A 144,179-nucleotide genomic window follows, 5' to 3' on the forward strand; every position below is an offset into this window, starting at 1 on the left:
AACACATGATTTACTACTGTGAACTATCCATGATGATCCACAACGTTAAAACTGACAGGTGGAGTGAATAAAAATCATTGTCTTGAAGCAATGAAATGTTCTGCTGGGAACTGAGTCCTGGCATTCATGGTACTTTGACACGTAGCACCCACCTAAACATTGTTCTAGACTGAGCACACCCTCCATGGCAATGACACCCCTCAACAGGCCTCCTCTAGCAGAACAATGTGACCTTATGCACCACAAAAACTGCTCAGGAATTGCTCAAGGAAAACAACACAGGTGTTGACCCGGCCTTCAAACTCCCCAGAACCCAATCTGCTCGAGCATCCGTAGGATGTGCTGGAACAAGTCTAATCTACGAAGACTCCACCCTGCAACCAAGAGGACCCGAAGGATCCATTACCCACACCCTGGTGCCAAACACAGGTGTCATGTCCAGGGCTCAATAATTTAGTGTTTCGGCATCCTGAAGGGGACCTACACAAAATTAGGTAGCTGGTTTTAATGATGTAGCAGATTGGTGTAGCTGATTTTACTGCCTTGTTTTCTAGACCTGCATCAGTTCCACAACATTTAAAAAAAAAAAAAAACATTGTTCCTGAACAGTAAAGTGAGGATGAGACAGCTTGGGGAAACCTGCAAATGAAAGTAAACCTGGAAAACAACAGGGGATAAGTGAAATCTATTTATAACTCATCAGCATCACTAATGATACAGAATATGACACATAGATGTGAATGTTAATGAACAATAGCTGCATCTGGTTTATCAAGGAGCTAACATGAAGGCAAAGCACAGTCTCAGTAACATTTAAGACCCTTCTGTAGTGTGAAAACACATTTCTCTTCAGATTCACACTGGCTGGATGTGTCTCTATTCTGAACTGAGGCTTTATGTGAACATGAATCAGAAGAAAGTTTCCTAATGGAGACACTCATGGATGCAGATTTATTTGTATGAGGCACAGTGATGAGAAACAGAGACCACACAGTGTCTGGAGTGATTAAATAGGTTTATTTGATTTACAGACATGTACATTTTCTATCAACCCCCCATAGGAGCATCACAGTTCAGTTCTAGAATAATATCCTTTGATTTCTCTGACACTTATTTTGTACTGACTTGCTCTAAAAATAAAAATAACCTCTGTTTTCTGTTCAACATCAGAAATAGGTTTCTTTATACAAGATTCTTGTATGACAAGAAATAGCACATTCTCAATACATCACTTCAGTGATTATTAACACAGAATTACTCGATACAACAAACTAAAGGATTGGTGCTAAATCAACTTAGTTTTGGCAAAGTGATACTCGATTCATGACCCATCTGACCAGAGCCAACATCCTCTCTGATGACAGGTGACGATATGTCAGCACTTACTGTGAGCATGAAGTGACAGAGTTCAGTAACAGAGGCTCTGTAAGCTGATGCTAGGCTGTGGTTCAAATAAATCCCTGAACATTAAGTGTGCAAAATGGTTTGATCAGTTGTTCTAAAAAAAAGAAAAGAAAAACACAAGAGCTACAAACATGAATGCAAACATATTGCATCCTTACAATGAGACCAGTAAATCCCTCACATTGCTTGTTTCTTTTCGTGTATATGTGTGAGACGTCCATTTCATGATCACAGTAAACAAGATGAATCTTAGTGATGTAAAAAGGTTTTGTGTTGTTTCATTGTGATACAAAAAGGTGAACAAATAGGCATTTTTAAAAGCCAATGACACACAACAAAGTGTAATATACTCAAACCTTAAACTTCCCTTTATAGATTATTCTTCATTATGGTAACAAACAAATAAATACATTGCATCCAAGCCATCATTTACAATATATTAAAGTTGCTGCATGATATAGCTATATATATATATCTACTGTAGTTATTTAAAAACTCATTTGGTAACAATAAAAAATGAAAGTAATATCGAAAAAGGAAGGTAAGAAGCTTAGTTCATTAAGAAGATGAAGGTGTGTAAACACGTCAGGTTGGACAGAATCACATTCAGAGAGCTCCACACAGTTGGAGAGAAGCTAAAGCTAATGATCTGGCAGCAAGGACACAGCCCACACAGCACCCCACACACAGTCAGTGAGTCATGCTCACACATCAATGCTACAAGAACCACCTCAACGTCCCCTTTTATTCCTCTGCTAAGGTCAGTCCATCCTCCTCCCCCTCCTGTGTTTTCTTGGAGGTCTGCAAAGTGCTTTTCTTCCCTTTATGCACAAGCTTTAAAACCTTTGAATCCATTAGTGGCTTCAAGGTTTCAGTATTCACCGGGTAATATTCTACAGAAAGGATCCTTCACAGAGGCTTCTAATGACTAAATCTTTGTGTGTACAAACAACCAGCCATAGCTTTCCTCGCTGACTTCTTTTCTTGTTTGTTGGAGACTGCATTTAATTTGCATAATTACAATATGGTACTCTAATTAATGCATAGAGTGATGAGTCCACATCCTTGTTTATTGTCTGTTGTGTACTTTTATGTAAATCTCTATGTCATTTTGTGGTGCAGGTGTCGGAGGCGGCTGTTTTTCAGCTGTCGCACTGACGTCTGAGGACATGCTGATATCAAAGCTAGATTCCTCGCTCATCAGGGTAAGAGCTAAACCATCAGTCGGACCTGAGGCTGAAGGATTTCCTCTCCTGTCTGGGATTCCAATTCCCCCTACTAATAAACTGTGTCTCTGGCTCCTTTCAAAGGTCCTTTCTTCTAATCATGAAATGGAATATCTACAATTGCGAAGGGGAAAGGTCTCTTTCACAAAGCCTGTTATTGTAGCCACTGAGGACCGGACTGGAATCCATCATTAAAAGTGACTCCGTCTCTGTGTGGGTGTTGTGTGCAGAAATTCAAAACCAACCATCAGAGAGCTGCTCCTTTAAAGGGAAACCCAGCTCACTGATAAGGCAGTGTGGACTAAAAAATGGTTGGTTTCCTCTAAAGGTTTTGTATTGCTTCTTATGTACACAAAAAACACAGGCACAACTCCTTTAAAGTCAAAAGAGTGGCACATCAATTACTTTTGGGAAAAGCATGTATATAATAAATTATAAAATACATAATCCAGTGTCCACTTTAAAGCACCCTGATTGAATCATCATGAAACAATCATAGGCAGCGACCTCCAGTTTCAAATCCAACATACACAGAAAAAAACTAAAAATCACAAGAATCCTTGTGAAAAATAATGTGCAGAAATCTCTGTCTTGTTCTCTGGCACTGTCTACACGGATTTAAGTGCTAAAAGCTAAACATAAAAACACATACGGGGTCAAAGAAAACATCTGTAGATGTGAAAGTTCCAATTCTTAAGGCTGATTCACTGACCTTTGAACAGTAATGCTTTTTTGGCTCTTGGTACTATGTTTACATGCACAGCAAAATTTGAATATGACAGTTCTGGATTTATCTGGTAAACATTGCTTTTGTGCTCAAAGTTTATGTTGTTAAATATATTAAGTTGTGTGGAGTGATCTGCTATTAGTCACAATATTCAAAGTATCTTTGAACCAATAAACAAGAGTCTGAGCCTCCAGCACATTTTGCTGCTGTTGTATCACTTGCTCCACATAACTTGAATTTTACAGCTTCTGTCTGTTTATAGGCTCCAAGTGCAGAAAGCTGGGGCAGAATGAATTGTGGAACGTTGCAGACTAAGAACAGAGACACTGCTAAAGCTTTAGGCTGCATTTTACAAGTGATACTGTATATACAAACACACAGCTGAATTATTCCTAATCTGAAAGAGCAACTGCAGAGTGCATGTAAACATAGCCAGTGATGAAGTCATGAGGGTCGTTGGTGGTCAGTGCAAAGTCTGAAGGAATGTAATGATGCTATGGCACTTGGTGCAGATTGACAGCTGATGTAACAGACAGACAGACACATAAGAGACAGACAGGCAGACAGACAGGGCAGGTTCATGGTCAGCATTCAGTAGTATGGCATCAGGAGTCAAAGGGGTCGTGGTGGATTTGTCCACCCCACCTCCTCCCTGGAAGGTTCAGTGGATACTTGCAGACAGAGGTGAGGAGGACACTCTCTGTCTGAAGGCTGCTCCAGCACACAGTTGAGCACCTCCTCACCAGCCTGTGATTTAGAGGTGCTTCAAGGAGGGGCAAGACGCTCCCTAATTTCAGTTCTGAGCAGCCTCCACCAGAGTGTAAAAAGGAAGAGCAGCAGGAGCCAAAGAGCAGGAGGATGATCATGGTGGTGATGACAGGGGATGAGGACATGAGCATGGTTTTAAAGAAGCTGCCCTTGCTTTCTAATCACCATTTTGTCATCCGTGTTGAGGTTGGTTATGCCTTCAAAAGGCTCCTCATTTGCTTGTCACCTGAGAAAGGGAGAGGAAACAGTGGCATTAGAGTCTGGCCTCACCACAGGACATTCTCATGTAATTAATGTTGAGGTCGAAAGCTCCTGAGCCATCTGGTGGGACCTTCCTGATAACGCCTGCACACCAGGACCAGACTGTGACCTAAATATCTTCTTGCACACAGCATACCAACACATTACAGTTTGTTTAATGCAGATCCCCCCCAATCTGTACAACCGCAAGCCTTAAGCCACAGCAACACACGGCTGCGGTGTCTCCAGATGGAGCTTTATATTAGATGTTACTGTGTGTCTTCCTCTATTTATATGCCAAATATATTATTAAGCTTATATACACAAAGATTAATGAAGGGAGGGCTTTGTTGGTGCTTTCAGCAAGCTTTTGTAAGAATACAAACAACATAAATGAGTGTTCAAAATACTATACAACTCACAAAATCTACCTAGGCTAAATGTGAAAGTGCTGTCTGCACAGTGTACCTCATTTTGATGAATATAGATATAAACTATCCACCCTATGAATAAGAAATTTATTTTATTTACAGATTTAAAACACTCACATTTCCATCTTTAATAGATTACATTTTCACGTCACGATCAAAATCTTGAACCCAATGAATGAGTCTGACATTACTTGACAGTTTGCTTAGAATTTGTAAAATCTCCTTCAGGTGCTGAAATACGATAAACAATGCTCATATTTGGGGAAATATGGCACCAGAGGAGAAATTATTCCCCAGTTGGAGATTAGACCATTAGGTGTTCATGGTGCCATGCTTGTGATCTCCTTAGATTGGGTGGGAGAGCAAGATAGCAGAGTGTCCCGCTCTTTGTTGTGGTCTGTCATTACGTTGCCCTGGATGCTCCAGTACACAAGCTACTACTGCTGCTACAATAGGATTAGTGAGGGGAGCTCAGCAGAGTGATGCTCTGAGCGAGTGGCAAACACTCTCAAACACACTCACACATGCGCATACAGTTAAACATATTTACTACAATGGCAGACACACTGTTGTGCTCCACAAAACAACACCATTCCTAAGCGAGTAATTAGCTAAAACAGGAGGATTAGTGAATTTTTGAAAACAATGTCGTTTGGCTCTGTGCCCTCAGAAAAACAATGACTTTCCAACTCTCTGGTTCTTCAAAGTGCCTAAAAAATTTGGTTCTTCGATGGCATTACTGCAATGAATCCTTTTTGGTTCCAGTCAGCACCTTTATTTTTCTGAGTGTCGATGCAGATCCAGTCTCTCTGGGTTGAACCATTTTCCTCAGTTATTAGTGTCAGTTGTTGCTGTAAACTCTGAAAATTGTTTATCAGCCAAATGTGAAGTTAAATCGCTCAAATGCCAGTGTGATACAGAGTTAATTAGAGTCATGAATGCTTTGATATGAGAGCCTGCCTCCTCACAGCTTCACTGTTACTGTACTGGAAATTGGCTTCTGGAGCAAAGGGGAGGAGGGCTGATTGGTCTGGCAAGCACACAAAGTCTAATCAACCAACTTGTAGTGGTTTCTGGCTGTGAGGATGTAAATTATGACAGCGCACGGCTGCTTGGACATGACTATGGATCTCATTGGATTTACATAGGAAGACTAAAGATATCTCAAAGAGAGTACAGATTCAGATTTTTCACTGATAGATGACTTCATTAGATTATGAAACCACTGCCACTCTAAATGTTGTATCAGCTGAACAGGTCACATCACATCTGACTGTACACTGAGTGTGTTTGTGTGGTCTGAGGTTACTGCACCACCACCACCATGAACCCACTCTGAGCTGCTGACAGAGGATTCTGAGTTTCTGTTGAATGATAAGAGTGTGAAGAAGGAAAGTATGTGCCTGCAGCTGTATAAACACTTACAGTTAAAGTTTGGACAGCAGTGACTAAATCAGAGCTTTTCCTCCCTGAGTATTACAGGATTGTGGTTACTGAATAAATGAGTGTGAAGCTCCGCGGGCAGATCTCATGCTGATCTTTTGACAGCCCTGAGCTCGGGGATGTCCACGATTTCTCCTGCGGCGGGGTGTGAACCTGGACAGTGGAGGCCGGCTCCTCCTGCAGAGGAAGTTAATTGGATCTCAGCGTATCTGATCTCTGTCTGAGATTGCTTCGCCGGAGATTAATAGCTTGCGATGTATAACAGCTTAAGCGATTACTGCTTCTCTTCATCCTCATTTGTTCAACAGTAGTGTCTCTTCTCGCCTCCTCTAAATTCCTCTCATTCACTTCCACTTCTTGTCAGAGCCAAACACTCCTTAAACCTTCACAGTGTTTGACTGCATCACCATTAATACTCTCTTCCACATCCCTTTGAGCTTTAGAAGTTTCACTGAGACGCATGTTGCACCTTGAATATTCAATGGGGACAACATCAAGAGTGAGTGTGAACCCCTCCTGAGAGCCTGAGAGTGTGCGATCTGTGAACTGTATTGATCTGAATCAGACCCAAGAGAGGATATATCGCTTGTCACTGATTGGATTATCCTCCGAAACAAATTGGTTGGAAATCAATCAGGACAGAAAGCCTCAGAGGTTCTGCTGCAGAATAGAAATGATCAGTTTAGAGACATTTCAACTCTGACCTCATGTGGCTGTAATCACTGCTCTCTATAATTAGCCTCTTTGACAGCAGGGACAAAATGCTGTAGCTGCTGTGTGTGACAGTGAACCGATGAAACCCTCAGGCTGAGAGCACAAACTGCAACTGAGACGTGATATGTGCGGCAGCCCTGCAGGAGCCTTTCATGTCACCCGTCATTAGCTGTGCATGCTAATATCAACCTGGCAAAGTTAATGACACTGCAGTACTTACAGTGAAGGGCAGTCTTGATGGTTTTGCATTTTTGAGGCCAATTAAATGCAAATTCTAAATTGTGTATATTTCTGCAGACTATTTTCCAAAGAATACTACAACATTTTGAGATTGATTTCCTTCCTTCAAAGCAGCCATTGCATCTCATCCATCAGTTTACAATACACCTGTAGAGCTCTGAAAGTTGCTTGTAGGAGGTAATCCATCACAGTGAGAACTTTGTGGCTCTTTTTTGCCAAAGTTATGCTGCTGTATGGTGATGCAGCTGCAAGCACTAAGTGTTTGGAACACTCTTATTGTTGGCACATTCAAGGATATTTTGACGCTGCAGATCTGAAATTTGGCCCAATATTAGGCTGTCTAATAACAGAAGCAACAAAAATATTCACATGATCCTTTTCACAACATCTGTGTGCTGCTTATTCTGATCATCCATAGATAATATCTTTGTATCTACTAACGTAATAAACAAATGGGTATAGAAGGTATTCTGGACAATAATGTCCCACAGATATTGAGATTTTTCTCTCTTCTGCTTGCATGAATTTGCAGCTTCACACAGTTTTTCCATCCAATCGACAGTTGCTCTCAAATACTACACAGAGCTGCAATTTTGGCAAATGATCACACCGTTTCCTAAACAGAACTTTGTTCATCCTGTCATAAACCCTACACGCCTTACTTTCCTGGTTTTCGGAAGCTGGTGAAATTTTATCATGTGAAATCCGGACCAGATTATTTGTCAAAAGGCCTATGAGACTTTCTTGATATATTTTTTCCTGTGCAAATTAAATTTCTTTCCTCTCTGGTCATTGATTTAACCCCTAACAGCTCATCTCTGTGTATCAAAGTTACATACTTAGAGTTTTCTTTTTCCATGAAAATAATCATTTTTCTGCCTTATTATGGCTTACATGTAACTCTACACTGCTGATCACTCCAGTAACCACCTCTCTCTCTACTCGCTGCAGCTCAGCACACCAGCTCTCCTACAACTCTAGTCAAACTCTGTAAGACTACTTTAGACTACAAATGATAAGTTGTAATGTTGGAGTAACTCCGCTGTATGTGTTTGAAATAGAAACAAACTCTAAATGAGATTAATGACTTGGAAAGCCCCACTCTGTAGGATATATGGTTCTATAGGTTTGTTACATGTGGAACCCCCAGAAGTCAGTGTCCATGTTTCTGAGACGGTCATCAGTACACAGGTTTTAAGGCCGAAATATTCAGCCATGGTGCTGACTGCTTATTTCACTAATGATCAGATCTTTGTGCCTCTTTTAGCATATAAAAAACACCATATCGACATGTTACCAAGGTAAAAAAAAATCATTGGAGGGGCTCTTTAAAATATAGTATTTTCTCAACAGAATTACTCCTGGATGCTGGTGAAACAAATCCAGACATATAGGCAATAACCATCTATTCTTTTCAGTCTGTGTGCATACAGTATTTTGACAAATGTTTAGAGTGCAAATCAACCCAGAAAAGGTTACAAAGAAAGGAGTAAAACCTTGACCTTTTGGTCAAACTTGATAACCTTCACAAATAAGTCACAGCAGATTCCTTGTTGCTTTAATCAAGCAGTCAAAGTTTATTCTTGTTATTCTTTACTGGCAAATACAAAAGCTCCCCATTGTCCTGCTGTGCAAAGTTGGCTGGTAGGCTGCCAATAGTTGTGTGTTTTTTTGCTGAGTTAATAATTAAAGAGGTTTTACACCATGTGTGTGAGTCTGATAAAGGCAGGAAGGAGGAAAGGCAGCTCAGGTCTTGATAAGATGCCAGATAGCTGGTCAAATAACCACAGCTCCAAGAATGCCCAAACACTCCCTGAGCACAATGAGATGGAAACTGATCATAGATCTATCCTTTTTGCATCATCATGTTTATCACCTCCACTGTCATAATGCTCAGGGCGGCCTCAGTTCAAAGTGTCTTTTAAGTTCTATAAAGCCGTTGTATTCAGATCGCTGTGTCCCTTAATGAAAGGCACTCAAAATGGGGCTTGCCAGGTACTGACAAGAGAGCTCTATAAATGTTAATGTTCCAGAGCTGTCTCTTTGTTATCAAGCACTTAAACTCCTGATGTGAGAAGCACTGAAGTGTCAAAGTGTCTTTAAAGGAGAAAAGGCAAATTACCTGGTCATACTTTGACTGCGGAGGTTGATCGTGTCAGCTGGCTCAGCCTGGAGAGAGAAGATTTGTTTTAGGAATTATGGAAGCACACAATCTTAAAAGGATTTGATATTCTGTTTTCTTTCTTTTTCTACATTTTTTTTCTTAATTTCACTCGTCAGATGTAAACTGATTTACATCACACTTTGTCACCACACTGGATCTGTACTGCCACAGCAGAGGAGACAGTTATGCACTGGAACATCACTGAGTGTAAATGTGGACTGAGTGTAAATGTGGACTGGGTGAATGCATAGGGGTGGGGTGGGGGAGGTGGGTACGCACTGAACCCAAGCTATTAATGGCAACCCTGCAGCCCAAAAAAGCCAACAACCTAGAAATAATAAAGCGCTCTGTAGGGCTGGAAATAGACAGGCGCGCTCTACTGAGTTACTCGTTCAGCTCGGTGCCTTTTATAAATAGCACTGAGTATCTGAGGACACACTGGGAGGAAGAAAAAAATAAGATGCAAAGCACTCTGTAAAGTCATGGGGAATTTATAAATTGGCGGTTTTATAGCGTGAATGTATTCTATAAATATCACAGTCATGGAACAACCCAAGTTGTGCATGTTGTCATTTTTCTTTGTCCCTGAGGTGCTGTTTGCAGCTCGTTACATAAGAGCTGCTGCTGTTTAAGTTTTTTCTTCATTGGGATGTTTAGTACAAATTTGCACAACTCTGTAAAGGCCTCTGCACTGTGTAATGTATGCAATAGTATGGTGCTGTGTATACATTCTGTACCTGCCGGTAATCCAAGTTGCTGGTGTATGAATAACCAGCTTTCACAGAGATATGCAGAGCTGGTAAAGAACAGGTCTTTTGTTTATGTTGAACTCCTCTAACAGGACACAGCCTGGTGGATACTGATGGTAAATGATTTCAATAAGTGTAAGAGAACTCTGGATTTTACATTAAATATAGGTTTTTACTGCAATGCACTAGCATCAAATATCACACATGCACACTTGAAAATGATACATGAATGTGGTTCAGAAAACATGTACTGCACTTGAGTATTTCCATTTTACACTGCTTTATACTTCCACTACATTTCAGACAGAAATATTGTACTTTCTACTCCACTAAATTTGATGGCTTGATTTCCTCTAGATGAGACTTAAGGTGAAGATTTTTCGCAACAGATAAAATGCAACACACAGTTCCAGATTAAACCGGGTGGTTTCCAAACTATTTGGCGTCTCATAAAATATGTAGTCAGTTCACATATCAGATGCCTATCTGTTGTTAGCGGCTCCATCAAATAGGAATTTTTCCCTATAAACTTTTCACATTGTTGCATTGCACTCTGTTCAAATTACCCAATATCTCAGCAACAAGAAAAGCTGACAAATCCTCAGATTTATCTTCTGTCTCTGTGTATAAAGCTGTAAAGTAGTTAAAACTCCAACAGTACCATGCTGCTGACTCAGTGGTGCTTCACTATTAATAGTCTAATGATGTCATACATAATAATATGACAGACAGAGGGACCAATGCAGGACTTTTACTTTAAGACTTTAACTACATTTAGCTTTTTAAGAACTTTTATTTCAGCAGGATTTGTCATGCAGCACTTTTAATTAAAATGGAGTAATTTACAATGTTGTATTTTTTAGTTTTATACATAATACTTAATAATTTATCTTATCAGATACTTTGTAATCAGAGTTTGTTTATTCAAAGGTTCAGTTGCAGCTAATGGCTTTATTGGTAAACTATTTATAAATGCTTTAGATTTACTCTGCAAGTCAGCGACAAGACAACTTCTGGATTGGTAGTTTATATCAGGTATCAGTTTGTATCCTACACCATAAAACCTGATTTGTCTTTTTAGGGTTTCAGAAAAGAATCCACAGATGGACTTTGTAAAAGAGCTGCAGGACATCTGGACTATAACTAATTTATTAACATTTATTATGGCAGACTTAGAGTATTATACATACTCCTTACTAATGGCTCATTCATTTATCTGTCACTTGGTAATATTACATGTTGGCTTACTATAAAGTGGAAAACTCCTGCCTAAATATTAATAACTGTTAACAAATCAACTTCACTAAATTGCCAGAGAAATTATTCACTGCTTAAAATTCATCTATAAATCAATAAAATGATGTATTAATCACTGACAAAGCTTGTAAGCGACTTATCACAAACTGGTAAAAAAAAAACAACCTTGGACACTCTGTTAGCTGTGAAATGTAGCAAGTTCTGAAACATAAATACTCTAATTCTGATATTTACACATCTACACACGTTTTATTTTTGTGAAAATGAACTTGCAGAGAAGACCTTCAAGTAATGTCACTGCCTTTTTATGTCTGGACTATTTAACTGCATCTGCTGCAACATTAGCTCTGCCCCACAGCGTTTCGTGTGAAAGTCAGGGAGTTGTGGTTAGATATAGTTTAAGTGAACGTGTGCCATCTGCTCACTCTCTGCAATAATGTGGTGAGATAGCTTAAACCACATCTTGAACCACAGACTATCTATTACTGGCACAATGGCAAGAATTTTTCTCTTAGTCATTGTTCTGCATTTTTTTGCCCTTTTTTAATGACATGAAACCCAACAGAAGCTGCAGCCTGGATTACTAGTGGCAGCCCTGGATGTATGCAAAGTTCCCTGTAAAACTGCATGTTAGTATTAAACAGGAGGAATATTAACGGTTTTGATGAAGCTTGACCCTTGGATTATATAATGCCACGGAAATATGAAGGAAGCAGTCTACACATTTCTTATGCGCTTTTTAAATTTGATTAGAAAAATGCTTATTCTGACAAAGCTGCATGAGAATGCTCATAAAATGCTTTAGGCGTGGGAAACGACCACAGGGTAAAGACAAGGCGTCTGCAGACAGACCTCAGACATCAGTCTGCCATCCTGTCTAAAAATGTCCCTCATCTTCAGCAGGAAGGAAGTCATTTCTGAGAGCGCTGGCACCAGGGGAGTAGGCCAATGTGATAAAAAGTAGGAAAAAAATAGTCAGAAAGAAACAAGAAGTCATGTCTCACCAACTGAAAGAGGATGAGTGTGTTTGTTTTAGCCTTTTAAGGCAATGGCCGGCTACTGTGCCCTCTGGTTCACGTCTTTGGTGTTTAAAAGAAAAAATCGGAATGCATGAATGAAAGGGGCGGGAGCTGGTAAAAGTCTAAGTAAGAACACTTTAACAAATTGATGGCTAGGACTGCTTGTGTCAGCTCTGGAGCACATTTTGCTGACTGGGACTTTCGATAGGCTCCAGGGCCTTTCTAAGTCTTGCAGGGTTGGCTCCATTGTTGGCATCACTTGGGCAGCTTGTCCCTGACTTGTGTCAAACTCTGAGCATCATCCAGAAAAAAGTATCTGACCTCTTTTTGCCTGCATTGTACTGAGAATAACGCCAATATTCAATATTATTGCTATTTCTTCGGCTTCCTGTGCGGAGGTGACGTGTTTTGGATTTTTGGAGCTCTTACTCAGAAAGTCAGTGGAGGACAACTCAAGTAAAGTAAATATTAAATATTTAAAGAATGAATGACTAAATAATAAATGAAATAATGATGAGTTTTTCAAACAGTGTCTGAGTCACTTACTGTTTCTCGGCCTTCTCCCTGTCATCCAAGAAAAACAGCGCCGTGGCCAGGAAAAACATGCCCCCCAGCACGATGATGAAGGGACATAGCATGAGGGCATAGCCCAGGCTGAGGAACCGCCATAGTGCTGACGTAGCGTAGCTCTGCTGAAGGGCATCGGAGATCTGCACCCAGGCCAGCACAAACACACAATGACACCCCAGAATCAACACAGACACACACACACGCACACACACACAGACACACACACACACAGTCACAAACACAAGAAGAGGAGGGACTTTATTCAAACTACATTCTGCAGAAGTTCTTAAAACATCCTGTCTGACACACTTACGATAAGCTCTTCACCAGAGCGAGTTCTGCCCGTTTCATCATAGCAACAGATTAAACCAGACACACAGCATGATGTAAGACGCCCTGTTTTTGTCTTAAGCGAGGCAGGATTCCACGGCTAATAGCTCATCTTGCTGTTGAAAGCATTCAGTCTGTCACGCTGAGGAAAACAACAGCTGGAGAGTGGTGGGTGTGAAGTGACCATTCCAGCCTCCCTGCATCAGTCATACGGCAGCTCTCAAACAGGCATACATCATTGCGTTGTCAGTCGTGAGGGAGAGGAGGCTGCTGATGGTAGCTTTTAGGAGATTGTGTGGAGGTATGCGCAGCAGGAACAAGAAGGCGCAGCTTCTCATCTGTGTGTAAGTCTGAGCGGCTATAGGTCACACTGGCTGAAGCACATTGATTCCATGTTAGCGTCAGCAGAACCAGAGTCTCTAGAGATGGAGAACTGCTGACAGGAAGATGTTGGTGGCAGTGTGAGTGAGAGAGTGTGTGTGTGTGTGTGTGCCTTGTGTAGTCATCACATGTGCAAGGAGCATGATCCGTAATAAGGAGTGATTACAGAAATAGAGAGGATGGTGGAAGAAAATATAAAATATAAATGTGTGACAGAATCCATCCAGCAGTGCTGTGTGTGGTCAGTGCAGAGTCTGTTTCATCAGCTACAGTAAATTGCCTGAAACTTGCAGAGTACAGCTTAGCTAAAAATACACAGTACTGCTGCATGTCTAATTATCAAGCTAGAAGGCATTTCTTGGAAGATTGCTGCGAGATTGTCCTTGGCGTTCCCCTGCTGCCCACGCTGCCTGTGGCCATGTCCTACTCATACAGTATAGGAGGAGTCCATTATGTGTTTCTCAAGAGATTCTTAAGTGACAGATGCCTCAGTCTACATGCTGATGGAGGCGAATCTTGGCTCAGGTTTTTACCCCACAGCAACTGTGTGGCATGTGGGTGTTTCTATCTGCAGGCCTTCCCACAAGAACCAACTATGGTGTTGGAAACGCCACACTGGTTGCTTTGTGTCCAATGCATCATCTTCAGCTCTGTTTGGTGCACATGTCAAACCCCTGAACCAAAAGTACTGACTCACTTGCTTACTTTCTCTTGCGGTTGCTTAGCAATAACAAGTGTGTGTGTTTTCCTGGAGATTTTCTACTTTGCCCATTCACAGTATTTGTGGCAGTGTGCATGGGCTGATCTGAGTGCGTCACCACGAGTCCATAACACTCGCGTGCTAAACCTCAGCTCAGGAACTGAGGCACTGAGTGGTGACGCACTTGGAGCGTTCTGGGCTTCGTGGGCCGGGGGTTTGTGGAGGAGTGAGAAATCCCCGGACATTCAGTATGTCGCTCAGATGGGAGTCGTGACCCCGGAAGCTGGATGGATTAGACTGGGGTGACTGGCTCACTGAGGGGCTGCGTCTGGATAAGTCTGTTTGGCTGTGTCTCTGAGCGTGTCTCTGCCACAACTATCTGATATTAAATAATAATTAATCTGCTGGTCTTTTTGATTTGCTTGTTTTATTATTATATTTTAGCATATCAAATATCAGAAAATAACAAAAAAAGTTCTTAGAGATCAAGTGATGTCTTAATGACAAATGATTTAAAGCAGAGAAAAGCTTTACATCGTTCTACCATTTAAGAAAGAGGAACAAGCATATGTGGCATTTTCTGCTTAATAAATGACTAAAACAATTAATCAGTAATCAGAATTGCCTTTGAGCAATTTTCTGTGATTTGACTAACTGTTACAGCACTAATGAAGCCTTGACACCAGCAGAATTACAGTGATTAAGACTGAGTCACAGTATGATTTATCTATCTGTGTCAATAGGAAGTCTATACAATATAAGATGTTTTATTTGATGTGGAGATACAATACAGTGCCGGCCTCTGAGCGAGCTTGATTCCCAGAATCTGGATCTTTTTTTTTTTAATACCAGGTTTGATCAGTCTTTTGAAGAGCTTGCCTTGTAGTTGGAGGAAACTTGCAGCTGCTTTTGTCTGGCTTTGACAATAGTTTAACATTTTCATTTACAGAAGGAGAAAAAAAAGAGGACAATTTCAAAGCAGCTCATCAGACAGCTGCATCTGTTGCCAGCCTGTCAGGCCCTGACAGAGAATCTCCAGGATCACTTTGATTCACTAATCAAAGACTTCCACTGGCTTTTGTTCACACAGACTAGGCTGCCAGCCAGAGGTGCAACAATAAAACACAATGCAAACACACAACAGTAAAGCTATGTATTCTTTCCCTGCAGGTTATTGGCACCAACGTGCATCATAAAATGGTGATGTACAAAGTTTAGCGTCGGCATAGATGCTGGTATAATATGAACAATTTCTGTCTATGTTGCTGCAGTGCATTTTATGTGTGGATTGTCTATGCAGAAGAGTCCACACTTTCCAACTTCTAGTATACTTATCTAAAGAGTGTTTGCCTCTATGGAGTTGCTATTTAACTTCAAAAATGTTCATTCTCAAATTGAAATGAGAAGAATGCTGGTTGACAGTCGGGGGTGAATCCTGTTTCACACTTCATTGAATAGCAAGCAGCACTTGTATTCTGGCCTCCTGGATGCTATTCTTTGGGTGTATGCGCTCAGTTTGGAGGGTGGGGGTGATGGTGGTGATGGGTAACTCTGACCTTGAGAGGCCCAGTGTTCCAGTAAGGACCGCTCTCTCATCTTTTGACCAATCAAATACCGTAATGCTGACCCTCCTGGGAACCGTGAGATTTACTAGAAAATGCCACTGACAGCCTGAAGAGCAGTGGTGAAATCACAACTCTGTTCAGCAGCTCTCCTGAGACATGTGCTAAAAGCTCCTCTTGTACCTCACTTTGCACTGGCCTACTTAAAGCAAGAGCTAAACTGGTATTTGAATGCATTGTTTGTATGAATGGGGTGTTGAAGCGGTTACATTCCAGATTTACAACCTGGGCCAAATTTGAAATATATTCCTTCACTTCACACCCATAGCACTGCTTGGAGCCACGCCTGGGAGACTTACCAGGCCTATCAGATACGGACTTCCAGCATCGCCCAGGAGATGAGAGGTGAAGCTCTGAAAGGCGACCGCCGTTGCCCTCCGGGTGGGAATAACAACAAACTGCAAAGAAGAAAACGTGAGATGGTGTAAAGGTGATGAAGGAACAGAGGCAGGCAGATTCACTCAGCCATGTTAAAACTGCTCCTGCAGTTGTCAATTATGCACGCAGAGTCCAACCCATTGGGTCAGACGCCCCAGGCAGACCTATCAGTAATGGTCTGTCTGTATATTTACATCTTCACCATAGTCTTCAACCAAATTACAAATTAAGGAGCTGTTTTTACCCAACAGCTCCTTCCCACCTTACTGGAAGTCTAACTTCATTTAGCTCAGTGTTTTCACCTCCAAACACCCAAACATACACAGAAAAATGGCTCCCCTCTATTTGCTTCCAAGAATCAGTCAAAGCAGTAATTATCATCTCCATCCCAACTGCAGCCTACAAGGTCCACTCACATGTTTCCCAGCTCAAAACTGCGTCTAATTGGATGACCGCCATTTGGTATAGCTTGTAGCAGCAATTTCCAGTGACCCAGAAGATAAGTATAGGTTTGCAGTGCTCACCATTAAAATGTCTGCTGTGATGGCCCAGTTCAGGAAAAGAAGCGTCTCTCCGATAAAGATGCAAACCTAAAATAAAGAGGAAGAAATTTCACATTTAGTGTTGCTAATTATGATGAGCCACGGAACAAAAACAAGTGACATGACATGAAGCCAGAAGAGGAGGGAGCAGATAGTGACACCATGTGTGGGAATTCTCTGCTGGAAAAAAAGTGCTTTGGTTGCGGTGGTTCTAAAACATGTTATTATACCGGGGCCCAATTATATGTGGATGTGCAGGCCTTCATTTTGGTCCATTTGAGCTGGGTATTTAGCCCACGAGCTGAAAAGCAGCACAGGATGATAAGAATTGTTTTTCTTGTCAAAGCTTCAATGTGGAAAACTTTTTAACGCTTGCCAAGTTTAGGTCAAGCTGCAAGATTTGAATTTATGTCCTACATCTGACCGGGTGGGGCAGAAACTTTAAAAAGCAAAGAGCGTATGTACATGTAGGCTTCTGTATATACACAGGTTGGCAGCAGCTGGTGTTTCTACTTTGCCACTTTCTCAAAAACAGACCCTGTGGGATTTGGTTGCAGTGGAATCTCATGTATCTGTATTGGCCTGTTTCATCTAACACAGTCTTACACAGCCGACTGATGTGCGTTTCCTGCTGGGGAATAACCCTTCTGCTGGAGTGCCAGACCTACAGTAAAGTACAGAGAGCTACAGAAGGAGTCTGACAGCGGAGATGTAGGCAGGTCTGTTCTGAGAGCTGTGAACCAGACACCGTGACCGACATGTTGCCTCTGAGCAGAGAGAAGCCCAGCCTTCCCTCAGATTAGCTACGTGCTGACGGGACAACAGCTGCGAGAGGTCAATCGGCCTCAACAGAGCAGCTCCGACTGCTACAGCCGCGTCACGCTTTATAATGTGACACATCTGTCAGCTCTTTGCCGTGAAACTTGAGTTGATCACTTACAACTGCTGCTGTACTGTAAGATGATTTAATACTGTACAGTAGAGCAGTCAGAAGTCACATGTTCAAAGTGGAGTGTGGTGCCAGTCTAAATGTCTTGATAATCTGCTCTTGGTTGGTTTCCAGTCAGTTATAGCTGGTTGATCCTACAAAACTGTTGTTTTTGTGTGTTTTCAAGGAGCAAAAACAGTTATTGACGACTGACCGATAAGAAGACATTAAACAACATCAATCCCTACTTTACCCTTTGTGAATTATAAAGAGATACAAACCAGGTGTCATCTATGAGCAAAGATACAGCCTATTTTGGTAATGCAGCAACTCTATGAAATTGAGTTGGACAGATCTGGATTCAGGTAATTAATAGGGATACTTCTGCACCTCAGATCTAATTGACTGAGTCATGCTGCTGTCAAACACCTTATAAACGCGTGTCTTTGGCTTAATGAGAGTTCATATAAATCTGACTCCATTAAATCAAGTCAATCAAATCATTTGTCATTTGGAAGCTACTTTTTTTAGCCACTGTTTAATGACTGCTGTTCGTTTATACATGTCTCATTGTTTCTAGTGGCTTAACATCCTTAACATACAAACATGATAGCATGCTGACATATATATTGTAAAAAACTAAGAGTTGATTCAGTTCAAAAATGCAATAGCAGACCAGACTTGCCAGGGCCAGCCAAGGTCGCATATTTAGGATATGTTTGCTAAGATCCTTTACACGCATGGGAAATATTTTCCAGGTTTCCAGCATTATTGTCGGCCCACTTGTTGAGAGTCAGTTCCTATTCCTTTGTCACTGATAAGAGTGAGAAATTTATGCCTAGTAAGTCCAAGAGCCTGCAGTGCATTGTTTCAGGTCAGGGATTGTTTAGCTGCACCCTTTCCTGCTTCACAAGGCAATTAGGTTCACCCACTCCATGCTCACTTGCCTGACATTCCTAACTTTTGGCCTGGCAAGGTATTAACCTCAGCTACCTGCAGCAGCTCCTGAAGCCATCTCAATGTAACCTGCAATTAAAGCTATTCATAATGAGGAGCAATACCCACTTGCTGCCTCTGAGCGTGACAGAAGCTGGCATCGTGCAAGGCGTCCTCTTACTGCTCTATTCAAACATTAACAACAGCCCAATGAGCTTTTACAGAGCTCTCTCTTGTTAGATTGGTTACCAGACTTTCTCTTTTAATTCTCAGGCCCTCAGGCTAATCCAAATATTACTCTTTATCAGGGGCACTTTTTTTTTTTTTTACAACTCCCTCCACTGTTGAATCAAACTTCCTCTGCTGCAGACACAATATATACAAGAGTTACTGGGCTTACATAAGCTCCAACAATGCTCTTCTTGGCCACCACAAAGATGAGGCAGATGAAGATGGCAGAGCCCAGCATGCTGACGGCGCACACCAGTGGGTCAGCTCGCTCGGTCTTCTGGCGACAGAGTCGTGTGGTGACAGCTCCTATTAGCACACCCAGCAGCCCCGTCACACAGGTGATCGCCCCGAAGATCATGCTGGGGGAAAGAACCAATATTTCATTTAGATACCACGCGAGCTTTGAATGCTTGCAACCACCCAGATAAAGCTGATTGATGGATAGTGCAACACAAAAAAACCTTCCAGTACAGCTTTAGTTTATAATGGCACACATTCAGATCAACCCCGTTCATCCAGATTTTTGTCTGATACACAAATGATGCAGGTATCTTTGAAAAGGTTTCATGTCACACAGGTCAAACAGAAGCAGCAGTGACTTCAAAGCTAATTTCCTGTGGTTAGTTGCTGGCCTCTCACCTGTCTGTGCTGTTGCAGATCTCCTTTGTGCAGGCCTCTGCCGTCTTCTGCACCACCTGGGCTCTGGCCAGGTACAGAGGAATCCACATACCAAACGCACCCGTGGCAAAGGACACAGCCGCCGACGCCAAGGAAGAGAACACGTAGCTTCGACTAGCCACAAAGAAACACACAAATCCAAACAGGCGATTACCTTGGCTTATAAAGGACAAAAAAATTAACAAGCTACTGTTATCTGTCACACAGGATCCAGTATCTCACTTGGTCTTTCTCTTTGTAAAGCTCATCTGATAACGAATGCAAACAGATGATAAAAAGGAATCTGTGAGATTATTGCACAAAGTGACTATTATCTTGGCTTAAAGCAAGTTAATGTTAAATGGTAAGTACACTGAGATGATATGCAGCCAGTGCCGACAGTTTTATGTAGGAGACAAAAATAACACGTTTCTTCGTGTCTCTATAGGTGGCAGACTGTGTGCCGCTAAAAGTCACACTGTGCAGGAGATGTGGTTGCTCACTTATGACTATTCCAATAAATCCACATGGCTACATTAGCTTTATAAAGTTCAGAACATTTTTTAAAATAACTGAAGCCTGCAGGCTGTACAAAAATAAGGACCCACAGTGTCATAGATGCAGCTCAGCAGGATTGCAGGCTGCTCGAGCGGGAATTATACTGGCTCCGTGTGTCGACATTTCCATGCATCTAATGACAATTAAAGGCTAATGGTGAGAGAATGTGTGCAAATAAGTATGCGTGTTTGAATAAGGCTTTAGGATCATTTTCATTATGGATTAATCTGCCAATTATTTTCTTAAATAACACTTGGTCTATTAAATGTGAGAAAGTGGCAAATTAAATGTCCTGCAGCTTATGGTGCTGCATAAAACACTCTTCAATTTTTCATCATGTTAAGATGAGAAAATCAACAAAGTCTCACACTTAAGAGGCTGGAACTAGTAAATGACATTTTTGCTTGAAAACTGTTCCTGATGTTGGTTTAACTGCAACTCTTAAAAAAAATCTCTTCGCTGTGTATTGAAGTTACATATTTAGAAGTTTCCCTTGCCTTAATAAAATGGCTCAGAAGCAACTGTACACTGTTGCTTCCTGTCGCTAGAATGTACAGATCTATATATGAAGTCGCTAACCTCACTTTCAGCTCACTCCTCTGCAAATGTGGCAGCTTAAGCATAACAGCTCACCTACGAGTCTAAACAAACATTGTAAAACTGCTCTATGCTTGTAATATCGGAGTAATTCAGACATGCATGTTCAATCTGGACACCAGTTCTGAAGAAGAATAATAATACAGGAAGTCCCAAGCTGACAGGTTTGGGTCCTTTGGTTTGTTAGTAGAAACATATATGATGTTGACTGCTTTCTTTTGCATGTGTGTGTTCTATCATATGAAAACATCAAAAGTAAATGTTAACATGAAAAGATCATGTTCACTAAAGAAGCTCTTTAAAAGCTTCTCAAAATAGTTAATTGATGAATTGATGAATTGACCAAACCTTGCTTGTCTATTTGAATCCCAAACCAAAAAACCTGTTCACCAGATTGGATGAATAATGCCTGTGACCTATCATTTGACAGCATGCGTTACTCTTAGTTAACTGTTGAGAGAAACCTGAAAATGGTCTTTGGGGGTCTATTCTCATCACTGAACAGCTAAACAATTTCCTAAAACCTGGTGTATTGTCTGCAGATGATCATTGCTCTTACTTCTTGGCAAGTGCTTTCATGTCACAGACCCAGGAGGTGCGGGTTTTGATGCGTCCTCCCATCTGGTCAGCACTGCCTCTCTTCGGCTCAGGCACAAAGAAAAGGATCAGAGCTCCGGCTGTGATCCCTAAAAGCGGGGACACCTAACGGGACAAGAAATGAATCAATCAGGCTGAGTTTAGAGAGATCTATGAGGTCTCAGATCATGTTAACGCATCACAGAGGGAGCTGGGGGGGGAGCAGACAGTAGGCAGAGGACAAAGAGCAGAGTGTTTACAGTCTGAATGGATAGCCACTGTGTTTCCCGTGTTACGCCTGACATCCTATACAAGCCCTCTGAAACTCAGAACATTCCCTTTGCTTACTCTGCTGGCACAGTGTGTGTTTATGTGTGGGTGTGGGCTTGTCTCTGAACATAAGCATACAGGAGTCTAAAAGAGCCTTTTGGCTTTGAGGGCTGCTTTGTGAGCTCTGCGCCAAGAAGAAAACCTCATGTGTGCCCATCTGCCATTATGTTCACTATCATCTTTATGTGGTAGCATGTTTGCACCTGTGTGTGTCTGTGTAGGGGGAGACAAAGACAAAAGGCAGGATGGAATGAGCATTTGTTTGAGTAATACAAATTGCACACAAAAGCAAAACCAATTTCATATGTCAGGGGAAATTCATCATATTATATTTTGGTGCTCATAAAACCCCATTTATATTCCAAGTACTGTGCTACAGCGTGTGGGGAAGCGTTTGTGTTTGTGTGTGTGTGAGTGAGCAATTCCACTTTTCACAGAGGGAGTAATTCTGTGTGTGATGTGGCTCATAACATGACTGATAATGCTGATAATGTGGCTCAGCACAGTGGTTCTGGTCTCAGAGTGTGAGAATTACACCAGCGCTGATGATGTCCTTCCTATATTGTGTCTTCTCTGCAATCTTTTGCTTGTGTGCAGCGACTTAATTGGATCAACATCTACATCACAATCTTATAATGTGCTTTCAGAGAGAGGCAGATTGATAGAAGACAGAGTTCATCTTACTGAAGTGGAAGATAACTATTTTTTTTGCAGGAGATTGGAACTTCATAATCATACGAGAAACACCAGGAGCTTGTGACCTCTGGCCTGGACTCCCACTGCTCCCTTTACACACTTCCTGCAGCAATGCTGTGCAATCACATAAATTAGCTGCAGCACTCTCCTGCTACTCATTTCTGTTGATCTCCCTTGTTCCTTAATACCATCCACATTTTCAGGAAGGTAGCTGGAACATGCCAGCGAAAACAAACGGAAGCACTGCAGTGTTTTTTCCTTAAAACAGGATACTGTCGCACCGAGCCCTTTTCATGTCTTGGTATTTGTTTTCCTCTGCATGCCACACCGGTGATTAATTGGCTTTGAGATTGTTTTATTGGAATGTCATTATGGCTGCTTTGGAACAAACTGCCCCATTCTTTGTTATTTTTGTATTATTTTTTTTAATGCTCCACCAAGACAAGTATAATACAGAGTTCCTGCACAGCAAGCTGTCATGTCCAGGAATCTGTTCCACTGTGACACACTGAAAGAATGTCTTCCTTTAAATGTCATAAGAGGGGTCATAATTTGTTTTCAGGATTTTAAAAGTTGACCCTGAAGTCAGCAGTTCCTGGGGAGTCCTGCTAGGGCTTTAATTGGTCCTCTCCATTACTGCTAGTATGTCTTATAGAGCAGTTTGCTTTTTGTCTCGACTGCTGAGTGGAGTCCCAGTAAAAACGTGTTACACCAACAGTGATTTATGCTCCTGATTTAACACCTGTCTCCTCTTAAGTAAGTGTGCTACTGCAAAAAATAGTCCACTAAGCTTTTTTTTTTTTTTAGCAATACTTGATCAGCAAATTTCTACAGATTACTCTCAAGAGTTGAAATTAGCCTTTAATTAAAAAGGATCCAAGTTAATGCTCTTGGAACACCTCTGGGGCAATTTTGGGAGCGACAGTGTAGTAACAAATGTGTCTTTGTGTCAGGTCAAACTGAAACGCAGCTCCTCTGCTCAATCATTTCCTCTATGAAAAGGTTTAGTGCCAGTTCTAGTAAATGTTTCTTGCTGCTCAAAGTCTTATTAGAGGTCATAATTTCCCTTCCATGCACTTTCCATTGTTGTTCCTTGTTTTTAAAAATAAGTTATTGCTGTTGCAGCTGCCACTTGTAAGATTATTTGTGTGTGCGCTTTTTTGATGTGACATGAGGAGACATTTGCAAAGCCAAACACAACACACAACACCAGCAAGTGTCTTTAAAAGTAACTGAAACATGTCTTTAGCATTGCCTAAAGAACAAAGAAAACAAAAGCGTAAATTATGGCATAATGACAATAGGTTTTAGGTTTTCCAGCAGTGAAGAGGAACAGCTTGAGGAAGCACTAACACCTTGTGTTTTACCAAAGCCAACACTGATCCTGTCTCGCCGGAGACAACCTCCATGTTCAAAGTGCAATGAAAGATAAATGTGTTTACAGCTGCTGAGAGAGAAAAAGCTAACACCAGCCTTGATCTGTAATAAAAATTCACTTTGCCTGCTGCAGTGACTGAATCCAAAGTGAGCCACTGCAGCACATGACTTTTTAGTCTGAGCACATATCAGAAAACGTTGAGCGTATTTGATGTTAAAAGTTTTAGAAACATTTTGACCTGCAGGAGGCTGGAGGCTGAGCTGAAGCAGCAGCTCTGTGTTCTGTCACTCTCATGTAATGTCAGAGTCAGAACTGCCTGTTCAGTCATGTGCTTCTGACCAGTGACCCCCCTCTGACCCCAGACCCACGATAAGCATCACACCTCACATTCAATACATGTAGAAGGCTCTTCATCTGTCTGTGTGTGTGTTTGTGCTGGAGGTTGATGATGATGATGATGATGATGATGATGATGATGATGATGCACTTACCCTTAGTGCCCAGTGCCAGTCTCCTGCAGCCACCTTGGCACTGGCGCCCAGGATGTAACCCAGCCCACTACAGAGAGACACAAACATTACAAGTACATGAGTCAGTGTCATGAGTGAGCTGTCTGTCATTTCCATCACGTAAGCTCACACCTACACATCACACATCCTGTTTGTAGTCTGATTAAAGCTGAGTTGAGTTGTTACGTTCTTGACATGAGACGAACTTATGACGTGTTACTGATCAAAGCACCGGTAGCAACTTGACCAGTTGGGTCTATTTAAGGATGTGTGATTTGTGCTTTTAGCCACAAAATTAAGGTGAAACATTACCAAGCAAACAGAACACAATGTAATGTAGTTGTTAGGCTACAAGCTGCGCTGTCAGAGCAGCTGAATGTCACTGCAGTTCACCTCAGTTAAGTGGCATTTTATGTGTCATAAAGTAAAGTAGGTGTGAACGGTTTGAGGGAAATGCTGCTAGACCTGATCAGATCAGCTGAAGTATGCTGTGATAAACCTCTGCTGCCAGATCAAATAATAGACTGAGGGCTTTATCTTACATGATGGCGGTATCTTCAAAACAGTAACAGTAATAAAAGCACTAGTTAATAATTGATAGTTGTCTGTGATCACGTGACCTAAATGGTTTTCAGTAAAGACACAAGTCTTAAGAATGCTACAGTTTTACACTCAGATGCTTCCGTACAGAACACAAGGCTTCACCAAATGATTCAGTCAGTACAAAAGTGATGTGAATGATGTGCCATGGCCTTTATAGTCACCAGATCTCAACCTTAAATTAGATATTTCTAAACATGTTTTTGGCAAAAATCAATCTCTACCAGAACACAAAGAACTGCTTTAACAGAGACTGACTATGGTTTTTCATCAGTGTAATAGTAATTATATAAAAAATTTAATCCACAAAGCTGTCCAGTTCCTGACTATCATCAATAGGACAAATCTGGGTGATCCCATACACTCTAAAAAAGCAAACAATTCCCACAACTTAATGAAATGTGTGGTGACGTGATTAAAAATGTAATCAACTGATTTAGACTGACCTTTTACGTCACAGACATTATTTTGATGGATTAGGCTGACATAGCAATGTCAGTACTTGTATCAACTTAACATTATGTGCAATTTAAATGCATGTTTCTGTGTTAGTTGATTTAAAGGCACATTCCAATTGAAGTAACTTGGTAAAAATGGACTTTATAACCTAGCTTTTCTTCAAGATTTTAAGTTCCCTCCTCTATTTTAACACATCTAGACAAGACTGTAAGTTAAAAATACATTAAATTGCAGAGAAATGAAAATTCTTCTAACTCAGTGTAGTTTGTTGTTTAAGCATAATTTCATTAAAAGCTGCCTGAATTCAAAAAGATTCATGCAAAATGTAGTGGTGATGTTTTTGTTGAGCTTGTTTTATATGCAGTCTATGGATTTTACTGATTGTTTCCATGGAATTGTGGATCTCAGTTCATAGTTAGTCAGCCAGTAGGACAACATAAAATTACTAATTAATTTTGTGAAACTCTCCAACTTACCACTAAATAGAGTAAATAAGACCAAATGTAACACTGGTTTAACATTTCATCACTGTTCCACATAACAGGTGCTCACCTGCCAGCAGGAGCAAATTAGGGTTCAATATCTTGTCCAAGAGACCTTAAGTCGGCCCACCAATTTATGGACAACCCTCTCTATCACTTCATCTACAGCCACCCACAGTAAAGTCTAAAATATCTTTTGGAACTGCCTTAAGTTGAGGAAATATCTTTGGGAAAAATGATGTTGATGCCTCCATTCGACTCCTACAGAAAACGTGAATCTATGCCAAGAAGCACTGACACCTCGGCTCAATCTCTTACATCCAACAGCAGTGTTGATTTTTCCTTTCAAATGTAACACTGTAACTTCTCTCTACAGTTTAATTTTCACTGGAATTGTTGCGTGAACGTCAATCAGGCCTCCTGACATCTCAGATGTTTTTCAAACCCGTTTGTCTGCACGTGCAGAGCCTCTGGCCAGAAGATTCTGTTTACCCTCAGAATAAGAGATTAGAGCAGTAGACTGATGATCAGATGTAACTAATGAGTTTTCAGTGAGTTTATCAGCACTGGATGTTGAGCATGTTTAACTGGTTTTTGCACACACACACACACACACACACACACACACACACACACACACACACACACACACACACACACACACATGTTTGTACTTCTATCTTAGTGAGGACATCCATAGGCGTAATGCATTTCCTAGAGCCTTACCCTAACCTTAACCATCACAACTGATTGCCTAAACTTAATCCTTACCCTAACCCTAACCAAACCTCAATTCATACCTGTTCTCTAAAAACAAGTCTTCACCCTCAAACATGGCTGTTTCAAAGTGAGGACCGGCCAAAATGCCCTCACTTTGTAAAAATGTCCTCACTTTGATAGTTAAATGCAGAAAATGGTTCTCACAATGTAGCAAGTACAAGAACACACACACACACACACACGCACTCACAGCAAATGGGGAAACAGTGGTGCTTCCATGGTTAGTTCTCCAAAAATAACAGTGCTGCAGTATAAACAGGCTCAGACAGCATATGATATTCCAGTGAGTGACTAACAGCTAATCTTATCAGTCCACCCAGATAGTGTTTGGAAAGTTCAACACCAACAAACCAACTCCAACATCAAAAACAAGGCCTGCATCAAACACCATCGTGGTCTAGAAACAGATCTGTGGGGCCAAGTTTGAAAATGTTAGGGTTAAAAAAGGAGAGCAGGGGAATCCATTTCCTGTGTGTTCAGTTTAATTCCTGAGGTCATTTCCTGGAAACGGTCATAACAACCTCAGTAAAGACAAACAAATGTCTGACTGGATAGGATGTTTGACTGCACTTTACTGAGACCCACTCTTTCACCTTCTATTGTCTGTGTTGCTGGGCAGTTTACAGTGACCCAAACATTTTGGCAAGTCATAACACGAGCACTCAGAGGGCAGTTTAGTCTTTCCTTCCTCATTTGTTTCTAATCTGCCAATAAAACTGATATGATTTGCACATTAAATTGCTTATATAACAGTTCATCACTGTCTTTCCTTCTAAATAACAAATTTAAGTGACAGGTTACATAATTACAGAAATCTAATGTAATGTTGACAGTACTGGGGACTCTGCAGCATATTTTCCTTCTTGTGCATGCAGAGGATTGAAAACAGCCCAGCATGGAGCAGCTCAGGCACATGCTGTTAAGCACTGTACATAACGATAAACGTTGAGTGACTCCTGCTCTGCATCACTGGCACATTCATCTTTTATTACTTGCCTTTGTTTGTTTTCTCCCTGTTGCCCCTTTTCTGATTGAATGAACTGAAAAGGCTGGAGATTTGAGCTAAATAATACCTCCTGCTCCTACACTCCTACACCAGATCTCTGAAAGAGCCTCCTAACCTCTTTTGGGGCTCACATAGTCAATTGTAAGTTCTGCAAAAAGACCCTTAGTGAAGCTGCCTCTGGAAAAAAAAAAAAAAAAAAAAAAAAAAAAACTAGATAGAAGTGACCCTCTCAGTGACAGGATAATTTCAATTATCTAGCCTAAGGCTTCTAATTACTTTGGATTCAGCACCCGAAGAACAGGTTAGATTGTATGAAATGATTAAAGGATTCAACATCGTCACTGAGGTCTAGTTTCATAAACATCCAACTCCCAAAGTAGATGATATATCTGGAGTGTCTGCTTCTTGAATCCAGGCTGTGTCTGGCTCTTACCTTCCCAGGGGGATGGCCAGGTAGAAGACAGAGAGCATCATGGTGCGACTGTTATTAGTGAACAGGTCTCCTATGATGGTGGGAGAGATGGAGGAGTAGCTGGACTCTCCGATGCCCACCAGTCCTCTGGAGAGCACAAACAGCCAGTAGTACTGCAGAGAGAAAGAAAGAAGGACAGTAAGCTTTGCTATCCAGCTTTTCAGAGAAACTTTTGTTCAGAGCTGAATGTCAAACAAGCTGTGTTTTTCTTCACCAATATTAGCTATATATACAAAAAGGCGACAAATTAGAAATAGAAACAAAACAAAGTGTCAAATAAAGGGCTGCTAGTTTAGCTTCTGTGCTCCTTTGTGTTGATTCTCTTATCTTTGGAACTCTACTATGGGGATGAACACTATTTTTTCCAGAAGATATTTCCTCAATTGATGTTTTGATAATGGTGGTCGAGAGAACTCTAACACTTCCATTCAAAATCTCTGTTAGGTTCATTTGGGCTGAGATCTGCTGTGAAGGCCATGACAAATTATTCACATTATTTTCTTCAAACCATTTGGTGACTCTTGCTGCCCTGGAGAAGACCACTACTTATAGGATGGGACTGGAACCAGGAAATAGGACAAGTGGAACCAAACCGTGACAGCTAAATGCCCCCCACAGCATAACAGAACTATCAGAACCTCTTATAGTAGTTAGTAGCTCATCTATAACTGCCTATGCTAAATTCTATAGTTATAGCATTTACAGCTCCTGAAATTTACTGAGTCACTGATGATTCACCATTAACATGTGCTAGTGTGGGTGAAAAGTCATATAGAAACTGCAGACACACCTCTCCTAAGATATGTATTTACCAGATAATCAGATCTGGAAACTCTCAAAACTGACATGGAAGACTAAATAGCAGATTAATACACCTGTGATGCTAGAATTTACAAGCATTATTATTGAAAAAACATGTTGTGATAATGTTGCCTTGGTGCTAATCACGCAAACATACCAGCCATCACACAGAGCATGAAAAATTCCAGAAAGTTGGTGGAGGTTATCTTGATCTACTGACAAACATAAAACACTTGTGGAGTTGTGAAACAGCATTATGTCACTACAAAGGCAACCCTAGTGTGTTTAATGGAATTCAGCTCTGTTAAATGACTGTGGCATGTTATTTTCTATGAGATGTAATACAGTAATAAATACAAAGATAAAAAATTAAAAGGCTTTGATAGGAGCTTGCATGCTGGCAAAGGCACCTGTGTAGGCAGCTAGATTGTTAACTGTTTCCATGGCAACCACTACTCACTAGATATGGACTCCTGTGTTCTCCTTGTGAAGCTGCAAAGAAATGTGGTTCCCCCACACAGTGGAATGACGCAAACTGCAAACACTGGCCGATAAATTGTGTCCGTTTGTCCAATTAAACAAAATGAGTTGCATGTAGAATTCGTGCATCACGCTGTATGAAATTTCCTCCTCATTAGTTCTGCCTATTCTTGGCATTATGTGGAATACCTTTCTATTCCCTCCTAAAACATATGCATGCACATTGTGGGCTGTCCTGAGTCTGTGGTGTGTGTGAGGGTGGTAAGGCTGCACTCTGAGAAAGGAGATAAATGAAAGCTGTAGGTAGCAGAGGCAGAGTGAAGACAGTAAGCCTTGAGCTAACCCCAGCTCTCAGCTGTCACTCCAGGCTTTGTGCTAGTGGATGGGACATGGTGTCAGGAGGTCATGCACACAGCCATCAAACACTCTCTGGAGACTACAGCACGCACACCTCGATGTAAAATAACACTCAAGGGATGCACTGGGAGAAAAAAAACCCCTCTCTGCTGTGGAATTCACTCATATTATTTTCAACAATATGCTTACAGTTGCTTCATACTGTTTCTTCAGCATTTAGTTTTGTATCTCTACTGTTTATGATCAATTACCAACTGAGCTTTCACGGCTTTATGTCTTTGTGTTTGCCACATTGTTTCAGATGATTCACAGGCAGTCTATTTTCAGCCTGTAATGGCCCGCTGTTTAGTGGGATCGTGATGGTAGATCTTTTTGCGTGCGCGGTCGCCGGACTATCATCACCACTTGGAGCAGAATTGCTACTAAGCAGTGTCAACAACAAAAAAAGCTCCAAGCAGCAATGCCAAGGAAGCACCACAAGAATTTGGTTTAGAAACTGTAAAAGCAGATTGAAGACTACAAAGAGATAAAAGACAAGTTCAGGAAAATCTACACTTTTCAGCTGTTTTCAATCCGCGTTCAGAGAAGATGTACATAGGGGACAAGGGCATGTTGAACTGAATGTTAATGTCAGCATGCAAAAAGGGCAAAAGTTTAGTTGCTTTTGCTTCAAAGGTAGAATTTCTAAGTTCCTGTAAGAAAATGAAGCTGGAAAGTGCATGCTGAGCCCGGCAGCACTGAAGCTGCCTTCTTTGCGTCTTTTGATTGACGTTAAATTTACCAAGTCACCATCAACATGCTGCCTCAGCCTCTTTCTGTATGTGTGAATCATCGTAGTGTGGAGAATCAACGGCCATGAAGAAGGTTGAGATGAAGTCTTTTAGCATGAATGAGTTAAAAGATACAACAACAAGAAACAGGTGAAAATTCTCTGTGGAAGTGACTGCTTCCTGCAGTTGAATACAACAGTGCAGCAATAACGGCTGTCTTCATGGCGTTCTAAAATTCTGATGATTTTTTAACACATTTAGTTCATCTTTAGACTCATGTTGGAGGACACACAGTAAGTTGTGATGCTGTTCAAGTGTACTGCATCCTACAAAGAGTTGCTTTTATTATCATACTACTAACATTAACCGTCATCCTGCCTAAATTAGAAATTAAATTATTGTAAATTGAAAAAAACCCCTGATGATTAGGATTTCAGTCGAGTTACAGTTAATTTACATATTGTTTAAAATAAAAATCTGAACTTTTACATTATACAAATTGCAGCATTTATTATAAGCACAATTCACATTAAAACATATTTACCATCCTTTGATTCTGGTATTATTTAGTTGGGTGAAATCAACTGGGATTATTGCAAGGGTGTCCTAATCAACCTCTGACTGCATGTCAGTAATATGCATGACTCTCTATTTACATTCTTATCTTGTATATATAAAAATACATATTCAGTAGGAAAAAGGAAATACAGAAAAACTACTGTCTTTATTTAGTATAACATTTCACACAATGAGCACTAGCTTCCAGGAAACATCACATTTAGAGGAGAAAGTGATCCTGATGACTGCAGACAGACACAGTCTGACAGGATATTTTCTGTCAGAAAGTATCTTAGTATTCATTCTGTTTTCTGTCTATTTCCCTGCTTCTTGCTCTGCTGTCTTTTCAGAACAAACACTTGTCTCAGTTGTCCACGGTTGCATCATCTGATCTTCCCTGTCCTTTTGCTCACCTGCATTCACTTTAACCATTAGTGTTCTCAGATGCACACGGCCATTCTACCATTAATGAGCGGTCCAACTATTTAATGGCCCCATCTCAGTGCCCCCCCCCCCTACAGAATAACATATCTGGGGTCCATTCCCATTATGTCTGCATGGGCATACAGCTGTCCCACTGTCAAATTGTTAGCATGAGGGCTGTCTTACAGACATTTTCAGCCCTTTATGCATACTTTCTGTTAGTCCACTTTGCCTGAGCGCATTTTTACCATTTCAAGCCCTTGCAGCCTTTCACACTCAGTCCTTCACCATAGGACAGTAAAGTTGGTGAGGGTGTAGCGATAAGGCCTCAGGGTGGATGTTTGTGCTATAGTGCTGGTTTGTTCTTGCCTGATTTGACCTCTGCTTGCTCACCTGAAATTAGATTTTTGTTGATCCCATTGTTCTTGTTTGCCTGCATTGGGAGTGTGCTTGTTTCAAAGAAACTCAAGTGGACTTCTGCCTTTCTGACTCATGCATTTTAGGGTATTTTCAGAGGTGTGACAATGTTTGACATTACCGGTGGTATTTTTCAAACAATCCAGCTATAAAGATAATAATCACCATAAAATGATAAATTGTCCCATAAAGAATAACAGGTCATCTATCCACGGAGCCAGGCCTCATTATCCCGGTGTCACACTCTTTATATTTATGAGACTGAATGAGTCATGCATTTCATTAGAAACAGATATAAATAGAGATGAACTTGGAAATAAAAGAAAACAGTGAAAGAAATCAAAGAGATGTGCTTTAATGCATCATGACATATTTGGGTTTTCTGTTTACAGTCAGGAGCAATAAGGCACTAAACCCCTTCAAATTTCAAACTACCTTCAAGTGATGATTGTAAAACAATAATTTGTTGGGATCATGCAGGAAAAAAGTTTGCAGGTTCACTTGGTGAATTTGAGTTACATAAGATGAAATTCAGAATCTGCTGCAAATCCTTCTGAAATGCCCCAGAGTGTCTTAAATGCGTAATGATAGGACTCAGTTGTAAGTGGTCATTAACATTTCAATACATGTCATGTCTTTCATCTCTCATGGCGACATTGCCGTAGTGCTGTTACATAACCACCATCTACTCTTGTCTCATTTGATTGGCACACTCAGGAATATGTCTGAAGGCTGGAGTTAAAGTGGAGGGCAAGGGACTGCGGGTGCTGAGGATCATCTTCGGCTCCTCATCAGCAGTCAGTGATCTGTGAGCCATTTGTCAGAGGGGAAGAGGCCCTTAATTTCAGCTTATTCATAGACAGGCTAAATGTATTTCCTGCTTAAGTAAATGGCTGCAATCTTGTCTCCCAGCAAAGGAGTCTATAGGGGATTTGAGTCAAAGGACACCCTCTTGAGACCATCAGCATCTCTGAGCTGTCACTCCCTTCCACAGCTCAGGGCTCAGAGCCATGGCAGGGAAAAGGCTTACTCACTGGAGACACAACACTACAGGACTCCATAACGCTGCTCTGCAGACATGCCATGTGCTGCATAAATTTAGCTAACATAGCTTTTAATGCCACATAGCCCTGCCAGTTGAGACCTAAGATTGTCATTCTCTTAGATTTTTATTACAAATGTCCGTCAAGTCTGTATAATGAGGTCTGCGCACCCTCACATACACTTGCACATGTCCATGAGCGGAGCCTTTTACTGTAATATGCTGTCTACACTCAGCAGGATACCCCATCCCCCACACTGACGCCCCCAAGAATAATGTTATTGCTTAATGCATGCAACACCTCCTACCACCCAGGAGCTTTTAGAGATATCAAATCTAAATCCACTTGTCAACGGGCAGGGAAACAACAGAGTCTTATCTTCTGAAGTATTGTAATTGAGACAACTGTGAGGCATGGGCCTTCATTAGTTGATTGGCTAAGAGCCAGTGAGGGCGAGTATGAAGGCAGGAAAGGAGACATAAAAAATGTCTACAAAGGCAAAGCGAGTGTCTGTTTAACGAGCGTGTCATTTCATTTCTCTTGCCTTAACACCGAGCATATCCGTATCATAACAGAATAATTAACTCGTCAGTGTATGGAAAGCAGGTTAATAGCAAAACACTGCGGCTCTCTTGCTGCAGTTGTTGGACAGTTTCCATCAGAGACAGAACTTCGTCGTACCTCTTTACTGATGAAGGAGCTCAGCAGAGTAACAATGGACCAAAAGAAAATGCCACAGCTCAGGATGACCTTTCTGTTGAAGCGGTCGCCCAGGTAACCAAAGATGGGAGCTGCCACCATGAAGCTACAGATGAAGACTGTGGAGGAAAAAAGAGAAAATGTTACTTTGGATACCCTGACAGAAAAACTGGTGCTGCTGATAAATATTTATCTGCAATGAGCGTTTACGCTAAAATGTGTTGATTTTCTGCGCTTTGCTTTAAAACTATAACTGGACTGAACAAAGTATTTCAGCTCCCTGCTTCTCTTATTAAGTCAAGACGTGTCCAGATCAACTGTGTGATACAAGTCAGCCAGAGACACAGTGAAGGACTGCCAGAGGACGCCTCGAGTCCAACCAATTAGGATTCCATTATACCTCACCTATACACTTACTACAAGAAACCCAGCAAAAGAATATTAAATACAGCTGATAGAGCACTGGTAAATGTCATTGAGAAGAGCTGTATAAGATTCAATTTGTGAGGAGACACAGGAGGAGTAACAGTACTCAAAAGCACTGAAAGCTACAGTTTGGATTACAGCCCGATACAGTGATCTTACAAGAGTGAGAGGGAGAGAGAGAAGATTGTGGAGATAGGAGAATCCATGGCAAGATTTAACCTGCAAGAGGGTTTGAAGGGCACATTGTCTTTTTAAAATGGCCACAATGACACCATTTGTTAGAGCAAAAAGCTGTAAAAAAAAAAAAAAAAGTAAAGGAAAAAAATGTTTAAGACCTAATCTTGAACATTCCATTCCACTAATCTTTCCTTTTTTTCTTACCATTTATCATGAATATACAAACTTTGCCATATAGCACAAAAGACATTTCTGCATTCACTCTCCTCCTGGTCATAGTTGTGCTGTTTCCACAAAGGCACAAGACTTTGTATTACTATGACAAATGAGCCACAGTGGGGAAAAAACGTGACATGAGCAAAAAACACCCAGAAACTGCTTAGAGTTCAGAGGGTTAATGTGTCACTGCTGGAAGTACTATTAAACTAACCAGATGCCAGATAATTAATAACACTACATCACACAGCAGCCCTGATTTTTCCCACTTAGTGAGAGGACCTTGGTGGCTCTGTGGCCATAAATAATTCCTGCAACTTAATTCCCTACAAGTGAACTTCTCCGTGAAAGAAACACAAGTGCTTTAAAATGTGTTCACCTAATCGCCCTGCTGCTCAGTGGCCAGCTAGGCCTCACTCTCTGGACTTTTAGTCAATATTTATGAAGATGTCCTACCTAAAACAGAGATGAATCCTTAATGCGCTCAAACTCAGTTTTGTGTATTTGCAGAGCAGAAAGGGCAGAGATGCTGCTCTGTGACAGCAGTGAGGCAAGCCAGAGTGTTTTGACACATCATCAGCATAAACATACAGATGAGGAGAGGAGGGTGAGGATGGAGAGGAGGGAGAGTTATATAAGATACAGGCATCACAGTCCCACAGCTGCTGGATAAGGGATGGTAATCAGATTAGAGCACAACTGTAGTTCTGGACCTGTGATATTTTGGTGTGATAAAAGGAAAAAAAGAGAGGATGTCCTTTTGAAACCCTGTTTTGAGCAAAGCATTACTTAATATAATGCGAAAGCAATCATCTTATATAACTTCATCCATCCATCCATCCATTCTCTATACACCGCTTTATCCTCACTAGGGTCGCGGAGGGTGCTGGAGCCTATCCCAGCTGACTCGGGCGAAGGCAGGGGACACCCTGGACAGGACGCCAGTCTGTCCTTATATAACTTGCAAGTATTTAAATGAAAAACTCTAGTGACGAACTGAGCTGTAATCAACAACCACAGTCCAGATTTGGCTTGATTTACTGGGTAACAAATAGTCCCAGGTGTAGTTTTATTTTGAATAATGTACATCACAATAGAATAATGCTATGATGCTATATTTCTTGTTTCACTGGAAGAAAAAAAAGCTAAAAAGAGCAAAACTTACAAAAAATTAGCAGCACCATGTAGACAAAAAGATACATTAAATAGCATTTTTTTTTTCAGATTACAAGCACTTTCTGTGAGTGTATATTTTTTTATGAAGAATAGGTTGGTGAAATTGTTTGCTTTTTTTTAAAATGGGAAATGCATGTTTTTGGACTGTGCAATATAATGTTTAAGAAAACACAGAAAAGCCATGGTGCCAGTGTTTCCCACATTCTGTCTTACAATAAATTCCAAAACATGCTGTCAACACCACTGGGCAGTTTGCTGACCTGACAAATAAAACAAAGTATTTTTACACCAGCACAAAAACTAAACAAACAAAAAACAGCCCTAGTAAAATCCAACATGATCTTACAGTGCCATTTTTAGGGAAGAAAAATCGAATTTCAGAAAGTGAAATGTAATCTAAAATCTAATTGAAATCCAATTTGCATTACTATTAATGAAGGTTGGCTTTTCACTGGTGCTGGGATTACTTTGTTCATTGCACATAATGAGTTTATCTCACATCTCTCCCCCTCTCAGTCCCACTTCTCTCCCTCTTGTTGCCTGCATTTGCTTCCTTCTCTCTTTTGGCAACCTCCATCACGAGCATTTATGTGGTTAAGTGCTGCAGGTTTATTGTGTAATGCTTTATAATGCCTGATGGCTGCAGGTCCAGCTCTTAAGGGGCACACACAACACACACACACACACACACACACACACACACACACACACACACACACACACACACACACACACACACACACACAGAAGGGGAGTTCTGCAGTGCACACTGGAGATAAGACGAGGGAGCGGTCGGTCCACAATCATATCCACCAGCTGGTTCATGTGGGTTTTAAATGCCAGGGGCTGCAGGTCATTACTCTCACTGTTTAGCAAGTTGTCAAAAATACACATCCTCACATCATTAGCAGACGTATTTAAAGTAATCAGCATTGCCACACATCACCGAGCCTTATTTCATGTAATTTTATGATTTGTTGATAAGCCCCATCATTTTCTTCAGGCTAATTATCACCTTTTAACAGTATCAGAACATGTGAATGGAGTCTTGACAGTGAGCTCACATTTATTAACCTTTCTGCTTTCTGAGCAGGTCAAATGAGCCCTTTGTTTGTATTGGCATAACAGTCTTTGATACAATTTTGAGCTCCAATGTAAGCAAAGAAAATGATACTAAGGAGAAACAGATAAGACCAGCTCCTTGGTTCCAGATTTGGCAAAAACACACCAAAACAAATATGTAGAATCACATTTTTAGTTTCAAAGAGGAGACGTGCAGAGCAGGTGAGTAGGGATTGTCAGAAAAAAACATTTTCTCAAGAACCTTCTTTGAACTTTCACAGAATAATAAGATGATAAATAATAGTCACACCTGAGTTACAAATAGAAGCTTTTGTTACTTGACAGGAGGCATAATGGGATGTTGTCAGGTTGTTTATTTTAGGCAAAAACAGGTTCCACAGAATCTCTTAGTTTCAATATTGCTGCATTTTCTCTCATCAAATTCTTTCCATTCAGAGTTGGCATTGTGAACCTGTTTTGCTTTCAACATGTGGATCTAGAGATGTTACCTAGTTCTCTGTGACCTCATTTTAACGGAAGACACAAGTTTTTGAAAAGTGGCTTTGTTCAGAGTAACAAAGACACAAATTCCCTGTTTTGTTGAGAACACAAACATATCAATAAAACATGTTCCAGTGAAGATTATGGGACACAATGTACAGCATAATTTAATTTCACAACCGAGACACTTGGTTGCTTTATCCTCATAAAATCTTTTCTTGTGTCATTTTCTTGTATTTAATCCAGTGTTACAGTGTATGTAAAGAATGGCATTAAAGTAATATGCATGATACAAAGCACATGCTGGCACTGAGACCGGATTCTCACTGAAGTGATGTCTGACCTTTCTGGAGACTCATCCCCTATCCGGAAATGTTCTGTCACTACAAAGGCTGTCTGTGAGCCAGTACCACTGTTCTCCTGTCAGTCTCACTGTAAATAATGACATCCGTCACAAACAATGATTTCCTCCTCTGACCACAACTAGTTTGAAAAGACCAGATATGTTTAAATAGAATAATGCTAAAACACTTTGCCTACGATGCTACATTACATGTTATTTGTGGAGGTAAATGCTGAAAGTGTTTTTACTGTGGAACTTGAGATGTTCTTGCTTTGATTAGCAGGAATAGGCCTTAGTGACAAGAAAATAAATGTGTTCAGTCTATTTTGAGACCTTGTAGGGAGGACAAACAAACCACGAATGACAATAAGTCTTCACAGACGCCAGGTCACACCCAAAACTCTCAGTGCAGACACACAGAATAGCAACTCCTAATAGGAAAACCTCAATTATTCATAGCTCATTCTGCCCGTGTTATATCTAATTTTGTGGTCTGACACACCTCCAGTGGCCTAGTTGAAAAGGTAATTGGAAACATTTGATTGACATCCAGTAAACAACTCTTGGATTAGAAATCTTGCCCATTTTTACAAGCCACATTCTTTAGCTATCCACCATTGTCTCTGTGTTTATTCACGCAGTGGAACACCCCATGTTCACGTTTGTGTGATCTACACAGAAAATTAGCAAAATGGGAATCTACAATACATAAAGAGCATTTCTAATAAGAAATAGACAGTGAAGAGTTGATGTGAGGAACAGACGACGATCATAGGGGAGGAAACATTTTCACAACCTCATTTATAGGACAATAATCAGCTTTGACTACTTTCATACAAGCTGCTTTTTCAGTGGCGTGGAATAGCAGTGTCACCTTTCAGTTCTGACCTGTCTGTTTACACCTTCACAGATTAATTGAGATTCCTTTTACAGATATGGAGAACAGATGATAATAAATTCATCCCTGCAGATAAAACAAACCTTTTTATAAGGCTGGAGACATTCTTGAAGGATTAATTCTGATAATGACAGTGTTCTCTATGATCAGTGGCAATGACGCCACCACACAGCCATGTATCTGCAAGGGAAGTGACTCAACCATAGACAAGAAAACAACTTAAACAAGGCCTACAGTGTCAGCTCGGCCTGTGACAGCCTGCCTTTATCATTAGTCTTATGTAACACATTCCTATTATACTATTAACTAAACAAACACAGATTCCTTCCTTTGAAAACCCTTGTTTACCTTCTCTAAGGCGTCGAGTAATTGCAAATTCCACACCAGCGACCTAAGTTGAGAAAACTGTTGTGCAGTTATTACTGGCAAGGACAGTCACAGCTAAATTATTATTATAGTCATAAAGACACTGCACAAAGCAGTGGGGTGAATATGGATTCACTGTAACCTTACTGAGCTGTTTGAACTATTAAGGTCATTTATTACTGCATCTGACTGGAGGGATTCCTTTGAGGATAGTCTAGAAAAAGTGGTTTTGTATTTTAAAGCCTCTATAGAGTAGCAGATGAATAAATTATTATACCTTCTTATCTATGTCATTCTCTTTTTGTGGCAAAGATGTGAATCAAAATAGTCAGTCTCTTGAACTCTGTGCACTTCTGACAGAATACATAACAGCTGTCCAGTGAATAAATTCAATTTCTTTCCACAAAGGCCACAGTGAATATTAAGTGAAGCTTCAGATGTGCCGCAGGTGGGAGTGCCAAACCTGTTCGGATGTTCCTCAAATTCCAAATAAGATGCTGTGCAAGTTTCTCACAGTGTCTGAGAGAACAAATTACCGTAGTTTAGGACATTCCAGTGAGAGGACAATGGCTGTGTGAGAAGTGTAAAGACAGACACAATGACAAGCACACTGGAGACACTGAGGTCAGGTATGTAACATCACTGTATTGTCAGAATGATGTTCAACATGGGTGAATCATACTCTTCTCTATGTTTGATGTGTAGAAGCCACAAGACAAAACCAGAGAAGATCTGTGATCAGTGAGCTAATGGACTGATAGACTGTACACCAAAATGAATTATTCATTGATTAATGACACATTATACACTTAACTGTCTTATTGTAAAGTTGAAAAGCTCCAGTTGCAGCTGTAAATAATACTGTAAATGTCAGTGAGCCCCGACATAAGTTATCATAAATCACATCAACCCCCATCATTATTTACCTTTCACCATTGGTGCCCCTTTATAAACCTGTTAGCATGGTGAATTGGTATCCCAGTCTGTCATCACTGAAGAATCATACAGTTAAATTGTGTAATTATGCCTCTTCTTCACGATTTGGGTGGGAAAGCTGATGGAAATTCAATATCATTTTTCACTATCTGAATATGACTCTGGTGAAAACAACTGAGCAAGCTGCACACATACAAACACACACACCTACACACGCATACACACACACACACACACACACACACACATTTTTCTCCTTTACATGCAACACAGGGAGTCTGGAAACACCGGACGTCCAGTCGTCGCTTTGATTGGCCAGCAGAACAATACCTCCTGGGATGACTCACCCCCTATGATTCAATGCCGCTGTGAATGGTGCATCAGGAGGAGATGCAGACACACATATGTTGAGTGTGTGTGTATGTGCGTGTTTGTTATTGATATTCACTGAGCCTGTACGGATACATTTCCCTATGAAACACTAGATTCCCCTGAAGAGAGCACCTGTGAGGCTCTGCATCCGGCTGCGGGATACCAAATGCTCAGCAGCCCATTTGATCCCTTACTTTTCCACAAAAACACATTGAATCGCTTGTCTGGCTGCATATAATTCTCAGTTCTTTTCAAGGGTAATTGACGCTGATTGAAAAAGTGAAGATGAAGGTGCTGAGAGGCACAAAAATACAGCATAGCTTAATCCCCCTCCAATGCAGATGTGTGCAGAAAGTATTCTGCTGCTTTCAGGCTCTCCCTATAAGCCTCTACCTCTGAGATTCCACTTTTGAAGTAAATGCAATTTGTCATGGATTGAAGTGCTCCTGCTCGGAAACAAAATCAGTTTTAATTTAAAATAGAAATCAAGTGGGACGGCGCTTTTTTTGCAGCAGTGGAAGGATGCATAACTAAAGGAAAGCTATTGAAAATGAATTACAAGTAGAAGCTGAGCACAGGGGAAGACATTTCTATCCAACAGCACGTGCTACTTATTAAATGTAAACCAATAATGTAATGAAATTACATCATTATTATGCTCACTAGTCCTGAAAAAAACATATTTCATCAACTCAAAGCTCCTGCTTTAAAATCCTCTGTCTTGGTAGGTTTGTGATGTGTCCGTTTCCCACAGTAGCTGAAGTCAGTGTTATTGTTGCAGCTGTGAAACCTGACAGTCAGGACAGACAGTCCAACCAACCAAGAGATTGGTTTGAGGAATCTCAGTGTCCATCAGCTGCCAGAGACCGAATTAGAGGAACAGGAGAAGCACATCATATTTGCATGTCTGTGCATGTCTGCAGGCTGGGCGTTGTCATTTAAAGCACAGCCGAGTGTCACTTTGACCTGTTGGCTACGGACGAGGTGTGTTTCTAGGTGTCACTGCTCAACACAGCTCAAACATGCAGCTTCCATAAATACAGCCTCCCTCTTCAGGCTCTGGTGACTCTCCTCCACCTTTGTGCCTCGGCCCTTTCCATCACTGCAACACTCACTGCCACTGCAGCTATGTGATGGTTAGAAAACAAAACGTCATTATGTAGGAGTGTATTTTTAATTTATGTTTTTAATGAGTTTAACCAAAAGTGCTGATTGGCTGCTACGACTCACAAGTCACAAATCACAGATCACAGAGCTAAGATAGCACAGTTTTTGATTATTTTATTTTAATGGGAATCAACGGATACGATAATCAAAAATGCTGAATACGGGGCATGATGATAATCAGCCAGGCTGATAATTGGTCTTACATTTGAATTTGGTGCCAGCACTGTTCTTGTAAGGATGATTTGGTTTGGCCGGTACTAAATGTTATATATGCAAAAAGCTTTAAGATGTTTCAAGAATAAAAAGAATACCTGTGGAATTTTCAATTTTGTGGTTGCATCCATTTTTCATTATAAGGAGCATTATTTTCATTGTGTGACTTTGAAGTGATCCCAAAGCATTTCGAATAGATTACATTTTTTTTAATCAAAAGGATTATTAGAAAACGTGCTGTATTTTGCATTTAGCAAATGACTACATTTCAGAAAAATGTAATCCAACCCAGTCTGTTGGTAAAAGTAGCTCGTAACTCACATTGCTTTTGTATCAGCTAATATCTCTATTTTGAGGTGTTAGCTATCCGCTTTATCCTGGAGAATATGATCTCTATTATCAGACTGATTGAATATTCAGTTTTAAAGTGCTGGGTAGGAGTGGACTGCTGTTGATATTATGCCTGAAATGTTAATCTCACTATTGATGCTTCAAATGGCTCCGTGCACATGTGTAAAGACCAAGTCAGTCCAATAATCTGTGAGATTTTTCTGTTGCTATTTTGGGTGACATGTCCATGTGTCACCATGGTGTCACGGTGACTCACCTCACTGATGATAAAACCCTTTGTCATTTAAATATAATGTGAGAACCACACAACACTGCCCGTAAGGTCACCATTCAAACAGTGTGTGGAAGTCACTAGCTGTTCTGTGGACATGCAACAGGTAACCCAACCCTGCATACCACGGATATCATCACAAATACAACACAAAGAATGTGAGGCACTTCAACCGATGTAACCTTTCTGAGAAACGACAACCAGTACCATACAGTCTACCACAGAAAGGATTGCCTCTGGTACTGGCAAAAAAGATACATGGACCAAGTTGCGTACAAGCGATCAATAGAAGCTAAATCCATGAATCTGCCAACAATATTGTGTTTTTGGCATGAGATGAAGGCTGACACATATTTGACAACACCTCCCACTATATCGGTGGCAAACCAGATTCAGCTTTAGCCTCTTCAAAGAGGGTGAAGCTTTGATTATACAAATACTTCAATTCAAATTGTGTATCAGAATCATTTTGAGCCTTCCAATTCTGCCTAACCCAAATTACTTTACTGTACAACTACACTGCATTGTCATTTCAGTTTTGAAGGAACTTAATGTCTTAGCACTGGAGGCCATGCAACTAAAGTTCCATTTTAATTTATTGTTTTGTTGCTAGGTTTAAAAATACCATTACCTGAGTTAAAATACAACCCTTTCACAATTTAAAGCTTAAAGCTTCTCCCTCTTATCGGTTGTCAGGGTGAGTTGAGTTCTACTCCATCTACAATATGATTCACTGGCAGAAAAGGAGCAACAGTAAAGCAATAAAACAAATTATAAACATATGCAGATTACAAAAGTATCTGTGATACGTTACAAACAAATGTAATCTGGGCAAATGTGGTCCTATAAGTAGAATTGAGAATGCAATTTAGTTGTATGGGAACATAATTTTAACGAGACAGGGTTGTATTTTCATATACAGACTGAAACGTACCGGAAGCTTCTGGACATGTGAAACAATTTCATGTACTTCTGAGTAAGAACTAAGCTAGAACAATCATCACTCCAAAGAATGAAGAGACAGTGAAAGACAGAAAATCCCTGAAAAGAAAATTATTACTATGTAATGGAATTCACAAAATTCCAAATGCCTGGTAGAATCTCTCTGCAAATTTAAATCATTCCGTGTTAAATTTGAGAATTAACTAGCAAAATTCAGATGTGCAATTTCGATAATACCAAGATTAAAGCTACATGATCAGTTTATGACTGGCTGCTGACACTTACCAGCATGTATTTGCTGAACAGAACACAGCCTGGAAGTTTGCGCTGTCTCTGGTGTATTATATTTCACACAACACTAAATCTAAGGCTGTGTACTGGAGTTCTGGGTCTCATAAAAGGCTGCTGTGTCTCCATGTGGAGCAGAGTAATATTACTTTGCTGCTTGCTTGGATATTCAGTTGAAGGAAGAATGATAGACAATCAATATTCACGACAACAAAGGTTGGGATAAGATATTCCATAGATTTTATTGTCTTCATCTAGTGCTGCATAATGAAAAAAGTCTCAAAACACTGGAAGAGTTCACTGTAGTAGTGGAATAAGTAAACTAAAAGCACTATCTTCCTTCCAGTCAATCAGCAGCTAATCGATGGTGTCTAGCACACTGTGGCCTCACTGTGTTGTGTTTTCTGTCAGGTGTGTAGTACCGGTGGGAGTAACTGCTTTGTTTCTTCCTGTAGTGATTAATGGGGCTGCCTGTGGAGGGTGTGACACATAACTTCGACTTGAGTAGGACACAAGAGCCGACCAGTGTGTCTGACTGAAACTCAGACATTCCCATTCATCATGTCTCTGCTTCTTGGATTCCCCTTCACGTGGAGCCTCAAACATTTCTGCATTCCACACATTTCTGATCGCCGCTAATTCTCTAAGAAAAACCCTCAGTTCACATTTCACCAGTGTTGGATTACCACTGCATTGGCTGCTGTTTCATAAATGCCACATGCAGCCTGGGAAATACCCATGCAGCACTACTTCTGTCAAACAGCAGCTAATTCCTGCAGAAGCTGCCATCAAGCACTACTTACTGTAATACCAAATTAAACCCTTTCCATTTTATTCAGTCTTACACCTACTCCCAGAGCTGATAGCTCATCACTGCAGCTGCAGCAAATCTTTCTCCTACCTGCTCAAAGTGAGAGCTGCAGCTGGGGAGAATTACACGCTGCTACAAATACCAGCCTGATTGGCAACAGTGGACTGCAGCATCATTTTTTGCACATTGCCAGCACATATTACACACATATGGTAAGTGTAAAGAAGGTGCTTGATTTTTTTTCCCCTGAAAATCAAAAAAGTAGCAAGATGTGTATTCTGTTAAGTTCCAGGCTCCTTTGCAAGCTGCAGCATTAAGAAAAAACATTATTTTTTTCCAGGGATATTTTCCTGTGGCTGGGCACCGGCTCAGATCTAGTGGCAGAGCGCTTGAGTGCGCTGAGTTTTTCTTTCCTCCCATTTCCTGCAGTGACTACAGGAGTTGCCGACTTAATGACAAGCTCCGAATGAAATGACAGAGGTCCGTGTTTGTCTGTGTTTGTGCTCTTGCATGCTATCCTTATTATTGGCACTAATGAAATATGAAAATTGGGGCTGATGCACACATGACTGCACATATGAGTGACACACACACACCCACACACACACTCATTCTCACACTCTGTTCACGATGATTGAAACAAGCATGCAGCAACCCTGTCTTTGACCTTGAAAGGCTGAGGTATGCATGAATTGAGCATGTGTTTGAGTAGGAGGGCTGTGTGGTCTTTATCGATCTGTTGATGTCACTGGAAGATAGAGTAGTGGAGCAGCCTTCCATACTCTCAGAAAAATAATGGGTCTTCAATGGTTCCTCAGAAGGCACCATCAGCAATGAAAGATCCTTGATATTTAGGGGATGGTCCTCCATATACTTAGGAGGTTCTTCACTTTTAAGCCTCTGGTTTGGTGGCAGGTAACTGCACAAAATTAGAGCTGCAACTACAGTCTGTTTTCACTATCTGCATATATTTTTCAATTCATCAATTTATCATCAGAAAACAGAAAGAAATCTTTTCCCAAATCTCTAACTGATATCTTGTGATATGTTGTTCTATCTGACCAACATTCCAGAACTCAAATTATTATTAAGTCTATTTGAATGGAAGGGATCAGAAACGCTGCAAATCCTTACATTTAAATTTGAACAATTACTCAAGCAGTTATCAAGTCATATTATCAAAACAGAACCCAGTGGCCTCACACAAAAAAATGTTTGTGGGGGTTCTTTAAAGTACCACTTGTTCAAACTTTTTTTTGAGGAACTAAAACAGGTTCTTCTGTGGCATCACTGTGAAGAACCATTTTTGGTTCCAGTTCGCACCTTTATTGTTCTGAGTGTATGCATGAATTGTGCTCGTGTGTTTGACTAGGAGGGATGTGGAGCATGTTTTTGATTGATCTATTGATGTTTCTGGGAGCTGAAGCAGTGGAGCAGTCTTCTGTAGCATCAAGCAATCCATCAGATTTCTTTTCAGAGAAGCAAACAAAAGAATCTGCAAGTCTTGTTACCATAAGTACTTAATCAACATCAAAATTATTTAAAAACTGCCTATTTTTAAATCTGTGTGACTTGTCCACCCCTCTTTCATTTGTGCAGTCACTGTTGTGCTTAAAAATAGGGTCTGATACAGATCTAATAGGACATTTACATGAAAAGGGGTTGACAGCATGCTTGTTTAACAGCCCTGAAAATCCTGATTGGATTTGCTGTCACTCGTCTGTAGTACTATTGGTTCATCAACAGGAAGTGAAAAGGAAGGAGAGGGTGCCAATCATCACCCAACAGCTGACCTCCTTCGAGATATGGCCTATAAAAACAGCCTGAGATGGAGGCACATACACACACACACACACACACACACACACACACACACAGTGATGCCGATGCATCATCAGGTCATTGCTCTATTCTCGTCGCAGCAGGAGAGAGACCACTGAACAACATGGCGATGCAATTACTTGACTTTGGGAATCAATAGTGGAGAAGATTAAGCCCTGCTACCATTCGTGACCCGAGGGAGGAAGTCACAGGTGGCTCTTTCTTCTCCCTCCATTTCTCTTCATGTCTTCCTCTTCTCTGACTTCTATGAGGTGCTAGTGGGAGTGACAACAAGCCAACAACAGCTGCCAAACTGCTGAGAGAGAGAGAGAGTGACAGAGAAAGAGAAAGAGCGAGAGAGAGAGAGAGAGAGAGAGAGAGAGAGAGAGAGAGAGAGAGAGAGAGAGAGGAAGTACGAAGGGATACCAATGAGGGCAAGAGACAAAATAGGAGCAGCTGTGACTGGTCAAAACAGCTGATCAAGCACTGATAGCTCAACTTCCCACTGTGTAAAAGCAAATCAGAGAGGTATCCAATTGAACATTAGAGATATTTGATTGACACATGGCCACACTTCAGATGCAGTAATGGAAGACTGTCAGACAGCCTCAACTATAGTACAGCTTGAGAGAAACTCTGAAAAAACATGACAGTGACTTCAGCACAGTGCTGAGCTCCTGCGGTTTAGGTTTAAAGCTGCAGTATTAGTCCGATCTGTTAGTGGAGCTCAAGTTATACTGTAAAAAGTAATTTAAGATTTCTATTCCCACCACTTAACTGAATGCAGGGCTGCAAGATTAAAGATAATTACGGATTTTAATTCGTTTTTAGTTTACAGATTTAAAATAACAGTATATTGATGGTTGGGTTGATATAATAACTTTGGTTCTTCTATCCATTTAACACTGTGTAATTTAAAGTCAAATTTCTGCATTAGTTTATATAAATCTGAATTCAAGCTGAGATAACCTAACAAAATTAGCTTGATATCTGGACTTTTCTTCACTTTGAGTTTAGGTTTTCAAGTCCCCTCATCTATTTTAACATGTCAGGATCATTTCAGTCAGACTGGTGATAAAAAAAACCTGATTCCACTAACTCAGTGTAGTTTGTTGGCTAAAAAGAATTTCGTTAGAAAATGATCATAACTCGGAGAGATTGAAATGTATTATTCTTTTTTTGTTGTTGGGCCCAAACATGATTTTTTTAGAGTGCCAAATCTCCCACAGCACCTGTGTCCTCATTCCTTACAGCTCACAGACTGGCTGAGTAGCAGACTGACACCATGTTAAGACCGGGGCAATGTCAGTTGGTGTGTGTTCATGTGCTGGGGTCGTGTTTCAGACAAGGTGGGCAGCCACACACAGAACAGGGCGCAGACAGTCTGCGAGCTGTTTTGAGCGCCGGCTCCTTATTAAGCCACCGCCCCGCTGTAGATCCAGCCTCACTGACCTCAATAACTCTGCCTCCATGCTCAACCAGTGGAGGATAATAATTGTGCCAGCCTCCATTATGAGAGATAATTCAACCCATTTAGACTTTCTTTCCTGATTTGCCTCAAAGCACTTGAATACAATAACTATAGTATGTTAGAGGGAGGTGATAGCGTTCACTCAGATTTCTCAGTCTGGTTAACAAAAGAGCTCAGAACTCCCCCCTAACCAAAGGTAACAGCATCCAGGTGAACCCCCTCTCCCCTTCCTCTCTTCCATTAACCTTCCGTGCCCTCCGTACCCTCGGGACTGGTCCTGTTCACAGTTGTGTGTGAGTGTCAGTCACTTCAGATAGTCACTGCCTGAAGGCCATTAGCACATAGACCTGTCATTTGTGGGGGAGAGCTAAGTTAAGGCTGTCCTGGTGCTCTGACAGGTCTGCTGAGTTCAAGTGAGAGCATCTCTGCCTGCTGACGGACGGAGCTGGACAGCTCCAGGCTCAACCTGAATTCCTTTGCACTAACCTGACAGACAGCTATGAACACCTCATCCTCTTACACCCAGAGCGGAGATGTCAGCACCTTAGGCAGTAATCACACTAGTGCGCACACACACACACATGCACAATAGAAATGAACACATACCTCGTGTCAATTAGTGTCGTGTGAGCTGCTTTTGAACGCATCAGTGTTGCCAAATAACAAAAATAATTGGTGTTGTGAATGCTGAGCTCACCGCAGGGTATTTTTCCATGTGGTGCCCTTCAGTGTGTAAACACCAGTTTATACAACACACGTACAAAAACATTAATGACAATGCTAATGGGGAGAAATCGTTTTACCTTTTCTTCTCTTAAAATGATTCTAAGTAGCATAATTAAATAATGTTTGTTGTTGTAAACAGATATCTGTGGCTTGAAAATTACAAATTAGGAGCAAAAAATAAGGCAAAAGAAGAACTTCTGTTTTTTTACAGCGCAGGAATCAAAATGCAAACACTGCAGCAGGTCTGAAGGGCTCCTCCAATGCTCAGTCAGGCTTGTGTTACCTAAAAGCAAACAACTTGTCAGGAACGTCTAGGTATGGGAAATTTTTCATTCCAGTAGTTCTGATAAAGAGCCAAAGAAAAGAGCCTAACTATTCCTTTTTTAAGTTCATAAAGTGATTCTGATTCAGTCTTATGCTTGGATCCGGCAGTGTGTGGTCAGTGTTTTTTCAAAGCTTGAGGGTGACCTGGCAGCAAAGAAAAGCCTCAGCACACACAACACCCACCGCCTGTAAAACACCTACGTTGGCATTTTATGTTCCCAGGTGCATGAAAGCTGCCAGGACAGTGAGGAAGGAGAGAAGACAGAACCAGCCTGGCCTGCAGGTGTTCACAGGGGTGAGAACTGTTCTCTCTAGAAATGGAAATTGGGGGTGAGGGACACCGGAAGGGAAATGTGCAAACTGTAAACATGCACAGAGATTCTCCCTTCGAGTATCGAGATTACATCATCCTCCTAAACTCCTCACCAAGGCTCCCTGTCTGCACCCACCTAAACTCCCGCACACCCAGAATTCCTGAAGTCGGTGTGAGAAAGAGGTCGGCTGGGGATCAGGGGCCAAGCGGTGTCTGAACCACGACAGGCCGGGACAGTTGAGGCAAACACACAGCAGACCTGCCTCCAGCCCGGTGCCAGAGACTTGCAAATGCAGACGGTGCACAGGACAGATCAGCTGTGACTGCAATTCACCTAACATACTGCACATTTTGCTGTGAGTCTGTGCCAGTGTGTCTGTACGCATAACTCAAATAATGAGCCAGTGCAAACAGAATTAACACGTTTCATAGTTTCCTGTTTCTTGTTAAGAGTTTTCTACAAATGTGCGGGTCGGAGCAGACATCACCTGCAAAAGTCAGCATGTTTTCATAACTGCAGACACCCTGCTGATTGAAAAAAAACTAGTAATGCCCTTTTCTCACCCTGATGTTTTGCTAGGGCCAGGCTTTTAAAAATGTGCTTGATTCCACACATCAGGACAATCACCAGTCTGTGGAGGTGTGAGAGAGAAACCTTCATGTGGATTTCAGTTCATTCAAACGCCAGAATGTATTTCATTTCTTGACTTCTGTTGCCAGAAAAATGACAAACTCTATGAAAACATACATAAGAACATTTACAGAGACCATATGTAAAGGAGAAAGGCTGGATGACAGAAAATATAGATCTCCATACTGGAGTCAGTTTGGGTGGACATGAGATTTGGAAATGATGAAATGGCTAATTCACTGTTCAGAAATTATAACACTGAGTTCTTTTTCCTGCTGGATATTTTTGTCCTCAACACACCATTCAGCCAACCCAAAGTTAGTCAAAGAACATCAAGTGAAGTAGAGGAAAACACTGGGCTGTATTCTTCCCCCCTCAAACTCAGACTTGCCTGCTTGTTCTAAATGGCACTTTGTGTGCAAGTTTGTTGGTGTTTGAATGAGTCTGAGGGCACACAGAGACAAGACGGGGGCCTGTCCTCCACTCAGAGGGCTTTGCAAGGTATCTCCCTGAAAGGTAAATTCATTGGGGTCTTGAGTGGAGCAGGAAACCCTGCCCTAACCTCCGTAGAGTGTCTGGGTGTATGCAGCTTTCAGGAGCACAACCTGTGTTGCTCTCAGCTGTGTTTTCCTTTCTATTGACCTGGCCTGCTGAGGCAACACTGCTGCCACAACTCCCTCACTTAGGTCACCCTGTGATGCAGTGGTGTTAGGTGAAATATACTTCCACCAATTTATTAAATGTTCTCGGGAGCATCTATACTACTGTGCTATGTTTTTCCAGACATCAAATATGTAAAATGTCAATATATTTACAGAGTTATAAACTGTGCACATGCAAATTACCTCTAAACTTTTAGAGGTTCAGCTTTGTAAAGACAGGGTTATAGTTTCAGTCCATGAAGGTCTGTAAATTTTGCATTGTTCCACTAATATCTACATGAGCATCTCTGTAAACCACAAAATTTGTGCACATTAAAAAAACAACAGGAGTGTATTATATGTGTATATATGTGTAATATGCTGTATATTTAAAACTGTCCAGCATGAATTTATTCCTACTTTGGTTTTGCAGACTTGTAGAAAGGCAGTGGAGCTCATTTTTACATTTTCCTCTGAGAAATCTTGCAATGATTTTGGTTTAAATGCAATGATTACAGCACTTTAATATGTATAAAGGAAAATGCTTACAGATATGAGTGAGTCATTAGTGGGCCGATAATGTAAGTTAACAACATAATACATAGCCTTGGCATTGATAAGTTGTTTTGTCAATAACTCTGACTGTTTGAGTGTGAAAACACAAAAACATTGCAGGCATGTAAGCTGTTAGCTGGGACTTTACAGAGTCTGAGATCAGAAGGCTGACTGGAGCTGCAGCCTCTGCCTATGATTGTTCCGTCCATTTTAAATAAGATCTGACTTACATAATAACTGAACTCATCACGAAGAGAATGTGTTTATGTGTTGAGCTATTTTCACATATGTAATTATGGGAAAAAAGGAGACTTACCTGTTTGTAATAAGCCGATTCCACTGTCAGTTACTTCGTAATGCCGCTGGATGTCAAGCAGAACACCTGTAAACATGAACAGAAAGAAAGCATAAATGTGGTGTCATGACAAATAAACAATCCTAATTGCAGGTACTGAAACACTGAGGTCTATCTGACCTACAGATAAATTAATGCTGACTTTATGACTGTCTTTTGCGGCTTGTGATTACTGTTGGACATGATGGATGGAGAGCACTCAGAGGTTGTCATTCACTTAACATCCCTGAAAAGCAACATAATATCCCTGATAAGTGCTCTCTTGGCTGCCATGCAGTGGAAAAGTTCCATAGATAGCTAAGAAGATTTCCCCACAGGGTGTTATTTATGAACAATTCCTGGTGTTATATTGTGTTAAATTCTCCACTGCTAACCTCTCACTGGCTGGTGTGAACCGCTCTGGAGAAGCACAGCGACTGGAGCTGATTGAGGTTTTACCAGATGACACTGCAGCCGACTGTGTGAGGTCAGTTTATGTGGTGGCTCACATCAGTCATGCAGACGTACAGCAGCACCATAACATCGCACCACTGTGAGAAACCACAAGATCTTTGAAGTTGTCTTAGTCCTATTACTGTAACTCAAGAGCTGCAGTGCTGGAATGAAATAAATCCACATACTGTGCAGCTCACTAATGCCTTTATAGAATGAATGGCATCTGGTGTTTGGTCAATTGTAGGACAGTTAACGCACGAGAACAGTTGGATATCTGCTCATCACAACATTATGACTTGTCTGAGTTCATTGTGACTTGCCTGAGTACGAAGTCTCATAAACTTTTAAACACACCATAAACATCAGAGGATCAAGATGAAGAAGATCAAATGGTGAAAAATTAAAGAATTCCCTTTATGGCTGCTATGTAACTTTAAGCATCAATAAACAAGAAGCAACAAGTTTCATCAAATGAATTGTACTCCTCTGGAGACCACCACCTTTAAAGTTGTATTTTCTAATGAAGAAGAAAAAAGAAAAGGAATAAAACATCTTGTTGCAGTCCAGTGTGTTGTGCTTGGTGGTGCTAGCTGCCTCTGTGTGAAGCTGGCAGCCTGGTCCTGGGGATTGCAACACAGCTCATGAAAATGGAACAGAGGCATGACTAACATTTTAAGGAGCTGCCTGCCTCTGATCTGTCTGTTCTCCTCCTGTGAGCCCTGCAGAACAGAATCACCTGGCATAACCTGACCTCTACACTAATGCACCTGTAACTTTCACAAATGCAAAGGGGTTCTGTCATCTCAGGGATTTTAAAATGGATGATGACAGGAAAGATCATAGCCAATAACTGCGTTCAGAACTGCAGATACTTCTTCTATTCTCGTTGTTGTTGTCTCTTGTCTGTTTGTCAGCGGAAGGATGCAGTGTGGTTTAAGGCGGTACGACACACAGGCAGGTGCAGGTTGGACTGTGACAGGAGCAGAGACGTTCGTCAGATTCCTGTCGGCTGAGTCAAACCACCTGCTCACATTCTCACACTACAGCCAGCATTCTTGTTGAAGTGTTACACCGACAACTATTTGTCTTCTTTCGCTTTCCTAATAACTTGACTTTAAAGTGCTTGCGTGCTAGTTATCAGTCGGTTTCAGTGAAACCCACAGTTCAGCCAGTACGCTACACTATCAACAGCGAGGAGAAGCTCAATTCCTCATAATAACAGTGTTTATTATTAGCACTCACAGCAGCCAGAGAATCATGCAATCATGCAGCAACTGCGTCAAAGAAGGTACAACACTACCCAGATCCAGTCTAAGTTATGGTGAATCACACAAAATTTAACAAAACAGAAGATATACCATATATACCATCATTGTAATCCTTATTATACACAATTTTTCTTTCAAATAATGTCCAATATTATATTTTCATTTGTTTGTTTTTAGTTTTTTTGGGGTTTTTTTGTTTAGGTTTTAGTGTCAGCTTGCAAAAGAACAGACAACAATTTGTCTAATTACAGACTTTGTTGCGGACATTGTTTCTAGTATTCACCTGTTTTTTAAAGGATTATTTACTTCTTTTAAAAAAATTACATTTCAAAACTATTTTTTAACTATTTAACTATTTTGACAGTGTGTGAATCCAATCAGAACATTAACTTCATACACTTCAGGAGTGTAGCGAATTCTCTTGTCTATAGGACAAAACTACTTTAAGCAGGTTGAGGTTTTCTGAGCCTGTTATCCAAGCAGACACAAACAAACAAAGCAAAAGACCATCAGGTTGTCATCTCTACATGCCCTTGGCAGGCAGGTTGGCTGTGCCTCCCCCTTGTCAACCCTGTCAAACAGTGACATAAGTGTTTAACACTGCATTGTACAGCTGTAATGCAATTAGCCTTGAAGATGAAGTATACACACACATATACACACAGCCTGCTGGGAGGGGGATTTTTATACCAGATGGTGGAGCGTCCCTCCTGGACAGAGTCTACATTTGTCTGAGCCACACCCATCTACACTTACCACACAATTACCAGACAATTAATAAAGGTAGAGTTGGCAAAATGCTGTTTAAGAATACGAAAACAGAGCAGAAAATGTTATACAAACTAAAGCTACAGCCACTGTTTGATAAGATCGTGCTGACAACTTAAACAAGACAAAATCTATTAAAAACATGGGAAAATATTGTATGAGAAGTTGATATGATGCACGAGCAGCTGAATTCGTTTCCATTAAAATCAAAGATGGGACTCAGATTAAAGCAACAGTGTGTTATATGAGATTCAAGTGCAATGAGCTGTGTAATGGACTGTGCTAATCTTTAGGGGATTACAGAAAGCCAGCAGTTCTGTGTTTGTGCAGCAGCCTATCACAAGTACCATCTCTGTTCACACTGAGGCCTTTAAATACTCAGCACTCTGCCCTTTAGATTTGTCTTTTGTCATGATTGTTGAGTCTTTCAATGATTCTTAATCATTTCTCTCTTTCACTTCAAGCTGAGATGTATAAATACATGTTTATATGACTGTAACAACCAGGCCTTGAAGATACACAGACATTCAGGGATGCATCTGATGATGAGTTACGACAACACTCACCCAGGCTGGTAGCGCCCAGTTTAGTTGCCATGGCAATGCTGTTCGGGTGCTTGCAGAGATAAAGGTCAAGAGACCACAAAGGAACACAGCTTTCCACATATCCAAACTACATTTTTTCCAAATAAGAAAAAAATCCTCCTCGCAATTTCAGTCAACTGATTCTGATTCAATGTGAACATTTCAGCAGCACATTTCTCACACTGCAATACCTGCTAAGGTCTTCCTAAATTACACATACAATGGCACTATAGCAACTGGGAAAAGAGAGATAGTTCATATACTAGCTACATATCAGGTCACTACTGCCATTGTAACAACATAGCACATGGACCTCATGGATCCATTTACTTTAGCAACATTAATGAGTTTCTCAAGTCTCGGCCTCCAGGGTCTGTGTGCATCTGAGCATGATGCCAAAGCAAGAAACATTGCAGGAATGTGGATCTTCCTGACAGCTCACAATAACCACAGCAACTTCCATCTTCATTCAAAGTAATAGCGCTCACATAGCTATGCACTCTGACAGCTACTTGGCAGACCACTCCCTCCTGAATTTACTGTACACGCCTTGTGGTTCAGCTTCAAAGAATTGAAAGAAGAAAACTGATTGAGCCGAACAAAAGAAGTAGGTTGTCACTGATTTTATTTTCTAGCATAGTCATCCTTTATTGCTAAACTGATCTGTGATGTGTAATGGCCAAGAGCCACTTTTATGCTTGCTTTGACACTTCAAGACTTGCTTCATGAAGTTTTTGTGATGCCAGGTCAAAACGTTGGCTGATTTGTTCACATAGCTCATAGGTTAGACAATCGCTGCTGTTATTTTCATAAGGAGAAAATGGAAGGCCAAGATGAATCCAATATTTTGTGGTAGAGGGAGTAACAGACCACCTGTAAACACCTCATGTTTTCACAACTTTGGACCTACTGGAGACTGCCCTCTAACTTATTTAACATTGACTAAACATTTACTCAGAGTTGGCTCCAAACTAATTGATAGCATGTCAAAGAACTCATTGGGGTGGCTGCATTTTGTTCGAACAAGTGGCCAAAAAGTCGAGTGTAAACTCGGAAAACAACAGTTTGCATATCACATCTCAACAACTGGCATTGCATATCATCTAAAACATTAAGCACAGTAATCTGCTCAGACTATCATTCTCTTTACATCTAATATTCTGCAGAAGTAGCTTTTAGTGTATCTAATTCATTGATTTGGGCTAAGTCAAGCAGAAAGAGTAGCTCACGTCTTAATTTAGAGAAAACATGCAGACTTCGGGTGTTGAGTAGGTGGGACTTCAGTCCTAATACATACTACTGTATTGGCTGCAGTTGCTCACTACAGTTACAACACAGAGTTGATACAGAGTCGTGTGCACTGTGGAGCTGACACTTATTCCACCCGCTCATAAAGTCTGCTTTTATGACTATTTTTTTCAGTGTAGCACGAGAAGAAATGACTCAAATTGGTGAACGTTAACATGCCACAAATGCTGCATTCAGAGCGATGAATAGTGAATGATCATTCTCCAATATGAATAGTACTTTTTCTACAGCTTTTGCTTTTCCCATTATAAGGACACTAGTAGACTGTTGACTTTACTGTACAAGCCAGAATTTCGAAATTGGTGTAGATCAAGCAATTTTTAGGAAACAGAGACAAACAAAACAGACAAAAAACACCACATGTGTATTTGTTGCTGCAACATGACGCAGTGATCCGCAGATGTTTAAATGAATATGCTGTGTTTGCAAGGCCAGCTCTCGCTGTGACGCAGACTGCCAGCATTGCTCCTCTGAGACCATCGTACACTCACAAATACACCATGAGTGAAAATCTACCCATGCATACCACACCCAACACAGCCATACACAGATATACACCGGCAGACCTCCATTAGCTTGCAGAGGACAGATTTCATATCAAATCCCCAACAGAGACCTATGGATCCCCCTTGGTTCTATTTCTGCTCAGAGAAACTAGGCTAAGAGGAAGGAGGGCAAAACTGTGCAGGGTGATGGTGAGACACAGACATAGAGCAGAGGAAAGAAATAGGTGGTGTCTACATCAGGTCGGTCAGGGCTGGGCTGGTTTTGCAAAGCATATGTTTCCATTGTTTAGTATATGTGTGTGTGTGTGTGTGTGTGTGTGTGTGTGTGTGTGTGTGTGTGTTCCCCTTTCCCCTGGTTTCATTGTGTGTGTGTCTAAGAGTGAGCGAGCCAATGGATGGAAGTCATTCATTCTGGCCAGAGTGTGACGGGCAGCGGTGAACCGCTCTGCTGATGTGGCCAGATCCTTCCCGTCCATTCCTGCAAATGGGGTGATCCCTTTTCATGTGTCACCCCCATCAGTATAAATAGTCTGGGAAGGAAGACAGTGGGGGCCCATAATGAGTGAGGAGTGCATCTTTTCTGGTTGTTCTTGTGAATAGTTTTTAGATTGACGTGTGTGAGAGACAGAAGACGAAACAGTGCAGAGCGAAGCAGCAGAGTGGAGAGGCAGGTCGAGCTGCAGAGCGCCTCAGACTGCAGCCGAGGAGAAAGCTAACCACAAATATGCCCGACTGTGGCCGGCGGGCTCCTGACCGACTGCTCTCCTCCCTTGCCATGTGGCCGCAGTGGGCGGGGGAGCAGTTTTTCCATTCCACTTCCTTTGCCTGCCACACAGAAAGGAAACGTACTGCAGATGTCTGGGAAACAGCGTATGGAGCAGGGAGGACTTCAGAGCTGTTCAAGAGGCGGATTCCCCAATAAAATCAGCAAAACACAAGGAGCGTGTGAGTGCATGTGAGAAAAGTTGGATTTCGCCTTCCCTGTTGGTAGCGAGTGGAACACACAAGTTCACACATAACCACTCAGACTGTACACTGTGTTAGAAATATACTAAGATCTAAGGTAGTCATTCTACTAGTCTGAGTCACCGGATGAAGGCTGCAGGTATGAGCCTGCTAGTGGTTTTTTCCTTCCCCATCTATGTGTTTTTAAAATGACCATCTCTACAAATTTTCAAGCTGAAGGTTTGGATCATTCAGTAAGGCAGCTCTGCAACTTATTTTCAGTGAATTTGTCCTGCAATTGGCAACTATTCCAGACATGCAAATGTTTAACTAAAACAACTCCCCCATCACTATTTTGCAGATACACCATTACTGCATCCCGGGCTTAGCTCCATCCAAGCAACAGTGACAGGCTTAAAGAAATACAAACTAGCCTCCTATAACAGACGGCTAATACGGTGCAGCCAGACATTCTGCAATATAGAATTTTGGCTGCACATCTGCTATGGGAGGTTACTATACTACTTGCAAGCTTCAGGGCTGTAGAATTTGGAAATATATTAATATTATCTACCCGAGAGTTGCTACCCCAGTGAGTTTTCTGATCACTGATAGCGATCTGCAGCAATGTTTTTATCAGTGAAGCCCTGTTTTTGTTTTGTAGATGCATGTGAATGAGGACACAGATAACTGTGTGCGTGCACAGTGTCTTGACAGTGCAATTTACAACCTGCTGTTGGTTTCAGTTCTGCTGATAGGGAACAGTTGGTGGTACATGTCTCATTACTATCAGTGCACTAACAGACCCAGTACACAAGACTGCTAGCAAGAAAACGTGATGCAAACAATTCATGATTTAAAACATATATCAAAAATGGCATCGCAAATGTACAACACCAACATATTTGCTTGACGTCATTGATAAACACAATATCTTTCATTTGTTTTTTTAAAAGTCAGTATGGACCCTTTTGAAGGCGGCTACAGGCACTGCTAATGTAAACCTATCTGATGACCTGTTGCCTGGACAGGCAACATAAAGGTTGGTAAATTCAGGATAATATTCCATATCTGGAGTTTTTTAGTTTATTGATTCTTCATGTATCTCCCTTCACTACTATGATTGCAGAGGCTAAACTGAAAAGGGTTTTAGTGTTGTGTAGTGGTGTGAAGCCGATAAAACCTCTTCCAATGAAAATGTAGTTTGTTACCTTGTTACTATGCACATATGGTGTTTTTCTATATGCTAGAAGATAAGGTAAAGTAATTCAGCAACCGTCGTATGTACATATTCGCCAAAGATCATTCTGTAGCATGTAATTCCACAGTTCAGCCTGCGATAGTTTAACAGGATGATAAAACTATTATCACCAAGGTAACTTTGTCATCCCTTTTCACTCTCTCTATAATATGAAACACTGTGCAGTATTTTGCCATCTGACAAACTTCCAGCTCATGGATGGGTTATTCAAATTGCTTCCTGGATCATTTTTCATCTTCTCACTTGTGCTGCAGCAACACGTCTACACCAACGCAGATCCTGTTTCAAGTCATTTCCCATCATGCCAAGGTGAAGAACCTATGAATAGCTGCCATTCATGGACTTATGTACACAAATAGATGCAAGTAAGAGTAAGTTAGATTGCAAGTTTTAGTTCATGTTTCTTTTGTAAGTTTGCTGAATCTGATGTATGGATGACACATTAAGGGTTCAAGCATAAACTATAAATTCAGCTGGTTGTATTAGTTAATGCCTCTTTATTTACTTTGCTGATTCTGAAGTAGACACCACATCAAGTTGATTTAACAATTAACTATTAGTGCACCACTACCCTATACTAAAATTAATACATTCACATCAGAGCTGCTACCAGTGTGTGAGGATGAATATGTTGTTATTTCAGGAATATAACCACTATGACATTTGAGACAGCTTTCACTCTAATCTTTTAAATTTGTGACAGCCAAACTGGGGCAAAATCAAATTAAAGTTCTGTAGGTTTGCCAGCCTTACCACTCTGATTAATAGGGGTTATTTTCCCTCCTAATTTTCTTTCACTAATCAAAAGCTTGAATTCAGCTCAAGGACTGCGATGCATTAGTCCCAGCCAGTACGTGCTAAATATTTGATGGCAGCAGAGAGGACGCACAGAGAAGCATCAAGGGAGCAGACTAAACCTATAGCTCATCAATAATACATCCAGAGGATAGCCCGCTTGTTCATATGAGATAATGCGTTAGACGCACTGGAAAGAGATGCAGTGAAGCGAAGCAAAGGTATTTGAGTTGAGATGAGACTGTTTGACTGCCAGGGGATCTCCATGAGCTGCACTCGTTCACACCAGTGTCTCTCAGGAATACTGAACAGCACTTGAACTCAACCTTGAATGTGGACCTGGAGGAGTGTTATTTCTGTGAAATTTTGAAAAGCAGCCACTTTAACTGGAGAAAATCATTCAAGAGGCCTGAACAGCCTCCGGTTATTTAATTGAGATGTGATATGGATGGTATCCTGCTCAGAAAACCCACAAAAATGTCCCAAGGCTTACAGATTGTCAGACACCAATAACAATTTCTATAAAAATTAAATGTCCTCAATGCTTTCATACATATTGTTGCACATATATTTTTCAAATATCAATTTGGAAGCACAAAGATTCTATTATTGGTTAATTAGCACTAAATGCAGGAGCACAAGAGGGTTTGACCAGATGCCAGCTCTAAAGGAAAAACCCTGAAATTTCCAAAGTTGATGTTGTTCATCCGCTGGGAAACATGAATATTTGCACAAACTTTCATGGCAATCCATGTGATTGCTGTTTAGATATGTCCGCGGAAACAGTGGATCAGTGGACCAACAAAACACTGCTTGACTGCCAGTGTGGCTAAAACATGCTAAAAACATACATATATACATACACAGCCTTCTACCCACAATGCTGTGCTCCTTTACATTATGGAAATGTATGCTTATGAGAACATACAGCCAGTTTCTCTGCTAAAAATAGCAAGCGATACATGTATCAGGTAGTTCCTTGTATTGCTATGTGTGTCTGTGTGCAGAGTGTGTGAAGCCAACACACAGCCTGCACCAGCACATCTGTATCTGAAAAATCCTGTCAGTAATCCCAGCGCTGATTTACATAACAGTGAGGGGGATTAAAACTATTATGTAGTGTTTTAATGAGATTTTATTCCTCCTCTCCTCACTTGCTCTCCTGGTCCTTTATGAGGATGACGGGAATATTATGGATGGTACTCAAATATCCTCCTGCATAATTAGTGCAATTTGTACATAATGTCCAGATTGCTTTTGTTATATTTGTTTGTTTAATGACAAGCCTTTGAACAAAGCATTTTTATTTACCGATAGATAAAACAGCTCTAATATGGCGCAGACATCTTCATTTAAATATCCAAAACTTTACCTTTCTAACTTCACAGCACATTTCTGTGCTGCTTGACTCGTCTTCTTCAGCTGATTTCCTCTTGATTCAACCAGCATGAGCTGCAATGCATAATGATAAGCTGTCCGCAGGCTGTCACGCTGACTGTCTAGACCTCAATGCTTGTTTTTTTTTCTGTGCAGTGAGAGTAGGTCCAACGTGAACCCCAAGCAATGAGAAGAAGAGAAAGAGAGTGGCTAAATTTTGTATTTTCAGCTCAATTTAGCTGAATTTAGCTTTAAGCAGGCCATCTTCTGGCTATCTTCTGTGGATAATCACAATGTATGAGCTTCACAAAATGGGGGTTGAATGGGGAAACAGAACCAGCTGGTTCCAAATATGTAATATTTATGGCATTATTTACGCTTTAAGTTTGTAGTTTATTGTGGGGTTTTTTATAAATTAGAAATGGTTAACAATACATACTTCATCTGACTTTTTTTCATGGTAATTTTTCAAGACAATGAGTAAAACAAACAGACTAAATCAAGACTGACCAGAACCACTAAGCTGCCATCAATACTCAGCCATTAGGAGCTAATTGTGCCTCAGGTGTCTTTATTCCAGCACTGGGATGTCACCACATCTCTGCCACATAATTTAGCATTGTTTCAGGGTTGCTCAGCTGGGTCGGAGAGAGGCCTTACTGTGACTGATAAGGAATGCTTCCATATATAGATTTTATGTGCATAGTGATTACAAGAACTATAAATGAGTCTGTTTTCTTCTCCCACACATCACTCATTATTCTCCAAGGAAGCCAACACTACTCCAGTTGGTCTATGACTAATGAGATGTATGTGCCACTCCTCCCCACTACAATGTATCAGACAGTGAATGTACTGCAGTGTGTTGTGCCCTTACAGTTCTGATGCTACTGTGGGAGTTCATATCTATATCTATGAATGTCAAGCATATTTGTCCAATCTTTCTCCTGAATTCCCATTATGTTAACTGCATTCCGAGGGTAGACAAATCATACATATAAAAACATTCATTCTGATGCTGTCAAGGTGACCTCTCTGTAGTTCTATGCTTAAAAACAATCCTACTGATGCCACTCTCACACCGTGACTTCATTCAAATGGCAAACCACTAATTTTCAATTTAGTCTCATCCCACTTACAGGCAGGACAGCTTAGCTGGGGACTTGAAGTCCATCTTTCATTGTCTCATGAATTAGATATGCATTTCATTACCTCCTCCTGCTATTTCAAACACTCCCAGAGAAACCCAAATATATCTTTTTAAACAAACTCATAAAGAACAGCCTGAGAAACCATTTGTAATCTGCTGACGTGCTCCATCGGAAATGAGCATTAAACACAATTAGATTTTTTCCTACAATGTGACATCTCTTTTCAAAACCTTTGGCACAGGGTGTGAGTGTGAAGTGAGTTTGAATTCTTGGTGGCGTGGGAAAACACGCCACGGAAACTTTTTTTGTTCTTCTAAAGCTTCCTCCACATACCAGGCCTGCTTCATTAGAGAACAGCACACATACCTGCTGCATACTCGCCTCAGGGAATACAGAGGTATCAGTCAGTCATTAAAGTACAATAAAAACATATGCAAATTAAGTTTTGTGGTGAAGAAACTTCTGTCTACATCCTGAGATGCACTGTGGATCATGCATAGTCTTCCTAAAACATCACTAAACATAAATCATAACAAAAAGCACCGCTGCATTGTATGCCGTCAAACCATTGAGAAACAGATTCAACCGGCATGCTAAATACGATACGGTTCAGTGGGATTAATATGTGCAAACAAAACCTCCTGCAGCTCCTACCACCTGCAGAGCTACATATCTAAATATGCACCACCACACATTTATGGTGCTAAAGAATCAAAACAATGCTGTAATAATCTGACCGAGTCAGTGAGGTGTGACCAGCCATTCTGCTGTACGACTGCACTGCAGAAGCAAAAAGCAAAACTCAGCCTGTCATTGTCTCACAAGCAAATTCTTCCACAGTGCAGACAGAAACACACACATGCAATCAAGCTATGCAGAGCAAAATTAGACAGAAGTTAAATTAGAGGCTGGATTGATTAGGAAAAATGATGTGATGATGCCAGATTGCAGCCCAACATTAAGTTTAATATCTGCATATGCATATGCAGCGTGTGTTGTTACTGTGACAGCAGGGATGCCTTGGAAACTCAAAACCGATGACACATTCTCAGAGGAATTCAAACCTAAGTGTGAACCTTTAACGTTAGAAAAAACACTCAGTGCTGTTGGTGCATGTGTGTTTGTGTGTGTGTTGGCGCACCTCTGACCCAGGGCATTAACAGAAAGATCTAAGACTCTGACAGAGGTCAGCACCCATATTTATCCCCAGTTCTTCCCACAAACATCACAGCACATACACCAAACACAGTAATGAAAATCCTGCTGCAATCACATCCAGCTCTGACGACATGACAGATATCCACAAATCAAATCAAATAAGAGCCGATGAGACGTGAGGCCACACACACACACACACACACACACACACACACACACACACACACGCACGCACACACGTACACACACACACATACGTATCCATGGCCTGACTAGTGGATATAAAAGATTAAATAATCCCGCCAGGCTTCAGTATTTACTCTATCACATGTAAATTGGAGAAAAGATTAATTTTTTCCTCAAGAAAGAAGACTTTCCAAATATAGGGGCTGCTGTACACACACTCAAAATATTATTCTAGCAGCTGCGGGAGATTCCAGGAGCTGAGAGCTAGTATTACTGCGAGCTGCAGGTCTGCTTTCACAACGGCTGGGTGCAAGCAGGTCAATATTAGATTCCAATCCTCACAAGAACAACTTGTTAACGTGTCCAAGAAAAATCCAATTTCAGCATGTCTCAGGACAGTACAATTTCATCACTCGCAGAAAATTCCAAGCAAATGTTGTGTTGATCAATATGCAGCGTCTGTGTGTAATTTTGTGAGGATACAAAATGGATTGCATTGCCTTCTATTTCCATCTCTTCACTACATGTATGAGCAGCTTCAGCCAAAGCACTGGGCTCAGGGGAACTACTGACTGTGACCTTCACAACACAGAAATTTCACTTGTTTGTGTTGCTTTCGGTTTTTTTTTTGCTAGTTCTCTTGGTGTGTGTTGAAATGGGAGTGAGCGTGACAGAGTGTTTGGGTGGCTGGAGGAAAGGGAAGCTGACAGTGGAGTCTGAGCAGTGAAAAGGTCATTCGTCTGACACAAAAAATGGGTCTGTGTTTATTGACATTTCTGCTGTGCAAATAAAGCCATTACTCTGGTTTTGGCGTTAGATTATGACACGGTCAAACATCATAAGATGTTAAATACTAAATGTGTTTTTAATTCAACTGTCATTAACTGTGTAAAAATGCTATGATAATCATAAAAGACGGGATTCAGGGAGTGAGGCAACCAAATATTTTTCGTATCACATTTTTTCAGCAGGGATGAGCTGTTTCTTGACAGTAAGTCACACAGCAAAGTGCCCTACATATGTCCAATCTTTCCTCCTTCCTTCCTGCAATCTTTCCAGCTGCATGAAAAGCTGAATATTAGCGTTTTCTGCAGGTAAACAATCCAATCCATTTTGATAATGAAGCAGGAAGGGAGGGGCACAATTTAAACTTTGAGGATAAGTGTTTGGAGAGCACCATACCACCTCTGCTCATGATGATTAATTTTTCCTGTCACTCCAACATCTCCTCACCGGACTGAGATAATTCTGTGTTTATCTCAGAGGCTGTAATCCTAGGACAAACTCTTTACACCAAAGGAAACAGCAGCTCCTCATCCTCATGTCCACACACAGTCCTGAGATGACGACAAAGAGGAGGCCAGTGATTATCAGGCTACCACTCAGCCTCACAGGACAAAGATCAATGGGGGTCTTGAGCAAGCAACTCAGGCTTTTACAAGTTGACTCATTAAACTGCTAGAAGTTGAACGATAAGCCTAGTTAAGAATTTATATGATTAGAGAAAGACCAGTGTGTTGAAACAGCCCCTCAAATACTTGCCTTATCTGCCTGTATCTTGTTAAAGGAAAGATGAGTTCTAAGTAGATGTATGGCAGCAGGGTTACAGGAAAAAATTAAGCTTACATTTAGTCACATTGTGGCAAACTGGTCACAGTAAAAGTACTTAAATAATGAATAAAAACATGCTGATTGTAAGACAAGCTCTGTAATGAAGAGAGAGAGAGAGAGTCTTTTTTCTGTGGTTTCAAGCAGATTTGTGGATGTATAACCTCACTGTAAGCCACACTGAATTTCAAAATGTGTATCATGTACGGGAGCTGTGACTCCAAGAAGCAGCACCATGATAGATACAAATTACACTAAAGAAGCACTATGGGTTTTAAAGAACCTTAATTTAGTCAATTGCAGCACATCCTCTGCTGACACTGCTGACTGTCTTGGTGAGCACTTCCAGTACAATAACTAACTTCCATTTGTTTTTAGAACACCGGTATGCACCTGTCATATCTGTACAACACATCTACTCACTCAGTGTTTCTCACAGTTCCAGGCCTAAGCAGAGGCAACACTGAGTAAAAATATCCCCTCCAGAATGCAACACATGTAATGGTCTCATAGCTGTGATGAGTGATGGAGGATGCAAGGTTGGGCTAATGCCAAAATAACAGCTGTACGGACAGGAAGAGCGAAAGAGTCCCCGAAAAGTGGCCATCAACACAGCCATGAAACAATGCGTTCATAGCTGCTGGGGTCACTGGGTGAATGCTGCTGCGATGGGAGTGTGTCTGTTTGATGGTAAAATTTGGAGTAGTCCCATGAAAGAACCTGAACTGGCAGAGGAAGAAGTTCTGTCTAATTCCATCGGTTACTATTACAGACGTCGGCTAAATTGGAGCCTAAAGAACACACAGACTGTTTTCTCACAGCAGTGGGAACGACATGCTAGGATACAGACATAAAGAGATTAGTGGGATATCTGTGAGAAACCAGTCTGGAAAGTTCACTTGGTAGGAAGTCATGCAATTGTCAAGGGCTCATTTTAACATCTGTTGAATAGAACTGATATTTTGCTGTCAGCAGTGAAATAAAAGATGTCCAGATTTTGCAAGGGGGTGTTGAAGTATAGTAAAAAATGTGCAGAAGAAATGAAACCTCCTTTCAAAGAGATGTGGATTCATACTGTACGAAGCAGCTTGTCTGACTTGAAACAGCTCCACATCAGATGGAAAAAGCGCAGCAAGAAAGAGGCAGTAACCCTATAAAATAAATTACTAGGGGCCCTTCCATCTTTTTAATGTCTCTGCTGTTGTTCGGAGACCTTTAATGTGAACGCCATAAAACAAGAGAGGGTGAAATAGGGAGAAGAGTAAAGGGTGAAACAACCAACAGCTAAACCCTAAAGCAACTCAAGCGTGGCCCACACAACCTCTTGCACACTTCAGTAATGAGAAGACACTTCCTTCTCCTGACATATTTGGGTGCAACACTCCATGTTACTGAGAGGATCTTCTGTGTCCTGTTTCTACCAGCAGCTCAAAAACTGTCACAGAGACACTTTACATTTATTGTTGCACACTGACTACTTTGTATCTATGCATATATCGATTAATTCACCAATCTCTCAGACACACCTACACTATGTTCACTTCTCTTCTTCTCTCTCGTCTCTGTGGAACTGAAAGTGGAGCACTTTGTTGCATTTTGAGCACTTCCATCCTACAAACAGTGCTTCAGACTGTGACAACAGTGAGGGAAACATGCAGAAGACAGAACACAAGCACTGTCTTTGCTTGAAGTGGAAATGCTAATGCAGAGACAGCCTTGGGCGGATGTGGACAGTGATAATGAGCGGCCACAAAGGAAACTGGACAAAGCTAACTGGAATTAATCTGCCCGGCCTGTCAGACTGGATAGATCGCTACATCTTCTTTTTTTTTTACTGGGCAACAAAGAGCTCGACTTAAGAGGATTATTAACGAAGGATCATCTATGTCTAAATGCAAGATGCCAAAAGTTCACATGCAAGGGTCTTGCACTGTCCAATGGGATGGGACCCTGTTTGGAGGTATTCCTCAAATGACAGCTTGACTGAGACAATTCAGCTTAAGGTGCTCTGCAGAAGTGTTAATCTGAGGCTCCCCAACATTTCTGTTCAGCACAGATTAAGCTTCAGTCCATACCCCACAAGTTGTCCTTTTGGCTGCACACAGGGGGGTGGCTACAGTTAACACACATCAGGGCTTACTTACTTACCAAGCAAATAACTTTAAGTGCTGCGTGTCTGCTTCACATATCCTCATATTCTCTGAAAAAACACTTAATCCCCTCTTTATGATAAGCTGTCGAGGAGCTTGGACTGTCTGCTGTGGGACTACAGAAGGACCAACACTGGGATTTAAGGTTTCAAAGCCACCTCAAATTAAATTAAACATAGTTGCCCTCTAAATCTCAAAGCTCTTGGAATATAAACACAAATGGAATATAAGTGGCTGAAGGGTAGGTGGCTACTTCCAGAGGCCAAACACAGATGACCCTGACGGAGCATCGTAACTCATCCAGCTGCGACAGGCTTCCACTCCAATCTTGCATCCTCTCATTTTCACTTAACTCATTTTCTTCCACACTGATGTTCTGAAATGCTATGAGGAGTGAGAGATGGACTTCATCAGGACTGCCTCAAATGTCCCAGACACTCCCTGTTTCTTCACTGTCTGCATCACAGACGGTCGTAAAAACAAGCAGGCCTGTGAGGGAGCACTCCAGGTCAGGTCTGACCTGCAGCTCAACAGCTGAGCCTGAAGTCCAAGACAGGCTCAACACTGTCGTTCACACACTCCTTCTCTTCAGCACCCCTCAAACTTAATAGCGGCCTCTTCTGTGCCTGTTCACACTTGGATTTTGCCCCATAAGTGTGTCTGACTAAAACCAGATCACTGTCTTTACTGCCAATTCCACAACACAGAAATATGGAAAATGTAGAAATTTGAGCTGCTTGTAGTCCTTTGATGATGTCTAGTTGAACACACCACATTACACCAGTGAAATTGATATTAAAAAGTTGGTGGAAAGAGCAGTTTAATGCATGAAAAATTTAAAAGGTTTATGCATTGTATATTTATGTCACAGTATGTTTCTTTTCCAGACTGAAAAACAAGTCACTGTACAGAAATCTGAGTCAGACTGATAGAAGCAATACTGAATCCTTTTTTTTTTGCATTCTCTCATATAATTATTTTGTTTTGAAGATGTCCCTCCTCCTAAAGTGGTGCAATTAAACATTCAAGTCTTGTATAAAAGATATTGGCAGTAAATCTATCGAATACAGAACAAAACAACTACTCACACACAAAAAAAGACTTCTCTTGTGGTTCTTACCATGATCTTGGATAAGTTAAGTGTTGGAATCATAAACAGCAGTTTGTGGCTGCTGTTGTTTTATGTGCATGTGTGTGTTGTTTTACCTCTGACACGAGGGTTTAACAGAAAGATCCACCTCTTTGACACTGTTACTGTGCATTGCTGGGTGCAATTTTCTCATCATTGTTGTGGATGAGAATAGCCCCGGTGTCTAGAATGGTCACCCTGTTTCTCTGTGACAATGCTTTAGTGATCCACACACACTACAGTAATGACTATTGGTACAAAGACCTTTTGACGTCGGGTGTGTGCGTATGTGCGTGTGTGTGTGTGTGTGTGTGTGTGTGTGTGTGTGTGTGTGTGTGTGTGTGTGTGTGTGTGTGTGTGTGTGTGTGTGTGTGTGTGTGTGTGTGTGGGAGAGGGGGGGAGGCATCGCTCTCGCTCACTGCTGCCTGCCTTTTGCGTCCACTTCCCTCTGACTGCCTCTGCAGCAGTCAGCCCCTCCCTCCACAAAGCCCCCCTGCCTTCCTCTCGTATTCAGCCCCTCTTAAAATGGTCTTTTCTAAAGTGTGTGTGTGCACTTTCTGTGGGTGTGCGCTCATGCTTGCTTAATTGACATTAAGATCTATGAGTTGGGATGCGCTTTGGGTACCTGATTCCGAAGGGAATTAAGAAAAGAGAGCAGGAGAAGTAGAAGAAGGAACTGACGGTACATAAGAAACAAGGAGTTGGAAAAGACAAGTGAACAAACTGATATTTAATCTTACTGGCAAAAATGTAGCCAATGATTATCACCATTTATATTTACAATTAAACAGCATAGAATTATTATTATTTTGCTAGATCATACGGCTCTGTGTAACTCCCCTCCCTCCCCGTTCTGTACAGATGCACTGCTCCCACCACTTAATTACTACTGCAACGTTGCCCACACTGCAGGAGAGGAGAGAAAGACATGAGGAGAGGAGGGAAAATGGCAGATAAGCCTTTGCTGTGTGTATTAGTTGTGTTGGATCCACATGGTCGCCGCTCTTCCTTCTGTATGAGGGTCTGACGCACATGCTGCCCATGCATAATGCACAACTATCCAGCAACGGTCAGGTGGCAGCGACGGAGAAGAGACCCCCTCTTCTGCACCACAGACTCTTCCCACAAGGGCTCGCCTGAGATGCTGCATTCAACACCCCCCTCCTCCCCTCCAACCCCGTCACTTTCCTCCCTGTTTCCACTTTCCACTCATCTCTCCTCAGTCACTCCTCCGCTAGAGTCACAGCACAGCCAGCGCTCAGCGAAGTTTACAGCTTTGCAGAGGATTTTCTCCCTCACTGTTCATGACACTGTTTGCAAAGAGCAGAGGCAGCATCGTGATGGAAACACCAGAGAAGAATAGAGTGGCTCCTGAGCCCCTTCATGAGGGGCTTCTTCTGATCAAGGCATGATGAGACAGGAGTACAAATCCAGAGCTTGATTGACTCATGCATGACTGAGGATGTCTATAAGGGGTTTCTCAGTCTACAGTGCCTATCATAAGTATTCACCCCCTTTGATGTTTTACCCTTTTACTGCTTTCATAAATCAATCATGGTCAATAAAATTTAGCTTTCTGAAAAAAAAAATATTGGAAAAAACTCTTCAATGTCAAAGTGAAAACAGATTTCTATAAAGTAATGTTAATGAAAGAAAATTATATAAATGAAAATAATTGTTTGCATAATTATTCACCCCCTTTTTAATTTAATGGTCTAATTCAATAGAGGTCCATCAAATTGTTGCCAATAGTCTCACAATCAGTGAAATGAAGATCACCTGAGTGGTGTGGGTGTGTTTCAAGTGATTGAGTTGTAAAACACCTGTGTCTGAAGGGTCCAGAGAGTGATTGATCAGTATTCCTGGCTACCATTACACCATGAAGACAGGAGAATACTCTAAGCAACTCAGGGAAAGGGTTATTGAGAAGTACAATTCAGGGGATGGTTACAAAAAAATTTCCAAGGCACTGAACATCCCCCGGAATTCAGTGAAATCAATTATCAAGAAATGGAAGGAATATGGCACTCGTGTGAATCTGCCTAGATCAGGACGCCCTCGTAAACTGAGTGACCGTGCAAGTAGGAGACTAGTGAGAGAAGCCACCAAGACCCCTACAACTACTCTGAAGGAGTTACAAGCTTCAGCTGCTGAGATGGGAGAGACTGTGCATGCAGCAACTGCTGCCCGGGTTCTTCACCGGTCAAAGCTTTATGGGAGAGTGGCAATGAGAAAGCCACTGTTGAAGAAAAGTCATATTAGATCTCGACTTGAGTTTGCCAAAAAGCATGTGGAAGACTCCATGGTCAAGTGGAAGAAGATTCTTTGGTCTGATGAGACCAAAATTGAGCTTTTTGGCCATCAGACAAGACGTCATGTTAGGCGGAAACCAAACACTGCACATCACCAAAAACACACCATCCCCACTGTGAAGCATGGTGGTGGCAGCATCATGCTGTGGGGATGTTTCTCAGCAACTGGACCTGGAAGGCTTGTAAAGATAGAGGGCAGAATGAATGCTGCAAAATACACTGAAATCCTGGGGGACAATCTTTTTCAGTCTGCAAGAGAACTACGTCTTGGGAGAAGATTTATTTTCCAGCAAGACAATGATCTAAAACATACTGCAAAAGCTACACAGGAATGGTTAAAAAAGAACCAGCTAAATGTTCTGGAGTGGCCGAGTCAAAGCCCAGACCTCAATCCTATAGAGAATTTGTGGCTGGACTTGAAAAGGGCTGTTCATGCCCGATACCCATTCGACCTGACAGAGCTTGAGCAGTTTTGCAAAGAAGAATGGAGCATAATTGCAGTGGGCAGATGTGCAAGACTGATTGAGACCTATCCACACAGACTCACTGCTGTGATTGCAGCCAAAGGTGCATCTACTAAATACTGACTTGAAGGGGGTGAATAATTATGCAAACAATTATTTTCATTTATATAATTTTCTTTCATTAACATTACTTTGTAGAAATGTTTTCACTTTTACATTAAAGAGTTTTTTCCAATATTTTTTTTTGTTAAAAAAGCTAATTTTTTTTGACCATGATTGATTTATGAAAGCAATAAAAGGGTAAAACATCAAAGGGGGTGAATACTTATGATAGGCACTGTATCTGCTGTGACTGAATGGTGCTTGCAGATGCTAAGATTAGATATGCTGCTGTACATCAACACATTCCTGGCCTGGCTGTAGGTTGAGCAGCTCAAGCCATCCTGCTGTTCTGGTCACTGAGGCGCCCGAGGCTTTAAGGCTCACAGTTGATGGACTGGACCTGAAGCCTTCAGGATGATGAGCTGGAGGCATGTGGTTACTTAAGTGTACACATTGTTCTGCTTGAATTAGCCACTCCTTACTTCTGCCAAGAGCTACAGAGACAAATTCCGACAATTTCCTAAGATTAACAAATAAAAATGTTGTACAATAACTCAGTAAATCAGAATTACACATGTCACAAACGATAATTTCTTGTTGACTGTTAATATGTCACTATTTTAAGTGACTCGGTCAGCAGGAGCAGCCATAGAAACTTGCACTTTAACCAGGAAAGCATTTCTTTGTACAGGAGAGCCCCCACGAACACGTTTCCCTCTTTTCTCATGCTGCAGCAATATTTTTAACCCATTCAGTGCCAACATCCAATGCCCAAACCGTAATAAAAAAGGACTAAAGACAAAATCCAGCTATGTCAATACTGAAAAAGCTAAACTAAGGATATAATGAGGATCCAATCTGATTTTGAATTGCACAGATTTATTAATTGTAACAAGAGGTTACACATTTATTGCTTTACAATGAATCTATAATATATATGTATAACTAAAAAATGAAATGAAGTTTTAATGGTTTGATTACCTTTTTAGTAAATTGTTTTAACAGATGAAACATTTTTTTCTCCAAAGTCTGTCATTTATCTTATTTTACTCTTGATTTTTTAGTTGTTTTTTTTAATGGCCACAGTCAGTTCATTTAACAAATAATTTATCATGAAGCTTAATTTCCATCTGCATACGATTTTAATAAAACATGTCTAGTGAAACACGTTCTGGATCTCCAGCACCACAGTGAGGACATGCGGACACAGAGGATTAACAGCACATGGCCTCATCACATCATCTCACAGCCGCCGCACAACCTAAGAGATGCTGAATTAAATCTCAGAAACCGCCAACAACTAATAACTGATTCTCTATACTGATAAGAAGCTTCCTTTTCTTCACATTTGACAGATGAGCCCACAGCGACATCAAGCGCGGTGCCAAAGCATGCAGCTAGGGTCGGCGGATGGAGAGCTGATCGAATTAATTGATCGATCCGCAATTATCTATCAGCCACGAGGGGCGATTATTACGGTCAAGCTTTTCTTCGAGTGATAGAGAGGGTTATATGTTTGATTTAATCAGCACCCAGAGCGCACAATCTTACAGCACCCTGGTGGCTTTAACACAGAGTCCACTGCGCTCGGACAAACCCATTGTTCTGCCCGCCTCAGCTGAGGTGTGCTGTGAGGCAATTAGTGCACAATCAGGCCAACAAATTAAGAAAACTGATCAACTTTGCCCACAGGAGTAGAATACTATGTAACAGAGAGAGATGAGCGCTTACCGGCTACGGTGTATCTATCCATGTAATTGAGGACGTTCCCAAAGCTGAGGATCCCGGCGGCAGCAGCCGGTGAGCGGCATCTGAGCAGCGCGGCGCGGAATTTCTGGCCCGGCTTGCAGGGGTGAAGGTCCGGGTTGGATTTCAGTCCAGGACTCATGCTGCCCGACAGTGTGCGCACCTCATCCGAACTGCTGCAGCCCTCAATCTCACATCCATCGCTCTCCACACACATTTTCTGGCACGAAAGATCCAGCGCACAGGCAGAGAGACAGAGGCAGAGAATGGAGAGGAGAGTAGTAGAATTAGGACCACAGGCAGCGATGGTCAGAGGTTTCAGCTGGAATTAGTCGCAGTGAGCTTGTTGTCCTGTTGGCTGAAGCGCAGCGGCGGCTCATATTTTTTGGAGCAGTGCGCAGTGACGGACGGTGCTCTGTGCGCTCCTTCGGCTCTTTTCTCTCCGGTGGACCGAGCGCTTGTGTATGGGGTGTGACCTGAAGAAGACTCCGCCCCTGAAACCCTGAATGATGGAGCACCTGATACCGAGAGATGCCGGCGGACTGAAGGGACTGTGGTGCGGTTGGAGAAAAAAAAAACTCCCTGTTATTTCCATAGAAGCGCACAATTCTGGGAAATGGCTGGGTGTGATTTTATTCTTTTATTATTTACTCATCATTCAAATTTGTAAGGGTGCAAAGACAGCTGACTGAGGGTGTAGTGCTATTATTACTGCTGAATAACTGGGCTAATACAAGTAGGTCACTGAGGTGTACTGCACACAGATCAGAAGGAGCTGCTGAGGTTCACTTGGTGTCATCATAGACTGTATATAAATTTATATCTTTATATACAGTCTATGGATGTGATCAGATTTTTAGTCAAAGCTTCGAAATAGATAAATCATGTAAAGATCTAAAGTTATGTGCACATTTATTTTCACTGAAGACTAAATACACCAAATGTGATATGTTTAGTTTGTCATGCTGTCTTTGTTACAGTTTCGGATCAAAGACAGATTCTAGGGACTTTAAAAGGATATAATTCACTCACATGTTGTCACATAAAAAGAACCACAATGTACATGAATATAATTTAACTCAATGTCAGCAATGTCTGTGTGCACAGATGCATCAGGTATATTAGCACAGCTGTATTCCCAGGACAGACTTTAGCAAGCGTCTAAGTTAAGATAAGATAATTCTTTATTGCTTCTACAGCAGAGGGATTTCCACTGTTATAGCAGTAAAGGGAACAATGTCACCAATAAGGGTACAACAATAAAACAATAAAAAAAACCAAGAAATATGCATTTGTACTGTTGATATTATATAAATTTTGTTACGTGTAGAAAATCTAGGCATTGGTCAAGTTATTCAGAATGTGGAATGAGATCTAAAAATTATTGATGTACAGATTCCTATATATGTGGAAAAAATCATTCAGATCATAAAACATATTCATAATGCACAGATTTGAGTGTGCTGACATTGCACCAGAAATAAATATGACAGACTAAAGCATACTTCCTTTTGAACTTTTCATTATCTGATGATTTAGGGATTCCTCTCCTTCATTTTTGACCTTGTGAGTGGATGAATATAAAAAAATGGGTTTAATTATAGAATAGAGGCTGGGACAGTACAGCTTTGTTTGCAATGTAAAGTATGAGAAGGTGTTTATGTCAGGACTGTAGTAGCATTTTTACTGTTAGTGAAAAATCAGATCAAATGTAAAAGGTCAGTTCAGCAAAGACCATGTGGTTGCTGGAGTTTCCCACCACAGCAGTGACCTCTGACAGAAGTGCAACTGATATTCAGCAGTTACAGTCCGATGTCACTGAAGGTGAAACTAAATGCATCACTCAGAGTTTTTTTGTCCTTTATATTAGCAGTAGCATACGTGCCATTGGTTAACCATGCAGGAAGACGAAATGAGACTTCCAGGGGAGAAAAACTTTTTGAGCTTCTGACGTGGGGGCAGATATCATGTTGAAGTCAAATCAAATCAAGGTTGTTCACACAGCAAGTTTCAAAAACATCAGAGTTGGGGGGAAAAGGGCTGTATGTATTACAGGACTACAAGAAAAGGATGTGCGAAAAAGCAAGACAATATGATGAAAAGCATTGTAAAACAGGATACGATAATACAGGGTGACACAAAAAAATGGGAACTTTTTAACAATCCAAGAAAACCAAGAGTGATGGAAGAAAAATATTTTATTCATAGTAATTGAAACCTTAAAACATGCCATTTAACAATGACGGAATTTTCTTTTTTTAATTACTTCCTGTAGATGGCGTCCTCCTGTACGAATCATAGACTGTATATATAATGGACGTAGCATCTGGCTCCAGAATTGAAGGCCACCTGGAAGTGTCAAAAACTTGCAATATCCCGCCGTCCGCTAGGGTTGGCTCCAAAAAGCTTTTGCTCCATAGACCCCAATTCGTTTTTGGAAAAATAAAATTTGATAGACTGATTTTCTACAGCTCAGGATTTTTTTCCCGTTAGTTTTCATGGTCAAAATGAGAGATCAGGTGGCCGATCTTAAAATAAATCAATACTGAATTTTAAATAAATTGTTAAAGTTGGCGGAGCCAGTGGGCGTGGCTATACTTGATAGACAGCAACAGAAGCCTCTGCGGTAAAATGTGGGCGGGATAACAGAGTCCTCAGCCAATCCTGCCCCTAGTTGCTCTCCGGTCCAGTCTGTTTGATGACGCTTTTTACGTCACTGGCTCCAAAAAATCCAAAACGGCGACCAGGAAGTAGCAAAATCCGGGCTTCATTTTCTCGGCGTTGAAACCAACGGGTGACGTCACGGTTAGTTTACGCCTGGTACGAATGCATTCTTGAAATCCACCTGGGGCTATCTCAAGAGTAAAGTCTACACGACTCGATCAAGAACTCTGGATGAGTTAAAACAGAGAATTCAGGATGAAATTCATAGTATCCCAGCTGAGAGGTCAATGAGGAATCTCAACAGCAGATTTCAAGAATGCATTCGTACAGGAGGATGCCATCTACAGGAAGTAATTTTTAAAAAAATGAAAATTCCATCATTGTTTCTATAAGGCATGTTTTAAGGTTTCAGTGACTATGAATAAAATATTTTTCTTCCATCACTCTTGGTTTTATGGATTGTTAAAAAGTTCCTGTTTTTTGTGTCACCGTGTGTAATCATTTGATCGATTTCTAAAAGAAAATGAAGAAAATGCGCATAAATTAGTGCAGTATTCAGACCACTGTGATATTGTTCATGTAGGGCCAGCATTCCACTGATCACTGAGCTTCATATTGTCTCAAAAGTTAGAATAGAATTAGTCAAACCCAAATTCAAAACCACAAGAATCAGAATTAATCTTAAATGCTGGTAGCATCTTATTTAACTGTACTGTCAGTTTATTCTTTGTGTTGAAACTGAAGAAAAACACAACAACAACATACCTTCTGCATGGAGATGTGCTGAGCTGGAAGGCCAATCTCTCCCCCAAGTGACTGGGTTTCAGCCTCTTTAATTCAGTTATTCAAGAGAATACTACATTAGTACACTTCAGGACAAATAATTTGCTGTCATACCAGCTGTCAGAATCTCAGTCTCCTGTTGGTCTGCTGGCTTTCCTGCACTGCGATCACATTTGGGAGATTTTTACACAAAAGATAAGAGGAGCAGTTCAGAGAGTCTCTGGATAATACAGAAAAATAAATGGGTATTATGATTGCAGTACTGAAATTTACATAAATGATTTTTCACTCACCAACACAGCAGATGGATTTTTCACTCAGACCTATCTGTCACAGTGACTGTGCAGTTCTGATTAAGTTTTACCCCCAGTTAGTTTCACTGAAAAATAATTTGCAGCTTAAAAATAAAAACATTTTCATCACAATGGAGGTAATTGACAAGCAAGCTGGATGAACACTAGTGTTGTTTGGAAGGGGTATTTAAAGTGGTTACAGAATAAACTCATCTAGTTTAGTTTAGAGAAGACAAAGACAACACTTCTGGCTCAGTTGTGACCGTTTCAGCAGTTTCTGTTTTCATCAGACACTGTATCAACATCATTACAGTCTGTGGCACAGAACATGTAGCTTAAATGAATGCAGAGAATATTCTCAAAAGGTCACATACAAAATTTAGATCTACCTTTCTTTCTTGATGCTCCTGAGAGACAGTTTGGTATATGACTGACTGCAATGCTGGCTTAAATTCCCCTGCAAAGGAATCAGTGCCTGGCCACTGCATTGTCTTATTATGTAAAATATTATACGCCTCTGTGTACTTCACTGGGATGACTGTTCATAACCAGCCTCTAAAAGTAGACGTGATGATAGTGGCACCAGAGTTATTGAATGAAAAGAAAGGTGGCTGTTTGTGAATGGCTGGGAGAGGTCCAATTCTACATGCAGATGAGTGTGTCTGCCATCTGCGTTCTGCCAGAGAGGAGCCAAAACATCTCCACATAATTGTTATTGCTGTTCTATTGTGTGCGCTGAGCTGTTTTGATTTAACCGAGAGAGGAATCCCAAATTGTCACAAAAAAGTGTATGTGTGGGTTATTTAATATTCAGAGCCAAAGCATAATGAAGAAGCAGATATGTGAGAAGCTGGCCAGGAAAACTTGAGATGTTGTTGTATGAGGGGAAGGTGGGCGTTCTGAGGGGATATTCCTGACCACTACATTTGATTTTGATGAAAGCAATAGGGGACATCGGTCAGTAGGCTGTTTTCCTAATGAACTGGAACATCCTGCAGCCTGGAAAAGTTGTTTTCTGCCATACATATCACATGCTTAAAGCAAAATAAAGCTAGGGCTTTTGTTAGTATTTAAATCAGTGAAATACTAAACTAAATGTGGAGGGAGGTGGATGTAGAAGATGATGAAGGCTGGATCCTGGCATCGGTTGGGGAGAAGGCTGCCTGCCTGCGCTCTGCAGGCATTTGGCATTGCAGGGGTATCAGAGTTGAGGTCGACCTCTATTGTTTTATTTAGACAGAACCGAGAACATTCTGCCAGTAAAACCTAAAGCCCCTTGTGGCATAGTTTTTCAGAACTACTTTCAATCATCCACTTACTTCCCAATAACTTTGATGTCTGAAAACCTCTTGGGTTGGAATCTGGAAAGTATGATGCAAACAGTGCAACCTGGCAATCTCAGCAGACAATGATCAAGTGATACTGGCAAGAATTTCTGTTGTATCTCTGCAGACTGATGTCCTACAGAAGAGAGGATGCAGGAGAAGAGAGGAAGGCCGAAGCAGCCAGAGGCCTCATGTGGAGGGCTCAGAGGGAACCCCAGTAAACAGTTGTTCCTGTCTCCCTCTTATGGAGCCCCCAGCTCCCCCTCTTTCTTTGGCATGTGTTTGATATGCTGGTCATGTTGGTGGGACCCTGTGTGTTTTTCCATCATGCAGAATGGTGCGCTAGGCCCAGACCTATCTCTTGTGTTGTTCTTCGGTGTGGCTCGGAGCCACTGAGTCACTGCCCCAGCCTTCCTTCCTGTCTCAGTGCTGGGCTGAGCCTCCAGTGCAGGATGGGAGATAACCTGCTAATCGCCGGGACCAGCGCCTGCACTGCGATAAGGCTGCCTTCCAACATATGGCTGCCAATAAAGTTTAAATGTCCCACTGACACGTGTGTCTATCAGCTGTGTAGTTATCAGCTGTTTTTCTGGTAAATGCATCTTCATTTCTTTTAGCTCACTGAAAGAAACAGAGAATCCAGTTATTTTCCATGTCTTGTCCTGTACTCAAGCAAAAATCATCAAGCAGACACAGTAATCTTTTTCAAGCACTTTTCATTTAGTCTTCAGCTCAATATTGTGGCAAATTCCTCATTTAACTTGTCCAGGCTGTTAGATGCATGTGAAACTTGTTGTGTTTTAGGTTGCCTCCCTATTGTCAATTGCAGATGATTTGGTAATACAGTCTGTGTTTCTGGTTTTCTGAATAAACCCATACACACACTGGATGAAGAAGATGTCACCATATTATTGTGACTGATCCTCTAACTTCAAGCCGTTTCAATGATTTTTTTGCTCCTGTCACATCTTTCCACACTGTGGGCTAATTTTTCATTGAATTCTAAAGACATGCATTTAATTGAGTCTCTAATGGCTTCTCAGTTGTGCTGAGGAACATAGATTTTTTTTAACAGAGTGGATCTATACATGAACTTACTTTTTGCAAATTTTAGAGATTTTGATGCAGTATCAGAATTTTAAGCTTAGATTTGGTGCCATTCTCCAACAGAATTACATAACACAGATGAGCAGTTCATGGAAAATTGGAAATCCAGTAATTCCGTATATTCATTCAGTTTCTAGCTTTGAAAAATCATGTCATTTTTGCAAGCTCTCCAAAGCTACTGTACCTTTCAAACCAAATTTTGGGGTGCAGAGGGTTAATTCATGCATCTATTTCATGCTCTATGTTAAATCATTTTCTGGATACGGGGAAAAAAAAGGGAATTTGGACTTTCCATTCACAGTAATCACACATCAGTTCGTGATGCTCCCATTGTTCTCCCAGTCTGCCATGTTTGTGTCCAGTTACATACACACATTTTCCTTCCTGTAATGAGGAGCAACATCCTGGGTACTTTGAGCACATAGTGTACATTAAAGATCCGGAAGGAGAGAATGACCAGCCTCCTACTGTGTTTGGTTTAGCCAAAAACAAAACAACCTGTTGTACATTTATGTTGTCTGGCTAATCTTATTTAGTGAGTATATTTAAAAAAAAGGCTCTCAGCCACAGCTTTGGTCACATTCAGCAAACCCGAAGAGCATATCCACAGCTTCTTGGGCATTTCATCGGATAAAAATAGAAAATGTACAACTCTGATGGTAAAGCAAACAAAAAAACAAAACAAAACATGTCTTTATTTTCTGAAACACTGTGGAGTAGGTTTCACTTTGTCACGATATCCCTCTGCTCTATATTTCTGCTTGAGCCATTTGTATTTGAGCCATGTCCTCAGTTCCAGTAGAATTGGTTGCTCAGTGGTTAGGCAGTGAAGCGTCCAACCAGACACATTTCACAAAATGACATAAAGGTACTGGGGAAGAACTGACTCTGTTCATTTAATAGAAGCTGAACTGCAATTGCACTATCCTGAATGTTTTCAGGTTCCCAAATGGGGACTAAAGAGCCCTCTTGAAAAACATAGAGCAAATTACAATTCTCTCCGACAGCGTTCAGCAAGATGGCACATCTGAGCTGTTCTCATCAGCACATGTTGGGAGCTGTGATGTTTGACTGTGAGAGCACATAATATCTGGTCACACTGGACCAACCCCTTCCATTCTCCTCACATACACTCCCTTTCAAAAGTATTGGAACAGTCAGGCCAGTTCCTTTATTTTTGCTGTAGACTGAAAACATTTGAGTTTGACATCAAATGATGAATATGAGACAAGAGATCAACATTTCAGCTTTTATTTTCAGATATTTACATCTGGATCTGATACACATTCTTCTTTTGTGATGCTTTTCTAGGCTTTCACTCTTTCACTGCAGCCTCTCTCAGTTGTTGTTTGTTCTGGGGGGTTACTCCCTTCAGTCTTCTCTTTAGCAGGTAAAATGCAGCTCTATAGGGTTGAAGTCTGGAGATTGACTTGGCCAGTTTAAAACCTTTCACTTCTTGCCCCTGATGAACTCCTTTGTTGTTTTGGCAGTGTGTTTTGGGACATTATCTTGCTTCAGCATGAAAGACCTCCCAATCACTTTGGTTGCATCTTTCTTTAAATTGGCAGACAAAAATGTTTCTATAGAATTCTGAGATAATTTTGCTGCTGTCATCATGTGTTACATCATCAATGAAGAGTAATGAGTCGGTCCCAGAAGAAGCCATGCAAGCCCAAACCATGACATTACCTCCACTGTGTTTCACAGATAAACTTGAACATTTGGGATCATGAACAGATCCTTTATTTCTCCAAACGTTAGCTTTTCCATCACTCTGGTAAGGGTTCGTCTTTGTCTCATCAGTCCATAAAACTTCGTCCCAGAATTTTTGAGCCTCATCTCTGTGCTTTTTGCAGCCTGGCCTTCCTGTTCTTCTTGCTAATGAGTGAAGTCTCCTGCTAATAGTGATACCTTCACTCCTGCCCTTTGGAGGTTGTTGCTGATGTCCCGAACAGCTGTCTTAGGGGTTTTGTTTACAGCTTTCACAATGTTTCTGTTGTCAATTTCTGATGCTATCCTTGGTCTACCAGTTGGACGTCTGTTACTTAGTACACCAGTGATTTCCTTATTCTTCAGGACATTCCAAATGGTTGTGCTGGTTGTGGCCAAAGTTTGTGCAATGGCTCTAATTGATTTTCCGTCTTGTCTAAGCTTCACAAATGCTTTTTTCACCCATAGACAACTATCTGCTTTTCATGTTGGTTACACCTCTAACAATAGATGCAGGCTACACAGGCAAAACCCAAATCTGAAACTGAAAACAGACATTTAGCGCTATTTATTGTTTGAATAATCATTGCAATGGGACACCAGGGCAAAAAAAACACACCTGTCAGTCACAGGGTTCCAATACTTTTGCTCACATGAAAAATGGGTGGGTTCAACCAAAAGGTGCTATCTTCTAAGTTGCATATCAGATCCAGATGTAAATGCCTGGAAATAAAAGCTGAAATGTTGATCTCTTGTCTCATATTCATCATTTGATGTCAAACCCAAACGTTTTCCGACTACAACAAAAATAAAGGAATTGGCCTCTCCTTTCCAGTACTTTTGGAAGGGAGTGTGCATTTGTTTGTGGAGCCGGTGCCGTCTCGGCCGTGATCAGTCTTGAGGTGTGGGCTCTGCCATTCTGACCTTTTCTCATCCTCTGCAACCTCCTGACCTGTGGCCTGTCTGTGGCTGACTGTAGTTGGCAGGAATGAAACCACCTCTGCTGCCATGAACTCCCAAACTCAAGCAACAGTGTCTAGCAGCAGAGCAGCTGAGGATTTGAATAGATCTGGGCTGATGTCTCCTCTCCTTGGAAGTCTGATCTGGGGGCTATACTGTACAGTGCAGCAGCAGGAGGCAGAGAGACCACATGGGCTAAATATAGTGTTCAGGGGCAGAGACACCGTCTTTTATCTGCTCATTTAATTATTTATTCGACAGCTCCATCCAAGTTGGACTCCTTGATCCTGGGTCGTCAGTCTCAGTTGATCTGCCTGTGAGGTAAATCCAGTCCAGACTCCACTGTCGGCTTCAATGTCATCATGTTGATCTCCTTTGAATCATTTTCCTCCAACTGCATTTGTCATGCGGCTGAAAAACCTATACAAACTCTGCCTAATTGGAGAAATTTGAGTTGCCATGTAGCTGAGGATAACTTGCAGTGAGACCAGATCTGTGTGGTGCAGCAGCTCATATTTATAGGCTGCATTGTAATTACCCTACTGCGATGGCTGTGTCTGTGAATCGACTCTCTCCAGCGCAGTGACTAGCAAACCTCTGAAAAAGCAATGCTAAATATATAGGAGCAGAAAATGCACATGCCATTATAGAGGCAACCATAGATTTGGCTGCATTTCCATTACAGTCCACATTTGCACTCTTGGCTCCAGAACAGGTCATATTTCACGGCAATATGAAAAGACTAGAGAGATCAAAAACAGGAAGAATTATTCAGGTAATTGAAATACAATATTACCTAAAAAGTACAAGCAAATTTTTCAGATCAAGCTGAACGTAACACATCTTTCCAGATTTTGTTTCCTGCCACTAGAATTTCCTTCTGTGTCTGGTTTGTTTGCATTAACAATCACCCAACCCTGTGTTAATTAACACCAACTATTTCCAAATTTTTGCATGTACGACTGTGCGAATTATCGCCCTAACAACCCAATCAACACATTTCTTTTGTTACTGTAGAACTCTTCCATTACACACAAACCTGTGCATTGTGTAGGAATAACTGTAACAACCAAGTGGCAGCAGATAATCATTTGATTTTATGTAACCGGCATTGGTCTACTTTTTTTCCCTGATACTTTATAATAAAACAGGAAATGGATATTTGTCTTCCCTAAAGACAGGAAGGCCAAGATGATGTAATGTTCCAAATAAGTGACAGTAAAAAGGGTGGAGGGGACCCTTCCTACATATGATGTCATGTCACTGCAGCAGTTCACTGGCGATAAGGAAAAACTGCAACTTCACATCCACAAATGTGGTTTGGCTTCCCTTATCAATGTTCTGCGGCTGATCCACTGAAGGGTGAGAAGAACACAAACATGGGATAGATAAGCTGCCTCTGCTGTTACAGTAAATACATGCGATGAACATGAGTCATTTTTGGTTGCTATTAATGACGGCATGACAGTATTCTGACTGAGGACCACCCTCATATTGCGTATTGTACTGAAACATGGCTGTTTTCATGACTAAAATGCTCCTCATTCCTGTGTAAACATTCTCTGTATCCGCTCCCCTCCCAGCTCCCTCATTGATTGGCCTGTGCAATTTATTAGCCATTGTGACAGTTTCCTGTACAGCCTGGGTCGACAGGGGAAATGGAGAGGTATGCAGATAAAGTGCTCTGAAACGTAGTGCACAATACCTATTGTGTTTTAATTGCATGTTGAACTGCTACGTCTAGAATGTTTTCCACATGCCTTTTAGTGTGCGTGTGTTCTTGCTTGTTATTCGACGTACACAGGTATGTCATGCTGCCCAATCTGTTCCCTTGGCATACTGAGTAATCACTTAACTTCTGGAAAATTACAAGCTCACGGATGAAATATTTAAAAAACAAAAGGAAATGACAGTGAATTCCACGATAACGCAACAAAACCTTTAACAATGGCTTTGTGTCCTTGAACTGGACTGTACATCCATTTGTAAAAGTCAAGTTTAGTCAACAGTTTTATCACTTTAAAAGGAAATGTTTGCTTTCATAAATTACCAAAAGAATTCTTGTGCAAGACTCCACCTCAGTGAAGCTGTCCTGTGCAGCTAGAGAGACAAACTAATAATATGATAACAATGCAGCCCAATTACTGCATGACCTTGTACATGAGAATGACAAGGGCAGCGACCCCTGACCTCCCTGCTTTACTCTGGTACAAAACAATGGGAACATGCAATGACATGCAGCTGTTAGGATGTGCCAGGGGACTTTAGACACCTCTGCAGCAGCTGTCTGAACGGTTTTGAAACCGACTGACAGCAGGCTGTCACACTGGGGTTTGTAAATATGGCCTGTTTGTCTGATCTGTGCTAGTCTTTGACAAGAACAGCCGAGCTTGAGATGATCAATGTTATCATGTTCCTGGAGCTCCTGGAGACTTAAAGTCTCAATTTTGGACTCAACCTGTATTAATAGTCATGTGGTTGGATCTAACACGGTTACACATCACAAAGACAACTGCAGGAGGCATCTATTTGGCTTTTATTGATGAGGAGATCCTCTGATATCTGGAAGAAATGGGTGGCGAGGGATATAGGGGTCATGTATTTCTATTTATTGTTTATGTTTTTTGTGCATTTTGCTGTTAGTTCTATTATTTTTTACCTAGTTCTATTGTTTTATCTTAGTTTTGTATAATTTTTTATCTTAGTTTTATTATTTTTATCTTTTGATCATGTTTTTACGCTTGTATACAGCACCTTGGTTGACTCTGGTTGTTTTAAAGTGCTTTATAAATAAATTTGATTTGATTTGATTTGATATAAAGAAAAATGAAGAGATAATATGCTATCATGTGCTGTCATATTCACATGTATGCATCTATATATTCTTATGTGTGTATCTATTTATATTTATAAATCTATTTTTCAGTTATTTATGTTAATTGTCATCTTTTGCATCTTTGTATGTTGTATAAAAGAAACAATGAATATTAGCCAGAAAGAAACCAGTAATTGCTTACCAGGCTGGCTATTGTCTTGTGACTTGTTTTTCTAACAGTAGTGCTAATTACTTACATACATTATGATGCCAGTAATATCATTACATGTAATAATGCTGCTGCACACAGAGGAGCAATAAAGACCATTACAGTGAATGTGCACACGGTGCACATGCAAGCATGAGCACTTTTCAGTCTATTGCTGCAGCTCTCAGAGAGCATCTGGGAAATCCATTGTGCCCCACTAATGGAAGACAACTGGGATCCTCATGACAACATGTTTTACAGTAATGCAGCTGCGCCATCTAGTGGACAAAGTTCCCAGCAAAGTGGAACAAAGGGGACAACATCCTGTTTTGAGGCACAATCAACAGAAATAGACAAAAGCAGAATTATGGGACGGATTTTCAGCGACTGCTATAATAAATACAGGGACTGGAAAATGAAGATCCTCCATCCTTAAGTCCACCATGTGCATATGTTGTGGTCCAGCTTGAAGCCCCCTCAGGTCCTCATTAGGAGGCAGCAGCTGCATTCCGGCTAGGATGGTTGCAGATGGAGAATTAATGTGATGATCCTCAATGTGAATACCTGGGCAAATTCAGCATTTTCTGACAGGGGTTTTGGTGTGAGGAAAGGAAAATCTACAGCCCAAATTGGCCACATGAGCGTAGATAGGTCTCAGCAAAATTCAGGAGAACTGGTCAGAAAATAAAAACAAGTAAATGATGGTTACACACAAGTAAACCTGACTGTCCAGAAGTTCTGCTGTCATCACAGCATATCTCTGATATACTGAGACTATATACAGTATATAAATATATATAAAGGTAAAATACAATGCTAAATTAATAGGTTTCACTTATTGTGACCCTTTGACCATCTCCAAATCACATTTGTGTTCAGTCAGTGGAAAACTCAGAGACAGAAGGTTGTAAAATTATTTAGCATTCCACACATGATGACAAAATTTAATAAAATCCAATAACAATAACAGAATAGTTATATGGGCAGCAGACTTTTTTTCTTCTTTTCTTCCACTTCCACATACATTTCATGACTTCTTTGATTAACATTTTGACCCTTGGGAAAGATTATGTCCAAGTCAGAAACCACTGGACCAAACTATCTAAGTGTATGTAAATCAGTTCAATGTAGCTCAACCTTGACCAGCCACAAGGATAAAATGCCGCTAATGCAAAAGTTATTCAGAAGTATTTGGTATTGGTTCGTATATCTATTTAGCTTTTAGTTTGTGCTTTTTTGTTTCAGTTAGTTTTCAGACTGGGTTTGCTGTTACCTTTAAAAAATATCTATTTATCTATTAGTTTATTTTTTAAAATTATTTTTAGTTTATTTATCATCAGAATATGAGAGGGACTTCACAAAGGTAAGGCTTATAATTTTCAGAATAGGTATTAGAATAAAAACACAACATTTTGTCAGGGAAATTGAGTTAGTCATGTGGACATGCCAGTCTCAATAAACATGTGTTCCAATGTCTTGTCTAGCAATTTCTTACTATATTGTATTTATAATTTTTCTTAGTCACTTTGGTACATTTCTCAGATCAGAATTGAAATTCTTGAAACTACTTGCTCAGTCTCAACATCATTGTGTCACTTGTACACTTCAAAAAATAGTTTCTCATTTCTTTGAACAAGTTGCAAATGCTTTGGTACATCTATGCAAATGATTCTGTACAATTCTCTGCTGTTTTCTACATTATCAGTTGTTTATGTCAGATTGATAAAAAGTATTATAATGGGTCTCTGTTGAATAGTCTCACGCACCCACAACATTTAGACAGTAGGTCACCACTAAAGTCTTTACATACAAAATGGCTCAACAAATTGTCATATGTCAAGGATATTTCTATACATTTCCATTAGACGTCTTTTTCTAAATCTGCCCTGAATTAGTAAATTGCTTCCAGGTAAAACTTGACTTTCTCTAATGAAGGGAAATGTGTGAAGGGACAGGGTTTTCTGAAATCACTCAAAGGTACATCTCATGAACCATCACCTGGCAAGTATATATATATATATATACATATATATATATATATATATATATATATATATATATAGCCAGAGCACAACACAATGTTGCTACGTATGACAGTGGAGGGACAAGGAATTAGATGGGTTCAACAACCACAGAGAAGAAGAAAAGGAAGAGGAATGAGGCTGCATGATGGAGGAGTTGGGAGGCAAAACACAGGAAGAGGCAGAAGAGGACAAGGACATCTGTGCATCCCTCATGAGATAAGAGCCACACTTGGAGACCACGTTCTCAATCATGGGCTTACAACGGCCGAGGATGGTCAAAGGGTGCAGCCAGATGTTGGGAGAACAACTGTGTCCTCAATCATTCAGACTTTTCGTCAACAGAACAGCTATTTAATCTGGCAATAGGCACTGTAATATTGTATATTTTCAGTAATCCTTCATGCAATATTATAGTATTGCACTTACATTTTACAATATAGTAGTCTTTAAACGGGGCTGCACGGTGGAGTAGTGGTCAGCATTTTCACCTTGCAGCAAGAAGATCCCTGGTCCGCGTCCCGGCTTTACTGGGATCTCTCTGCATGGAGTTTGCATGTTCTCCCTGTGGACGCGTGGGTTTTCTCCGGACACTCCGGCTTCCTCCCACAGTCCAAAAATATGCTGAGGTTAATTGATTATTCTAAATTGCTCAATCACACTCACATTCAATTCTAAATTGAATGTGAGTGTGATTGTTTGTCTGTATATGTAGCCCTGCGACAGATTGGCGACCTGTCCAGGGTGTCTCCTGCCTTCGCCCGAGTCAGCTGGGATAGGCTCCAGCCCCCAAGTGACCCTAATGAGGATAAAGCGGTGTAGCTATAGATAATGGATAAATGGATACTTTACACAGTGATATTTTATCTTCCTCAATTTTGTGTTTTGCATTACTATATTTTTTTCACATAGGACTGCAAGACAACTTCACAGAGGTGGCAGAGGGCCCCTTTTGAACAGGAGGAGACTATTTGCACCATAGTTGTAGGAAACAATGCCATTAGACTAAGAGAGTTAAAGAGTTCCATTATAGAGGACAACATCATCTTTGAAAACATCCAAACAATCAGCATGTCAACCATTGATAGGGTGCTGAAAAGACACCAAGTGAATAAGAAGCAGTTGTATACTGTCCCATTTGAAAGAAATGGTGAAAGAGTGAAGGAGCTGCGCTACCAGTATGCACAGGTAAGACATGCATGGGCATACAGTAACTGAATCTCGAAGTAAACACTACAACATCATATAGTGATACACAGTATTGTAAATGTGATCTTTACACATTTGCTATGCCTATAGAAAAGAAGATGCAATATGTGCTGTATACATTTGATATAATTCTATGTTGTCCAAAATGAAAATGCATGTAATTCATAAAACTCATTTTGTTTGTTCTGGATGTTACAGTTTCAAAGCGTTATTTCACCCATAAAAACACTATGAAGTGAAATAAACCTTTAAAACTATAACGTTTTTTCCCTACTCCAAACACTTTCTAACTAACAAGATATGATTTTAAAGGTTTATTTTGCTCGGTTACTTTCAGCCCTACAGTTACCTTGGTTTACTTGGTTAAATCTATAAAATGTAGCCCACTCTGCTCCTCTCCGGTATAAACAAGCTACTCTTTGAGGATTTAGCAATAAATAAAGTTACTGTGAAGATTTATACTAAAATAACAGTAAAATCCTGGCAGCACACATGCATCCACTGTAATTTATTATAATATATTGCTGATATCTGTTGATTTCACAGTAATTTTTCAGTATAGCAGCTTAATATTAAACTCTAATTCCATTCAGACTTTGCAAATAAAAAAAAAACAGCTGAAAACCAAGAGAATTCACTCTCAAAGTTTATTACAAATCTTCAATCTTTCACCTGAAGATTGTTAACAATTTATTTTTATAAAACTGACAATATACTGCATCACTGTACTTGGAAGAAGCTGCCTCAAATAAAATCCTTAAAATACAGGTTCTACTGAGCTCATTAGCATAAAACTCAGATGCTCAAGTGAGATAGCTTCAAGAACAGTGCAATTCTGAATTAAAATATGCATCAAGAACAGTCCAACAGAACTGCATTTGAAATAAAAAATGCTTTGCACAGGGCAGTGAAGTAAAAGGGAGAAAAAGAGAGCAAACGGTGAGAGACTTAACTGCAGCACTTGGCTGGTTTCCTAATCACCAATGACAAGTAACCATAAACCAAACAATAAACTGGTCTGCACCCACTCAGTGGTGCCATCAATCATCTATAATACAGTGTCCCCATATATGCAGCAAAATTATTTAATGTAAACATGTTTTACACTTTCTTTGGCATTTTTGGATGACTGCATTGAGCGTGTCCTCACTTTGAAATGCATTAAATATACAGCAGTGTACAGATGGATGAACTGACTCATAGATTTGAATGTGTGTTCCTTTGAGTCCAGCTTTATTTTATGCAAAACCAAAAGCATGAGCAGATACAGAAAGATATAAAACAACTGATGGATCAGACAAGTGGAACAGCAAAAACAAATACATTGCAAACACAAGCACATACAAATAATAAGACACTGAACACATTTGTGTGCTTATTTCGGAGATGGGTTGTTGTTGGTTAAGCATAAGTGAGTCGAAGTGCCAAAGGTCCAGCGTGCGTGTGGTTTTGTGTGCTGCATCTGGTTGACTATTACTGCAGCGAGTGTGAGAATGAATTCTAAAGTTTATGAAGAACTACTGCTATTTTAATGATTTTTCTGCAGAAGTTGCAATCAAACACATCAAAAAAATCTTATATACCTCAAGGTCACCCTATCTGATTTCTGTCATAATATTGAATAGGCTCAATCCTGATACAATCATCCCACAGAAATGGGCCAGTAGGTCCCATTTCTGTGGAATGATTGTATCAGGATTGAGCCTATTCAACCTACTAGTAGGTACAGTAGGTTGTGATCATCTAATCATTTAGTTGATCCAATGCTATTAATGCCCAGTAGGCACAGTAGGTACGTTATAGAGCTCATTTCCCCCACGCCGTTTAGAAGCTTTCTTCAGAATATTATCTTTTTAAATTGTTAATACTAAAACCTGAACCATTAACATAAACGTATAAGAGCTATCCATGACAAGCAAGAACAAATACGTACGTTTTTTAGGCTATATGTCGTGCAAAATGTTTATTGCTTAAATGAATAACGAACGAAAGTGGCGTGTTTGTCAATCTTACTGAGTCCACAGCAAATAAAATACAATAAAATATTATTTTAAAGGCTATATATTCATAATGACGGTTTTATTAACTTCTTTTGTTTTTTACAATAGCCATAGTCAACCCAGTCTCATGGCCAAATGTGAAATACCTACTTTTGTCCACAGAACAAAACGTAGCAAAAAAAAAATGGTAAAATGTTTACGTTTTTTTCTCCCTGTTATTTTCTATTGGCCTGACAACAGGTCACGTGACTGCTTGCTGCGGGCCTCTCAAAATGAAAACATGGCGGCCTTTTCTTTCATTCTCGGTGGAAAAAGCATTATTTCAAGACAGTTTGGACTTAAAAAAGCATTTTGGTGACATTTCTAGCGAAAAATATACATTTTAATTTCACAATATTCATTCAGTTCTTGTGTATGATCTTTGGTTTGTTTGTTATTACGATAAATCTTTCACGTCTCGGAATGGAATTGTTACACTGTTACGTTTTCCACCGTTGCTGTGGTGGTTGCTAAGGACGCGTCCACGGGCTAAACCAAATGGCGTAGGCCTATATGTCATTGTATTTATTCGTTACATTGTGTCGTTATCTGAGCTCTTAACATATTTGTGTAGTTACTGACGATATCTATTGTTAACCTTTCCTGCTGTCCGCTTCCTGACTGTGATCGGGAAAACACAGGGGATAACTAATGCGTTTAACTGCTTCTATTTACCGTAAATAAAATGTGCGGAGACGGTTGTTCAGTCTTTCTTATACTGAAGAACGGTGCATTAAATTATTCCACTTATCACAGTTTCTTCTGGGGCGGTCTTTACCGGCTAACGCATTCTTCTGAACAACAACATAACAACGTGCAGTGAGAGCTGCACTTCTGGCACCTTTCTTCTTCGGTGGGGTCAGGGTCAGGGTCAGGGTCAGGGGCCAAAAGTATAATCTGTTTTTCTGACCAAACCAACAAACGAAAAAGGGAAAAACGGCTCAATTTTCGTTTTCAACCAAAAACGAGAAAACGTTTTTTTTCTTTCCCAATTCAAAACCAAAAACGAAATCAACACAAGCAAATTACGGCCGAATCTCGTTTTTTGGATTTCAATTATTCGTTTTTTCGTTTCAGGTCTCAAAACGAAAAAACGGAAGCACGTGACCCCTGACCATCACAGCTCAAATGGACTCCCTACCAAAATAAAAGCCTTACTAATAAATGGGTAATAAAAGATAAATTACGTTAAATAGCGTTTTTATTTTTGCACAGCATTTATTATATACACTACTAGTCTTGTGATAATGTTAGAAAATAATAATAATTAAAGCTGCAAGCAGCGATGGACGGGTCCTCGCATCCACGCTGGTCGTGAATCCACGCACGTCCACCAGGTGGCGCTGTGACTGAGAGTGTATGTCGGCCTCTGAATCGCATCTGGACCAGAGTCCAATCATACATTTAAAATTTCAGCCAGACTGTAGCATGTTCAGAGCAGTTATAGAGCATTTCCTGTCTATCCACCAGGTGGCGCTGTAACTCAGAGTGTATTTCACACAGTGGATGTGATGAGGGTTGGACTCTGATCACTCATGAAAAGTTTCAGGCTGATTTGATCATGTAGAGGCCAGTTATACAGCATTTACTGTCCCTCCATCAGGTGGCGCTGCGACTGAGAGTGTCTGTTGGCCTGTAGATGTGATCAGGATTGGATTGTGATCACACATGGAAAGTTTGAGGGAGATTGGAGCATGCAGAGGAGAGTTATACAGCAGTTGATGTTTCATGGCGAAGCATCAAAACGCTGATGGTCGCCATGGCCACGCCATTTGGCTTCTGGTTAAACTTTTGATAACTTTTCCAAACCAAGTCCTGCTGTGTGGACTGACAAAATTTCAGGTCTCCTGGAATTATCCCCTAGGAGGTATTAACTCTCAAAAATGAGAAAAATCATCAAAAATCTCACAATTAATCCAAGATGGCCGACTTCCTGTTGGGTTTAGGACATGGCTCCAAGAGGCTTTTTTGTGCGTCCTGATGTGCTCTATAAGCCTCCCAAATTTCATGGATGTAGGTGAAACGTGCTGGGGGGGCTGTTTGTTAAAAATACTGTAGGGGGCGCTATAGCATGTGCAGTGCCGAGATGCATACAGTGTTGTTCCTTGGGTCAATGGTGATGTGTGTGGTAATTTTTGTGAGCATTGGAGTATTCCTAACCTGTCAGAAAGGGCTTTGTTTTTCATGGCGATATTTGGTTGCTACGGCAACAGCGTTACATGAAATGTCACACCCTTCACAGTGTGTGATTGTCAAGAGGTGAAGACTCGACTGACCAATTTCCAGCATGATATCACCAAGTTTGGGGCCATTGTACCTGAAAATATAAGGCCTTAAACTTACTATTACCAACAGGTGGCGCTATGACTTTTTCAAAATTTATGAGTGTGGATGTGTTTAGACTGGACCTGGTATCCAGCATGTGAAGTCTGAGGCAGATAGGATGTTGTTCAGCTGAGATATGAATCGTTAAATTTTCATGGCGAAACATCGAAATTGGTTTGGCCGCCACAGACACGCCCTTTGATGACAAGTCACCATTTTCACTGGGATGCATCATCAATGTGTTTAGGCTGTTGTCACTGCATTTGAAGTGAATATGATCAACTGGGTAACAATAGGGCATGAAAGTGTAAAAGATGTCTATTTCCTGAAACCACAAGGTGGCGCTATGACTGTCAATGAATATCCCTATGTGGATGACATCAGGACAGGACTGTCATCATACATGTAAAGTTTCAGGCAGATTGGAGCATGTTGAGAAGAATTAGACACCACTTCCTGTTTCATGGCGAAGGATCAGTTGTTTGAGGCTCCGCCATGGCCACACCTTTTGGCTTCTGGTTGAGTTTTTGATAACTTTTCATCAGAAAGGTCTGGTGCATGTACTGGCCAAATTTCAGTTCTCTCAGACTTATCCACTAGGAGCTATAAATTTTGACAAATGTACAGCAAATTCAAGATGGCCGACTTCCTGTTGGGTTTAGGGTGTGGCTGTGATTGACTTTTTGGTGTGTCCTGATGTGGTGCATATGCCCACCAAATATTGTAGCTGTAAATAAAACATTGTGGAAGTTGGCCTAATGACCACTGTTTCAATTTTGCAGGTGGCGCTATAGAGCCATTTTTTCACACATATGCGCAACTCCCATAAAATATCAAATTTTTCGCCAGTCCTGATGTGCACGCCAAATTTCACGCGTTTTGGTTCATGATAAGGCCGCCAAAAAGGCAAGTCATTTCCCGAGGAGCGATTAAGTTTGAAAAATTTACAGCAAATTGAAGGTGGCCGACTGCCTGTTGGGTTTAGGGCGTGGCTGTAATTGACTTTTTGGTGTGTCCAGATGTTCTGCATATGCCCACCAAATATTGTAGCTGTACATGAAACATTGTGGCAGTTGGCCTAATGACTACTTTTTCAAGTTTGCAGGTGGCGCTATAGAGCCATTTTGCCACGCACATGCGCAACTCCCATAAAATATCAAATTTTTCGCCAGTCCTGATGTGCATGCCAAATTTCACGCGTTTTGGAGTATGATAAGGCCGCCAAAAAGCCAATTTACTTTACGGGAGAAAAAAAAAAAAAATAATAATAATAATTAAAGCTGCAAGCAGCGATGGACGGGTCCTCGCATCCACGCTGGTCGTGAATCCACGCACGTCCACCAGGTGGCGCTGTGACTGAGAGTGTATGTCGGCCTCTGAATCGCATCTGGACCAGAGTCCAATCATACATTTAAAATTTCAGCCAGACTGTAGCATGTTCAGAGCAGTTATACAGCATTTCCTGCCCATCCACCACCAGGTGGCGCTGTAACTCAGAGTGTATTTCACACAGTGGATGTGATGAGGGTTGGACTCTGATCACTCATGAAAAGTTTCAGGCTGATTTGATCATGTAGAGGCCAGTTATACAGCATTTACTGTCCCTCCATCAGGTGGCGCTGCGACTGAGAGTGTCTGTTGGCCTGTAGATGTGATCAGGATTGGATTGTGATCACACATGGAAAGTTTGAGGCAGATTGGAGCATGCAGAGGAGAGTTATACAGCAGTTGATGTTTCATGGCGAAGCATCAAAACGCTGATGGTCGCCATGGCCACGCCATTTGGCTTCTGGTTAAACTTTTGATAACTTTTCCAAACCAAGTCCTGCTGTGTGGACTGACAAAATTTCAGGTCTCCTGGAATTATCCCCTAGGAGGTATTAACTCTCAAAAATGAGAAAAATCATCAAAAATCTCACAATTAATCCAAGATGGCCGACTTCCTGTTGGGTTTAGGACATGGCTCCAAGAGGCTTTTTTGTGCGTCCTGATGTGCTCTATAAGCCTCCCAAATTTCATGGATGTAGGTGAAACGTGCTGGGGGGGCTGTTTGTTAAAAATACTGTAGGGGGCGCTATAGCATGTGCAGTGCCGAGATGCATACAGTGTTGTTCCTTGGGTCAATGGTGATGTGTGTGGTAATTTTTGTGAGCATTGGAGTATTCCTAACCTATCAGAAAGGGCTTTGTTTTTCATGGCGATATTTGGTTGCTACGGCAACAGCGTTACATGAAATGTCACACCCTTCACAGTGTGTGATTGTCAAGAGGTGAAGACTCGACTGACCAATTTCCAGCATGATATCACCAAGTTTGGGGCCATTGTACCTGAAAATATAAGGCCTTAAACTTACTATTACCAACAGGTGGCGCTATGACTTTTTCAAAATTTACGAGTGTGGATGTGTTCAGACTGGACCTGGTATCCAGCATGTGAAGTCTGAGGCAGATAGGATGTTGTTCAGCTGAGATATGAATCGTTAAATTTTCATGGCGAAACATCGAAATTGGTTTGGCCGCCACAGACACGCCCTTTGATGACAAGTCACCATTTTCACTGGGATGCATCATCAATGTGTTTAGGCTGTTGTCACTGCATTTGAAGTGAATATGATCAACTGGGTAACAATAGGGCATGAAAGTGTAAAAGATGTCTATTTCCTGAAACCACAAGGTGGCGCTATGACTGTCAATGAATATCCCTATGTGGATGACATCAGGACAGGACTGTCATCATACATGTAAAGTTTCAGGCAGATTGGAGCATGTTGAGAAGAATTAGACACCAATTCCTGTTTCATGGCGAAGGATCAGTTGTTTGAGGCTCCGCCATGGCCACACCTTTTGGCTTCTGGTTGAGTTTTTGATAACTTTTCATCAGAAAGGTCTGGTGCATGTACTGGCCAAATTTCAGTTCTCTCAGACTTATCCACTAGGAGCTATAAATTTTGACAAATGTACAGCAAATTCAAGATGGCCGACTTCCTGTTGGGTTTAGGGTGTGGCTGTGATTGACTTTTTGGTGTGTCCTGATGTGGTGCATATGCCCACCAAATATTGTAGCTGTAAATAAAACATTGTGGAAGTTGGCCTAATGACCACTTTTTCAATTTTGCAGGTGGCGCTATAGAGCCATTTTTCCACACATATGCGCAACTCCCATAAAATATCAAATTTTTCGCCAGTCCTGATGTGCACGCCAAATTTCACGCGTTTTGGTTCATGATAAGGCCGCCAAAAAGGCAAGTCATTTCCCGAGGAGCGATTAAGTTTGAAAAATTTACAGCAAATTGAAGATGGCCGACTTCCTGTTGGGTTTAGGGCGTGGCTGTAATTGACTTTTTGGTGTGTCCAGATGTTCTGCATATGCCCACCAAATATTGTAGCTGTACATGAAACATTGTGGCAGTTGGCCTAATGACTACTTTTTCAAGTTTGCAGGTGGCGCTATAGAGCCATTTTGCCACGCACATGCGCAACTCCCATAAAATATCAAATTTTTCGCCAGTCCTGATGTGCATGCCAAATTTCACGCGTTTTGGAGTATGATAAGGCCGCCAAAAAGCCAATTTACTTTACGGGAGAAAAAAAAAAAAAAAAAAAAAATAATAATAATAATAATTAAAGCTGCAAGCAGCGATGGACGGGTCCTCGCATCCACGCTGGTCGGCGAATCCATGCACGTTCACCAGGTGGCACTGTGACTGAGAGTGTGTGTCGGCCTCTGAATCACATCTGGACCAGAGTTTAATCACACGTAAAATTTCAGCCAGATTGGAGCATGTTCAGACTAGTTATACAGCATTTCCTGCCCATCCACCACCAGGTGGCGCTGTAACTCAGAGTGTATTTCAAACAGTGGATGTGATGAGGGCTGGACTCTGATCACTCATGAAAAGTTTCAGGCTGATTTGATCATGTAGAGGCCAGTTATACAGCATTTATTGTCCCTCCAACAGGTGGCGCTGCAACTGAGAGTGTCTGTTGGCCTGTAGATGTGATCAGGATTGGATTGTGATCACACATGGAAAGTTTGAGGCAGATTGGAGCATGCAGAGGAGAGTTATACAGCAGTTGTTGTTTCATGGCGAAGCATCAAAACTCTAATGGTCGCCATGGCCACGCCATTTGGCTTCTGGTTAAACTTTTGATAACTTTTCCAAACCAAGTCCTGCTGTGTGGACTGACAAAATTTCAGGTCTCCTGGAATTATCCCCTAGGAGGTATTAACTCTCAAAAATGAGAAAAATCATCAAAAATCTCACAATTAATCCAAGATGGCCGACTTCCTGTTGGGTTTAGGACATGGCTCCAAGAGGCTTTTTTGTGCGTCCTGATGTGCTCTATAAGCCTCCCAAATTTCATGGATGTAGGTGAAACGTGCTGGGGGGGCTGTTTGTTAAAAATACTGTAGGGGGCGCTATAGCATGTGCAGTGCCGAGATGCATACAGTGTTGTTCCTTGGGTCAATGGTGATGTGTGTGGTAATTTTTGTGAGCATTGGAGTATTCCTAACCTGTCAGAAAGGGCTTTGTTTTTCATGGCGATATTTGGTTGCTACGGCAACAGCGTTGCATGAAATGTCACACCCTTCACAGTGTGTGATTGTCAAGAGGTGAAGACTCGACTGACCAATTTCCAGCATGATATCACCAAGTTTGGGGCCATTGTACCTGAAAATATAAGGCCTTAAACTTACTATTACCAACAGGTGGCGCTATGACTTTTTCAAAATTTATGAGTGTGGATGTGTTCAGACTGGACCTGGTATCCAGCATGTGAAGTCTGAGGCAGATAGGATGTTGTTCAGCTGAGATATGAATCGTTAAATTTTCATGGCGAAACATCGAAATTGGTTTGGCCGCCACAGACACGCCCTTTGATGACAAGTCACCATTTTCACTGGGATGCATCATCAATGTGTTTAGGCTGTTGTCACTGCATTTGAAGTGAATATGATCAACCGGGTAACAATAGGGCATGAAAGTGTAAAAGATGTCTATTTCCTGAAACCACAAGGTGGCGCTATGACTGTCAATGAATATCCCTATGTGGATGACATCAGGACAGGACTGTCATCATACATGTAAAGTTTCAGGCAGATTGGAGCATGTTGAGAAGAATTAGACACCAATTCCTGTTTCATGGCGAAGGATCAGTTGTTTGAGGCTCCGCCATGGCCACACCTTTTGGCTTCTGGTTGAGTTTTTGATAACTTTTCATCAGAAAGGTCTGGTGAATGTACTGGCCAAATTTCAGTTCTCTCAGACTTATCCACTAGGAGCTATAAATTTTGACAAATGTACAGCAAATTCAAGATGGCCGACTTCCTGTTGGGTTTAGGGTGTGGCTGTGATTGACTTTTTGGTGTGTCCTGATGTGGTGCATATGCCCACCAAATATTGTAGCTGTAAATAAAACATTGTGGAAGTTGGCCTAATGACCACTTTTTCAATTTTGCAGGTGGCGCTATAGAGCCATTTTTCCACACATATGCGCAACTCCCATAAAATATCAAATTTTTCGCCAGTCCTGATGTGCACGCCAAATTTCACGCGTTTTGGTTCATGATAAGGCCGCCAAAAAGGCAAGTCATTTCCCGAGGAGCGATTAAGTTTGAAAAATTTACAGCAAATTGAAGATGGCCGACTTCCTGTTGGGTTTAGGGCGTGGCTGTAATTGACTTTTTGGTGTGTCCAGATGTTCTGCATATGCCCACCAAATATTGTAGCTGTACATGAAACATTGTGGCAGTTGGCCTAATGACTACTTTTTCAAGTTTGCAGGTGGCGCTATAGAGCCATTTTGCCACGCACATGCGCAACTCCCATAAAATATCAAATTTTTCGCCAGTCCTGATGTGCATGCCAAATTTCACGCGTTTTGGAGTATGATAAGGCCGCCAAAAAGCCAATTTACTTTACGGGAGAAAAAAAAAAAAAAAAAAAAATAATAATAATAATTAAAGCTGCAAGCAGCGATGGACGGGTCCTCGCATCCACGCTGGTCGTGAATCCACGCACGTCCACCAGGTGGCGCTGTGACTGAGAGTGTATGTCGGCCTCTGAATCGCATCTGGACCAGAGTCCAATCATACATTTAAAATTTCAGCCAGACTGCAGCATGTTCAGAGCAGTTATAGAGCATTTCCTGTCTATCCACCAGGTGGCGCTGTAACTCAGAGTGTATTTCACACAGTGGATGTGATGAGGGTTGGACTCTGATCACTCATGAAAAGTTTCAGGCTGATTTGATCATGTAGAGGCCAGTTATACAGCATTTACTGTCCCTCCATCAGGTGGCGCTGCGACTGAGAGTGTCTGTTGGCCTGTAGATGTGATCAGGATTGGATTGTGATCACACATGGAAAGTTTGAGGCAGATTGGAGCATGCAGAGGAGAGTTATACAGCAGTTGATGTTTCATGGCGAAGCATCAAAACGCTGATGGTCGCCATGGCCACGCCATTTGGCTTCTGGTTAAACTTTTGATAACTTTTCATCACCAAGTCCTGCTGTGTGGACTGACAAAATTTCAGGTCTCCTGGAATTATCCCCTAGGAGGTATTAACTCTCAAAAATGAGAAAAATCATCAAAAATCTCACAATTAATCCAAGATGGCCGACTTCCTGTTGGGTTTCGGACATGGCTCCAAGAGGCTTTTTTGTGCGTCCTGATGTGCTCTATAAGCCTCCCAAATTTCATGGATGTAGGTGAAACGTGCTGGGGGGGCTGTTTGTTAAAAATACTGTAGGGGGCGCTATAGCATGTGCAGTGCCGAGATGCATACAGTGTTGTTCCTTGGGTCAATGGTGATGTGTGTGGTAATTTTTGTGAGCATTGGAGTATTCCTAACCTGTCAGAAAGGGCTTTGTTTTTCATGGCGATATTTGGTTGCTACGGCAACAGCGTTGCATGAAATGTCACACCCTTCACAGTGTGTGATTGTCAAGAGGTGAAGACTCGACTGACCAATTTCCAGCATGATATCACCAAGTTTGGGGCCATTGTACCTGAAAATATAAGGCCTTAAACTTACTATTACCAACAGGTGGCGCTATGACTTTTTCAGAATTTATGAGTGTGGATGTGTTCAGACTGGACCTGGTATCCAGCATGTGAAGTCTGAGGCAGATAGGATGTTGTTCAGCTGAGATATGAATCGTTAAATTTTCATGGCGAAACATCGAAATTGGTTTGGCCGCCACAGACACGCCCTTTGATGACAAGTCACCATTTTCACTGGGATGCATCATCAATGTGTTTAGGCTGTTGTCACTGCATTTGAAGTGAATATGATCAACCGGGTAACAATAGGGCATGAAAGTGTAAAAGATGTCTATTTCCTGAAACCACAAGGTGGCGCTATGACTGTCAATGAATATCCCTATGTGGATGACATCAGGACAGGACTGTCATCATACATGTAAAGTTTCAGGCAGATTGGAGCATGTTGAGAAGAATTAGACACCACTTCCTGTTTCATGGCGAAGGATCAGTTGTTTGAGGCTCCGCCATGGCCACACCTTTTGGCTTCTGGTTGAGTTTTTGATAACTTTTCATCAGAAAGGTCTGGTGCATGTACTGGCCAAATTTCAGTTCTCTCAGACTTATCCACTAGGAGCTATAAATTTTGACAAATGTACAGCAAATTCAAGATGGCCGACTTCCTGTTGGGTTTAGGGTGTGGCTGTGATTGACTTTTTGGTGTGTCCTGATGTGGTGCATATGCCCACCAAATATTGTAGCTGTAAATAAAACATTGTGGAAGTTGGCCTAATGACCACTGTTTCAATTTTGCAGGTGGCGCTATAGAGCCATTTTTTCACACATATGCGCAACTCCCATAAAATATCAAATTTTTCGCCAGTCCTGATGTGCACGCCAAATTTCACGCGTTTTGGTTCATGATAACGCCGCCAAAAAGGCAAGTCATTTCCCGAGGAGCGATTAAGTTTGAAAAATTTACAGCAAATTGAAGGTGGCCGACTTCCTGTTGGGTTTAGGGCGTGGCTGTAATTGACTTTTTGGTGTGTCCAGATGTTGTGCATATGCCCACCAAATATTGTAGCTGTACATGAAACATTGTGGCAGTTGGCCTAATGACTACTTTTTCAAGTTTGCAGGTGGCGCTATAGAGCCATTTTGCCACGCACATGCGCAACTCCCATAAAATATCAAATTTTTCGCCAGTCCTGATGTGCATGCCAAATTTCACGCGTTTTGGAGTATGATAAGGCCGCCAAAAAGCCAATTTACTTTACGGGAGAAAAAAAAAAAAAAAAAAAAATAATAATAATAATAATAATAATAATAATAAACCCTAGGGTTTCAATAGGGTCCTTGGCACCGCTGGTGCCTTGGACAGTCGGTGCCCTGGCACCGCCTGTCCTTCGCACCCTCGGTGCTCGGACCCTAATAATAAACCCTAGGGTTTCAATAGGGTCCTTGGCACCGCTGGTGCCTTGGACAGTCGGTGCCCTGGCACCGCCTGTCCTTCGCACCCTCGGTGCTCGGACCCTAATAATTGTTTAAAAAAACTGTAAAATTCATTCATCTAATGAAGTCACAAACTGTAATAATTTGCAATTGAATGTGTTATTTGACACACTGCCTCATGACAGAATGAGTTAGCTAATTCTGCCAGGTAAAGCTGCTCTTTATCTTTTATTTCATTTAAAAAGGAAAGCTGTTCTGTCATATGGACTTTGGGACCAGGTCAGAGTGGACCATGGAAGGGAATTTTACCTGTCACTGTACGTACAGAGCAAACTGGCAGAGCACAGATTTAATAAAGACAAGCCACCTTATGTCCAGACAATGTCAACAAAGGTTTGTAAATTATTTCCACAAATATATACATTGACATTATATTGTGTATAAGTGGGAGTGGTTGTGTATAAAGCCCCCACATAGTAACTGATTATAGTAATGAATTACAGTACATATATTAAGAGATTGTATGAGAAAGAAATCATGATATTATATTTACTTATTTTGTTAATCACATTTTGTGGCACAATTTTTAACTCATTTTCTGTCATGCATTATGTCCCAAAAATGGATTTGTGTGGAGCGAGTTAGAAGCTGTCACAAATTTAAGGGTTGTTGTTATTCATGATTAAGTATTTAATACTGTCATTTATAAAAAAAAATGTTGAACTGCCCGTTCATGACTGCTGACCTAAAAAATACCAAAAAAATTGTTTTTGTTCGACAATTCCCTTCTGTTCTGCAGAACCACAGGATTGAACGTGTGTGGCCGGAAATAAACAATAGGGTAACCTATCCGCTGAAAGCAGCGCTGGTAGAATTTGTTGACCAAGGCCTTATCAACATGGAGGACAGCACAGTCCGACAATGTGTGTCGAACCTGGCCTGCCAGGTTTTTTATCCTGGGATTTTTTATCCGCGTGTGATGACATCACAGCAGATGCCTGCAGAGGCTGGATAAGACACTCTAAAAGATTCTTTCCATGCTATAGTCACAAGAAAAGATATTTGTTGTGCTGTGGATCAGAATTTGTCGGCCAACAGACAGAAGCATCAGGAGGTGTAGGAAGACTGCACTGTACTCCTACAGCACTGCATTTAGAGTTTGCCTAAGGAGATTGTGCTGTGTTCACATTTCTACTTTTGCTTTTTTAGTTTTTTTCTTGTGCTATGCAGTGCTGTCTTTTCCTTTCTGTAACATAATGGCATTGTATATCAACAAATTACAGTACAAACAATACAAATGTTAATGTGAATCTTGTCCAGTCTCTTGCAATCAATGTCCCGCATACACTACGGTGTACCTTACTATTTACAATAATTGTCATCAAAACTTTAGCCATAGTTTACATCAGAACATCCCTCCAGAGTACACTGTTATAATGACAACATGATTAAGCAATTTGACTGTCTTATCCATACACGATGACACAAGGACTTGTCGTTCTGATATCACTGACATGTTCATTGACACAGATATTTACTTTTGAGAGCTGAACGAAGGATTCTGAGAAAGAGACTTGCTTTTGCAGCCTAATCCATTTGATTTTGCTATTTGTACGAATTGTTTTGAGAAATGCCTTGCTGATTTGCAAATATTGAGGATGATTTGAGACATGTATCAAAGCGACTGAGAAAAACTGTAATTTTTGTCGGTTTGCTAAGTGTGCCATGTTTCATTAGTTTTCATTTTCAACCCTGATCTGTACACCTGTCCGCATGAAGTGACAACAATACAGTAATGTAATAATGTTATATATTAAAGAGCAGCTTAGGCAGACAGACAGACAGACAGACATTTTTGCTGTCATATTTATTAAAACATTAAATGACACTTACAGTGAGAAAATATATAATTACATTTATTTTTCAAGTATACCCCACAGTGCCTGTGAAAAGCGAGGTATCATTGTGATAACGTTAACACTTCCACTGTGACATTACACTGAGGTATTGCTACGAAGAGAAAAGACACACAAGCTTAGATTGTTTTGAAGTGCTGTAAATGAGTGCAAGAGGGTGAGCTATGTATGTTGTACAGTACTGACTGTAAATCCCTGAGAGGCAGATTTAGGATTTTAGGATTATACAAATAAAACTGACTTGACTTCAAATCCAGACAATACAGCTAAGTCTGAAAGAACAAGTGAACAGACACATTTTAAAAAGTATTTGATGGTCTGGAAGTGTGACTAAACAAATTTTCTCTGAATCTATAACCCGTGTCTGGGTGTAAAGTGACAAAAAAAAAGCGCTTTCGTCAATTTGGCTCATACACCAGTGGTTTTTAACTTAATTTTGAATATATACAGTATTTACATGATAGCTTTTGTTGAATTTTAATTTTTCGCCTTGTCGCTCATCTCCACGGAGGACTCAGGTGCAGGATCTTGCTGTGGTTGGGAAGTGTCTGTTAACACACACACACACACGCACGCACACACACACACACACACACACACACACACACACACACACACACACACACACACACACACACACACACACACACACACACACACACACACACACACACACACACACACACACACACACACACAAATGCTCGTTTCGACATTTTTATTTAAAGTAGGGAACACTTGCACTCACACTAATTGGTGCTAAATCTGAGAGGTGCAGTATGTCAGAATGTTGGGTCAGAATCGTGTATTTACTAAAGTGAGTCCAGTTTGGTTGTCCTGTTGGTGCAGCTGCCCCATGTTATTTAACAGTCCAACAGAATGTAAAGAATGAGGTCAGTTAGATCCAAACAAGAGACACAATATTGTCTTTATCAACTGTGGCACATCTTGGCCTCTGAGCTGCCAGAAAACTAGACTGCCAGTCTGTTATTGGGGTATGTGTGCAGATAAGTGGAATTTGTTCTTAACTGGAGGAGAGTTGGCTTGCAGTGAGTTGAATAGAGGACTACTGTTCAGAATGGGCTGGACACTGCAGCATGTGTGTGACACAGACGCTGACAGACAGAATGGGGAGGACTTAATAGCACCAGTGTGTCATTCACACAAAAATCTTGAACAAAATAAAATAGTTCTATGCACTCTGAGAAGATGGTAACTTTAGTACATAGCTAAAGGTTACAGAACATTGGACCAGGGAGAAAGTTGTTCTGTTTGAGTTGCAAACTGTTTGTGTGTTAACTTTACCTCCGAGCAGTTGCTCCACTGCTTTCCTGTCTTCAGTAATGTAGAGGGCAGTCATGAGGAAAAACACTCCCCCAACAACGCCGACAAATGGGCAGACCAGGAGGCTGTACTTCAAACTTTGGAAGCTCCAGTCATAGGTTTTAGGCTTAGATGCACGTATAGCATCAGAGATCTGCAATAACAGTGTAGGTGTGTTAACAACAGATTTCCTCAGACTCACAGAATAGCTGAAAAGCTAAAAGGAAGGAAGACAGAGGGAAGTAAAACTGTTTCTCACCACTCCTAAGAGATAAGGACTTCCAGCGTCACCCAGGAGATGACCCACTGAAATCTGCAGAGCCTCGGCTGTGGCCCTTCTGGTTGGTACAACAACATACTGAAGTAGAAATTACACACACAACTGCCTGTTACCTTGAAGTTTCAGCAGAAACGTTTCATATTTTTATCCCCAAAAGCACAATTCAGACTCACTAGTAGTATATCAGCCAGGACAGCCCAGTTCAGTGAGAGCAGTAATTCACCAAAGAAAATGAAGACCTGAAATGACACATTCAAGACACCCACAACGTAATTTAATGATCATTTAATTAAGAAATCTGAATCACATAGTGTCACTAATCACTTAATGGACTTGAACTGAGATATTTCTCTTAAAAGATATGTATGCAATGTAATGTAAAGTCTATATTAAGTGACATATTAGGAGCTGATTATAAAAATAAAATAAAAACAATGGAAAATCTTGCAGTAAAGGTTATGGAGAAAAATACATTATAAATGGTAAAGTACTCCAAATAACCCCATGGAGCTGGTTTGGGATGAACTGAACAGAAGAGAGAAAGCAAAGCAACCTACAAGTGCCACACATTTGTGGGAACTTCTGCAACAGAGTTGGGAATAACTTTCTGAAAAATATTTGATTTTCATTGTGGAAAGAATGCCACGAGTGTGTTCAGCTGTTGTATCTGCCAAAGGTGGCTACTAAAGTTTAGAATACATTTTTGTTTCTAAATTGATTTTTTTAAACTTAATTTGTTAATTTGCTGTAACAACCACCTTTTTAAACCAGCTAGGATTGACCCACAATATATATCGCTGGAGAAGAATGGCCTTCGCTGCCTGGGCAACTTATATGTGAACAATGTTTTTGCCAGTTTTGATCATCTACGTTCTGCAATCAACTTGAATAGCTTGATACTATCAGCTCCGTGATTTTGCCAGGACCCACTTGCTGGCATTCCCTCAAGGTCCAAATTCTAGTGGCTGGCACTCAAGGCAAGAGTCTTGCCCAAAGGTCAGGTTTCCTTTCTTTATAACCTCCTGCTCACAACTAATGACTCTGTGATAAATAAGATCAAGGCTGATTGGTTATTTGAACTGCAAATCAACTTTTCTGAGGATTTCTGGATAAAAGCTCTTGGAGCAGTTAATTCTTCTTCTAGCTGTGCTAGGCTATCTCTTATTCAGTTTAAAGTGCTCCACAGGCTTCATTATAGCAAACATAAACTTTCAAGAATATTCCCAAACTCAGTTGATGAACGTTGTAGTAGATGCTCTCAGGTTCCTTGCAACCTTACTCACATGTTTTGGTCTTGTTCTAAATTAGCTCATTTCTGGCAATCCTTTTTTAAATCTATCTCTGACATTTTAGGTTTAAACATCAAACCATCCCCCCCATATAGCCATTTTTGGTAGATCACCTGACCATCTGACCACTTCCACCACTCAGGACAATGTTGTTGCCTTTGCCTCTTTGGTTGCCCGCTGGAGAATTCTTCTCTTATGGAAATCTTCACAACCCCCCTCCTTTAAAGCATGGCTGCACGATATCATATATCTCCTTAAGTTGGAGAAAATTAAATTCACTCTTAGAGGGTGCTCTGACAGATTCTATAGTCACTGGAGACCCCTGCTTCAATATTTTGAGAAGCTCTCACCTGATGAGGTATCACAGTGATACACCATCGCCTGTTGATGCTGATCCTCTCCTCTCGTCCCTGTCCGCCCCTATACTATACTCCTTAAGCGCAGGTTTTTCATTCACTGAGGTGGTGTTTAGGATGCGAGCAATTTTTTTTTCTTTTTCTTCCTTCATTTTTTCATTTTACAGAACAAGCTGGGCAGTGTATGTGATGTATTCTGTTTCCTTCACAGGTCAGATTGTCTTCTCTTTGTACTTGTGTAGTATACACATAAAAACATGCATTCCTGCTGCTTTTATTATTATTGATATTATTTTATTTATTTATTTATATGCATGTATGTATGTGTGTATGTATGTGTATATGTGTGTGTGTGTGTGTGTGTGTGTGTATATATATTTGTTTTTGGAATGTCAGGTCTTGTCTTGAAATTAAGAGGTCTGTTGTTGGTTTGGGAGGGTTGTTTTTAGAGAAATGTTATACTGGGACCTTTGTTTTTGGAATGTTTTTGTTGAGGGGGGAGCAAGAAATGTTGACTGTATCGAATTGCACTGTAAGTCTCGAATTTGCTTAATAAAAATATGTTTGAAAAAAATTTTGTTAATTTGTTCTATGCTTTCATTTCAGAGTACAATGAGACATTAACCTGCAAAATTTCCAATTAAAAACTGGGGTGTACTAAAATTTTTGACTCGATACTTTACTTCACTTTGGACTAAGGTGGTGGACTCACTGACAAACCAACATTACCATCTCTAGAGTCAAAAATAAATGCGGTAATTCAGCTAAAGGATGCCAACAAAGACAGAAGGTTGCCTCTTACATAAGTGGCTGGAATGCTTGCAGATGCCACAAAGATGGTGATAAAAAGGCAGGGGACGGATCCCAGCATGCCGACTGCACAGATGAGTGGGTCCGCATTTGGCACCTTATCCCTAAACCATCTGGACAAACAAGTGCCAAGACTCCCTCCCAGAATGCCTGTTGCCACCGTCACAGCACCGAAGATATAACTGCACAGGGCACAGAGGCAGACAGCGTTGTTAAAACCCTGCAGTATTTTGAAGGGTGAGGCAAATGAAAGGTCAGTGGTCAGGCAGCACCTGTCTGTGGAGTCGCAGCGCTCTTGGAGGCACGGTGGTCGTAGTCCCTGAGTGACATGAGCTCTGGACAGGAAAGTAGGCAACCAGAAGGCCAGAGCTCCGGTGAGGAAGGCCAGAGCCGTCACTCCCAGCGATGACAACACGTAACTCTTACTAGTGTCAGAGTACACACAATAAGATTACAAAATGTTGATTAAAAATCATATCAATATAAATTGTAGGGACGAAGGCAAAGACCTCTACTTTCAGAAGTGAACTTGTGGCAGAAATTCTTTAATCTGTTTCTATGTGAGTTTTTTTTTTTTTTCATCAAATCAAATTTCTTCAAATTTGGCGTTTGTGCTGCTTGGGACCATACAAAGAGCAGCACTAATTTGAAGTAAATCAGATAAGCTGGAACTGGTCTGGAGGCCATTTTATAGCTCTCAGTCTGGCCTTTGATTATCTGTGGTTGGAGTACACAAAATTGTAGTACAGAAAAATGTGAAAAGATGTGACATTATTCAAAAGCAGTGATGCTATTACATCATTTGTCCACCAGACAGCACTGATAGTTCAAGTTTTATAACTGTAAGAATCCTGGTAAGGCACAGTCCTACCTCTGTAACAACCACATTTCACCTGTCAATGATGTTTGTTTTGTTGTGTGTCTAAATAATAATGTTATCTTCTTTCTTATACTCTCCAGAATCCAAAGTCTGTCAGATCATAATGTTAGTTCAATATTGTTTAAACATCCTACTTTTTCAGCAGATACTTGATGTCCTCCTTGTAAGAGCTATGCCCTGTAATTCCCTCTCCATGGGTTTCTGCAGCACCTCTGGGTGGGTTAGGGCATAAGAAGATCATTAAGATGAGTCCCACGACACCCATGATAGGAGTGATCTGATAACACAGAAAAACAACAATGCATCAGTCACTCTATACTGATCAGCACTTGTACAATACTGATAATGAACATGTTCTCACCCTGAGAGCCCAGTGCCAGTCCCCTGTGAGAGCAGAACTCCCTGCCCCCGCTATGTACCCAAGACCACTGCAAAAAAAAAAAAAAACGAATCATAATGCATAAACATGGTCTGCGATTCTTTAGTTCATTTCGTAACTAACATTATTAAGGCAGAACATTGTGAACATTGGTTGTAAAGCTAACACCTGAAGATAGACAGTTTCCCACAAGTAGTGAACGCAACATTTACAAATCATCTTGGAACAGCCTGTGCTTTCAACTGCATTACCACACCGTGGTACATGATTGAAGTGATGTTTTGAAACATGCAAAAAGAAAAAAACAGCCAAACTGTGAAAAAAGACAGAATTATTTTCTAACCTTCCAACGGGGATAAAGACGTAGAAGATACAGATCATGATGCTCCGTTTCCCCCAGTGAAGAGGTCACCTATGATGGTGGGAGCAACAGTAGAGTAGCTGGCCTCTCCGATCCCAACCAGTGCTCGCAACACAACGAGAAGCCAGAATTGCTAAATAAATCAAGACAATGGAACAGAGTTAGGTCAGAATTGATCTGTATCAGATAGTCTAACACATTATTCTTACAGTCAATAAGTGTACTACCAATAAACAATACATATACACACTATCATTCAAAAGTTTGGGGTCATGTTTTCCATGAAAACTCACTCTTTTTTTCATGTGCTAACATAACTGCATAAGGGTTTTATAATCCTCAATTAGCCTTTCATCACCATTAGCTAACACAATGTACCATTAGAATACAGGAGTGATGCTTGCTAGAAATGGGCCTCTGTAATCCTATGTCGAATCCATTAAAAATCTGCCATTTCCAGCTAGAAAAGTCATTTACCACATTAGCAATGTCTCGATTGTATTTCTGATTAATTTAGTGTTATCTTCATTGAAAACAATCTTTTGAACGGTGGTGTATTTCTGCAAGAACCTGCAGAATAAAGTAGGATTTTACTGTTGAGCTGTATATAATATTTAACCACATACAGTGGCAAAACCAGGTAAGTGGAGTAAGCTTTTGTTGCATGTAACACTGAACAGCTCACCATCATTGAGGGGAAAATGAAATCTCAGGAACCCAGAACTTAGTCTAAAAGAGATATAGTGGAATCACCTCAACAGGCCTGTTCACGCCAAACATCCTGCAAGTTGTGTGATTGAGGTCTTACACTGCTACACTTGTTTATGGTTATTTCTATCAAACACAGCTTGATTTATTAAACTTATTAAACTTCTTTTTCCCACCAGCTCCGGAAATTCATGATAACTGAGTTCAATAAAGACACAAACAATATTAGTTGTTTGTGTGTTATTAGCTGAAGCCCTTGTCTATATTTGTGACTTACATAAGATCCAGTCACATTTTGTGATGACCCTAACGCACACTTGAATGCCTTCACATGCTTTTGTGCTTGTTTGAATTGCTGAGGGAAAGTACCCTGACCTACAAACCTCCCATCTAAAACTCTGAAATTTAGGTCTGAGAATTGAATACATGATGAGACTAAATAACAGAGGAGGGGAAACTAATTAACAGCAGCTAGAAGTGACATCTTGGACTTCTTATGCCTAGTTTCTTGTAAAGTGTTTGGTAGCACGTCTATTTTTCACTTACTGACGAAGAGACAAAAGAGCTGCCAGCTGCAGTTACAAGCCACACACTCAGTCCACCAATCATGATGTATTTCCTGTTATAGCGATCCCCGAGATAGCCAAACAAAGGTGCCAAGAGTAAGAAACTGCAGATGAAAACTGTAAAGGCATTGACGAAAAATGAATTCATTTTGTATAAGATGTCAAGGTGACTCATTCATTTACAATTACTTAAAAAAAATTCACGCATGAAACATTTTCAAAACTTCGCCTGCAAGAATGACAAATCAGAACTCTAAACTCTGACTACTTTCGAAACAGAAAGTGTCACTTCGGCATGTGTCAGTGCCTAAGTTAAAATTTTTGCTGTGCAATACTGAACGGTGCTCAACTTTACCTCCAGCATTGCAGCCTATGTGTGTGTTTTTGATAGTTTAAAACATCTTGCAGAAAATGCCTGTCTGGGAGATTCATCTTCATACCTGTTTGTAGGAGTCCAGCTGTACTGTCGCTTATCCCAAAGAAGACCTGAATGTTGGAAAGGACTCCTGTGTAAGAAAAAATCATTGTAAGTACCACCACACTAGACGCTGTAAACAGTGTCTGTTGATTTGCAGTGTTGTCATGTGTACACAAGAGATCATCCAACCTGCTATTGTGTACCGTTCCATGTAGTTGAGCAAGTTGATGTAGCAAAGCACAGCTATAGCTATATGGGCGCGTCTGGGTGATATGGCTGGGTTCTCTACTGCATTTGGTGTGAGTGATGAAAGGCTGTTTACAAAGGAGCCATAGTGCAGACCAGAGCCGGAGCCCACACTCCATCGAGGTCGTGCTGCATCATCCTGAGGGGAACTCACTGGTCCGTTTGGCTCCATGGTGAGCAGCTCTTTCTTCACCTGCAAACGAACATCGTATGACCTACTGATAATGGTGCAACGCATGTGCAGTAAATTACAAACAAGTTTTTTTTCCATAACTCAACAAAGCTTGGCGACAGAAATGCATTGTAAGTTATACAAAGCCTGGGGGATACATTTTCCCAGGAGATACAGATTAAATCTTCTGCTTCATGTTTAAAATATAGTGTAACTCTGTTACTGTCAAACAATAAGTGACTGTCTCTGTTACACTATACTTTTATTGACTGATTTCTCATGCACTGCTGTTGAAATCCTATGTCCAACAAGTAACCTTGTTTGGAGGAAATCAGTTAAAACAGTTCATGGAAACACTTTAGAAATAGTTCTTTTGACACAAAAGGCAATTACACAACTGTGTAAGAACAAATTGTTGCAACTATGTCAACATGACAGAAAAAGGAGAAGGAAGATGTTTAATAAATATTTTTTCAGTTATTTCACAGTTCTTACAAACCACAAAAACATTGTAAAGTCAGAGTGACTGAAAATAGTGGGTGTGCAGTAGATACATAAGACCATAAATAAAAGGTATTGTATTGCTAATAAAGGCATTTAAGTTGATCACTTCATAGGTGGTGTCTGGCATTCTTGTGACTTGACTGCTATATACACTGTGCTCACAGAGAAGCCCATGAGCTTCCTGGTCACAATGGGAGGCTGTGCACCGACAGCAGTGTCCCTATCGTGCGTGAATTCTTTTCTCTAAACAACATAGCACATCACAGCTGTACTGTTAAAGTTCCTGGTGCAAGACGTTTTATGAAACACTTTGTCACTGATAGCTGTTGATTAAATGTTATCATATATTTTAAAGGCTTCAGCCAATAAAACAGTGTAAAAATGTAAATTCAAAAATACTCACTTGCAGAAGGTGCTTGTTTAATTTATTTTCCACAGTTCATTCCATATTTGCAGATTGGCAGCTGTCAGAGAGCAGCGTCTCTCTCAGGGTGTCTACAGTTTGAAGAAGTGAGCAGAGGCCTCAGTTCTCAAGATATATTGAGTTAGCGAAAGGACCAGCCCACTCAGAGTTGGTCATACGCTTTCACACAGATGTTTCACTGTGACACAATCCTGCAGACAAGCCAAATGTCAGTTTCACTTGTTTCTTGCCATTTAAGGTTCAATCTTTTTTTACTCCCAAAGGGCAAATTGGCCTGCAGTAAGCAGCACACTACAATCTAAAACAACCCAATAGACAAAACATATGACAATAAAATGAAATAAAATGTAAAAACAAAAAAGAAGGACAGTGGTAGCAGGGACAAATGCGATTTTAAGTCTGTTGTCTGTAGAGACTATCTGTGACTAGAAGGGAGCAACTTAAAAACTCACCACAGAGTGGATGACTGTCAGCCAGGACTGAATGGGCCTTTTTTCTGCCTCTGTAAAATGATGAGAGATCTCTCAGGTCAGTCCTTGCAACCTTTCTACTAACTTTCACAATTCACACAGTTCTCACAGTGTGTGTGTGTGTGTGTGTGTGTGTGGGGGGGGGGGGTGCTCAGCTGCTGGCTATACTTATGGGGACCAAATGTCCCCACAACTGTAGGAAAACCGAAAACTATGTCACTTGTGGGGACCTCATTTGGGTCCCCACAAGTTTAAACAGTGTTTTCTTGGCCATGTTGTTGTTACTGAAAAAAGTAAAAGTGCAAAAACGTTTCTTTAGGGTTAGGCATTGTTTTGGTTAGGGTTAAGGTTAGGGTTAGGGTTAGGGGTTAGATATGAATGGGAGTCAATGGTATGTCCCCACAATGATAGAAAAACACAGTATGTGTGTGTGTGTGTGTGTGTGTGTGTGTGTGTGTGTGTGTGTGTGTGTGTGTGTGTGTGTGTGTGTGTGTGTGTGTTGGGGGGGCGGGGGGGGGGGGGCACTCAAATCAGCAGATACTAGAAGTTACTACACATTCCATAAAACAAGAATAAAACAATTTCAGAATATTTTCATTGCGTTGTCATCTTTTCTTTTAATTAGCACAGAATAGAATTATAAAATTAGATAAGATTATGCACGACTTGTCTGATTCATTAATTAACTTTTAGCGACTTTAGGTACACACTCAACAGAAGTACTGAAAGGCTAAGATAGTGCTCATGTGAGGCAGATGCGAAGCTACAGCTGAATGACTTTAGTTAGTGATGCACATCAGATAACATGCGTTGTCACTCTAAATGTTTGTACAATTGGATAACAAATGATTACCAAGTTGTACTTGCTGTCCTTTGAAACTGTTTGTACTCAAAGTACATTCACCAGAATGCCCCTAAAGTACATTTGAATATAATCTAATGACATTAAATTTGTGATTTTTTTTTAAAACTGTAACATCATCTGAGAGGAGCTAAGTCAGCAAGACTGTGGTCTGAAAGTCCCACAGCTGTTTAACTGGTGACATGCTTTACTAAATGAGTTTTAGTTTGATGCTACTACATTCCCAGATGTTAAGAAAAGGCAGTGTATTAATAAACTAAAAAGTCAAGATGTTGAGACTGTAAAAAATCTGGACTGTCTTCTATAACTAAATCATGTTTGTTTATTTTTTCAATTATGAATTTAAACAGGTGTTAATGCAATCTGCTTTATTTATACTGAATGTCACTATTGTCTGTCATTATTTTCTTACAGGTTAGCTGTGAAAGTAAGGTTTCAAATCTGTAATAACATAATGTGAAATGAATACCTCTGTCTCCAGAAGTGACTTCCCAAAATTGATAGTTTTGTCAGCAAGTTCGGAAAATGGCAAAGAAAATATGAAGTCTGTCTGTCTGTCTGTCTGTCTGTCTAGAACTGAAGCCCTCATATAGGGTCCTACCTTTGAGCACAAACCAATAAAAGAACTGACAGTCATCCAGCGATGTTTTCTGACATAATAATACAAAACAATTATTCATATTTAATTTAAAAAAAATATTTGATCCCAAGTGACCACAGTAAATAATTGTTTTCATAAAGTCTCATATGAGCACAGTGTAAAACTATGATCTGTTCTAAAGACTGCAGGATCAGTGATATTTTTTTAGTGGCTTTCACTCTGGCAGATGATGGCCTCCTGGAAGTCATCTGGATTGTGGATGTGGAAAGAGATATCTAAATGATAGTTATATCTCTTCTAATGAAGAGGACAGTCAGGTGGAGATGGACCACGGTGCAGTGGAAGTGGAACTTGTGCTACTATGAAAACTATGACTTTTAGATAAACTTTATCAATATATTTAACTAAGTTGGCATCATTAATTACAATAAATCATGATAATCCAGTAATATCAGGAAGATTCTGCTGTGCATGATGAGTTTTAGTGTGGGTACTTTGGTACTTCATTAAGTATACTTGTAAATTGCAGGACTTTTCCATATAACAGAGAACTTCTATACTGTGCCTATTTCCATCATCTCCATGGTGCATTGCAAAACCATACTTTCTGCATTTTTGATGCAATCAGGCAGCCTATATAAAGACTTAAACATTCTGAAATGTCAGAATACAACGTTTTTACCTGCTCGTGGACTCGGAACGACCTACTCGTAGATCACCTCTGGAAGCAAAGACTTGAAAGCAAATCTTATGGAAAATAAAGGCCTGAAGAAGAAACGTTGGTGACCGAAGACCTTAAGAGGAAACCTTTGGCTAAAGAAGACCTCAAGACGAAGACTATTTTGTTTCAGTTTGACCGGGCAGATGTTGAATTAAGTCATATAATTAAATGTATCAGAGTGTGTTCTGTGAGATACCTTCACTGATGGTGGATCAATGTGGAGCTTCTTCAACACTGAACCAGATGCAAGAGTCAAATTTATTTCAACCATCAATTGTACTGAGAGATAATATGAGAAAAAATGACAGTTTGATACATTTTTTAAGAGACTAAATACGGACTCCGTATAAAAGTCTTCATATAGTTCTGAACACGAACATGTGTTTGGTGTATTTTTAAATGTTTGAGATGAAAATGAAACACAATTCCGCATTAGAGGCCACGATGAGACCTCTGGGGAGGTTAAAAACACAAATAATGAACAAGGAGGTTTTTTAAACACCAGAGACTCAATTTGGAACACTGGGTGGTTTTATTCTAACAAAATGAGACTCGAATATTAAAAGGCTTATGCTTCCAAACAAAAATTATTGTTAAATTTAAAAAAAAAGATTATTTTAAAATAGGTTACTAAAACTGAATTGATTATTTAAAAAAAAACTAATAGATGCTGAACTTGAAAAAGATTCCAAAAAAGAACTGATTACATTAAATACATTTTAAAAAATCATGACTAATTTTTAAAAGATTATTTTAATATAGGTGATACATTTTAAAATATATTAGTCACTTGTAACTGATTTATTACTGTTTTAATAATTGTGTTTTTTATAAAATATCTGATCAACTTTTTAAAATCAGAATTCTTAGGTACATTTAAAAAAATAGCTGTTGAAATATAGATATTTTGAAATGAAACAGTTGATTACCTTCAAAAATATTTTTTTCAAAATAGAAAATTAATATTTAAAAGTGTATTTTAAAAACAGATGATTCACTTAAAAACAAATCATAAAAATTAAGAGTTATATTTTAAAAGGAATCTTTTAAATCTGTTATTCATTAATATGTCAAAAAAATCAACATTTTAAAACATTTTTAACAAATGGTTGCCTTTTAGAAGATGATGTAAAAGCAAGACAATTAACTTGAAAAATATTATTTCAAAAAACAAATTTATGATTCAATCATTGCAAGAAACAAATACATACTTTTAAAAATTGTTTAAAAACATTTAAAAGAATTGAGGAAATATTATAAAAATGTTAATAAAAATACCTTAACAACTTCAAAACAAATTAAAAAATATATAATTTTTGAACTTTTATAAAGATTAGATAAAAAAATGTACTCACTTTTAAGAAATTCTTGAAAGTGTTTGATATTTCAGGTTGAAATGTCACAGATGTATTTAGCAATATCCATATTTTACATTATCAAAGTGTCAGTCTAAACAGAGGTGGTCAGGAAGAAATAGTTAAAAAAAAATTGATGATTTCAGTTGGAATAACCTAAATGTAATCACTTTGGTCAGGGGCTGGATCTTGTCAGTTGTCTCCATCTACTGTCTGTTGTAAATGTTACAATCAGCACGAATATTAAACCTGCAGCAGACATTTTTCATTGGGGAACTCGGGTTAGGGTTAATGTTTCACTAAAGCCTGTCACATTGAGTTTTTTTCTGTAAGATAAGGGATTAGATAGTAAAATTCTAAGCAAATCAGGAAGGACTATACTTACACTACTTACATTATTTTACACCATTTTCTACACTGATTCTTCACAAAAATCTAATTCACATGTGTGAGATCCATTAAATTTATTCTCCACACAATACTACACATGTCCAGGTGTTTTAATTGTTTTTGTTTTGTTTTTGTTTAGTTTTTTTTGCTGGGGATACAGGGGATGTGTCTCCCTCAGTATTCAGAACACATGCATTGGCACAAATACATTTACATATTGATGCAGAAGAAATTTACACATTAAATTCACCAGAATGCAATTAGAGAAGAGTTTGACATTTAAAAATACCTAAGAATTACCTGCTACTGGCAGGTGAACTACCAAAAACACTTGGGCCTTGCTAAATTCTCATGAATGAACTTATCATAATTTTTTTAAAGAAATATCATGGAATTTATACAATAAATGCATTGAAATATTTTAAGATTAAAGAATGTATTCCTATTTGACAAAAGCTTAGAACGCTCAAAATCACTCAGTGGTACACAGTCAATGATTTCAAAACTATACTGACAAATTGTCTTATGTGGTGTTAGAATTAATATGAGATGTGGGGGAAGAAATATTGAAATAAAAATAGAATTGGTGAGATGAAGGGGGAAAAGTGGTCATTTCAACAGCACACTGAAAATAACAATGCCAAGAATCATTAATGGACTAAAATATAGTGCATTAAAAAAGCTACCGACAGTGTAGAAGATTTATTTTATTTTATTTTATTTTATTTGAGTACTTGATTGTTTCAACGAGAGGACTGACATTGAAGGGCTTACCAGAAGGTGGCAGTAATTATTCATTGAGAATGCGGGCCGTTGCAACGAAGAAGAAGTGGCAGCAAGCAGGAGCAGGAGACGGCGACGAAGAAGAATAATGACGAGAATGCTAAACGGAAAATAGAAGAGACTGACTACTGCTTAGTGAACATTAAATTAACGCAGTTACCTCGAAATATTCCAATTGAACATAGCTGCATTACATCTGCTGAACTATGACAGAACCTCAGTCAGCGCTGTTACTCAGGAGACAGCTTGCAGGTAATAAAACCTTGGTGTTACTGATGCTAACGACGGCTCTTGCGGGAATGTTACCGTCGCTGTGATTCAAACGATGGTGCTGGCGCAAACTCTTTTCTTGACCCTTCCACAATAACGTCCCATGACAAACTGTGGGATTATAGCAGTGAAAATCGACACAACACCTTTCTCGCTGGATAGATAAGCGCCGTCAGTGTGTGGGGAGACCAACTCGTTTATATGTGTGTTTCGGTATTGCGGACTGATTGCAGTTGGAAGCCGCTGTCAGAAGTCCCAACGATTGTAGCACTGAACCGAACGTTAGCCTGTAGCCGACTCGATGTGTTTACATACATTTTAACCGACGTAACAACCGGTGTTTTGCATTGTATGCATGTTGTTTACTCGTAATATGATTAACGTAATGTTAGCTGCTACCACGTTTCACTAACTGACCGATTTTCTTTGCCAACCACACTAAATTGTTAACGTATTCAGCCAACTCGCTTTATCTGTAGGCTAACATTAGCTGCTGTCACTGTTGTTAGCTTCAACAAGCTAATGTTAATCTCTGGCTATTTTAGCTGGATCAAGTGCGAATTAAATTTAGCTGCCCTAATATTAGACACTTTCCAGTAACAGCTGAGTGAAGTACACATAGTGTAGTGCTTTACCACCAGTGTTACATTTTACGTTTTGGCTAAGATGGAAAATAACATGCAAACTGTCAGGGACACAGTGTGCTCCTTTGTAGTTGTCCAGATATTCTCATTCTGTCCATAGGGCCAGATGATTGAATAATGTTCGAGTGGGATTTGCTAGAAGTATTTAACATTTTGTCAGAATTTTGAAAGTACGTTTTGTATTTAATAGAACTGAAATACATGTGTGCATCCGTTGTAGAAAATTAGACAAAAAATGGAGTAATTTCTTTGACTAATTGGCTGCAAATCTTTGTTGTTCAATAGAATTTATAATCTAAAATGTGTTTCATTGAAACCCACCTTTTGCTTTACGTTTGTCAGTGATGCATGTAAGCCATCAAGTAAGTAACTCCAAGCACAATACTTAACACAGAGGCAGCTGTTTTGAAGCAAGATTAATTTTAATGTACAGAAAGTTAGAATTTGATGCCAGCTAATTGAGTTAACAAATACATCATTTGAAAATTAGCACTAACATATATTAAATCCTCAGTAATTGATTTGAGTGTCGCATATCTAATAAGCAATCTTAGAGCACCTATTGTATCTCTGCCATAGCTGACCGCTAAACAATCAATAGAATGCTGTTAGCTTTATAGTCTGAGTTTTATCTGCATCAAAAAAGACAGAAATAATGATTCACATTTTTGAAAAACTTCTTTTACTCATTGAATGTAATTCCAAAAGTGAGTCAAACTGATAACCACTAAGTCATGGCTGTTTAAATTTTCAGCTGTTGTTGAAAACCATCCAAATTTTGCAGGATCTTTTGTCATTGATATGTGTATGTAATTTACATTTGGTTACAGATGTCTGCATTGTCCAAAAAAATGGAATCTTGTGGAAAATTGACAGTGTCTGAAAATTTTCAGTAAAATGGAAGGCAGTACTGAAAAAATAATATTTTAAATTGGGCAAATCAAAGCACCTCTTTGATCATGTAATTGTTCTGTATATAATAGTGCATAACACCATTATGCGTTAAGGCTGGAGTTGTAAAGTCATAAAGAATTGCAGTTTCAGTCCAGTGAGTTTCAGCAACACGTCCCTTCTTACCCAGCCCCCATAAAAGGCCTCCTGAGACCAGGGTCATGCTGTGTCTGTAGCAACATTGAGAAAAGTACAACATAAGTCTAAATTTCATAGGTGGTAAGATATGAGCGATGAAAATTTGACTTTGATATTTGTTTTCATATCTAGAGCTGAACAAAAACCCAGTGGAGGGATTCTCAGCAGGCCTGATTGAGGATAATGATCTCTACAGATGGGAAGTCCTTATTATTGGGCCTCCGGACACATTGTAGTAAGTCTCAATGTCTGCTTGTCTGGTACAGAGGATATTGTAGGTGTGCTATTATGTTGTTCCCTGAGCAACTCCTCATGACCTCTTTTGATGTACGTGTTTTAAAACCTGCGGGGTCGTTGATATTACATTGATTGTCTGATTTTTCTCTTTTGTTCACAGTGAAGGTGGTGTGTTTAAAGCTCATCTGACATTTCCCAAAGACTACCCTCTCAGGCCACCTAAAATGAAATTTATCACAGATATTTGGCACCCAAATGGTATGTACTATGAATGTTATTTGTCACTGTTTGTAATAAGGAGCTCCACGTTGAGGAAATGGAGCCGATATAGTTCTCCACGATGTGAACATATCTTAGTGTTCAACCCTAGAAATGCTCAGGAATTCACATTAAAAAAAATATGAATACCAAGGACAATGTATACATAATTAATAAATTCACCTGTTAACTTAAATGTGCTTTCACTGCAGTTAGTACTTTATCTTCAGCTTTATTGGGGGGGTTTAAATTACTGACATTCAGATGATTACTTTTGACTGATGTCAGTAAGTATCCAACAAAATCTACATTAAGCAGTCATACTAAATTACTTTATACTTTTAACTAGACCCTCCAGAAAAACGCAATTATGCGATCGCATGAATTCCCGCATTAATCACCAAAATGCCGCTGATTATGCAGGGTTCAATTATTTCCCAAAAGGCCGCATAATCCCCGCAAAACACCGCATAATTCCCGCACGAATCTCACATTTCCATGGAAAAAAAAAAGAGAAATATGCAGGTCGCGCTTGATTTCACAATTCCCACATAAAATGAGAAAACTATAGCCAACATAAATGGAGTTGTGAGTGAGTTTTTATGCGACGCCCGGCCTGACGTCATCAGTTCGTGCATTCACACACACACTAGAAGCATGAGCTGATGTGGAGCGCGGCGCTCAGAGACGAAAAACAAGAATGGCGAATGCTCAAAGATCACATTTACCTACGAATATTTCAGCCAGAGACCGGGCAAAACAGTACCCAGATTTACTGCACGAAAGTGGGGGGAAACTTTTTTGTACTCCGTACAACATTGTTCTGGAGCACCGAAGAAAATCAATCGTATTGCAGCACTTCACCACGACTTCTCCAGGGAGTGTGCTGTGTGAGTGAAGGAGTGCACCGGGTTGTGTATGCGTGTGTGTGGTTAAACCCCAATTACAATTTCTTAAAAAATAAATAGGAAAGTGTTTTAACCTCAGTAAGGGATGTGTGTGTCCTAGTAACAGGATGTAGGAGAAGAATCACCTTTTTTCCCAGTTCTTACATATTTCGTATCTTTTTGCATATTTCACAACTATTCGCATACTTTGCAACTTTCCACAATTTCCCCGCATAAAATGGCATAAAAACCCCGCATATTTATTCGCATAATCAAGGATTTTAGCCCGCGGAATCAAGGATTTTTGCCCGCGTTTTTCTGGAGGGTCTATTTAACCTTAGTACTGTTTAGAAAATGCAGTCAGTGTTTTAATAAAACAGTGAAACTGTTTTCCAAACTTTTAATTTGGTCATTATCCTTAAAAACACATGCCAATATGTGTCAGGTCATTCGCTATAGTATTATATTAACTGTCTGCAAAAGTTTATTTTGTCAGTTTTGCTCAATGATTTATTTATACAGTGCCCTGTGGGGGGGGGGGGGGGGGGAGTAATGTATCCTTTGAGTATTTGCACATGCTGAAGAATTATCTGAATTTGTACAATTTCTTGTTATACTCATACAATGTAAGCATCCGATTTCTTTGAGTTGATACAATTCAGTAAATGTAACTGAAGGAACTGGGCTGTCCAGATGTGTTAAGCTGACAAATCAATTCACATCCTGAAATTAAAGTGTGTTTACTGTTGCCAAAGGTGCCTCTGGTAAATATTGATTCAAAGTGAAGGTATATATATATATATATATATATATACACACACACACTGTGCCTTGTGAAAGTATTCGGCCCCCTTGAACTTTTCAACCTTTCGCCACATTTCAGGCTTCAAACATAAAGATATAAAATTTTAATTTTTTGTCAAGAATCAACAACAAGTGGGACACAATCGTGAAGTGGAACGAAATTTATTGGATATTTTAAACTTTCTTAAATAAAAAACTGAAAAGTGGGGCGTGCAATATTATTCGGCCCCCTTGCATTAATACTTTGTAGCGCCACCTTTTGCTGCAATTACAGCTGCAAGTCGCTTGGGGTATGTCTCTATCAGTTTTGCACATCGAGAGACTGAAATTCTTGCCCATTCTTCCTTGCAAAACAGCTCCAGCTCAGTGAGGTTGGATGGAGAGCGTTTGTGAACAGCAGTCTTCAGCTCTGCCCACAGATTCTCGATTGGATTCAGGTCTGGACTTTGACTTGGCCATTCTAACACCTGGATACGTTTATTTGTGAACCATTCCATTGTAGATTTGGCTTTATGTTTTGGATCATTGTCCTGTTGGAAGATAAATCTCCGTCCCAGTCTCAGGTCTTTTGCAGACTCCAACAGGTTTTCTTCCAGAATGCTCCTGTATTTGGCTCCATTCATCTTCCCATCAATTTTAACCATCTTCCCTGTCCCTGCTGAAGAAAAGCAGGCCCAAACCATGAGGCTGCCACCACCATGTTTGACAGTGGGGATGGTGTGTTCAGGGTGATGAGCTGTGTTGCTTTTACGCCAAACATATCGTTTTGCATTGTGGCCAAAAAGTTACATTTTGGTTCCATCTGACCAGAGCACCTTCTTCCACATGTTTGGTGTGTCTCCCAGGTGGCTTGTGGCAAACTTCAAACCAGACTTTTTATGGATATCTTTGAGAAATGGCTTTCTTCTTGCCACTCTTCCATAAAGGCCAGATTTGTGCAGTGTACGACTGATTGTTGTCCTATGGACAGACTCTCCCACCTCAGCTGTAGATCTCTGCAGTTCATCCAGAGTGATCATGGGCCTCTTGGCTGCATCTCTGATCAGTCTTCTCCTTGTTGGAGGTGAAAGTTTAGAGGGACGGCCGGGTCTTGGTAGATTTGCAGTGGTCTGATACTCCTTCCATTTCAATATGATTGCTTGCACAGTGCTCCTTGAGATGTTTAAAGCTTGGGAAATCTTTTTGTGTCCAAATCCAGCTTTAAACTTCTCCACAACAGTATCTCGGACCTGCCTGGTGTGTTCCTTGGTCTTCATGATGCTCTCTGCACTTTAAACAGAACCCTGAGACTATCACAGAGCAGGTGCATTTATACGGAGACTTGATTACACACAGGTGGATTCTATTTATCATCATCAGTCATTTAGGACAACATTGGATCATTCAGAGATCCTCACTGGACTTCTGGAGTGAGTTTGCTGCACTGAAAGTAAAGGGGCCGAATAATATTGCACGCCCCACATTTCAGTTTTTTATTTGTTAAAAAAGTATAAAATATCCAATAAATTTCGTTCCACTTCACGATTGTGTCCCACTTGTTGTTGATTCTTGACAAAAAATTAAAATTTTATGTCTTTATGTTTGAAGCCTGAAATGTGGCGAAAGGTTGAAAAGTTCAAGGGGCCGAATACTTTCACAAGGCACTGTATGTACATATAATGTACACACACGTATGTTGCTGATTGGTTAAATGTCATGGAAACAAATTTTAATAGCAAACATTATCATTTAATCTTCTTTTTAAATGTATTTGTTTTATTTATTTTTTCAGTTGACAAGAACGGAGATGTATGTATTTCTATTTTGCACGAGCCTGGGGAGGACAAGTATGGCTATGAGAAACCAGAAGAACGTTGGCTACCTATCCACACAGTGGAAACCATCATGATTAGTGTTATCTCTATGCTGGCAGACCCAAATGGTGACTCACCAGCCAATGTGGATGCTGCAGTAAGTTTGCTTGTTTAAAAAAATGAATAGAGACTCTGTTTGAATGTGCTTTTCTATTCAATACAATCTGAAAGTCATACTCAAAGGCCTAAATGTCCTTTAATAAAAATACATATTGTTGTAAAATAAAAGACTTTGCTATTTCGCTGCGAATGGCTGTAAATGTGTTAAAAATAAATACAAAAATTGTAAGCAAAGATATGTGAAATGAAACAATAGAAATACACAATACACTTGACAATTGTCAAAAATTAGGAAACTGAATTGTCTTTTCATTTTTCCACTCTGCAGAAGGAGTGGAGGGAGGACAGACATGGCGCATTCAAAAGGAAAGTTGCCCGTTGTGTACGAAAAAGCCAAGAGACTGCATTTGAGTGATATTTAGCAAGGAGCTAGCTTCATGTTTTCAGGGTAAGTGTTTTTGTCTTTTGCCCTTATAAAATCTATACTTCATCAGTCCCACCTAAATTTAACTATTCAGAAATGGCTGCCTCTTGCACCAGGTACAAGTAAAAATGTGCTGCAGTTTAATTGTAATCTACACTGAGTTGCCTGTTAACTAGGTACCTAAATTGAATAATTGCTTTTTAATACAATATACACAGCTCTCCCTTTTATATACAGCTGATAATGTTAGGGCCCAGTTTCTTACAGCTTCCAGAGAGGTATTGGATCGACTGCATGAGTGTTGTTTAGGGTGTGGTTTGTGTTTCTGCCGCTAAGCCTACCTTCACTGACATAAACAAAGGGGTCAAAATGACAGAAGTACCTCTCTGTGTAACAGCAGTGAAAACTGTATCTCCTTCACAATAATCAAACTGTTGAATCAAGACCTCTCTAAATCAATTTTAACAAAAACTAAACATAACTGTGAATGTTGTAGCCTTGGTGCAGCATTCCAACTTAAGAGCTTTTCAGACATAGGATTAGTGACAACGCTGCCTTCATCAGTTTGTTGAAGTGACAGGATGACAAAGGTCACTTTTACATGAATGTTTCTCAGCTTTTTCAGACATTACTCCTATTGATGGAGAGAGCCGCAGTACACGTGCAATATTTGTCTTCCCTGCGAGATCGGACAGTGCATCAAGTCACATAATAATGCACTAATAAAAACAACACTAAATCCAAATCCACTGTAAAACAAATGATTTAACTGTGACTTATAAACTGTGAATCTGCATCTGACAGCTCACTTGTCTGAGGTGAACTAAAGTTCAGTTGGATTTGCCATTAGATCCTGATTGATTCTGTCTCTATGGATAATTTATTATTCTAAGCTTTAATTGAAGTTACTGAAGTTGTTCAAAGTGCACAGCTCTCTCACTTCGGTGGCACTTACACTGATCCTACTGTTGTTTTATACTGCAGGCATTAGGCTTCTTTTTGATGCTTTTAACACAGTTTGAAAACATTTATATAAACTGGTTCAAAAAGAAGTCAGCTGGGATAGGCTCCAGCCCTCCTGCGACCCTAATGGGGATCAAGCGGTGTATGTGATGGATGGTTCAAAACTGTAAAAGACAGCTGTTATTGGGTTCATCGGCTGGACTGCAGTTTTTTTCGTGCCTGTGAAGGGGACAGTGATCAATATCGGCTCTTCCGCTACTGCATAACATTTTGGTTTGTTACTGTTTATCCTTTAAGATATGTAACAAGATATTTTCTTGATTTAGGCCTAAAAATACATTCAGTCACAGTGTAATGGGATTTTCAGTTGAAAAAAGGTTGTATTAATTTCAAAAATATCTGACGAAGGTGTAACATGCGGCAGATGTTTCTATCATATAATCTGTGCCAGTTTATGAGGTTTTGACTTGGCCTTGCTGCTCACTTCTGTTATGTGTTTTTTGCTTCTCAATAGGTCTCCAATTGAAAATCAACATGGCACTGTTTCCTGCACTCTTCCACCCTCTTGCCAGGCTTGTCCTCCTTTGTTTTGGCAGGAACAGACTGGCTACCGTAGGCTGCAATAGAACATAACAGTGACTACCAAGGATGACAGAAAATCGCCAAGCAAGTGCCAACTCAAAAAACAAACAAGAAAGCCCAGAAGATGATAAAACATTTTTCGAGTCTATGAACTGCTTCAACATTCAGGAAGATATTGTAAAGACATGTATATAGCACAGACTAAACTGGATAATATATACGCTCCCTTTCCATCCATCCAAGACATTTAGACCAAATGAATAGTGCTGGTCTGGATAGATTTATTTTCATCCATTTTCCTTCTTTCAGCTCCAGCATGCATTCGTTTTCTTTAGCTTGTTTTCACAGGAGGTCTTAAATAGGAAGAGAATCACAGTGCTGTTGGAGGATTGTCATCTGTGAAGAGCTTGGCTGATTCAAGTGAGAAGTGACTGAGGATTACCGCCATATTAGAATACACAGCTGTTCTCTTGGGTTCTTTAACACTCAGAACTGAACATCATGTGTACCTGAATGACTTTGTTTTTCTTTATCAGTTAGAAATCTTACCATCCTGTTCAGTTGACTGAAGAAAGAAACATACCCCTTAATTTTTGTGCATGCTAAATTTTGTTTATCTTTTTTTTTCGAAAGTGCCTCCTAAGAAAATGCTTGGCCACTTCACCCTGCATTGAACAATTGTTTTGTTTTGTTTTTTTAAAAGGGGGAAATTGTGAACCACATACAGTATGAATTCATTATATAGCCAACACACAGGGAATCTGTAATAATTAGGGTACTGGTAACAATTTGGTGTAGCAATAACTCACCTAGTATGAAGTGTAAACATGTTCATTTTTGGTATCCTGATACAGTTTGAGGTCCTACTCTCCAGTATTCTTTTATTTTAGCAGCGCCTCTTTCCTTGTCTGTGTTGTCCTCGGTAGGAATTGTTATGCATGCTTTATCTTACTTTTTTTGGTTTGTTTTTTGCTGAATGTTTTTGGGTTTCCGTTTGCGAATGTTCGAGTGTTTGTGTGTACAGTATGTGTGCCCGTTTTGTTTTATCGCTCTTTCCCCTCATCCACAATCATGATTATTCTGCTCACTGAACTATTGCAGTTTTGCCTAATGTACAAAGACAAAATACTGATGTATATTTTTCATGTTATGAAACCTGTCACCTGTAGTGAGTTCTTCTAAAATATGACTTTTTTTCAATATCTACTTGTGTATTTAATTCAGGTTTGTCTTTTGTATGAGACAACAGAAACCTTTTATCAACACAGAAGCTTTTCCATCTTTCAACATTTAATTTTAGAAGGGTATTTAAGTTTATATCTGTTGTATTTTAAGTAACTCAAAAGTCCTCTGAATATTGCAGATATGTAGACAGTTAAGAAGGATTTCCTGAGTTTGAACTTTATTGTCGCATTTTTTTATCAGCAAGGTAACTCTTCAAATCATATGTTGTGGTATGGTACTTGTTACAAGAATAGTTTATGATGGATTTTGGTGATGATTGTTGTTGATGACAGCCCAAGCAGCCTAATGTTTGACTAATCAGAGCTACTTTCGCAGGTAAACTGTATACAAAATGTGTTTTAGTTAGCCGTGTGAACAGTCTCTCTTGTCCACTCTTGTTTCCTTCTAAGAACACTGTCATCTAGAAATCCTTTGCAATTTGAATTGTCACGCAAACAGAATTATGTGATTATCTTGTATAATTTTGTTTTTAATTTACTGTCTGCTCAAGTAAATATATTTAGATATTATATATACATATATATATATATATATATATATATATATATATAAAAAGATAAAACTAATGAACATTTAAATACAACATAGGTAAAACAGATCAGTAAGATAGAACAAACTTAATAGTAGATTTATTTCTACTGCAGGCATATATTTTTTTGGAGGAACACCGGGCATACATGCACCTCAATAGTAGTTAAATTAGTACACATGCATTTGTCCCTCCCCAATAAAAGCTAAAAGCAGAAGGCCTTACCCACAAATACACCAATACATATGCATTGAGAGAGGGTGCAAATTGGTGGATAAAAATTCTCTGGAATGCAGACAACGAACTGTTTGACCCTAATAATTTTCTGAAGCGGACCCACCAGCTGAATGTGCACCTACCAGTGTTCAAACAAAACCTGAGATTACCACTATATACTCATCAACTACATGCGTCTTTACAGGTTTGGCAGAAAGCAACCATTTGATCAGTGAAGTTTGTTTTTACCTGAGAAATAGTTATAAAACAGTAATTTTCATACCTATGTATTTATTGTAAAATTTTGTTTACCAATGCATCATTTGATTAACTTCAGGCTCAATATATACAACTGAAAAAAACAGACTATAAACTTGCTCCCTTGTTGTCTTGAAAGAGGTCGAGCTGTTTACACAAAATGTACTCTACAACTGTATATTTTTAGAGCTATAAGATATTAGCCGATTGTACAGCTCGTACCTAAATTATACAGAGAATTTCTTGCTAAAGAAATATCGTAACGGTCATGTGACAATCTACTAAGTAACGTATTTTTGTGAATCACTTGAACGCAACACCGCTGCTTACTACGAGCGGCTTCATCATATCGCGATAGACACCATCAGGCCACGGAGCTAACGCTGAGCAACATGGCGGAAGGTATGAGATTGATTTTTTTCAGAGTATTTGATACACTCCCTTTCGTCCTAATGTTCTTATTTAACAGATGGACTGAATTTGCTGATGTCTTGGCACTTAAGTAAACCGTGCAGTGTCTATGGTTGAAAATACAAACCGCGGCGACACTCTTCTTGTCACACTCATCTTACCAGTGCGCAAGCTCTGTCGTTAGCTCTCTCTGATGTTGCTAGCTGAATTTTATAGCTATGAGTTAGCCGAACCGGCCAAGAAAAATGTTGGTGAGGGTGGACTGCCCAGAAATAAAATGTGTTTTAGGGAGACTGCTGGTGGAGAAAAACGTGTGTTAAATTAAATGTCAGTGTCATGCATCGCATCAAACTGTAACGTTACATTATCTAGTTGAGTGACAGTTAACGATCCTTTAACCGTCGCTGTTGCTTCATGTGGAGACTTTGTGAACATAATTTCTCAGCAGTTATGTTAAACGGACGGTAAGCAAGACAGGAGACTTGCAGGACAGGTTAAGTGTCAGCTATCATCTGCACTACCTGGCTGAAGTGCCATGTCCAAGGGCAACACCTATATTTGGCCGAGACATAAGAGTGTGTGTTCCTCCTTAAGGAAAATCTGCTTACCAACTTGATTCCAGAGAGCAAACAGTCCAATCTGCGGTGTTAGTGGTGTATACGGAGTTGCTGAGCAGAAATCATGTTTTATGACATGTCAAATGAGTGTTTGACCATTCCCTTGAATTACCTGATTTGTATTAAAAAGCATGCATATATGCTTCTTCAAATTTTTCGTTGCAATGTGTGTATCTGTTTCCAGCGGTTCACAGTAGTTTGTTGTATTTACAATTAGTGCGATTGCTTCTTGCTGTGAAGTGTCTGCAAGAGACTAGATCATGTTCACAAGTCCTGGCAAAACAAGAGAGATTGAGAGCACACTGTTGCAAGGGGATTTGCATTCCAAAGTTTGATATGAGTAAATGCTTTCCAGATGCATTACTCCTGCCTGCTTCACTGAGTAATTTATAGTGGATTTTGGCATATTATATAAATTTGACCAGTGCATTCTCTGTTGGTCTTTAGCTGCTTCAGCATACCACCCTTCCTGTCTTGAGCTGATCAGGTGGTTTTTAGAAACACCCCCTTTTTGTACCTCATGACCAGTAGCTCTGCCAGTAACGGTTTATGAGGGAGGACAAAGTAACGTGCTGTCTCAGCATTCCTTCTTCACTAAAACTTTACTCGTTTAAAAGGAAGGAAATGGGCCTCAGTGAAACTCTGTGGACTCTTGGCTGAGACATGAATTAGTGTTGTAATATTAAGATCTGCAGAAAGTGTATTTCACAAGTAGTACCAGGGCGATGTGTGGCAAAACTACCTACCTACTCCTTAGATTTCACTAAAGTCACTTGTCAAGATCTGCAAATTAGGTCCTTGTAGTTTGATTGCAGAAAACCTGCACACAGAAACATGATTTTAACAGGTTATAAGACACTGTTGTAAAAAATGAGTGATGGCATGGGACACATTTAAGCCAGCAGCCTTTATGGCATTGTTTTTTACAGTCATACTGTCACTGCCATATGAGTTGTCTTTACATAGTGCTGATGTTCTTGTAAAACCACATAATAGAAAATAAATTGCTATAACTTTAGTCCCAGATATAGGGTACTGAATTGTGGGACTGTTGTACTTTGTATCACCCTTTTGCTTTGAGGTGAAAGGTTCTTCAAAGAGTCTAGTTCTAACCTGTGTTCAGAAATAGGTCTTTGTAACGTATTTTCTGTATCCCTGCATCTCGTTTTGTCCTCTGTCTGTCTCTTTTACCTTGATGTGGGACAGAGGAGGTGGCCAAGCTGCAGAAGCACCTGGCCCTGCTCAGGCAGGAGTATGTGAAGATGCAGCAGAAGCTGGCTGACACTGAGAGGCGCTGCGCCATGCTCGCTGCACAGGCCTCTGGACAGGGCTCTTCCAGCCCTGGAGCTGCAGACACCTTCATTAGCCGTCTGCTGGACATTGTGGCCGACCTCTATCAGCAGGAGCAGTACAGGTGAGGATTGTGGTTAGAATGACTGAATTTTGTTTGTTTTTCCAATCCAGCAGCCCCACTGATTATTCTATATTAGTGTGTTTCCTGTTTTGTGATGATACAATCTCACTGTATTACTACATTAATGCAGCTAAAGAGCTTTTCACAGAACATCAAGAATTATGCTGTTTACTGTTGAAAGCAAAACATTTACATTTGCACATACTGATTTCTTGGCATATGTTTCTTTGTTAGTTTTAGCACTGTTAAAGAGGTAGAATATTTTTTATATGTACTTGATTTCTCATGAATGAATGTGTTGGTTTTGCAGTGATTTGAAAGTGAAAGTGGCAGGGGAGCAGCTTAATGCCCACAAGTTTGTGCTGGCTGCTCGCAGTGATGTCTGGAGTCTGGCCAACCTGGCTTCCATCTCTGAACTGGACCTAACAGGTGAGCAACCCTGGTGTGCTAAAGGTGTAGCTTAAGTGATAATGAAAGTCCAGTTGGTTCCCACTCACCCTTCTGTTAGTTGACATGATTATGGGTTAGTAGGTAATGATGCAATATTTATTTTGAGTGTTTTGCGCAAACTGTCAAAGTCCAATATTGTCCACAGTGTCTCTCTGGAGAGGGTTTAGCCCCCAGGCCTATTATTTATGTAAATGTGAGCCCATGATTGGGAGGAGTGAAAGTACCTCTGAACAGACATTTTTGTCGAGAACAAAGAAAGAAGTTTTTCAAAAAAAAGATGAAATTGATTTAAATATATTTATTTTTAGGTGTGTAATTTATCAATATCTAACTATATTTCTTGATTGGTTCTCAGATTGCAAACCTGAAGTTGCCATGGCAATGTTGCGTTGGGCATACACAGATGAGTTGGAACTCAGTGAGGATGATGCCTTTCTTATCGACTTAATGAAGCTGGCTAACCGCTTCCAGCTTCAGCTGCTCAGAGAGAGGTCAGCACAATTAATGCATACAGAGTTTTGGTTTGCCTTTAATTGTTGATATAAGCAGCCTCACTGTTGCTTAGCATGTTATAGTGCAACACGTCTGCTTTAATGACACAAAAGTACCTTTGATTCTCCTCTGGGACAGGTGTGAAAAAGGCGTGATGTCCTCAGTGAATGTCAGGAACTGCATTCGCTTCTACCAAACAGCAGAGGAGCTAAATGCCTCCACCCTAATGAACTACTGTGGAGAGATCATAGCCAGCCACTGGGTGAGCACCTTAAGACAGATTTTGTGCATGTCCAAGCAATCACCTTCGGACGTGTTTGTGTGTGTGGGTGTAGTGTGATTGAACAGTAGCAGCAGTTTGTTTCTGCTGTTAGCAGTCTGGATATTGTAATCATCTGCTAACTTTTGCATCATTAGATTTGAGGAATCTGAATAGGATTTTTTTCAGTCTACCAACCGATTCTAACCATACTTTGTGTTGTTGGAAAATCTCCTTGTGTTTACTCCTTTTTGACAAATCAATGTTATTTTAGTTCACAAATCTCATCTCTTCATTAAAAAACTGTCAGTAACTATATCCAGTTGCACCAGTTTTCAAGGTTATCTTTATAAATAATGTAGACCAGCAGGCAGATGGGTCCCCCCACACAAAGAGCCGGCTTCTGCTCAAGATTTTTTCCTTGTTAAAAGGGTGTTTTCCTTGCCACTGTTGCCTTAGGGTTTGCTCTGGGGGTTCAGGAATATGGGTTCTGTAAGGCGTCTGGAGACAATTTGACCAAAATTGAATTGAACTGAATTTGCTGTAGTGAATTGCTGTTGACTGTGACCAGCTTCTGACACCTCCTTTTTCTGTTACTGGTCCAAACATTGACCACTGCCTTTTCACAAAAGCAAGCAACTTTGAAGTTTCAAGAATAAAACAATCAGTGACACCTGTCTCCATCATTGGCCAGTTCTGATATTTCAGACTGACACTTGTTGCATTTCACTGACTTTGTTTTTTAGGACGATCTAAGGAAAGAAGATTTCAGCACCATGAGTGCCCAACTTCTGTACAAGATGATCAAATCTAAAACGGAGTATCCTCTCCACAAAGCCATCAAGGTTGAGCGAGAAGATGTGGTCTTTTTGTATCTTATTGAAATGGACTCGCAGGTCAGTTCTCCACAGACACCCTTTGTTTAATATTCACAGACAATTTTTTTTCCTTAGTTTGTTCTAGCGCAATTAGCATGGGGCAGTAAAGGGATCCTGTTATGCTATAAACAGTTTTTTTATTGATGTTATCTTTTCTGCTCAGTTGCCTGGCAAACTCAATGAACTGGATAACAACGGTGACCTGGCACTGGACCTGGCGCTCTCCCGGAAATTGGAAAGTATTGCCACTACTCTGGTTAACAACAAAGCTGATGTGGACATGGTGGACCAGAGTGGCTGGAGTCTCCTACATAAGGCCATCCAAAGAGGTGGGGGGAAATTATTGTCCCTATGCTTTTTGTTTTCCATGTGTGTTAATATTTTTCACTTAAAAATATACATACCATGAGAGTTGCTTGCTCAACATGTGAAATATCCCTAAACCTCAAAGCTTTTTCTTGTATAGACAGTTACATTGTAAAATGTAGAATTTGAATTTAACAGATGAAAGAATAAATTATTTCTTGGAGTTACTAGTCTTTGTTTCCTCCTCCACCAGGTGACGAATTTGCCTCCATCTTCCTGATTCGTCACTCAGCTCAAGTGAATGCGGCCACTGTGGGGGCAGTAGAAACCCCACTTCACTTGGTCTGTTCTTTCAGTCCCAAGAAACACTCAGTGGAGGTGATGAGTGGCATGGCACGAATCGCAGAGGCCCTGCTCAAGACTGGAGCCAACCCCAACATGCAGAACAGCAAGGGCAGGTAGGTCACATAAATTTTGGGTTTAGGAACTGTTTTGGATAGCAAAAGCGGGCAACTATTGTGCAAAGTATGGTGGTGCTTCATTTTCTCTTTTGTCATTTTAAAGAACTCCTATGCATGAAGCCGTGGCATCAGGGAATGAGCCAGTGTTCAACCAGCTTCTACAGTGCAAACAGTAAGTTTTACTTTGATACGGAAAGTTCCACACAGCATGATAATGTCTACTTAACTGAATTTGTGGGATCACAACAACTAGCTAACAGACCAAAGTGGATGCCAATTCTTTTTAGTTCCTTTTGAACATTTTTGACAACAAATGTATCCAACTGTCATCGGAGGTCTGTGTAAATCACTGCAGTGATGTTAATATCACATAACATTAGCTTGTTTTTATGATGTGTTTTATGATTGTGATGTGTTTTTTGACTTGTTTTATTCTTGTTTTATTTTTGTAATTTAATGTCTGATGATTTTTATGTAAACCGTCTGCGTGTTTTGAAAAGCGCTATACAAATAAAATGTGTTATTATTGTATCTAAATGCAAAAATGTTGATATCTAAATGTCTCTTTAACACACTGCAGTTGAAGGGACACATTTTAAAGTCATGCAACCCTGGTCACCATTTAGCCCTAAAGATAGTTCTGATTATAATATGGTAATCTGTCCATCTTTTCAGACTTGATCTGGAACTAAAGGACCATGAGGGTAGCACAGCTCTGTGGCTCGCACTGCAGTACATTACCATGTCTTCAGACACCTCTGTAAACCCATTTGAAGATGATGCACCAGTAGTGAATGGAACCTCGTTTGATGAAAATAGCTTTGCAGCCCAGCTTATCCAGAGAGGAAGCAATCCTGATGCACCTGACACTGCCACAGGTGCTGTTTCATAACCTGTTTTTACATTTCTAAATGGAATGGTGCTTGTGCTTATAACACATTTCCATCTTCATCTCCCTTTATTTTCTTTCTTGCAGAAAACTGCCTCATGCAGAGAGCAGCTCGGGCAGGTAACGAGGCTGCTGCTCTTTTCCTAGCCACTCATGGGGCAAAAGTCAACCACGTTAACAAATGGGTGTGTATGAACATTTGGTTATATGATGAAAAATGATCTAGTTTCAAACCTGTATTGTGCAGACAGCAGAAGTTAAAATCCTGACCTTTATTACAGCATTCCCAGGTTAATCAGTGAAATTCTTCAAAGGTCAGAACTTGGTGCTAAGTGCATCAACCTTTCGGCATTTTATTGAAATCAGGCCAGTGGGATCAAGGATGTCAAGTCAGCTTTAAACAACAAAAAAAACCTAAAAATTTTACAGATGAGTGGAGAAAATGACAAATGGGTGAAAAAGTAGAATTAAAAATGTATATTGTCATTGTGTCAGTGAGAATGTTCTTTATTATAGAGCTCTCTTTCCTCATAAAACACATCCCGGCTATGGCATCAGTGCATTAATAACTTGTTTTGGATTGCAATCATAAGTCCCGAACTGAAACTATCTGAATTTCTACATCTGCAGACTTAAAAAAAGGAACTAAATAAAGCTGCCATGTAATCATAAAATGTTCATGAAATTGGTCTGTTACTAATCTATATCCTCTGAAAACCTTTGCTGTCTATCAGGGTGACAGCCCACTTCACACAGCCTGTCGCTGTGGCCTGGCAAGCTTGACAGCTGAGCTGCTTCAGCAAGGGGCCAACCCCAACCTGCAGACCCAGAAGGCTCTTCCTGATGACACCCCTGGTGTGGCTATGCAGACTCCCCTCCACATGGCCATTGCTCACAACCACCCAGATGTGGTCTCTGTCATCCTGGAGCAAAAAGGTCAGCATGTGTTTTGGGAGTTGTATAATTGTAAATGTCTGTAACCAAACTGGAAACAGTTTCAGCTGAGTATGAAGTGATATTTGCTGTACATCCCCGCACGTAATCTAATGTCCTTAAACATCCTGAAATTGATCCTCTATTTTTTTTCTTGATGGTTCTGTTGCAGCGAATGCACTTCATGCCACCAACAACTTCCAGATCATTCCAGACTTCAGTCTCAAAGACTCAATGGACCAGACAGTCCTGGGCTTGGCCCTCTGGACAGGTACATAGCCATACACTGACACTGGGGAAGTGTAACACACTTGTTTCTGCAATATCAAATTGATCTTGATATATATGATGTTTACTAAATTAAATCTATCCCCATCAGGTATGCACACCATAGCAGCTCAGCTGCTGGGCTCAGGGGCTTCTATCAATGATACTATGTCCAATGGACAAACCCTGCTTCACATGGCCATCCAAAGACAGGACAGCAAGGGTGCACTCTTCCTTCTTGAACATCAGGCAGACATCAATGTTCGGTAATGCTGGGAACATGTTTAAGTTGAGCAGAAGGTTGTTAAACTGTTATTGTTATGTTGTCTTCTGTATTTTTACTGTTTTTTTCTCCACTACCAGGACCCAGGAGGGACAAACAGCACTGCAGTTGGCTATCAGTAACCAACTGCCACTGGTGGTGGATGCCATTTGCACAAGAGGAGCTGATACGTCTGTGGTGGATGACAAAGGGGACCCTCCACTGTGGCTGGCTCTTGAGAATGGCCTGGAAGATATTGCTTCTACACTGGTAGGCAAATGCATTGCAAACACTTGAGAAATAATGATGCTCTATAAGCTCCACACTGAACGACTGCCAGTCGTTATGTGTTACACCCACACAATGCTTTGTTAGGTTGAGTCTTTGCTTTGGATGTACCTGGAATCATCTGCATTTCTATGTGCATTTAGTTATTTATTTCAGTGTAAGTATTGTAAATATTTTTGAATAGAAACAGAATTTTACAGTACTGAATCCAGGTTCCAACATGGAAACCAATATACACTTGCCCTTGTATGGCTATTGACTGAAACATTAGTGATGTTTATAGGTCTAATATTATGCAGCATCTTCAGCAGATTGATGATTAATTAAATCCAAAACATTAAAATTGAACAAGGATTTGTTACAAATAGAGTAAGAAGTAAATAACTGTAAAAGAGCTGCAGAAAACTGGTAACTACACCAGAAATTATTTGAATTAAAGCCTTGTCACAGGCAGTGTATATGTTTCTATTTGTATGTGGCTGGGAAACAAAAATCTTTTCCTGCATTTTGACAATTTGAATCCTGTTTGTCTCACCCAGGTCCGCCATGGCTGTGATGCAACTTGTTGGAGCACAGGGCCTTCTGGCTGCCAGCAGACGCTTCTGCACAGAGCTGTTGATGAGAATAATGAGGTTTCTGCCTGCTTCCTCATCCGCAGGTCTGCACATTCACCTTACTGTCACTCCATATTTTAACCCAAACTGTGAATTCTCTGTATATCGGCAAAAACAATTTGCTAGTTGTTGTGTGAATCCAGTTTTCCCATTTGCCATTCAATATTATGATACAGTTAAAATGTGGTACAGCAGTTGCTAAACAAATGTCCACTGTTAGATTATTCATTTTCTGATAGATTGCTTTGAATATTGCACTTTTGAACTGTTTCTGAAAGGTCTGGTCTGCCAACTTAGATTCCAGACATGTATTAGCAACAGTATTCAAAGAGCTGTTGCTGACCTGTTTAAGATGCTAAAACAATATCTGAAACAGTCTGTAAGCTTTACGTGCTAAAATGGATGAAGCTAGCTGTTTTGGCTTACTGTCTGCCCTATGTGTGTATAGTGGATGTGATGTGAACAGCCCCAGACGGCCTGGCGCTAATGGGGAAGGAGATGAAGAAGCCCGAGATGGACAAACGCCCCTCCACCTGGCAAGCAGCTGGGGACTGGAGGAGGTGGTGCAGTGCCTTCTAGAGTTTGGAGCGAATGTTAATGCACAGGTCAGCTCCATCAGTCGGTCTTCTTTAGCCAATACAGCTCTGTTCCCGTCAAAACATACTGCCTCGTGTTAATGTGGCATTTCAGTGTATGCTGTCTTTAACACTGTATGTGTGTATTTCTGTCAGGATGCAGAGGGCAGAGCTCCCATCCATGCTGCCATTAGCAACCAGCACAACGTCATTATACAGCTTCTCATTTCACATCCAGACATTCGTCTCAACCTTCGTGACCGTCAAGGAATGACCCCCTTCGCCTGTGCCATGACGCACAAGAACAATAAGGCAGCAGAGGCTATCCTCAAGAGGGAGCCAGGTGCTGCTGAACAGGTAACACTGCTATGAGTGCACCAGTTTTTCTCTGCAGCAATAGAAAGCGAACCTTAAAATATTAATCTCTCCTGACTTGAAATGACATATCTCTCTGTCCAGGTTGACAACAAAGGGCGTAATTTTCTCCACGTGGCTGTGCAAAATTCAGACATCGAAAGTGTCTTGTTTCTCATCAGTGTCCAAGCTAATGTCAACTCCAGGGTTCAAGATGCAGCCAAGCTCACCCCTCTCCACCTGGCTGTCCAGGCTGGATCAGAGATTATTGTCCGCAATCTGGTACAAACTTAACATTTTCTTAGTCTTCTCCATTGTTATTTATTCAGATCAGTTCTTTTTTTGCCAAATATTGTGTATTACTGCATTTCCAAAGCATTAAAATATAAATGGTAAATAAAGTATCGTCTCAGGCCAATGTAAGTGTTTTTGAAAGAGTGGTGCAGTTGATGTTGTTTTTGTTTTGCATTTTTCTGCTTCCAGCTGCTTGCTGGAGCCAAAGTAAATGAGCTGACCAAACACAGGCAGACAGCACTACATTTGGCTGCCCAGCAGGATCTGGCCACTATTTGTTCTGTGCTGCTGGAGAACGGAGTTGATTTTGCTGCTGAGGATGAGAATGGCAATAATGGTACTCTTCAGTATGAGGCCTCTGTTTTTTGTTGTTTTAGTTTTTTGTTTTTTTGATGCGAGATGCTTCTATTAAATAAATGGCACTCAAACTGACAATGCCCAGTCTAAACAATAATCACAGTAGGAAATTACTCAGTTGACCATTTTTTGACAGTTTGACATTTGAGCTTAGTTTTTATTGTACAGAGGATTTCTTTCCAGATATCAGTATTCAGTATTGACAGAAAAGCAGTGCAAAATGTGTCCCCAACAGTTTGGCAGTCTCTAGATATTACGCCGTTCAGCTTAAAAAAAACAATCAGTCGTTTGATTCACTGTTGTGTCCTTATCATATTCATTATAACTCTACCACCGCAACATATCATAATCCTTGTGAATAACAGTGTTTTCTGCCCTTCCTGCTGTCTCCCCAGCTCTGCATCTGGCTGTGATGCAGGGCCGCCTTAACAATGTCAGAACCCTTCTCACAGAGTCCAACATTGATGCTGAGGCCTTCAATCTCAGGTACACTCAGTTTCTTTCACACATAGGAATAGCAGTAGTAGTAAGCAACTTCATATTTTCACAGCTTTTATTTTACACCTCCAGAATTACAAATGAAAATCATTTTCATGACATGGGACCTTTAACAGTGTGTAACATGTAAGATTTTTATACATAAAGATGCAACAGTTAAAAAGAATGTAACAGACTACCTGCTGCAGACTTCAGAGTTAACGTTCCTTTTCTTATGTTTGCTCAGGGGTCAGTCACCAATGCATGTGCTAGGCCATTATGGCAAAGAGAACGCTGCTGCCATTTTTGAGTTGTTCCTCGAGTGTATGCCTGAATACCCTCTGGACAAACCAGACAACGAAGGGAACACGGGTACAGTAGCTTACTTAAATTACCTCTGTGTTTAACAATGCATCATCCCAGTACACTTGTGGGGGTAAGACCGTGACCTGTGTTTTCTTGCAGTTCTACTCCTGGCCTATATGAAAGGAAATGCAAACTTGTGCCGTGCCATTGTGAGGGCTGGGGCTCGCCTGGGCGTCAATAATAATCAGGGCATTAACATTTTCAACTACCAAGTTGCAACCAAACAGTTGCTCTTCCGCCTTCTAGGTAAGTTTTCACACTTGTTATCCATGAGATGTTCAGCATGTATTAAAATGACAGCCCCAGGTGAAGCCATGTGCTGGGATATGGTGTATTGACCCTTGTGGTGATCTCCGGTCAATAACTGAGGTTGTATCCTTAATTTCTTAAGATATGCTGTCCAAAGAGCCCCCTTGGTGCGATGGATCCAACTGCTATGAATGTGGTGCCAAGTTTGGTGTTACAACACGGAAACATCACTGGTTAGTAGTAAGGCTTTTTATGTTCTTATTTTTATTCATTTCACTTGTTTTCTCATTTTATTTGTAACGATATGATTGATCTTGTCATTCCAGCCGCCACTGTGGGCGCCTGCTGTGCCACAAGTGCTCTATAAAGGAGATACCTATCATCAAGTTTGACTTGAACAAGCCGGTGAGAGTGTGTGACATCTGCTTTGATGTACTAACTCTGGGCGGAGTGTCATAATGCCGTGGCCTGGATATCTTCCACCTTCTGGCTCTGACCATGCCAGGCCCACATGGCACAGCTATTCAGGCACACCAGAAGAAGGGACATCAGTAACAGGAGATTCCCAGTCAGTTATGGACCATCACCTTTATACTATTCCAGTCTATGAAAAACTATTAATGTTCTAGCAGGACATTTCAAATAGAAAGTGAAACATTGTCTTTTTGTTTCTGTTTCGATAAAAGTATCTTAAAGTGGATATAAGTAGCTCTCCAACTGGGTGACAGCTGGACGCAGTTTCTTAATTTTTCAAGCTCAGTGACATTTGTGCTGGTTAGCTCCTATTATCACAAAGGTAGCTGTTGTACACAGACATGTCAATCCAATGATATGAGCACCTGTGGAAGGAAGGGGGAGTTTCCTTTTCTCTGTTGGGATAATTCACCATCAGCAGGATTCCTGCTTACCTGCCCAAAGACCAAAATTTAATACTACGGAATGAAACATTGCATACATATTAAAGCTGAGGCTGCTGTTAACCAAGAACAGAATAAAGCTGGAAAATGCCTCTAGATCACTTGATCTGCAGGGACTGAATTATCCATATGTTCTCTATAATCTTTCATCATTTACTCTTCCATCAGCTCAATTCTGTATTCACTGGATAAAGTGGGACAGACAAGGAGGACTTAAAGGGAAAGCAACTCAACTTGCTTTTTAAATGAGCATAATTTCCATATGAGGTTGAATCTTTTAGTTAGATTCACATTTATGACATGGTCATTGTATAACTTTATCAGAGAGGTGGAAGATGGTACAAGAAGATAAAGATGAAATGGATTTTCACCACAATTGGTAAATGGGCAAGTTGAAGTAATATGACTTTAGAAAGCCTTTTTTTTTTTAAATCATGAAAGGAATATAAATGTAGTCCCCAAAACAAAATTCTCTCATCAGTTCTCCTCAGTTCCAGAAATGCCTAATATGCCTATGCATGTAATTTCATTCGTAGCCTTTTTATGTCATTGTTCCAATCATAAATCATACTTTAAAATCAGTCACCAAATAATTACATTCCATTTTGACATGACATAAGGTCCTTGTAAGTTGTTCTGATCATAGCCCCCCGATGTTGCCTCATGTCAAGTTCTTGTCTTGACCCGTCACATATAACGTTTCATGATTTCTAAGCCTAACAGGTGCACTTTATCAAGATCACATGACATTTCTGATCATTGGGGAGAATGTGGAGTCAGCAGAGGGATGGCCAGGTAGTGGGGCCTCTTTAAGTATTGTTAAATTGTACAGATAAATGTGTGATATTTTTGACCACTACAACTGTTTTGTACTTTAATGCAGTTTGTGCTTGTCATTGTGACAAACCTAAATCTTGCCTCTGTTAATCTTTTATGCACATTGTTTAATCTTTTATGCACATTGTATTGTATCTGTATGCTCAGATATCTAGCCTGTCTCTTCCTGGTGTATTCTTTTAGAGAAAGGGAGGACAACTTTGCATAAAGGTCATCAAAAATGAATGCATTGAGATTTCCTCATTCTGCCTCTTTATTGTTAAGAAAAGAAAAGGAAAAGTTGACTGCTGTGATTTTTATGAGCTAAAAGCCCTGTTTCCCTGAGTGTTGTGCTGCTACAAAACAGCTGTGAGTGGGTCCATTTTCTGGGCTGGTCCACAGATTAGTACTCTCCCACATAGCATGAGTCAGCATGTGGAGGGCACCTGTCATATTTCTGCAAATTTGGGTCTTCGTCTGCTGCAGATTGGTCTTCGACACAGACGCAGCGAACACTGCTGGAGCCTGGAGAGAACAGCTTCCGTGGGACACCTGTCCAGTCTCGTACTACTCCACCACTGCAGAAAAACACAATCAGTCCTGATGTACATATTTATTTCACCCACTTATATAGGAAATGCTCTACCACAGGTATGCAGTACATTGCAACATTGTAATCCTATTCCCCTTTAGGCTTATTAATAATTGATGAGGCCAGAACTATTTCCATACCTCTTAGTGGAACACCAGACTCTTCCTCCCCTGGTAGCACTCCATTCTGAGTTGCAGGCAGGGAAGCGAACCATCTCAGCCTCAGACTGGGCCTTGATTCGCTGCCCCTCTGCTAGTGATGCCTCCACTTGCAACAGTGCCTGCGTGGGCTGGCCAGTGTCGCTGTAGAACTGGCCTATTACCACACCTGAAATTCAACACGAGATATTTTACTGATGATGATGGATGCCCATTGACAGAGGAATTATGTAAAGCGTGCATGTCAGCAGTTATTAAATAAGATACCACATCCATCATAGGGTGCTGCGCTTTCACATATTGCACAGGCTGTAGTTCCACAAATTTAAGCTCTCCAGAACGTATACATTCTGGAGGTGTCCCACTCTGTTTGTTCCCCATGTGCAGTACTACTATTTCATTCAAGTTACAATAAACATCCAGAAGCAACTAAAAATGTCATTTTCTGTTGAGAATGTCTCATTTATACATCTTACTTCTGCTTTTAATTTTGTTCGTCCTGTGTTCCGAAGCATGTCATCTCTTCAAAATCATGTTCGAGTTCAGGAAAAACATGAAATATCTGGGTGTTGTCTTCAGAGCCCTATGTAGGCTGTTGTGTAATCAAAAATAAATCCGATGAGGAATTTTACTGAGTTGTTGTAGTATGGGTAAAATGGACACAATATAATAGCAATTTAAACATTTTATAACAACACAGATCCGTAATCTGATCTTTAAAAGACACCTCAAATTGCTGAGTAATCCTGTTTTAGAGTAAATGTATGTGTTGTACCAGAACCTAAAAATTTAAGGAAGAGAATCACAGACCCACAGTTCGGTAGTCTCTCTGATAGAAGGCCAGCCAGTCATACAGCGCCACCACCTGTAGTGGGGACAGACTGGACACATCGTCTATCAGGCCGCTCTCTGTAAAGTCTCCGGTAATGAAGGCCAGTGAGGCATCTTTGCCTAAAAGCACAAATGCATGTTTAGAATAACACAGTATACAGGATCCTTATATATTAAAAGCTGTCTGTGCACTATTATTAGTCTGGAATTGGTGATTTTCATTTAGGTTTGGAAGCGTCCAGGCATAGGCATGAATTTCATGGGGGACACAAGGGATACTTCCCCCTCAATACTTAAAAACATGATAGTTTCTTCAGCAGAAGCGGCTTTTTTCTTTAGCATGTCAAACACAGATATGTGAGGTATGTTCTTAATGTGTAGAAAGTTCAGATGATGAGCAGAAATGTTGCTTAAAAACATAAGTTTATAATTTAATTAAAATAAAAAATATTATCTGTGTGAATATAGTCACAGTCAGATGTACATTTGCCACCCCCACCCCCTTACCCACCCCAAAAAAGAAACAAAAGAGTAAATGTGTGTGTTGTCAACAGAGAATACTAAATGAGACAAGCTGGTCTACAGGAATTTAAACATTTGAAAGCAAGTCAGAATACCTGACAGCCTTACTACAGTATATTCCATTATTCCATTATAGCAGGGCGCACTGGGGTAAGACTGGGGTAAAAGAAATTTGCTTAGTCAAATAAATTTAGAGAATAATTAAACTGTAAAAGACAGCAATTGCCATTACAAAACTGAATATAAAATCCTGAAAAGTGGCATCTTCTCCCATAACCTGGGCAAGAAGCCCATTTGATCCATACAACATTGCCATTATTTTCAATTGCTGATGTTGCTCTGACTTTATCTGCAACATAAACAGGAGATATCAGACATAGAAATGATTTTTGATAGTTATATTTTCGAGACGATACATTTTGACAGCTTGAATATGTCTTCTAGAGGCTTATTTTCTACTGTCGAAAATGTTTCATCAATACACCTCAAAATCACTTAATCTGATTTCATAAAACCAGTAAATGATCTCAAAGGCAAGCTATACAAAAATAAGCATGGCCACTATCACCGTGGAGGGAAAGAGGTATCTTACCTCAGTTTAACCTGTTTTGTCACCTGGTGCCTTAGTCTATGTATTTTCCTAATGTAAATAAAGTCATTTCACCGGACACTGATGCAGACAATGAAGAAATTGGTGAATAAAAAAAATCACCAGAATGTAGGAATTTAAGCGCTCCAAATTACCTGGGGGAAAAGCCTCAGTGTAAATCTAAGCCCATGCATCCAGGAATGCCCCATTAACAATGAAAGCAGTTAAAGAGCTCTGTGGTTTCGTACTGAGCGCCCATTAGTTAGTGTAAGAGAAGCCGGGATCACCTGCCATAACGTGATAAGCACCACCAGGTCCATAGTGCTTGTGGCCCCTGCTTACATCAAACACCTGCCCCAGTATAGCCAGATAAAGGCCCTTGCTGCCTTCCTCCCCGTCGTACAGAGATAATTCACGCTTGCTCAGGAGCCGGGCCGAGGGCCCCTGGCTTGACTTATATCCAAATGTAACGGACCACTCGCGAGGAATGAACAGCACTGCCAGTAACACAGATACAAACGCGATTAATACATAGCTGAGCATGCTGTTCATTGGGGATTTTTTTTTGGTTTGTCATCTATTTACATTCTCTACAGTTGAAAAAACAACGCAAGCGTTTCCGTGAACAGGGACACCATAGCGCATGCGCCAGTGACGGTGGCAGAGTACGTCGGAGGCACGTTGACGTACAGTACGTCGATGCGGTAGTAGTGAGCAGAGGAGCTCCGCTGTAGGTGAACGGTGGAGAGGTCTGTATACAGACCGGCACGGCCGTTGCAAAACTGACACCCAGCAGGCCGCAGAGATTTTCGGGGGAGCCTTAGGTCGGTGAAAGAAACATGGGGAATGCCGAGAGCGGCTGTGGTGGAGGCAGCGGCGACGAGGAAGACATAGAAACGGAGAGCCCCGGCTTCGCGGAAGACAGTCCGGCCTCTGCGGCCACTGGCGGCGGTGTCGGAGGCGGTGTAGGCTCCGGGAGAAGCGGAAGGGGATCGAATAACCTACCCGTGCCCACCGGCGGACCACCTAGCCCGGGGGTCCTCTTGGAGCAGGTGAAACTGAGAGAAGCGGCGGCACGTATTAGCGACTCTGGGGTCGCCATCCACGAGTCTGTCCTAGCCGGGAATGAGGGTGTCCTGATGCGGTGGCTGGAGGACCGGTTGAACCGAGGAGAGGAGTCCGTCAATGTAGAGCAATTCTGTGAAATGTTGGAGAGCAGAGACGCCTCAAGGGATGAGTGTGAAGAGGTATAGTCCCAGACAGAAGCAAACGTACCTCCTACAGGAAGATGATTTGAAATGTCATGTCTTTGATTGCTTTGGTACCAGGTACGAGGTTAGAACCACTGATAGCTGCTGTCACGTCCGTTTATGACTAATATGACTAAATTAGCAAATATGATACTGAGTCCTTGTGATACTTAGAAATATTGTCGTGTCATCTCTTTAGGAATCTTAGGGTATGCAGTGAATCAGTAAAACGAGCTGCCAGGATGTCACCTATGCTTGGCAGGTCACTGGGTTGTCAGCTCTGGCCTCCTGTGACAAAACGTGTTGCTTTGTGGTCCGACATTTGTTTTTCAGCCAAAGGCTGCAGATGAATGGGTTAACTAATGAATGTGCACTTTAGTGTGCATTTAGCTTTGTGTGGGTAGACGTGGAATACCATTGCTGTGCTTTAAATACTGCATGGCACATTAGTTCCTACAAACATCCAACTCTGGTTAGCATCCACATGTAGATCAGGCTTTTTCATGTGAAAAGATCTCTTGTTCAACAGACAAATACATGTATAACTGAAACTGAAAAGACATATAGAAGTCAAAGCAGACTCTATACAAACCAGAACAGTTTACTGTTTTTTTTTTTTGGCCTTTGTAAGTTTGCTCCTTCTTTCCGGGGTGATATAGGCTGGATTCCCGAATCAATAAGGTGTAAATGTGAAAGAATAACACTTTGCAATTGTTTGTTGAGTATGGCACAGAATAGACTCAATAAGAAGATTTGTCTTTGTAAAAGATCACACAATTATGTGGGTCTTAAAACCTCATGCTGTTGTGGCCCATTAAAAGTTGTGATTAAGCTGAATTCTAATATATGAATAGTAACTGTTTCTCATGCAGCAAAAATACAAATAGAAGAAATATATTTACTAGACTTGAAGAAATTTTTAAAGCCACAACAAATATATTATGTACATTCAAATCAAGCACAGTCATGGTCCCAGACCTCATATGCGACACACTTATCAAGGAGTCA

At 40.5% G+C, this 144,179-nt stretch overlaps 6 protein-coding genes across 6 annotated transcripts in view; 3 read left to right on the forward strand and 3 right to left on the reverse strand.

Moving 5' to 3' along the window:
- Positions 1-998: 998 nt before the first annotated feature.
- On the reverse strand, positions 999-72,717 carry spns2 (SPNS lysolipid transporter 2, sphingosine-1-phosphate). The gene is made up of 13 exons (XM_022209419.2): positions 72,240-72,717; positions 50,963-51,028; positions 33,631-33,767; positions 28,062-28,213; positions 24,284-24,350; positions 21,372-21,514; positions 19,640-19,792; positions 19,170-19,359; positions 16,888-16,953; positions 16,285-16,383; positions 12,929-13,092; positions 9,316-9,362; positions 999-4,351 (listed from the first exon to the last, which is right to left on the reverse strand). The coding sequence occupies exons 1-12, from the start codon at positions 72,469-72,471 to the stop codon at positions 9,320-9,322; spliced, it is 1,512 nt and encodes a 503-aa protein (XP_022065111.1). The 5' UTR covers positions 72,472-72,717; the 3' UTR covers positions 999-4,351; positions 9,316-9,319.
- A 29,269-nt stretch (positions 72,718-101,986) lies between these two features.
- Positions 101,987-110,862, reverse strand: spns3 (SPNS lysolipid transporter 3, sphingosine-1-phosphate (putative)). Its single transcript, XM_022209425.2, is given in 14 exon segments — positions 101,987-102,614; positions 103,372-103,543; positions 103,649-103,747; positions 103,843-103,908; positions 106,117-106,306; positions 106,397-106,549; positions 107,139-107,281; positions 107,366-107,432; positions 107,727-107,778; positions 107,781-107,877; positions 108,999-109,135; positions 109,459-109,524; positions 109,626-109,875; positions 110,762-110,862. Coding segments are annotated over 13 exon segments (1,542 nt in total). The 5' UTR covers positions 109,855-109,875; positions 110,762-110,862; the 3' UTR covers positions 101,987-102,543.
- Positions 110,863-115,984: 5,122 nt separating this feature from the next.
- On the forward strand, positions 115,985-125,237 carry ube2g1a (ubiquitin-conjugating enzyme E2G 1a (UBC7 homolog, yeast)). Its single transcript, XM_022209424.2, has 6 exons — positions 115,985-116,216; positions 118,100-118,202; positions 118,365-118,462; positions 121,925-122,103; positions 122,395-122,514; positions 123,968-125,237. The coding sequence occupies exons 1-5, from the start codon at positions 116,171-116,173 to the stop codon at positions 122,479-122,481; spliced, it is 513 nt and encodes a 170-aa protein (XP_022065116.1). The 5' UTR covers positions 115,985-116,170; the 3' UTR covers positions 122,482-122,514; positions 123,968-125,237.
- A 1,244-nt stretch (positions 125,238-126,481) lies between these two features.
- On the forward strand, positions 126,482-139,475 carry ankfy1 (ankyrin repeat and FYVE domain containing 1). Its single transcript, XM_022209421.2, has 25 exons — positions 126,482-126,685; positions 128,518-128,725; positions 129,036-129,154; positions 129,531-129,666; positions 129,806-129,929; positions 130,673-130,822; positions 130,968-131,133; positions 131,364-131,568; positions 131,675-131,743; positions 132,247-132,449; positions 132,548-132,645; positions 133,195-133,396; positions 133,566-133,664; positions 133,773-133,926; positions 134,024-134,192; positions 134,750-134,868; positions 135,273-135,429; positions 135,556-135,756; positions 135,859-136,035; positions 136,237-136,384; positions 136,800-136,890; positions 137,129-137,253; positions 137,347-137,493; positions 137,639-137,729; positions 137,823-139,475. Exons 1-25 carry the CDS (start codon positions 126,676-126,678, stop codon positions 137,953-137,955), a joined length of 3,501 nt encoding a protein of 1,166 aa, XP_022065113.2. The 5' UTR covers positions 126,482-126,675; the 3' UTR covers positions 137,956-139,475.
- A 4-nt stretch (positions 139,476-139,479) lies between these two features.
- LOC110961710 (neuferricin) lies at positions 139,480-142,573 on the reverse strand. Its single transcript, XM_022209423.2, has 4 exons — positions 142,209-142,573; positions 140,790-140,930; positions 139,962-140,148; positions 139,480-139,807 (listed from the first exon to the last, which is right to left on the reverse strand). Exons 1-4 carry the CDS (start codon positions 142,471-142,473, stop codon positions 139,633-139,635), a joined length of 768 nt encoding a protein of 255 aa, XP_022065115.2. The 5' UTR covers positions 142,474-142,573; the 3' UTR covers positions 139,480-139,632.
- Positions 142,574-142,628: 55 nt separating this feature from the next.
- zzef1 (zinc finger, ZZ-type with EF hand domain 1) overlaps positions 142,629-144,179 on the forward strand; it is a 36,350-nt gene continuing 34,799 nt past the window's right edge. Inside the window, exon 1 of the mRNA XM_022209420.2 lies at positions 142,629-143,168. Within this exon, the coding sequence (XP_022065112.2) occupies positions 142,761-143,168 (408 nt within the window). The 5' untranslated portion in view covers positions 142,629-142,760. The remainder of the gene's footprint in view (positions 143,169-144,179) is intronic.

This window comes from Acanthochromis polyacanthus, chromosome 17 (genome assembly GCF_021347895.1).
Source record: "Acanthochromis polyacanthus isolate Apoly-LR-REF ecotype Palm Island chromosome 17, KAUST_Apoly_ChrSc, whole genome shotgun sequence".
Taxonomy (NCBI): Eukaryota; Metazoa; Chordata; class Actinopteri; family Pomacentridae; genus Acanthochromis; species Acanthochromis polyacanthus.

Excerpts from the sequence above, each read along its gene's own strand:
- spns2 (XM_022209419.2), bottom strand. The coding sequence starts at position 72,471 with ATGTGTGTGGAGAGCGATGGATGTGAGATTGAGGGCTGCAGCAGTTCG. Across the intron at positions 33,768-50,962 it reads AATCGGCTTATTACAAACAG|TCTTCATCTGTAGCTTCATG; the intron begins GTAAGTCTCCTT and ends TTTCCTCCACAG. Across the intron at positions 19,793-21,371 it reads ATGAAAGCACTTGCCAAGAA|TCGAAGCTACGTGTTCTCTT; the intron begins GTAAGAGCAATG and ends CTTTGTGGCTAG.
- ube2g1a (XM_022209424.2), top strand. The coding sequence starts at position 116,171 with ATGACAGAACCTCAGTCAGCGCTGTTACTCAGGAGACAGCTTGCAG. Across the intron at positions 116,217-118,099 it reads ACTCAGGAGACAGCTTGCAG|AGCTGAACAAAAACCCAGTG; the intron begins GTAATAAAACCT and ends TTTCATATCTAG. Across the intron at positions 122,104-122,394 it reads CAGCCAATGTGGATGCTGCA|AAGGAGTGGAGGGAGGACAG; the intron begins GTAAGTTTGCTT and ends TCCACTCTGCAG.
- ankfy1 (XM_022209421.2), top strand. Across the intron at positions 128,726-129,035 it reads TATCAGCAGGAGCAGTACAG|TGATTTGAAAGTGAAAGTGG; the intron begins GTGAGGATTGTG and ends TTGGTTTTGCAG. Across the intron at positions 137,254-137,346 it reads AGACAACGAAGGGAACACGG|TTCTACTCCTGGCCTATATG; the intron begins GTACAGTAGCTT and ends GTTTTCTTGCAG.
- LOC110961710 (XM_022209423.2), bottom strand. The coding sequence starts at position 142,473 with ATGAACAGCATGCTCAGCTATGTATTAATCGCGTTTGTATCTGTGTTA. Across the intron at positions 140,149-140,789 it reads GAGAGACTACCGAACTGTGG|GTGTGGTAATAGGCCAGTTC; the intron begins GTCTGTGATTCT and ends GTTGAATTTCAG. Across the intron at positions 139,808-139,961 it reads GTCTGGTGTTCCACTAAGAG|TGGTGGAGTAGTACGAGACT; the intron begins GTATGGAAATAG and ends GTTTTTCTGCAG.